This window comes from Neurospora hispaniola, assembly GCF_033458365.1.
Source record: "Neurospora hispaniola strain FGSC 10403 chromosome Unknown B0T23scaffold_2, whole genome shotgun sequence".
Classification (NCBI taxonomy): Eukaryota; Fungi; Ascomycota; class Sordariomycetes; order Sordariales; family Sordariaceae; genus Neurospora; species Neurospora hispaniola.
In genome coordinates, this window is record NW_026944407.1 from 3,640,972 (window position 1) to 3,762,204 (window position 121,233).

At 45.7% G+C, this 121,233-nt stretch overlaps 30 protein-coding genes across 30 annotated transcripts; 14 read left to right on the top strand and 16 right to left on the bottom strand.

Moving 5' to 3' along the window:
- Window positions 1-8,136: 8,136 nt before the first annotated feature.
- B0T23DRAFT_451846 (uncharacterized protein) lies at window positions 8,137-8,874 on the bottom strand (the record flags this gene model as incomplete). Its single annotated transcript, XM_062841128.1, has 2 exons — window positions 8,511-8,874; window positions 8,137-8,177 (listed from the first exon to the last, which is right to left on the bottom strand). The coding sequence occupies exons 1-2, from the start codon at window positions 8,698-8,700 to the stop codon at window positions 8,137-8,139; spliced, it is 231 nt and encodes a 76-aa protein (XP_062695887.1). The 5' UTR covers window positions 8,701-8,874.
- Window positions 8,875-9,834: 960 nt separating this feature from the next.
- B0T23DRAFT_374705 (uncharacterized protein) lies at window positions 9,835-11,136 on the bottom strand. Its single transcript, XM_062836861.1, has 3 exons — window positions 10,435-11,136; window positions 10,197-10,315; window positions 9,835-10,115 (listed from the first exon to the last, which is right to left on the bottom strand). Exons 1-2 carry the CDS (start codon window positions 10,902-10,904, stop codon window positions 10,198-10,200), a joined length of 588 nt encoding a protein of 195 aa, XP_062695888.1. The 5' UTR covers window positions 10,905-11,136; the 3' UTR covers window positions 9,835-10,115; window position 10,197.
- Window positions 11,137-13,688: 2,552 nt separating this feature from the next.
- B0T23DRAFT_426717 (signalosome subunit 2) lies at window positions 13,689-15,217 on the bottom strand (the record flags this gene model as incomplete). Its single annotated transcript, XM_062840009.1, has 2 exons — window positions 13,689-14,903; window positions 14,960-15,217. 2 exons carry the CDS (start codon window positions 15,215-15,217, stop codon window positions 13,689-13,691), a joined length of 1,473 nt encoding a protein of 490 aa, XP_062695889.1.
- Window positions 15,218-15,858: 641 nt separating this feature from the next.
- Window positions 15,859-17,376, top strand: B0T23DRAFT_374708 (Pre-mRNA splicing factor-domain-containing protein). The gene has a single exon (XM_062836862.1). The coding sequence runs from the start codon at window positions 15,898-15,900 to the stop codon at window positions 17,230-17,232; it is 1,335 nt and encodes a 444-aa protein (XP_062695890.1). The 5' UTR covers window positions 15,859-15,897; the 3' UTR covers window positions 17,233-17,376.
- B0T23DRAFT_88886 (methylcrotonoyl-CoA carboxylase alpha chain mitochondrial precursor) lies at window positions 17,372-20,014 on the bottom strand. Its single transcript, XM_062841947.1, has 3 exons — window positions 17,773-20,014; window positions 17,627-17,705; window positions 17,372-17,571 (listed from the first exon to the last, which is right to left on the bottom strand). The coding sequence occupies exons 1-3, from the start codon at window positions 19,863-19,865 to the stop codon at window positions 17,512-17,514; spliced, it is 2,232 nt and encodes a 743-aa protein (XP_062695891.1). The 5' UTR covers window positions 19,866-20,014; the 3' UTR covers window positions 17,372-17,511.
- Window positions 20,015-21,050: 1,036 nt separating this feature from the next.
- B0T23DRAFT_312211 (uncharacterized protein) lies at window positions 21,051-21,928 on the top strand (the record flags this gene model as incomplete). The annotated part of the gene is made up of 2 exons (XM_062834675.1): window positions 21,051-21,336; window positions 21,426-21,928. 2 exons carry the CDS (start codon window positions 21,051-21,053, stop codon window positions 21,926-21,928), a joined length of 789 nt encoding a protein of 262 aa, XP_062695892.1.
- Window positions 21,929-22,453: 525 nt separating this feature from the next.
- On the bottom strand, window positions 22,454-24,593 carry B0T23DRAFT_88908 (auxin efflux carrier). The gene is made up of 3 exons (XM_062841948.1): window positions 24,138-24,593; window positions 22,673-24,053; window positions 22,454-22,604 (listed from the first exon to the last, which is right to left on the bottom strand). The coding sequence occupies exons 1-3, from the start codon at window positions 24,430-24,432 to the stop codon at window positions 22,541-22,543; spliced, it is 1,740 nt and encodes a 579-aa protein (XP_062695893.1). The 5' UTR covers window positions 24,433-24,593; the 3' UTR covers window positions 22,454-22,540.
- A 749-nt stretch (window positions 24,594-25,342) lies between these two features.
- B0T23DRAFT_88955 (uncharacterized protein) lies at window positions 25,343-25,755 on the top strand. The gene is made up of 2 exons (XM_062841949.1): window positions 25,343-25,523; window positions 25,624-25,755. Exons 1-2 carry the CDS (start codon window positions 25,386-25,388, stop codon window positions 25,702-25,704), a joined length of 219 nt encoding a protein of 72 aa, XP_062695894.1. The 5' UTR covers window positions 25,343-25,385; the 3' UTR covers window positions 25,705-25,755.
- Window positions 25,756-29,328: 3,573 nt separating this feature from the next.
- B0T23DRAFT_309437 (kinase-like domain-containing protein) lies at window positions 29,329-31,452 on the top strand (the record flags this gene model as incomplete). The annotated part of the gene is made up of 2 exons (XM_062834522.1): window positions 29,329-30,981; window positions 31,054-31,452. The coding sequence occupies 2 exons, from the start codon at window positions 29,329-29,331 to the stop codon at window positions 31,450-31,452; spliced, it is 2,052 nt and encodes a 683-aa protein (XP_062695895.1).
- Window positions 31,453-32,528: 1,076 nt separating this feature from the next.
- On the bottom strand, window positions 32,529-34,093 carry B0T23DRAFT_89005 (SUR7/PalI family-domain-containing protein). The gene is made up of 3 exons (XM_062841950.1): window positions 33,744-34,093; window positions 33,164-33,647; window positions 32,529-33,004 (listed from the first exon to the last, which is right to left on the bottom strand). Exons 1-3 carry the CDS (start codon window positions 33,754-33,756, stop codon window positions 32,680-32,682), a joined length of 822 nt encoding a protein of 273 aa, XP_062695896.1. The 5' UTR covers window positions 33,757-34,093; the 3' UTR covers window positions 32,529-32,679.
- A 1,611-nt stretch (window positions 34,094-35,704) lies between these two features.
- B0T23DRAFT_89036 (geranylgeranyl-diphosphate geranylgeranyltransferase) lies at window positions 35,705-38,098 on the bottom strand. Its single transcript, XM_062841951.1, has 3 exons — window positions 37,949-38,098; window positions 36,951-37,877; window positions 35,705-36,893 (listed from the first exon to the last, which is right to left on the bottom strand). Exons 1-3 carry the CDS (start codon window positions 37,966-37,968, stop codon window positions 36,032-36,034), a joined length of 1,809 nt encoding a protein of 602 aa, XP_062695897.1. The 5' UTR covers window positions 37,969-38,098; the 3' UTR covers window positions 35,705-36,031.
- Window positions 38,099-39,483: 1,385 nt separating this feature from the next.
- B0T23DRAFT_89059 (HotDog domain-containing protein) lies at window positions 39,484-40,759 on the top strand. The gene has a single exon (XM_062841952.1). The coding sequence runs from the start codon at window positions 39,583-39,585 to the stop codon at window positions 40,573-40,575; it is 993 nt and encodes a 330-aa protein (XP_062695898.1). The 5' UTR covers window positions 39,484-39,582; the 3' UTR covers window positions 40,576-40,759.
- Window positions 40,760-46,775: 6,016 nt separating this feature from the next.
- On the top strand, window positions 46,776-48,200 carry B0T23DRAFT_89104 (uncharacterized protein). The gene is made up of 2 exons (XM_062841953.1): window positions 46,776-47,060; window positions 47,523-48,200. Exons 1-2 carry the CDS (start codon window positions 46,892-46,894, stop codon window positions 48,017-48,019), a joined length of 666 nt encoding a protein of 221 aa, XP_062695899.1. The 5' UTR covers window positions 46,776-46,891; the 3' UTR covers window positions 48,020-48,200.
- On the top strand, window positions 48,109-50,134 carry B0T23DRAFT_374734 (DNA photolyase, FAD-binding/Cryptochrome). Its single transcript, XM_062836863.1, has 2 exons — window positions 48,109-48,131; window positions 48,206-50,134. The coding sequence occupies exon 2, from the start codon at window positions 48,378-48,380 to the stop codon at window positions 49,953-49,955; it is 1,578 nt and encodes a 525-aa protein (XP_062695900.1). The 5' UTR covers window positions 48,109-48,131; window positions 48,206-48,377; the 3' UTR covers window positions 49,956-50,134.
- Window positions 50,135-50,855: 721 nt separating this feature from the next.
- On the bottom strand, window positions 50,856-52,487 carry B0T23DRAFT_89141 (uncharacterized protein). The gene is made up of 2 exons (XM_062841955.1): window positions 52,099-52,487; window positions 50,856-51,953 (listed from the first exon to the last, which is right to left on the bottom strand). Exons 1-2 carry the CDS (start codon window positions 52,210-52,212, stop codon window positions 51,021-51,023), a joined length of 1,047 nt encoding a protein of 348 aa, XP_062695901.1. The 5' UTR covers window positions 52,213-52,487; the 3' UTR covers window positions 50,856-51,020.
- Window positions 52,488-54,542: 2,055 nt separating this feature from the next.
- B0T23DRAFT_89130 (thioesterase-like superfamily-domain-containing protein) lies at window positions 54,543-55,987 on the bottom strand. Its single transcript, XM_062841954.1, has 2 exons — window positions 55,717-55,987; window positions 54,543-55,580 (listed from the first exon to the last, which is right to left on the bottom strand). Exons 1-2 carry the CDS (start codon window positions 55,843-55,845, stop codon window positions 54,621-54,623), a joined length of 1,089 nt encoding a protein of 362 aa, XP_062695902.1. The 5' UTR covers window positions 55,846-55,987; the 3' UTR covers window positions 54,543-54,620.
- Window positions 55,988-56,910: 923 nt separating this feature from the next.
- Window positions 56,911-61,782, top strand: B0T23DRAFT_374738 (Oxysterol-binding protein-domain-containing protein). Its single transcript, XM_062836864.1, has 3 exons — window positions 56,911-57,316; window positions 57,581-60,089; window positions 60,144-61,782. Exons 1-3 carry the CDS (start codon window positions 57,297-57,299, stop codon window positions 61,329-61,331), a joined length of 3,717 nt encoding a protein of 1,238 aa, XP_062695903.1. The 5' UTR covers window positions 56,911-57,296; the 3' UTR covers window positions 61,332-61,782.
- Window positions 61,783-61,933: 151 nt separating this feature from the next.
- Window positions 61,934-63,323, top strand: B0T23DRAFT_374743 (peptidyl-prolyl cis-trans isomerase ppi1). Its single transcript, XM_062836865.1, has 4 exons — window positions 61,934-62,081; window positions 62,220-62,226; window positions 62,299-62,353; window positions 62,428-63,323. Exons 3-4 carry the CDS (start codon window positions 62,321-62,323, stop codon window positions 62,884-62,886), a joined length of 492 nt encoding a protein of 163 aa, XP_062695904.1. The 5' UTR covers window positions 61,934-62,081; window positions 62,220-62,226; window positions 62,299-62,320; the 3' UTR covers window positions 62,887-63,323.
- Window positions 63,133-64,858, bottom strand: B0T23DRAFT_89245 (uncharacterized protein). Its single transcript, XM_062841956.1, has 2 exons — window positions 64,609-64,858; window positions 63,133-64,539 (listed from the first exon to the last, which is right to left on the bottom strand). Exons 1-2 carry the CDS (start codon window positions 64,684-64,686, stop codon window positions 63,421-63,423), a joined length of 1,197 nt encoding a protein of 398 aa, XP_062695905.1. The 5' UTR covers window positions 64,687-64,858; the 3' UTR covers window positions 63,133-63,420.
- A 1,264-nt stretch (window positions 64,859-66,122) lies between these two features.
- Window positions 66,123-67,839, top strand: B0T23DRAFT_89293 (uncharacterized protein). The gene has a single exon (XM_062841957.1). The coding sequence runs from the start codon at window positions 66,215-66,217 to the stop codon at window positions 67,619-67,621; it is 1,407 nt and encodes a 468-aa protein (XP_062695906.1). The 5' UTR covers window positions 66,123-66,214; the 3' UTR covers window positions 67,622-67,839.
- Window positions 67,840-68,576: 737 nt separating this feature from the next.
- B0T23DRAFT_89297 (putative glucokinase) lies at window positions 68,577-70,762 on the bottom strand. Its single transcript, XM_062841958.1, has 3 exons — window positions 70,446-70,762; window positions 70,304-70,383; window positions 68,577-70,245 (listed from the first exon to the last, which is right to left on the bottom strand). Exons 1-3 carry the CDS (start codon window positions 70,540-70,542, stop codon window positions 68,830-68,832), a joined length of 1,593 nt encoding a protein of 530 aa, XP_062695907.1. The 5' UTR covers window positions 70,543-70,762; the 3' UTR covers window positions 68,577-68,829.
- A 3,188-nt stretch (window positions 70,763-73,950) lies between these two features.
- B0T23DRAFT_393873 (uncharacterized protein) lies at window positions 73,951-74,460 on the bottom strand (the record flags this gene model as incomplete). The annotated part of the gene is made up of 2 exons (XM_062838099.1): window positions 73,951-74,219; window positions 74,310-74,460. 2 exons carry the CDS (start codon window positions 74,458-74,460, stop codon window positions 73,951-73,953), a joined length of 420 nt encoding a protein of 139 aa, XP_062695908.1.
- A 4,917-nt stretch (window positions 74,461-79,377) lies between these two features.
- Window positions 79,378-82,223, top strand: B0T23DRAFT_89541 (actin-like ATPase domain-containing protein). Its single transcript, XM_062841959.1, has 4 exons — window positions 79,378-80,210; window positions 80,270-80,374; window positions 80,442-81,813; window positions 81,870-82,223. The coding sequence occupies exons 1-4, from the start codon at window positions 79,641-79,643 to the stop codon at window positions 82,067-82,069; spliced, it is 2,247 nt and encodes a 748-aa protein (XP_062695909.1). The 5' UTR covers window positions 79,378-79,640; the 3' UTR covers window positions 82,070-82,223.
- An 884-nt stretch (window positions 82,224-83,107) lies between these two features.
- On the top strand, window positions 83,108-84,936 carry B0T23DRAFT_89581 (thaumatin family-domain-containing protein). The gene is made up of 2 exons (XM_062841960.1): window positions 83,108-83,929; window positions 84,010-84,936. Exons 1-2 carry the CDS (start codon window positions 83,252-83,254, stop codon window positions 84,814-84,816), a joined length of 1,485 nt encoding a protein of 494 aa, XP_062695910.1. The 5' UTR covers window positions 83,108-83,251; the 3' UTR covers window positions 84,817-84,936.
- A 243-nt stretch (window positions 84,937-85,179) lies between these two features.
- Window positions 85,180-86,738, bottom strand: B0T23DRAFT_374759 (uncharacterized protein). Its single transcript, XM_062836866.1, has 2 exons — window positions 86,270-86,738; window positions 85,180-86,121 (listed from the first exon to the last, which is right to left on the bottom strand). Exons 1-2 carry the CDS (start codon window positions 86,294-86,296, stop codon window positions 85,522-85,524), a joined length of 627 nt encoding a protein of 208 aa, XP_062695911.1. The 5' UTR covers window positions 86,297-86,738; the 3' UTR covers window positions 85,180-85,521.
- Window positions 86,739-87,011: 273 nt separating this feature from the next.
- Window positions 87,012-87,687, top strand: B0T23DRAFT_374760 (DNA-directed RNA polymerases III 12.5 kDa polypeptide). Its single transcript, XM_062836867.1, has 2 exons — window positions 87,012-87,267; window positions 87,324-87,687. The coding sequence occupies exons 1-2, from the start codon at window positions 87,255-87,257 to the stop codon at window positions 87,644-87,646; spliced, it is 336 nt and encodes a 111-aa protein (XP_062695912.1). The 5' UTR covers window positions 87,012-87,254; the 3' UTR covers window positions 87,647-87,687.
- Window positions 87,688-87,906: 219 nt separating this feature from the next.
- On the bottom strand, window positions 87,907-88,365 carry B0T23DRAFT_426738 (mediator of RNA polymerase II transcription subunit 31; the record flags this gene model as incomplete). Its single annotated transcript, XM_062840010.1, has 2 exons — window positions 87,907-88,194; window positions 88,249-88,365. 2 exons carry the CDS (start codon window positions 88,363-88,365, stop codon window positions 87,907-87,909), a joined length of 405 nt encoding a protein of 134 aa, XP_062695913.1.
- Window positions 88,366-88,738: 373 nt separating this feature from the next.
- Window positions 88,739-90,963, top strand: B0T23DRAFT_333742 (signal peptide peptidase-domain-containing protein). Its single transcript, XM_062835770.1, has 2 exons — window positions 88,739-89,878; window positions 89,940-90,963. The coding sequence occupies exons 1-2, from the start codon at window positions 88,959-88,961 to the stop codon at window positions 90,709-90,711; spliced, it is 1,692 nt and encodes a 563-aa protein (XP_062695914.1). The 5' UTR covers window positions 88,739-88,958; the 3' UTR covers window positions 90,712-90,963.
- Window positions 90,964-93,894: 2,931 nt separating this feature from the next.
- B0T23DRAFT_393880 (arg-6 protein, mitochondrial precursor) lies at window positions 93,895-96,566 on the bottom strand (the record flags this gene model as incomplete). Its single annotated transcript, XM_062838100.1, has 2 exons — window positions 93,895-93,950; window positions 94,007-96,566. The coding sequence occupies 2 exons, from the start codon at window positions 96,564-96,566 to the stop codon at window positions 93,895-93,897; spliced, it is 2,616 nt and encodes an 871-aa protein (XP_062695915.1).
- A 1,269-nt stretch (window positions 96,567-97,835) lies between these two features.
- Window positions 97,836-99,599, bottom strand: B0T23DRAFT_374768 (synaptobrevin-domain-containing protein). The gene is made up of 4 exons (XM_062836868.1): window positions 99,152-99,599; window positions 98,491-98,652; window positions 98,354-98,423; window positions 97,836-98,289 (listed from the first exon to the last, which is right to left on the bottom strand). Exons 1-4 carry the CDS (start codon window positions 99,251-99,253, stop codon window positions 98,273-98,275), a joined length of 351 nt encoding a protein of 116 aa, XP_062695916.1. The 5' UTR covers window positions 99,254-99,599; the 3' UTR covers window positions 97,836-98,272.
- Window positions 99,600-121,233: the final 21,634 nt, after the last annotated feature.

Sequence of the window (121,233 nt, forward strand, 5' to 3'; positions counted from 1 at the left end):
ATTGCCGGTTTCAATACAAAACCGAAACGACCGTCGCTACTAATTAATATTGGGGTTCTATTTATAAAATTAGGGATAACCGAAGATAACTTCTATAACCGGGGATTTAATTATAATAAATATAATTCGCTTCGTCTACTTAATACTATAAAAATTATATATTCTAATAAAATAAATAATCGTACTATATATAGGAACAAGCTAGAAGGAGAAATTAATAAAATAATAAGGTACTGGATTAATTTTTGTATTCGATAAAAATAAATACTTACTAATTAAATTTAATTCCGCACCCAAATTTATTAACCCTCGTATACTCTACTAATTTTTATAAATCCTTATTAATAACTTTGTTTCTAAATATATTTATAATCTACCTATATTATCCTAAATAATTATAATTACCGCTTTAACTATAATTAATTTAATATTCGCTCTATATAAGGGGGCACCTACGGGGATAAGGTAATTCTATACTAAATAGCTAATTTAATTATAATTATAATAAGTTCGGTTCGGGTACGCTACTACGAAATAACCTATTATACTATACTTATAGTAAATATTTAATAACTTTAATTAAGTATATTAACTATACGTATAGCCTTTCTAATAATAAAGGGAGTAAATAAAATTAGAATTTATTTAAAAAGTAATAGGAGGGTAATAGGGAAAATCGGAGGGATTATTATTATAGAATAATTAAAAAGGGATATTCGAAAAGGGGGTAGAAAGGTGCGAAAATAAAGAAAATAATAGATTATACCCTAAAAATACTTAATATTAATAATATAATATAGATAGTTCAATATTTTCTAAACCTTTTAACCATTTTATATACGCTACTACTTTATTTATTGTATTAATACCGGCCATCGAGAGAATACCTTATTTAAAGAGGGGATATAACCGGTTAATCTAAATAACAACCCGAATATATTCTAATTAATTATACAATAGATTAAATTCTTTAATATAATAGCGATTATAAAAGGTACGAACGGTTTCCAAAGCGCCTTACTACATACGTTCGAACTTATCGAAAGCGGATCGTTCAATAACCTAAATATTACTATTATATTCAATCTCTAAGAAAGTATAGAGGTCGCTCCACGTAAGCACATTATAAACAATATTATAACCGGGCTTACTATAAAGAACTAATATATATTTAATTTATACGTTCTTAGAATTACCTTTAATATAATTAATAATAAACGAGAAGAAAATACGAGGGTATTCCTAAAAATATATATCGATATTATAAAAGTAATTCTATAATTATAAAAAACTTTTACTAGTAAATTTAATAATATTATATTTAAAATAATATTTAATATAAATTAGCGTAGCCGCAATTAGTAAAAAGGTAGTTATAGCGACAGCCGCCAACGAAAGAGTAATAAGAAGAAACATAGCAGAAACACGAATCTGGTTATAGAAGAAGTAGTCCTAGTAATAAAACCTAGTAAAGATAGGAGGGTAATTTCCTACTAAATTTTATTTAGTAAAACCTACAAACGCGAACTATTCCTACTAAGATATATACGAAGGGAGGTAATTAAAGAGGAATTTAATTACAATGAATTGAAATTCGAATAATTACTATTTATACGCGAATTTATCGGCTTCCGAAATTTAGGGGTACAAACGGAGAGCTTGGGGCGGCGTAGGGGGGTAGTCTTTATTACTATCTTCTTTAATAAACTCTATAATAAATTAATATTATTATAATAAGGGCGGAGGGGGTTGGATCATTTTAACTATAATAATTACGGAAGTAGTAATATAAGAGGGATAAGGAATAGCCTCGGTAGTATAAAAAATAGATTAGCCGTTATATATATATATTTTAATAATATTAATTCAATTCCTAAAGGAAGAATTATTAATTTATTAAGAACGTAGGCGAAAAGTAGGTTAAAGTGACTATGGTTGTAGCCGTACGTAGGGGACGGTAAGTTAGGGGTTAATCCAAAAATGTATTAATAACTACTAATTACAATAAAATACGCTCTATTAAACCTCTTTTATACCTATACAAACTCTGTTCCTCCGCTAACGAGCATTATAGAGCCTCATACTAGTCTAGCGCCTCGGCGCGGTGCCGGATTATCCTTCCCGCGGGTCCGACCCGAAATAAGCATTATCGTAAATAATCCTACACTTCCGTTAACGAAGGGGAGTAGCAGCCGCTAAAGTGCCTCTGTATACAAACTCTTAGCCTCCTAACATTTATTTCTATTTAAATATCCTCCCTATACTAATAAGTAAATATAATAGATTAATTCCAATTGACCTTCTTATCGTCCGGCGGAATAACCAGCCTATTTTAAAATATTACCCTATTATTAATTATATAATATTTAGCAAAGGGGATTTTTAATTTTTTTTTAAAGTATTTTAACCAAACAGTCCCAAATCGAATAGCGTCGTAGATATCGCCTATTATTAGGGAATTAATATATACCTAATTTACTAGGTTATTTATATAAATACCCAATCCATCGTCATCTCCTTCAAAACTATCTTCTAACATACAAATTACTAAAGGTATCCCCTTATTAAATATTACATTTATTATAAAATCGTCGCTTTCAATATCCATTAAGTTATTATTCCCAAAAAATTCTTTATTAAAATAGTCGGAATTTATAAATAGTTTCTTTCTAGCCTTTAATCTATTATCCGCTTCGTCCCTAAGAATATATTTAAATTTGTAATTAAAAGTATTAAGCCTTATATTTATTAATTTTAAATAATATTTAATAGTAAAATTAAATCTTAATAGGAATTCTAACTATTTTATATACTTAAGTATAAACTTCTTTATAGTACCGAAAGTTTTTAAATTCTTATAATCTATAATAATTTCGAAGGGTTGTACAGCTCCCTCCAACTCTAATCTCCATTCTTCTAATACTTTAATAATTACTAATAATTCCTTATTATATATATTGTAATTATATTCTATTATAAAGTACTTTATAGAAAAATAAATAATAGAATATAATTTACTATTATATATTTAAGAGAGCGTACCTCCTAATAACTAATTTAAGGCATTAACTTCGATTATTATAAGCTTCTCCCAATTATAAATCTTTAATACTAGTACGGACGTAAACACTATCTTCAAAGCTTTAAAAGTAGTATTATATTCCTCTTCCCACTTTTAATTAATTATTTTCTTTATAAATTTATATAATAGTTTCCCTATATAAGAGAAACCGGCAATAAACCTTCTATAAAAATTTATAAATTCTAAGAAATGCTATAATTAGCGTTTATTCGTTAGTACTTTCTAATAAGTAACAGCTTTTACCTTCTCGGGGTCTATTTCGATACCTCTTAGAATAATAATTAAACCCAAGTATTTAATTCTTTGTATATAGAATTCGTATTTATTAATATCGATCTAGAACCCTACATCGATCAAACGCTAGAACACTTCCCACATATATTTAATATATTCTTTATAAGTCTCTAAGAAGATAAGTATATTATTAAAGTAAGCGGTTATATAAATATTAAGGATATTGTACAATATATTATTAATAAAGTTTTAGAAAGAGGCCGGCGCTCCTAATAATCCGAATAAGTATACTAATAATTCGTAGAGGCCAAACCTTATAATAAATACCGTTAACCATTCGTATCCCTCTACTATACATAATTAGTTAAAGGCCGTAATAATATTAACCTTTATAAACTACCTTATTCTATAAATAATATTAAATGTTTCTTTAATTAATAATAATAAGTACCTATTTTTTAGAAAAATATTATTAATACCTCTATAATTAATATAAATTCTTATACTACCGTCTAACTTTCTTATTAATAATATAAAAGAAGCGATATCCGAAGTCGAAGGCTAAATAAATCCCTTTACTAAATTATTATCTAATTACTATTTAATGATTTTTAATTCCTAAAGAGATATAGGTCTCGCTCTAGAGTAGGGTAGTAATTCTATCCCGGGTTTCAATTCGATTTTATAATTATATAAATAATATTTTAAAATTACTTTAGTATTTATAGGATTTGTAATATAGGATAAATCCTTATACTTGTTTAGGAAACGGGCTTTTACTTATTCTACTATATATTTTAATTTAATTAATTTCTTTATAAACTTCTAAACATTTTCCTCCATAATATTATAAATTCTATTAATTTCGGTTAATAGTATAAGTTTCCTATTTTTAGGGGGAGGTAGCGTTTCTTCTATTCCTAATCTACAAATATAATTAACGAAATCCCTAGCCTCCTTTCCTAATTAGAAGGACTATTCGCTAGTATTTTCTCCTGTAACTTCTTTCTTATAAAGGTCAATAAAATTGTATACCCTAATATCTTTAAAGTATTATTTATAAGGTTCTCCCTTACTTTATAGAATATCCTTCCAAGCTCTCTCCGACAAAGTTGGTATTAAAACGGGCTCCTTCTTCTCCTTTTGAATTTCCTAAAGTTCTACCTATATAATAAAATTTACCTAAATCCCCCGTAACTTTATATTAAGCATAAAGGTTCTTATATTAACGATTTTAAAGTCCGATAAATCTAATACCACTATGTAAATTATAAGTTTAAAAGGTTTGAATATAGTACGTTTAACTCTTTCTAATCGAAATATAGTCCAGACCCTCTATCTATTAACGATTTTAATTCGCATCCTTATATTCTTTAACGCTAACTTCCTTTCTAATTTAAATAATTCTTCGAATTTATTTACGTAGTTTAATAGTAATAGGGCTTCTAATATTACAATTTAGTTTCCCTTGGGGGTTTTTATAACGTTAATTACCCAATTAAAAAAATCCTCGTCTTCCTTATCTTCCTCTAATCCCCCCTTAAATTTATTTTCAGAATTATAATATTCGGAATTATAATACTTGTCTTTGGGTTCTTCTATCCCTTAAATATCCTTTAGAAATACTATTACCTATAAAGGTTAATTAATATATATTCTTATATATCCAACGTTCTAAATAACTTTATTAATTACTTAGTTAATATTTAGGTTATAGAATTATAATTATAGCTATCCTAAAATAATCGGGTAATCTACTACTAGGTTAATTATAAAGAAGTAAATAATTTTTTTATAATTATTAATATATATAGTGGCTTTAATATATTAATCTACTTATTCTTTAAAAATATTATCTATTAAATACAATAATTTTAATTTTTCTAATATTTTAAGTTCTAAATACGCCTTCTCTACGAATAAATAATCTATAAAGGCTTTACTTAAATATCTAGAATTAACTAGTAATATATATTCCTCTTTACTACTACGCTAGGGATATTAAATATACGTAGAAAGGAGGGTTGTATTCTATTTATAGAATTCTAAACTATTTAATTTAAGTAGCTTTATCCTCTAATAGCTAATAATATAAATATTAAATTTATTCGTCCTTACCCTTCCTTTTTATATTCCTAAATACCCCGGGGTATAATTTAACCCTAAGGTTCTTTATTTCCCTATTAAATAAGAGCTGCGGTTATAATAGCTACTGGGGCCTAGGCTAAAATTACTAAAACTACTAGTACTAAGTTAATTATATTTATTATAGTACGGTTAGTAATTAGTACGTTAGCGCTAGTTCTTTAGCGCGTAATAATATTTAAACCTAAATAATTAAATTATTTACTTTAAGTGCTATAATTAATATTACTTTTATAATCCTTAGTTAAGTACTATCCTTTATTATAATTCATATAATTACCCTTATTATAGCGCTTTTAAAGGACGTCTTTATAAATTTCTATAAATTTCGTATAATCGATATCTATAGCGTTAGGATCTCTTTATCTATTATTATTACTATAATTACCGCTATATCTACTACTATTACTATTATTACTATTACTACTATTATTTATAGTAATTTAAATAGTATTATTATACAGTAACGCCCTAATATATACTTTAATAATACTATAGAAAAGGGTTAACTATCCTTTCTAATTATTATATTCTAATTAGACAAAATAATATAAGACTAAATTAGCTAATAATTTAGATACTTTTTAGTACAGCAAATAAACTTTAATAACCGTATTATAATTATAATAATCTATTAAAGAAACGAATCTAGTTTCGAAATTTTCGTAGTTCGAATACTTCCTAATTTACTTAAAATTTAACAACTCCTTCTCTACAATAGCTACTAAATTTCCCTATTTATATTATTTATTTAAATATATTAAAAATTCCTCACCCGTCTACTATTTCTAATAGATTAAATAGTACGGATTATTTAGGATAAATTAATAATACTTATTAATATTAATTTTAACCTCGCCGCTAAGGTAGGCTATAGTATAAAGAAATTTAGATAATTTATTGGGGAATTCGTGTTTATCTATTAATTAACAATTATAAATAATTGAATTCTAAGCACTATAAATATTATAGCGTTTAATTATATCCACCTCCTTACTATTAAAATACTTAAAATCCTTATAAAGTACTTTACAATAATAATTGCCTAAAGGAATAGGTTGGAAGATACTACTAGGACCTCTACTATTAGGGCCTCCTCTACTAAGAAATCCTCTACCTCCAAGTCCGTTACCTATACCCAAAAAACTTATACCCGATCCTCTAAAGCTACTATCGCTAAAACCGCCGCCTATACTACCGGAACTAAAGTTAATTCCCTTACCCGATCCTCTAGGGCTATTATCGTTAAAACTACCACTTACATTACCTATATTATACGGAACTTCTTCTATATTATTTTTAATTATAATTTAAAACCTAATTATACTCTTTACTTTAACCTCCTTTAAATTATTCTCGGTCATAAAAATAATTTCTTTTGCGAAATAAAAGTCTTTTCAGAGGGTATCGTTCTCCTTTTATATTTTAATTAATTTTTCCTATACGATTTTTATTATAATACGGACGTTATTATACTCTTTTCTAGCTTCGTTAAATATAGTATTAATTATATTTAATAAATTGAAAATAATTTAATAATCGGTTTCCTTACCCTCGATAATCTTAATTATATTATTTTCGTAAACTACCTTCTCCCTCTCAATTATAGCCAATTTATACTTTAAAGAGGTATTATCCTTAAAGACCTAATTATACTAGTTTTAAAAAACCTTTAGTTAATCTACAAATTATTTCTTAATATTCTTGAATTTATTAATACGGTTATTAATAACTCCTATTTCTTAATTAATCTTCTTAATATAAACTTCGGCGTTATACGTATAATCTCTAAACTTTTCCTACTCAGCCGTAATATTCTTATCGAATAATTTAATCTTTTTATTAAAATAGTATAAAAGCTTTATAACTTCCTTATATCCCCTAACTTACTCTGTAAAATTAGGTAAAACCCGAAGGCTAATATTAGAATTATTACTATAAACTATAAGTAATATATTAAATCCTTTAAGTAAGGAAGGGAATACTATAGCAAGGTCGATTTAACCGCCCTAATCTTAGTTACTAAATATTTTATTTATATAATAACTAAATTAATAATTTATTAATAATTAAAGTAGAAAAAGAAATATTCTTTACTATATTGTGCAATATAATAAATATACCCTTATTATTTTAAATACTTATTTATTATTCTAGGCTAACAATATCGCTATTACTAAAATCTCCGACTTACTATTAATAATTATACAATTCGCTAAAAAGTAAATTTCGTAAGAACTACTTTATTATATTAGCCTCTACTAAACTTAATTTAACCAAAATCACTTATTACGTTTTAATGTGAAGGTTAGGTATAATAAAGTGTTATAGGGCGCGAGTAAATACTAAGGTAAGACTTTGATTGTTGTGCGAGGAACAGGAAGAGAATCCTGTGCGCGCACGAGAACTATGTAGGGCATACGTACGTAGGTCCGGTACACGGACCACAGCGCACGTATGCACGTGACTGCTGTACTACACTCAGGCAGCTACACAGCTGACTGCACTATATAGTACAGCACCCTCTATCTATATATAGGAATATAGCAGTAATGCTTGTGATACAAACTATAAAATTCCCTAATTATATATGTAATATCCCTTATTAAAGGCGGCTTCCTATTACTATCGCTAAATCTTAAAGAATAATATCGATAGTACGCATTAATATACTATTAGGCGGTAGCCACACCGGCGTAGGGGACGAGGGAATAATCTATAAATATTAGCACTAGTAAATTAACTAGCGATTTAATTAATTTATAGATATATAAAAGTTTTATTAATTTATAGCTTTACGAGGCAATGCGACGAAAAATAGTAATTGAGTATACTATTATTAGCGTTGTTATTATACGAAATTCACAATATAAATAAGCGATTTTACAGGGCGTTAATAGGCAAATCTGCATGGGTCATTTCGGGCACTGTCCTAGATTAAAATGCTGTCCCAAATTTTCCGCGCCCCCTCTTTAGAGGGTAAAAAGAGGGGGGAAAGGAAGCCTTGGCGCCCAGAACCCCCCAAGTACACCTTCTGCCAATGACGGACCATCGACCTGTGCCAAGACACTCTCTGCTTGATATGCGGCCGATGTCCGCACATCGTGGGACAAGCGTCCAGAGAGGTTGTCACGGTAGCAGCGCTCATGGTGCTGCTCAAACAGAGGCGGCAAACCCGGAACACGGCTGAGCACGACGTCGTCAGTCGTTGACTGGGGTCCCACCAGAACACATATCATGTATGTGGTGGGGTTGTAGGGTCGAATTGGATGTCGTGTGGTCAATATGTATTCGCATTCTTCAATAGGACCTGGAAGTTAAGTGAAGATGATGGAAGCGAACGAGTTAGGGGTTGTGGGTTGTTGCTCTCTGGAGGAGACGACGTCGCTTGTGGTTAGGTACAGAGGGTGCAGTCGTGGGAATGGAGATGAATGCAAATGAAAAGAGGCGTGGTTGCAAACTGCAAACTACAAGTCACATAAAACCGGATGTGCTTTTGTGTACAATATAATATCTTGGTAGCTGGTCATCTCGCACTTGCTGTACGATTATTGTGGGTTTAACTGTAGCGCTAGCAATATCTCGTTGCGCAGACGCCGCTTCGAACGATCCAACATGTCTTTATTCCCAAACAAGCTGCAAGTCCGCGCCCAGTTGTAACATCAACCTCTCCTTTGGTTTGCTGATGGTCGACAATATGATTTCTCAGTTCAAACTCCTGTATTCTTTTATAACACAGGACTAGTTGGTTTGTTACTTTGGTTCTTCTGACGAGGTGGAACAAGGGGTAGAATAAGGCCAATCTCAGGATTTGCAATATTGGCCTCAGGAAGGGAACAATTCGTCCTCGTTCGTAGACTTTCGCCGATAACCAGGGCTCTCAACGCTATACTTGTAAAAGTCTCGCTCTTTCCCGCGTATGGGAACCGCTTATTACCGTTCCTAGTGTACTCACTCATAACGGAGATTCTTGGTGGATCATGCCAGGATTATGAGCCAATCCAGTTGGCGAGATGCTCTGCATACTATCGCAGTATGTACATAGCATGTAATGTAGCCAAGAGCGGGCTAAAAACACCCGCATAAGGTGTACATAGCATTATGGCCTTCCCTGAAAGAGCATCTCCGTTAGGAATGAATATGTAGTGGTGTACACGCGGTACTAGCCTCCGCTACCGGAGGGGACACTGTGCATGGCATCCATCCTGTACATCAAGGTACTAGAACTACATATGTGAGGTGTGTGATGCAATGGGTAGGTAGACAGGTACCTACGTAAAGCGATATGTCGTTTTCACTCTCCTGACCTGTGGCTTACCGCGCTGATGTGTTACCTGCCGACTTACCTCTAGCTCCGTCCCCATGGTAAACAAGTGGAATCCCGGGTTTTTCGTTCTCTACTTGGCGGTATGTTTAGATCCCTTCTGGCAATTTCAGCTAATGCCCTGGGGCAGATTGCGCGGATAAACCTGGTGTGACCCTTTTGAAGGATGTGGGGTATGTTCCGCGCTAACTACCTAACAAACCAGCATTGATGTGTACTGGACACGGCCGAGTTGCACAAGATTTGTGCGATGGCAACCTCTCGTTGTCACGTAACACAAAAGCATTGATCGAGTTTCAACACCAAGCTTCCTCAGACATGAAAGACATGGTACACTAGGCTTGTCCCGTTCCCCGCCACATAGCCTTTCGGCAACGTATGCAATGACACTGCTGAGACTTCTACCTACAGCTCACTTGTTACACTTTACCGCCTTGCTCTTTTGGGAAAGCATCTTTTTCCGTAGCCTACCTACGCGAGCCATCGACCAGTCAAGCCCGCAATGATGTTCATCGGGCTCTTCTCCGTTAGTATGGACTGCTCTGGTTAACGTTTTCTTATGCTACAGTAACATCCTGTCCTCTTGGCCAGCTGAGAGGTTGGCTGGCCATGCATGACTATGAAGGCCTAACCGAACGGCTTGCCGCAGTTATCACTCGTTGGCGCTGAATGAACAGGAACTTTGTGTCCAGTGGTGTTGTCTACAACCACGATGGCTTGCCGAAGAACACCGTTGTCTTGATCCGAAACGAAGTTGAAGAGGGTCTGGTACGGGTGAGAGATGCGGGTCTTACCATAGTATTGGATTCCCGGAGGACCCTTATCATCGATGTCAATGACAAACATCACCGAGGACGCTCCATTTTCGATTCGAGATAACGACGAGAAGGAAACAGCGGCAAACAACAAAAAGACAAAGAAAAGAAAAAAAAAAACATCCCAGACGCCGGGGGAGATCTGCAAGCAGCCCCATTCAACCGCCCGCACCCCGAGGTCACTGGTGATGCGACCAGGCAATTCTTCCCTGGCAGATATCCTGTCACGTCCGTGTGAAAGCGCAGTCAAGGCCAAGGCAGAAGTGGAGGGCAGAATATTGGCCAAAGAAACTAGTATTTGCATCCGGTCTGAGGACGCCTTGTGCTGCAGTGCCAGCAGCCGATTCTCCTCGGCTGCAACCTACCTGCAATATGCTGAGCTGTGTGTGCCCAAAGGATCGCACACGCCGTTGGCGATTTCGTCAACTTGCCGTTACCCTTTTTCGATATTTGAGATTATTTGCATAGTATCGTTATGGTTTGTTGACTACTAGTGTATTGGCATTCATACATCCGCTCCCCAAACTGGAACAACCCTTATGATACAGGAGAAGGTGGGGAAAAAAGTAAACAAAGAAAAAGCCTCGTATGTTGTTCTGCCCTCCTCCTTCTCCTCCTCCTCCACCGTCTCCCCTTCATTCCTCTTCATATCGGGGGTCAACGCTCTCCAGCTCTCTCAACAAGACGATAACACGCAACAAGAGTTGAATTCCGAGTCACGTTCTACGGCACGCTACTGCGAGCTCCCGCTCGTGCAGAAGCTTGTCCCACCTATCCCGTGTTTCCATCTTCATCGTCCTACCTTGGCCCCTTGATCTTTTTTTGGTGACCGCCCTTCATGCGTTTCCCGTGTGCCCGTGTACGCGTTTCTGCCTTGGCTGCCTTCTTACCTGCCTTTTTGCCTTTTTGCTTCCCTGACACGGGAGACTCGCAGAGGCCATTGTGTGAGTGTCTGCTGTCTCTGAAGAGTTTATTGAGTATCGATCCATCAAGAAATCATTCTTATCCTCTTCTTAACAAACACATACACACACACACATACACAACCCAGCCGTTCCCTACATCCAGACCTTTCGACAACTAAATTACCCCTACCTTTGTCTCAGTAGGACGGTAGGGATATGTAGTACGCAAAATCCAGTGTACTGTATGGGCTGGGCAAAAAGAGTGTAATGTTGGTTGCCCAGATCACGGATGCCGTCGCTGTACAGCGTAGTGCGTAGTGCCTCAAACATTTTGAACACACATGAAGTTAATTTTCTGTGTCTACTGAACTGCCAACGCCAACCGACCGAACCGAGAAAAGACAAGATACAAGACACACGACATACGAAGAGGTGGCGTAGTAGGTAGGACCCCGAACCCCAACATCAGTGATTTATCTACTTACACTTACCCATTTACCAAGCACTACTTACATCTGAAGTTACACCATACAGAAAGATATACCCCCCCCTCCCCCCTCCATTGCTCTCTCACTTCCCTTCCCGTGTCTCGGTCTTTGGCAAGATGTAACCCCAGCTTTCATATTCTTGCCGCTCATACATGCAAGTAATATATCGAGTGGATGTATATACCACAATAACGCAGATTTGTTATTGACTTATTATTCATCACCCCGGACCCTGGACCCACCCGGGTCGCAGCATCTTGAAATCATGATTTCTGTGCCGGCATCCGTGACGAAGGGTCAACAAATCCAACGGGCTAGACAGTTTGGCATCTTGCCCATCGCATATATGTAGACAGTTGTGTGACGGAAGAAGAACTTGCAGACTTCCTATACTTGTATAGCTGCTCGTAGTGCCCAGTGAAAAATCATGCTCAATAAGTTCACGTATCATTGCGCGTCCTTTCTTCGTCTACGTAAAGTAGATTTCACCCACTCGTGAGAAGTTGGTTAACATACATTAGCGCGACACAATCTATATTGTGGATGTAGCACAGAGTCACCATCTTTCGGTTCCAGATCACCATACGGTTGAAAAAGAGGCGTTGGATAATGGCCTCCTCGGTGTCACATGGGTTACGGCTTGTTCCGGTAGAGTTAAGTGGTTATGTCGGAAAGGTGTGGAGTGTGAAGCAGGTGTCTTGAACAGAAGGAGATCAGAAAGTTGCTACGTATAGCTCGGACTTTATGAGAATCATCACGATCGCAGATATACTAGCGGTCTCCTGCCAGCTGGGCATCTCGGTCGAGTGAAGAAAAAACAAAAAAAAAAAAAAAAGAGGAAAATAGAAAGACAGTAGTTAGGGAGACAGACTTCTATTGAGAGAATTTTAGATGAACGGCTCGCGAGTGTATCAGGTAGTTGCCCATTTCACAAAGCGTTGAATCACCCAAGAACAAGAAGAAGGCAATCTGCTTCGGTGCGCCGGGAAATCTTTTGGGGAAAGACAAACCAGTCGAATTGGGTCTCAAAGCCACCAGTTGAGGTCGATCAACCTAAAATAGAGAAAATGAAAGCCGACTCGGGAAGAAAGCACAAAACATAAAGCAAAAAAAGCTCGGCTATCCAAGCCTGGAATTGAACTCGGGGCCAGTTGCATGCCTGCGAAAACACCATGCATTTTCTGGCTATCAGCACACCTACAGTACCACGGTCGGCTCCCGAAAGTTTTTAGAAGGTCTGAACCTTTGGTTTACATGGTCCCAGTGAAGAACCTGCCGCTGAGTGAGAGCCTAGGGCCCGCCTATATACCGATCTGGAGATTCTTGGGCGTGAGAGGTTTTAATGGAAATGTATGGCTTGGATACGTGGTCTGGAGAGATTTCGAAGCCAAAGGTTGACTGCAAACTGGTCCCGTCCTTCACTACCATAGACACCTCGATCCAGCGAACAATTACCATCGAGAAAAATGATATACGCATTGATTCTAGCCTCTGATGTATGACCCTCTATGCGCCGGGTTCTACTTAACACCCAGGGTAGAACTAGCCACAACCCATTTTACTCTGTGTTCTGCATCAGGACATAACCTTATGTCTAACCCAAAACACCTCGACTCTTTTCAAGGTGGAATGGCCAGTTGGAGCCCCAACTCCTGGTATGAAACCTCTTGACGCATCTCAGAGTCTTTTGTTTTCTCAATATGCCCGCTGTGTGAGACCCACGCGGCGGCCACGTTTGCCAGAGCCCATCGATCGCATTGTGTCGTCCAAGGAACCAATGTCAGCAATTTGATCTGCCATGGAATTCATAAACTCCCCCTGGCCAGACTGAAACCCGTCGGTACTCTTGAAAACCGCATTAAACAGATTCCCAACAGCCTCGGAGAGAACAGTAATGGCTTGGACATGATCTGCGTCTTCACGAGACTCAAGCTCCAGCACGCCCTTGTGTTCGTCAATGCGGCCCTTGACTCGCCCATCAACGATCAAGAAACTCAGGATGTCCATAACTTCTGGTTCAGTTATACGCAGCCTCTCCGCAAGCCAGCCAATACGCATGCGGGTATATGGGGCAATAAGCTTAACCACTCCTTTGGTGCGCATGTTGCGCGTAACCTCGTCAATGTTCTCGGCGATAAACGTATCCGCTAGCAGGTCGGTGTTCTTCTGAAGTACATCCTCGTATCTGTAAATATCATCGCGCTGGTATGCGTCCACAAGCTCCGTCATGGCGGAGATGCGGGGGTCGTTCCTGTAGGGCTTCATCTCTTGGCTGTCAAAGGGGTTGATGTCCGACTTCATCAGCATAGTCGTTAAGAGCAGATACTTAAGGACCTGGATACGGCGAAGATCACCGGCTTCATCGTAGTTACGGAATGCCTCGAAGAAGTCGCTCTGGGCCTCCTTCCAGTTTTCCTCACTCATGTGCATCTTGCCACCACACTCGCGGATGACGCCCTGGATTTTGGGGTGGGGCACAGCAGACCGCACCTTGAGGGCCTTCTGATAGAGGACCTTGAGCTGGTTGTTGTTGCGTGTTTCGGAGTACATTTGAATTTCCAGGGCGTAGATTTCCAAGGAATAGGTGCCCTTGCTGGGGTCATCGGTTCCGTCGGGTTTGCGGCAGGCATTATGAAGCTCCCTCAGCTTGCGGGCGACTGCGTGGTAATCCTTACGGTCGAGCAACAGTCGGGCAAGCTTGATATTCGTCTTCAGCCATAGACGCTCGTTGTTTGTGCTCTGGAAGCACTGTAGTGTGAGGGAATAGAATTTCTCAATGCACTGCACGGCTTTGGGATCGTCGTATCCTTTCTCGATGTAGTTGAGCATGTTGTCAATGGACTTTTCGGAGTAGTTTCTCGTTACGGCCGACTTGACATAGGTCAGGAGTTCTTCGTAGTGCTCGGTTGCCTATACCTCTGTTTAGCTGTGGGCAAGTACGACGGGCCAACATTGGCATTACCGACCTCTTGGTATCGCTTAAGTTTGAATTCAAGCTTGATGGCCTGTTTCAGCGCTTTGAAGCCCCAATCTCCCTTTTCCTGCTCGAGCGGCGGTATGCTTAGGAACTCTTGGAGAGCTTCCTCGGGATCTGATGTTTTGGTCTGCTTGGCATTGTAGTACTTGTTTTCGATATCGACATCGCCGGTATCCTCCTCCTCGTCGTCTTCGTACTCGAAGTCATACTCCTGATCGGAGTCTTGCATGAAATCGTCGTCGGACATGGTTGCTGACGTAAACGAGGACGTGAAGAATCCGGTGGTATGAGAATGGGAGATTGAGGAGATTGAGGGATACTGAAGAAAGAATGCGTACTTTTGCGTGAAAACGGAGGCCTGTTCTATGCGGTGACGAAGTACACAAGACTGAACGTAAAGTGACAAATGGTGGTCGGTGTTAAAATGGCACAGATGCAGTCAGTGTGGACAGTGCAGTGGTCGCCGCTGCCTCTGGTAAGGCTGAAGCTCGAGTGGGGATGAGCTTCGTCAAGCGGAGACGGCAGTGACTGTGGGGTGTCGCTTTATCTATTGGTCAACCAACAGCAAACGTCAAAAGGCCAACCCCCCTGGGGTGTAGTTGCATACTGTACCTAGTAGGTAGCCTGAATGCCGCATGCCCAGCAGTGGCCGGGGCGTTCTCGCTGCCTTATGAAAATTGTCCCTGACTTGTACGTCAACTAACAGCCAAAGCAGGCGGTTTGCCACTCGACAACCATTCCCTTTCCCTCCCCCAATCCTTCACAAAGCGCGACCGGCATCGCGATTCTTAGTTCGCCGACAGGCCATTCACAGATCCGTTGCGTCAATCGATTTCCGATCAACCGCCCAATTTCCCCAAACCTACCACAACAACAACAACACCACCACCACTCGCCTGCTGCATCAGCAGCACCAACACCGCCAAGATGGGTTCCGGAGACCTGAATATGAAAAAGAGCTGGCATCCCCAACGATCGGGGAACGTCGCTGCCACCCAAAAGGCCGAGGCCGAAGCAATCGCCGAGCGTAAGAAACTGCAACAGCGGCTACAAGAAATCGAAGAAGAGCGGCGCAAAGAAGAAATTCAGAAAGCGCTCGAAGCCGCCGGCGGCAAGCGCAAGATCGACCGCGTCGAATGGATGTACAGCGGCCCGACCGACGGACAGGCTGGCGACTCTGCTGAAACCGAAGCCTACCTGCTCGGCAAGCGGCGAATCGACAAGCTCCTCCAGGACAACGATGCCAAGAAGGCGCTTTCGAAACAATCCCAGCAGGATCTTCTGTCGGCGGCCGGCCCGGCGCCGGTGGTGACTAATGCGCGCGACGTGGCGACCAAGATTCGCGAAGACCCCCTGCTTGCGATCAAGAGGCAGGAGCAACAGGCGTATGAGGCGATGATGAACGACCCCATCAAGCGCCGACAACTGCTGGCGTCTATGGGAATCGATGACTCGCAGATCGCCGCTAAGGGAGGCAAAGAGCAAAGACGACACAAACACCGCTCTCATCATCATCACTCGGATCGGCATAGGGATCGTGACGATAACCGCGACCGCGACAGCGCCAGAGACAGAGACAGAGATAGACACTCCCGCCGACGCAGGTCTGACTCTCGAGATCGGTCCCGGAGCAGGAGCCCACGGAGGCGCAGCGATTCCGAGGAAGACCGAAGCAAGCAGCGCAGACGAGACTCGCCCGACCGGACAAGGAGGCGAGACCGGGATCAAAGCAGGAGTCGGGGAAATAGAGATAGGGACGATAGCAGGTCGCGAAGACATCGATTCCCCCAAGCCCGCTCTCGCTCCAGGTCAGGGTCACCTGGCGGCCGCTCCTCGCGAAGAAGGGAGTATTCCCGAGAGCGTGAAAGAGGCGGACCATTGTCGCGTAGGGACGACCGCAACAGCCGTGATCAAAACCGACCACGCAGGGATTATGCAAAGGAAGATGAGCAGCCGAAATATGACGGTGGGCTTAATAAAGGTGGCAGGCGGCAGCAGCAGCCAGACGGGGACCACAAATATGCGGAGGAAGAGCGTGCTAAGAAGCTGGCTGCCATGCAAGCGGCTGCCACCGATCTGGACAAAGCTCGCGAGGAGCGGCTCAAGGCCCTTGCGGAAGCAGAGCGGGCGGAGAGAGAGGCGGATGAGAAGGCGCGCCAGCAGAATAAGAAGTATCGTGGGGGTGATGCTGGGTTCATGAGCGGCCTGCACAGTAGGGCGGCGGACATGAAGATTGCAGACCGCATGAATGGTAGAGTCTGATTGTGAGGGAGTGGTTTTGTTCTGGTTCACACTTGATGATGAGATACCCGGTTAGAATGGATACATAAGCGTCGGATGGTTAGACGATAACACTGGTATTGCAAATGCGATAATAATAGTACGCAGGCGAACATTGATAACAATGCAAATTGTAAAGTTTTCAAAAGTATGCCATAACTCCTGTATCATGCCATGATGTCCAAGAATAAACCTTGGTAGACCTAACAGCACGACTTCCCCAGTAAATCATTCGTTCGTAAGTCTCCAACCCAAAAGCATTTAAGCGCTCTCCTCGGTCTCTTCGAACATGACCAACACAGTTCCAGCCTTGCAGATATCCTGCAGAAGTAGGTTAGCGACTTATTTTGTACCATTCGGAGACGGCTGTACATACTCCTTCCTTGTGTGCCAGCTTCTTGATTACGCCGCTCTGTGGCGACCGAATAACCGTCTCCATCTTCATCGACTCGATACTGTACAACCCAAGGAGTTAATAACCTATCCAGGCCAGAATGGGGTATCGAAAACGCAAGAACTTACACAACCAACGGGGCACCCTTCTCCACCGACTGACCCTCTTCAACTTCATTCCTCAAGATCTTGCAAGGCATCGGCGCCACCACGCTAGCCGCAACTTCCTTTAAGCCCAGCGCCTTATCAAACCACACTGGGCTGACGAGTCTGAGCTGAGTCTTGTGACCAAGCTGGAAGACCGTCAACTTCTCGTTATCCGCAGGGTCCTGGACCAATGTTGTGTCGACCCTCGCAAGAGGGAAGTACGTAGTCAGCTTGGTCTTCTTTGCTGATGAGGTCGGGGCCGTTGTAGAAGTTGACTCGGACACAATGTTCTCAAACACTTGCGGCTTGTCATCGCCCTCCTTGCGGACGGACACATTGAACAGCTTGTTGTTCAGCTGCGCAACTTCAACCTCGACGATCTTGCCTTCCTCGGTACTGGCATCGTCTTGGACACGGAACGCGAACTTGCGCGAGTTCTGAGTACTGGCTTCGCCGAAGCCGAGGGCCTGGCCATGTGCAGCAGGGACATTTTGTGTCTGGGTGCCTAGGAGACCAAGGGCCGCTTGGGCGAACACATCGTTGGAGGTAGGCTTGGCTTCAAACAGTTCAGTCTTCCACATGTCGATGAACCCGGTCTCGACATCACCTTCGATAAAGGCTTGGCTGTTACAGAGTCTCTTGAGGAACTCAATGTTTGTGCTCAGCCCGACAACTTCGTATTCGCGCAAGGCCAGTTCGAGCTTGCGGATGGCCGTCTCTCTATCCTTGCCCCGGACGATAAGCTTGGCGATCATCCCGTCGTAGGCCTCAGAAACGGTGTCACCTTCCACGAAGCCGGCATCAATGCGGACGTCTTCGTTTGTTTGAGGTTTTGAGAGATGTACCAGAGTCCCTGAGTCAGGGAAGAAGCCCTTCTCCGGGTTCTCAGCGTATATCCTGGCCTCGATGGCGGCACCTCTTTCCAGAATCCTGGCTTCGATTTCGTCCTGGGTCAAGGGAAGCTTCTCGCCGGCAGCAACCCTAAACTGCCACTCGACAAGGTCGGTACCCGTGACCATCTCACTGACGGGATGCTCTACCTGGAGGCGAGTGTTCATTTCCATAAAGTAGAACTCGTTGGTGTCCTTGTCCAAGATGAACTCGACGGTGCCGGCGCCCACGTAGTCCACAGCAAGGGCAGCCTTCCTTGCCTTGTCCCATAGATCTTTCCGTGTTACATTGTCCAACAAGGGTGCAGGGCTCTCCTCGAGGATCTTCTGATGTCTCCTTTGGACACTGCAATCGCGCTCGCCAAGGGCCACGCAGTTACCACGACGATCAGCGAAGATCTGGACCTCGACGTGCCTAGGCCGCACAATGTACTTCTCCACGAGCATCACCTCACCACCTTCACCAAAGCTAGCGCGTGCCTCAGCCCTTGCGCTCTTCAGCTGGGCCTCGAATTCGCCCGCGTTGCGCACAATACGCATACCCTTACCGCCACCTCCCTTGACGCTCTTGAGCAAGACGGGGTATTTGATGTCGGCGGCCTTGGCCTTGAGCTGCTCGACAGACTGCTCGGAGCCATGATAGCCGGGGACGCATGGCACGCCGGAGGCGTTCATGATCTCCTTGCTGCGGGCCTTGTCGCCCATGTCGGTCATGGCCTTGGCGGGAGGACCAACAAAGACAATACCGGCCTCCTCGCAGGCCTTGGCAAAGGCAGGATTCTCGCTCAGGAAACCGTAACCCGGGTGGAGAGCCTGGATGCCATGTTGCTTTGCGAGCTCAACAATCCGTGGCCCATCGAGGTAGGCCGAGGGAGCGCCGAGGGAGAGGGCATAGGGGGTGCACTTGGCATGTTGGGAAGCGGCATCGATATCGGTGTAGAGGGTCGTGGTGCGGATGCCCATAGACGCCGCCGTTCGAGCAACGCGGAGAGCGATCTCACCACGGTTCGCAATGAGAACGGATGAAATGGGAGTTACCGACGTGTTGGTGCTGCCATTGACCGTGACTGTCGACGAGGTAGGGGCGGTTGTCGAGAGGAAGCGGGCTCCCGAGCCAGGTACAGAGTTGGGAACGGCGCGCAAAGAGGCCGGGAGACGGCGTGAAGCCCGTTTGATGGATCGCATGATGGTGATTTTGGGAATGCGTAAGAAGAGATGGCTCAAGCAAACTTGCAACTGCTCTCTCAAAGAGCTCCGAAAAAAACAAACAAACTAAAAGAGTGAAGACGGAGGAGAAGAGCACACGGAACTTTAACAAACAGAAACAAAAACTGACAATAAGCCGAACAGAGAAATCCCAACCCGCCTCTGTCTGCTAGACCGTCACTGTCCTACCTTTTTCGATATCTGGGTAGTGCTTCGCACGCCAATAGGTTATCGTCCATCTTCCCGAGGTTGAGACTGCCGTGTGAGGAGGCCCGACACTAGCCGTTGATCCCCTGCCACTTACAAGATCGGATTCGTCTTAGCCGTGAACCTCGTGACCAAAACCTCTGTTGTTGATGATTGCGGTTAGTGGATCTTTGGGAATTCCTCCTTATCACCACGCTTTCGGTGCGTTGCTTAGGCCATGGGAACCAGAAGCCGCAGAGACCATCCCTTCTCAATCGTGATATGAAGTCGCGATGTCCTCGACTTTCCCCAGAAAGAGGGTGAAAAGTGAAAGTTCGGGGAAACGTCATTTCAGACCGGGGTTGTGGGGTTCTGATTGTTCTCCTCTTCCCCGCAATTTGAAGGCCCCATTCCCGTCTTAGTGTACTTAGTACCTCAAGCTCCAACAGCAGGGATGTATTATCGCTCCCTTATCACCCAGGCTACAGGACCCATGCTGCTAACCTCCAAGGTACCTATCGTCCAGGCAGGCATTCCTAGCACCAAGTTTACGTAAAGCGTCACCACCGGTTTGTGACAACAATTATTAGGTAGTGGAAATAATATCGAGAGAGCACCTATGGACACGCAGTGAACAATGGTTCACCGCATCAAAGTTTGTGGAAGCAATCCGTTCTCGTCATCGGGATCTTATAAGCTTCATACCTTACCTAGAGGCAGTTAAGCGTTTCGCGCAAGCCAGCTTCACGTCTTATTGACATCGACCCACCCGAAACGGACGGATCCTCTGCTCCACCTGCGCGGGAGAAACCCATCATTCCACTTCCACTCGGCGGACCGCCACCCCACAAACAACCACCACCACCTTGATGGCATAGACTCATCATAAACCACAACACAACACACCGACGACCAAACACCACAGCTATACACACATCGCAACAACACAAAGGAAGAAAGTTCACGCCAGCAGACGCAATGAACCAACAGATACCTCTCAACTACGAGGCCTCAGCCGGCAACACCCACATGCGCATCACCAGCGAGCTCCCGCCCGAAGTCGTCCAATGTCTCGAGAACGCGCGCTTCCTCCACCTAGCCACTTGCGTCGACAACATGCCTCACGTCTCGCTCATGAACTACACCTACCTCCCCTCTTCGCCCTATTCCGACTCCCCCATCATTGTCATGACCACCAACCCCGCCAGCAAGAAGATGAACAACCTGGTCGCGAATCCGAACGTTTCTCTGCTGGTTCACGATTGTAAGCCCTCCAACCATCCATCCCCTCTTCCCGTTTTCTTCCGTCTCCCCCTCTATCCAAGCAAAAGCCATGGCTAACACTTTGAAAAGGGGTCTCCCACCGCCCCTCCACCTCTCACCAGCGTCGTCCCTCCAGCGGTTCTCCCGGTCCCTCGGAACACCGCTCCTCTTCTCTCGCGGCCCTTCTCTTCAACCTCAACACCAGCGCCGTCTCCTCCATCAGCGCGACCATCAACGGATCCGCCCGGCTCGTCGACCGCGGCTCCGAGGAGGAGCGCTTCTATCGGGAGAAGCATCTGGAAAACAACACGTTTGACAGCGACCCGCAGCCGTCGTCGATTTTGAGCAGCATTCGAAGGGGCAGCACCGCGGGCCAGCCGACATCGATGTCGCAAGGTGGGCAAGGTGCGGGGGAAGAGGGAGATTATGGTAGGGAGAGATACGTGGCGGATGAGGAAGTGAGAGTGGTGGTGGTGGGGATCCGGGATGTCCGGATTGCGGATTGGAAGGGGACGGTGCAGGATTGGGTTATTGCGCCGCCGGAGGGAAGGAGTGAGGGGACGAATGAAACTTTGGTGAATGGTATTCGGTAGATTGAAGTGGTTTGATATGGGGACGGACCGGAATGAACAGGGATCATTTAGACTTAAAGTGAGGAAAGTATCGTGGTATGGTGGAATACTCGAGCCTTTTAACCCATTGCTTCGAGAACTCTATTTTGAGACTCAAATATTAAAACGTATGGCTGAGAGTATACATCCAGCCAGGAGTTTTAGACACTGAAACAATGAAATGCTCTCATTCTCAGGAGTCATGAGTTGTACATCCTAGCACCCGTTGTCCGCTTCGTTAATCATACATCCTTATCCATTCTTCCATATCTGTCTAACGGCCAATAAGCTTTTTTTTTCGGCTTTCCCCATCGACACTTGGAGTGCCGTCTTCAAATTATTCCTTTGCTGCCCATTTTCATACGAGCATAGGTCCTTCTCCTGGGTGGCCAAGAAAGCCAGGGAAAAGGCCCATCTCATATTTTCAACCCAACACCGTTACCTCATCCGAACGCCGACTGGTGCAGAGAATAAAACAATGTTACAATTTGCGCAAGATATTACACCAGGCAACGCGTCAACCCTAAAATGCGTTCCTCAAGAAAGACTTATGATGACGTGACGACGTAAATGCTCATGTGGAGTGGCGCTCATTTAAGCTGCCCACTCGACAACCTCGAGAGCGCACATGACCAACATGAGGGTGGAAGGAAGGATCCTAGGAATAAAATATCAGTGACGGAACGTTATTACGGCATCACCAACGAGAGTTCCATGAAAACCTACCAGATGACGTAGCTTTGGAACAAGATCTTGCCCATGACTACCTCGTACACGTTGTTGATCTGGCAAATCTGAGCCAGCTGAAGCGCGCTAGGCGCACCGGTAAGGAGGAAGCAGACGATGACAAAGATCGGGTCGTCCAGAATGCTGACAGGCACATACTTGGCGAAGAGCGCAAGAATGGGCGCCATGATTAGAGTCGGGAGGAGCATACGGCTAATCAGGGAAGCAACCAGCAGCTTGGTGCCAATCTCCTTCTCCTCGGCTTCCACTTCATCACGCTTCTGCGTATTGCGCGCCAAGTTAGCTCCCAATACAACCAAGATCAAGGGAACAGCGACGCCAGCGGAGGAGTTGATGGCGCTGGTGATACTGGTCTTGACAAAAGTGTCGTCCTTGAAGAAGAGTTCCTGGAGATCGGGGATCGAGGCCACAATGACGGCGAAGAGCATAGCCCAAAGAGGTGGGTTCATGAACTCCCAGAGACCGGCACCGAAGCGGCCCATGCCGCGGTAGATCTTGATAAGCACAGTCTGCAGGGGAGCCGGAAGAGCAGAGAATACAGTACGAGCGACACCAGTGACGGAAGCCCACACTGATACAGCAGCCTTCTTGGCCAATGCCTTGACGCGCGCCGGGAAGCCTTTGGGAACCTCACGTTCATGCGCGTGACTGATGCGTGGAAACGACATTATTCCGTTGGGCCGCTCATCGCGGTCGGATACAGCGCTGTTGTCGTTGTTGACCTTCCGAATAGTATCCGAATCGTCATCGCCAGAATCACTAGGAGAGGTCCTTGACGACCCAGTAACAGGAGTTCGACCTGCAGGCTCGTAGACTTCGGAGTTGTCGGACTGCGTTGTTGGGCTCCTATAACCGTGCGCATAGCTTTCTTCGCCAATCTCGTGGGTGCTATCCAGCCCTTGAATAAGCTGCGCCGCTTCTTCGTCCTCATCCGGTTCGTCGCGGTACCGACCCTCCTCGATCGTTTCGTTGTTGTATTCATCGTACTTGGACTTGGGCGCAAGGAGAACGTGAAACCCCCAGCTCCAGCGGACAAGCTGGCCAAGTTGCTGGAAGACCATCAGATACAGAATACCGCGTGCGGCAACCTCATCATCGTTATCACCCGGGATCCGGTCCCAATGCAATCCCTTCAAGGTTTGCGACAGCGAGATAACCAGGGAGATGGGCAACGAGTTGGAGTTGCCAAATACGCCCATGGCGGTGACGAAGTTGGAAGCGCGCTTGTTGAATCCGAAGCATTTTGCAACTCCCACCGAGACTATGTACGAGACGAACGTCTGGATCACGAATATGATAGGAATGACGCCGAGTTCAATCAGCTTATCGGCGTTAAGTTGAGATGCAAGCTTGGTGAAGACTGTGCCACCAACGTTAGCCAATGGCCCCCAAGATACTGTGGGCGGGCGAAGAAACTACTACGTTGTATTGCGTGTGAACTCACTAAGACATGGCGTAAATAGCATTACGTTAAGGTTTGCCAAGAACTTCTGCTTCTCAGCGTCGAAGTGGCCAAGCCTGGCAATAATGTATCCCGGCAAACTGACGCATACTACCTCGAGGACGGCCCCGAAGACGAGGAGCACGATATGGGGGAGGGACGGATGAGAGTCATGTTCGCCGGGCGCGAAGACGGTAAAGGGTGCGGTAGTTGATATCGAAAAGTCGTTGAGCGAATCGCCAGCGGTGGTCACGGCCGTCCGCAATGACGTCGGCGATCGGATGTTGAGGAGACCCATCAAGTGTCACAAAATCGGCGAAGTCGATTCGAGCAACGGGTTGAGTAATGCCAACTGGAAGCGGACAAGAGCTTAACTCTGTGTGGTTCGAATATGATAATTTGCGGTCTGGGAGAATGGATCGGAAGAGACCACGGAGAGGTGGGGGTCGGGTGCTTTTGGTTTTTTGTTTTTTTTTGTTTCCAGCTCTGGGCTGAGGCAGGCAGGGTTAGTTACGTGGGTACCTCTAGTGTAAATCCTCGTAGGTTTTGGCGCAGGCTTGCAAGGCTTTGATACAGTGACAGGTTGTAAGCGCTGGAGTCCGTGGTTTGCAGGGGCCGAAAATGCTTCCCTTGTTACCTAGGTACCTAGGTAGATGCAAAGATGATGTGATTAGTATGAACAGGAAGGCGTTTCCCAATAGCTTGACCAATTCTTTTGAAAGAAACAGAAACTCCACGAAGGACGATGGGCTCCAACCACCGATGTTGAGTCCTCGGACGCTCTTTGGAAGATAAGAACAGGCTGGGGTCCGTGTTAGGTATGAGTGGCGGCTGGAGGCTTTGAGGTCTTGGAAGTCTTGGACTGCGTAGCTATCCCTCCGTGTGGCACACTGGCGACATCAGCCTAGCCCTTGGCTTCCGGCAGTGCCGCGGTGACTGTCAGGTGGAAAGTGCCGGACCGCCTCACAATGTGGGATGATTGGATCAGGATTGCATTCTAGCAATAGAAGAGGGAGGCAGCCACTGGATGCGCAACAAAGCGCAAGACGACGGATGGCAAGCGATAGAAGGGTACGTCAGCCGATTCGGACTCTGCCCCTATTTCCTAACGCGCTGGCATCTATCGCCAGGTTGTGGCCTAACAAGCCTCACAGACCTTCGGAAGTGTCGCTGAGACTCCGCAGAATCCAGTTGCGTGTCGAAATGCTGCTCTCCAACTCGTTGTCTGCGCTTTGGTCGGATGCCAAGGAAATGCCAAGCCCTATGATATGTATCCCTCTGGACCTTTGCGGTCTCGGGCTGTTGGCCCTTGTCACATACCGGAAAACATCAAACGCAAAGAGCCGGAAGAATGACGATACATTCCAGAAAGAGTGCAACATGAAACGAGCAAGTGTTCCTACCCTCGCACGCCCTGCTACGTTATAACGGCCGGCCTATTTGCACCCAAACCCTTGTCTGCCAGGAACAAGCTGCTCACATTTCCAAGTCTATGCAGCATCTAGACCGTTGGGACTCGAAAGGTCATCTCGTCGCCCTAGTACTACATACGCTATACATATCACGCTAGCAGGCATGCTGTTTTCAGATGTTCCTCTGGATTTCGACTTTGGAACAGGTGTTTAACGACTCCAGTTTTTACTCGTTTCGGATTCCACAAATGACGCGGTGTTAAAGACTTACAATAGATAGGAAATCGGATTTCCTGTTGGGTTTTTCGCCGCACATACGGCCCTTCGGACTGATTGAGGGGCTGCACCTGTCACATGAATCATCGATTCTTTGATGGACGGGGAACTCAGTGCTCATGGACGATAACGTCGATTGGCAATCCATCCGATATGGTGTGGATGCCCCAGGCTCGACTGTCAGCATTTCCGTCACCGAGAGCAGCATACCGTGTTGACATCGCCGCGAAGAGACCAACCGACGGTTATTCTACATGGTATATAAGATCCGTTTATGGATACTCCAAATGGTGATGCTCTGTATGCTACGATCAGCGTGTTGTTGGACGTGTGATCGTACACTACAGAAATGGAAGTTAACATGCGCTTCGCTTCTACCTCGGACACAGGATCGTCGGTGCAAGAGAGCTGGTGTTTGCAGATCGCACAGCGTGTTTCGTGTAAATCTGGCAGTGTAGGGTAGAATCCGCGAAGCATCTTGAGACTTTGAAGTGCACCCTCGTCAAGACAAGCATGACAAGCACGATCTACTTACTGACAAAGCAGGCGATCCATGCGCAAGTACATGGATGCGCTATATGATCTGGCCATACAAATCTATCTCGAGGTCGAATATCTATCTCTACCTGTCCTTTTTGCCATTTACCATGCACTAGATTGCGCCCAATCGCCTGCCGGACTATAGTGTGCTTCCTCAACCACAGCATAGCGTTGGGTAGACTGTCCTTCACTTGATCCTGATTTTTGCCAGGCCGCTCTCTGCCATGACGCAAATGCCAGCCATGAGCGTCGGCCATTGCCATCACAGCCCAAATCATCGCGAGCCCTATACACGTGTTCCACATCCAACAGTACCCTAGCGGCGTAAGACGACAAGCTGCGCTTGGATATGCCACAGTCGCCGGGGTAGTACACCGCAGTCACGGTCACCACCAGCACGAGAGTATATACGCGATACCTTGCACTTTGACAAAACCCGGGCAGTGGTCTTGTTCCTGGCTGACTGGCTGCTGTCTGGTGCCAATAGCTCCCGCCGTAACATGCAAGTGCGCGCGAACCACGGCTCTTGTCCACTCCCAATCACCCCCGATGCAGATGGGTACACACCATAGCCCGTCAATGGTCCCCTTCCCCCGCCTCCCCCACCCCCGGCCTGGGAGGTGACTTGATTGTTTGGCTGGCTCTCGCTGGCTCTCTCGCTGGCTTCCCGCGGCGCAGGCAGGATGATCCAGGAGACAACGTCATAGCAAGATTTCTCAAGATCCCTAGCTCCAATTGCCCCACTTTCCTTTCTGAAGCATGGAAGTTGCTAAACACCAGCAGGACCAAGAAATGCGGTATCTCCAAGTACCACGCCGACATCTGGCGTCAACTGGTGTACCTTTCCTTTCCCCGCTATACGCCGCGGAGTGTACGGCATCTGAGTGGGTTTGGGCGTTGAACTTGGCTTTCTTCCGCGAGCCGCTCGGACGGCTGTGTGGAGATGAGGTGTACAACACACAAAAACCTCAAGGCTACCTAGTATAAGGGTTAGGTGCTGGTGTTGACTATGGTTAGCTCCGAGGGTGTAGGGACCGATGAGAGACCCTCGCGCATGAATGTGAAATTAGCGCGTCGAAAAGATCGTTTCGAGCTTTCGTTGTCCATGATCACAATCGTGCCTCTTTGGTGATAGTTGTCGTGACTGGCTGCGCAGACTTGATGCCAAGCTTTGGAATTTTGCTGAGTGCGCTCTTCACATTTGTAGCAGGCTCGCTCGGATTCTTCCGAGTGCCGAATATCGTACCTGACTCGACGACATGACATAGAACTCGTCTTCCATGTCCACTGGGAGCCAAAGCGGCACTCTGTGATATTGCTGCTGTTGCTTCGTCCTTCCTGTGGCCCTAATCGTTCCTTTTTATATGCCGAAAAGGAAATTATTCACCCAAGGAGTACCGTGACCTGCGATACACTGTGCAGCGAGTCGTAAAACCTTGGCAAATCCCCTGCAGCACATGGTGTGCCCAGTCTTTCGTTCTTTTCTTTTCTTTTTTTTTTTTTTTTTTTTTTTTTTTTTTTTTTTTTTTTTTTTTTTTTTTCCTGTCGACCGACCTCGTTGTCGACTGTCTGTGTCCGGCTTGAGCTAGCAGTGAAATAGGATGATATCTGTCGTGGCTAACTGCGCAGTATAGTGAAGACCTGGTCAGGTGCCCGCAACTCCGCGGACCAGCTGGAGCAAGCTCCGTATATTGGCGGACCAATACAAGCCTCCTCATGAGTTCAATGGTTGGCAGAAAAAGACGGACAGACGATGCTTGGTGGGCGCAGCGAATTCTGGGATGTTTTCCTTGGAGCGTTAGCTCAGACGACTGGGGCACTATTCTCGGCATATCGCATTCCCTCTTCCTCCCCTGCGAGCTTGGGACGGGAGACCGGGAATGGAAATGGGGATTTGATGGGAAGTGGAAGGAAGGCATGGACCACCTAGAGGGGCGTTTTTTGCGAAATGCGGAGCAAAAGCCCCTGCTCCGTGCTGCTCGGCGTTTGCCCAGGCAGTGCTTTGGAGGTGCCCACTGCCCGCCCGCTGAAGTGATGAGATGCCCGCCGGCAGCAGTACCTGACCTTCCAGCCTAGGAACCTCGAGTGACCTCAACCAAGAAGTTGGTGAACCAAGTGAAGTCCTACATCCAAAACCCGCCCGCCAGCCAACGTCGATACCACCTCACCTCCATCGTTTTGTGTCCCCTACTGAGGTACCTCCCTACTTTAGTTGGACTGGATCTTGGACCGGGTCCATAGTCGATATCGACCTTTCACTCCGCCGGGCACTACCTACGTCGACTAGTACGTTATCTTTCTTTTCTTCCTCTTCCTCCTCTTCCATATTCCTACCTCTCTCTATTCACAAAGAGAGAGAGAGAGAGCGCGCGAGAGCCACGGCTTGCTTCCACCATCACACCCCATGTTCACGAACCTGCGAGTCTCAGCCGCTGTCCCTCTTAGCCGTGTTCAGAGCTCTCTATCTACCAACTACCCTAGCTTGCACCCCCATTACTAGCTCACTTTCTGTTGGGCCTGCCCGCTCACCTGTCAATCCATAGCAGGCCAGCCATCGTAGCGTGGTGCTTTGTCATCGGTTGCGAACATCGTCACCTTGCAGCTCTTTGCGAGACCAGAGCCAAATCTTTGGATGTTGCGCTTTCGATTATCTCTTCTTTGACGCCCTCTCCGCCCTCCTACATAACCTCTACGGAAACTCCTCCCCTTCGACGACGACGACGACTATACCGACCCAACCTCAAGTTCGAGTAGCCTCTCGACCAGCAAATCGCTCCTCCCACGCTGCCTCGATATATCCCATACCTTTGCCGCCCCTCTTTTCAGAGCCGCTTCAACATCAATAGCAGCTTGCGCCGCATTTTGCTAAAGACCTTCCATCGACCAACACTTTGGCACTTGCCTGCAGCAAAAAAGAAAAAAAACTAGTATCGCACAGCGCTCAAGATAAACTACTTGCCAGCATCATGTCGGACCACGACCCCGATCACGGCCCAGCTAGCCCAAACGAATATGACGATGAGAGCAACCCGGCTTCTCCGGGCTCAATCGACGAGTCGTCCGAGGCAAGCACGCCCATGGACCCGCCAAGCTCAGGTTCAGATGCGATGCCTGGTTTCACACCAGAAGGCGACCTGCCTCGCAGAGTGCCATCATTACGGACCATCTCCGACCCGCAACACACGAATTCAATGAGCCCTAGTTCGAGTGTTCCTGGGACATTGAATGCCGCACGAAGACCTGCGGCATCCGCAGCAAATCTTCCAACGGACCTCATGGCAAAGGCACGAGCTCTGCATCAACAGCGGATGGGCATGGCTCCCCGACCCAGCATGTCGCCGCAGAATAGTGGACTAGGTATGGGGCCTATGGGATCAGGCATGGGCGGGATGGGAAGTATGGGGGGCATGGGACACAGCATGAACTTGAACATGAATCACGGTGGTCCGGCACCCGGCGGCCTGCCCGGTGGCCTTCGGTTACCTCCAGGTATAGCACGACCACCGCCCCAAGGCTTCCCCAAATCCGCGCCTGCCATAGCCGGTTTGGGAGCTAAAAAGGCCCCCAGTCTGAGCGAACGACGAGCGATGAAGCTCGGAGGGCTACCAGGAGGGCCTGGGTCACCGGTGACTGCCACGCCGAAACTATCAGACATGGGCGCCGAAGACGCCAAAGCGCCAGCCATTAATGGAGAAGGGCGCGGATCAAAGCTGAGCGATTTCAAGAACTACATTGACGCAGAAAAGGGGTGGATCACTTTTGCAGACGCAGCAACCATCACACGGACAGGCGTCAACTTCGCCAACGGACAGACCTTCAGTATCTCGCTAGACGAGGTCGAAGTGATGGACGAGCTAGGCAAGGGCAACTATGGTACCGTCTACAAAGTACGACATAGTAAGCCCAAGCTTCCACGTTTTGGGCAAGGCTTGAACACCAAGCAGTCTTTATCTCGACAAGCGTCGGCATCAGATGCTGACGTTTCCGATATCTCGCCACTAAGTCCTGTCACTGCCGCTGCGCGTGGCATTTCAGGCAAGGTCATGGCGATGAAAGAGATCAGACTCGAACTGGATGAATCCAAGTTTTCCACTATTCTCAAGGAACTCGTAATTCTCCACGAGTGCGCTTCGCCCTACATCATTGATTTCTACGGCGCCTTTTACCAAGAAGGCGCGGTATATATGTGCATCGAGTACATGGATGGCGGCAGTATAGACAAGCTATATGCCGGAGGTATCCCCGAAAATGTCTTGCGCAAGATTACATATGCAACGATCATGGGCCTCAAGTGCCTAAAAGAGGATCACAACATCATCCATCGCGATGTCAAGCCCACCAATATTCTGGTCAACACGAATGGACAAGTCAAGATCTGCGATTTTGGCGTTTCGGGAAATCTCGTTGCCAGTATAGCAAAGACCAACATTGGCTGCCAGAGTTACATGGCACCAGAACGCATCAGCGGTGGTGGCATGTCAGCTGCGGGCGGCGCGGCTGCCGGGACTTACAGCGTACAAAGCGATATTTGGAGTTTGGGTCTCACCATTATCGAGTGTGCCATGGGTCGATACCCATACCCGCCTGAGGTTTCTAGCACAATCTTCAGTCAACTCAGTGTAAGTCTTCTTTCTGCTTCCCTATCCACATCCCTAAAGCGTACACACAAGCTAACAGAATGAACGATCCAGGCCATCGTTGAGGGTGACCCTCCCGGCCTCCCAAGTGAGGGCTACTCCGGCACAGCTCAGGACTTTGTCAAGTCCTGTCTCAACAAGATCCCTGCCAAGCGCCACACCTACCCGATGTTGCTGATGCACCCATGGATCAAGTCCCTCGGCAGGCCCGAGACCATCACGGAAGAAGTGGAAGCCGAAGAGAAGGCCGCGGACGACCAGCTTGCCGACGCCACCGGCTCGCTCGACATCAACAGTAACGGACCGATCAACGACCAGGGCGATCGTGAGGTCGCTGAGTGGGTCACCAACGTCCTGGACCGCAAGCTCAAGGGCTTGCTCAGTGATAAGGCCGAGAAGCCCGCTCTGCACGCTGCACCGCTGGATCAAGTGAGCCCGGGCATTACCGCTTAGATGAGTTGTGGTCTATTTGACTGTTTGTCTCTCTCAAAGGCTAGTTGGATGCGCTCATCTTGTCGTGTTCTTTTTCTGCTGTCCACCTGTTCATTTATAGCGTGTGTACAATCATACAAATACGAATACAGGGGAAGGAAAGAAGGAAGGCCGGGTAGCATGAGCATTACTGGGATTCAAGTACACGGTAGAATCCGGAAATCTCCGTTGGGATTTTTGTTGTTGTATCTATTTCTCTATATTACAATTTTTTCCACCTTTCAGATGCTGAATCAGTGATATGAAGTGACGTTGAGTTGGGTGTCTGAACAGTAAACAGGAGGCCTGGTCACTCGATCTGGGTATTGTTTTCTTTCCAAATCCAGACGAACAAGAATTTCTTCTCTTCTCGTTGCCTATGCCAAGCGGGTCGCTCTTTCCAGGTTCTGCCAATATATCACACTGTGCGTGGAGGTAATATCATATTCATGAATTGGGCGTTCCGATACTTTGTCGGGGGTCGAAGCGCCGTTGACACCATTCCGTGGTTGTTTGGTCATGCAAACATGTTCCTATTGGTACATTGATCTTCACAAGTCATCCAAATACCGGTTTATTCAGCCACCACAACTTCACACAGCACGCATGAATCGGTCAATGCAATCATAAGGTATTAATTAATTAAAGGTGGCATAGGACATCGAATGCCAAAGAGACTATTAAGAACCGCCGATCAAGGAAAAGGGCTCGCGCCTTTACAAGGTGAATCTCAGTCTCTTCCTCTTTCTTCCTTCGTCAAACTTTCCTTCAGAAAAAGAACCAAATCCAAGTAAAAACAAACGTTCCGCCCCCTCCCAAAAGGTATCATCTCTCATTTTCATTTCATCATCACAAGACTCGTCAGTTTTGTCTCTCGTTAAAGCTGCAACCATCTTGCCACCATACATCACAAGTCCAAATGTCCGTCCGACTAACAGGCATCTCCTCTTTACGTGTTCCTTTCTCGTCCCTTTTTATTTTATTTTTTTTTCTTTTCTTTTCTTCTTGTTTGTTTAACTCATCGGTTTTAAGCCGCCAGACCTGATCTCGCAAGACGGGGCGGTCGGTAAGGTGCATACGGATGCGCATTTGAATGATCCAGAATCGCCGTTCCCAACGCCGGTGCCGGCGCCGGACCACCGCTCATTACCGGCGGCGCCGGCGATGGCGGTATGACCGGTTTGCTCGCTGTGTAGTTGCGCATTGCATTTAGTAGTCATCCTTAACCCTCCGTCCATCGAAGGACTTGCCACTGTTGCTACGGCGGCCCCAGTTGAAAACGCCACGTTTTCTTCCCTCGCTAGGGCCCGTCACGGGGCCGTCGGCGACAACGTGATCGTGACCGTTGGTAGCATAAGTGGCGCGGCGGTTGACATAGTGGTTCTTGTCGCGTTTGAGCATAGCCAAAAGGAACAAGACGGTGCTGATGGCTAAAGCGGCCCAGGCGCCCCAGGCGAAGCCGAAGGCGTACCGGCCGAGGTGGGCCTCGCGGCCGTCGCGGTGGAAATGGTTGCGCATTTTAACGAAGGTGGCGCTGTGAAGGGGGTCAGTTAGTTAGTTACATGATGACTTCCATGTCTCTCTGTTGCCGACGATTTGTTGGGGTCTAGTGTAGGGGTGCGGGGAAGAAGAATTGGGGTGGGGAGGAGAGGGGGAACAGGTGGGAAAGGGTAGTTGGGGAGCAAACACATACGTCATCAAAGCAACGGCGATACTCAACATAACCAGCGCCAAAGAAGCAATCATTCCCGACACCGCAGCGCCCACGCGTCCCAAACAAGCCAAGAAGCCCGAGAAGAAAGCCAAAGTCTCGAAGAGGAGCGCAAGCAGGAAGAAGACCCAGCCGAAACGCCACATGTACCAGAAGTAATGGCTGGTCGTATGTCCGCCATACTTGCCCGTAAGACCAGCGGGCGCACCAGTAGGGTTGCTATCCCAGGCATCACCGAGAGGCAGCGCAGGACGGGCGGGGCCGCAGTCCAGGTTGTTGAGGCCGCACACCTTGAAGTAGGTCCATTGTGAGACGTCGCGGGCGCCGCTGATGCCGCTGGTGTCGGCGCGGAGGAAGTAGGTCTGTCGAAGGGGCGAGGTCCGCGTGATGCCGGAGAGGATGACAAACCATAGGAGGATGAGGGAGATGGCGATGAAGAAGAGGGAGAGTAGGGCGAGGAGGGGGCCTGTGTTTTGGTGGGGGAAGACCGGTTAGTTACCTGTTGGGGAGGGGATCATGTGGTTGAAGATGGTAAGCGGGACGGCAAGTAGTATCAACTTACGAGTTTTGTTCATCTTGATGAACTGTTGTCTGTAAAGACTTCTAGGTTGATAATAATGGTTGTAACAGGAAGAGTAGGGTGTTATTAGGTTTAAAGGTTAGGAATGCTGTTATAGTCACGGTGTACCGTAAGTGTTAGTCAAGATATCGGTGAGAGGGACGGCAGGATCAAAGAAAAGTGGAAGAGGGGCCCGGATCGGATCGACTTACGTCGTCGATGCAGTGCACCTACTTGTACCGCCTTATGTACTGACCCAAGACAAGTGATGAAAGCAACCGCGGTTTAGATAGGTTTCAGTTGTGGCTGAAAGAAATGCGTTGGATAGGTATGTTCGCTGGGTATCCGAAGGGACGGGGAGAGTATAAGTAAGTGGGAAAATGATAACAGATCAAGGTGGTTCTACCACCCAACGACTTATCACGATGAACGGCTCTGGGGTATCACAGTGTATTACTTCCGTTCTGGATGGAATAAGGGTCAAGTTCAAAGACATCAAAATATAGAGCTGGAAATTAGTGCGGCTGGAGGGTTTTATGTGGGAATGTTGAAGGGATGGATGGGACTGTGGCAGATCAGGAAAGGGTCTTCCAACCTCAGATCAAGACATTCGGGGTAGCACCCGAACCGACGTACGTACAGAATCCAATCCCTTGGTCTCATTGACTTCCCATCAAGCTGAGCCTACCTCTACCCTACCCACTGATCATCATATGAACGGGTCAGAATGAAGGCTTTGTGGTTGTCGAACTTTTGAGAGTGACAATCATCACGTCTGCTTGGTGGGGACAACGGACGATGCATGACGCAGCGCCCAGAGCTCATGGCAGATGCCGACCATCAAATGCTGTTTGCGGGAACCCGCTCCTGCAGTGCAGTCCCGCCGCAGTGCACACTGCACCAGGGCAGTGCAGGCCTTCAAGCACCCCCTGCCCTGCGGCAGCGACCTGGCTGGACGTCACTGCGACCCGTCTTCCTAAAAGAGAAAGTAAATGGCCCCACTTATCCCTTTTATAATGCCCATTGCTCCACATAGCCCGTACACAGAGAGCATTGACCACCTCATCTTTCCGTCATGGACTGGACCTTTTCTCTCCTGCGCCGCCGACGTCATCCTCTCTTCCTCCCTCCATCTTTCCATTAAGTCATGCCTCGCATCCGAATCGGCGACAGCGTCCGGAATGGGGTACCACGCCAAGTAGTGTAGTAATGTTGGACAATTACTATCAAACTCCGAATGGAAGACTTCATATGATCTTCATTGGTCTATTCCACTGAACCTTTCTTATCTTTGTTTCTGCCTTTCGCCCAGAAGCTAAGCAGGTGGGTTTGATGAACGGTTACACTTGCCGAAGCCGACGACAAGCTATCTGCCAAGGAAAAAGAAGGAAGTATACGAGACATCCAAGAGATTATTAGGTGATGCCGTATGTGTACACTTGCGGAACAGAACTCGTGACAGTTTCTGGAGTGTCCAGAAGCGTTTTGAATACAGTGTTGGCAGCCTTGTGGGTCAACAAGTTTTCGGTCGTCGAACGAGATGCAAGTGATGTAAGTCAAACTGACACAGATCGCTGCCCTCGTGGTCAGCTTTGGCGAATATTGTGGAACACGGTAAAAATCGTGGTTGTGCAACATGTGTTAGGAGATCTGTCTTGAGAAGTTTGTTTAACTTGTTTCAAAGTCATATTGTGTTTTCGGCCTTGCATCAACGTAACTAACCACGGAGATCACTGTTTATAGTGTACAAGTTTGGGCTTCCCTGAAAGTTATCTATTAAAAATTCCTCTTAGAAGACAGGTATTACGGATATGAAGCTTCGGATACGGAGATGAATAAATCGTCAAGTCAGGTACTCACCTGTAAGTTCTGAATTTCAAGTAAATACATGCCTCTATCCATTAGGCAGCATACCCGAATAAATACACCTGCAATTTGGAAGCACCTCTGGCACGCACGAGGGTGTAAATCGCACATAACTATGCAGCGCACCGCACTGCAAGTAATCAATATCCACCATCCGGAATGTGCTCAGTCTCGACCACATCCTGATATCGCCTCATCTTATCTGAACCACCTGGGTCTCAACCCTCATTGTTCACTCGCACTTCTTCCAGGATTCTAACATCTCATATAATTTCCCACGAGTCATCAGCTTTTCTCTATACATAAAGAGGACGATATATACAGACAACAAAAGGAACTCTTAAGTCATCAAACCTTCTATGCCGGACCACACCACATCAAACTAGCCTAACACCACCAACCACCATCACCACCACCACCATCATCTACTGCTCATACAACGCCCTCAACAGCGTGCTCAACCTCCTTCGCTTCGGGACCGTAGCCCTCCCCTCCTTCCTCACAAACACCGTCCCCTCCTTCCTCTCCCTCAACACCCTTCCAATCGCCATATAATTTTCAACGGCACCAATCATCGGGCCCCTAGCCTCGCTCGGTATCCGTTGCATCTCAGGCCTCGCGCCCCCATACAGCTCAAACGCATCTTCCAAAAGCCGTCTTCTCATCCGCTCAATGACCTCGGGACCCTCGGGGTTCTCCAAGACCATCTTGTGCGTCAACCCTTCCTTCTTGAGCCAGGTGGTAGGCAAGTAAACGCGCCCGATACGAGCGTCGACGACGATGTCGCGAGCGATGTTGACGTACTGCAGCGCGATGCCCATCCGGCACGCGGCGGTCTCGAGCTCGCGCTTCTGAGTGTCCGACATGTCTGGCAGGCAGTGGTAGATGATGAGGGCGATGCAGAGCTCGCCGACGGTGCCGGCGACATAGATAGCGTAGTTCTCAAGGTCCTTGTCGTCGGCGATGGGGTATTGGAGATCCGTAGAGTCGGAAGTACCGTGGAAGGTGAATTGTGAGTCCATCTCGAAACCCTTGATGAGATCGTACAGAGGCTTGGGAGGAAGAATGTGAGTGGGCAGGAGGTGGAGGGCTTGGTAGGCACAGGGAGGGAACGCTGTCTTGATGTAGGCGTCGATTCGCTCCCCTTTTTTCTTGGGGTCCTCGGTGGCGTCCGAGTCCTTGTAGTGCAGATCAAGGAAGTGGTTCAGCTTCGCGGTCCAGGACAAGACCTCGCGGCGGGATTTGGCGTCGTCGACTAGATCATCAGCCAGGCGACAGAAGGAGTACCTGAAATGGTTTGTTAATTCAAGTCCGGAACTTTGATCAGGCTGAATGGGTACTTACAGCAGGATCAGGTCAATGCGGAGTCGACCAGAAAAGAGCGAATTGGCCAGGTAAAAACTCCTGCTCTTCAGGCGCAGTCTCTCGACCGCTTCTCTCAGGCCCTCAATGCGCTCAAGATCGTACCTGGAAGTGTTGATAAGACGGCTTTGAAGAAGCATGTGAGGTGTCGGATACCGGTTGACCTTGGGGAACAGAGTTGGGAAAGCGTAAATGACGGCCAGATATTGATCGAACGCGGCCATACCGCCAACGATGAGCATGTTGGTCACCAGGAAGAACGTGGCTTCTTCAATGTCCAACTTGCCAAACAGACAAAAATCGAGCTTCGTCCCCGATCCGATGGACCAAGTACCCCTGTGCAAGGCAAACTCGTCTACCGCCCAAAGATAGAAGGTGGGTAGGAACATCGGAAGCACCGTCGCGTACCATGGTAGGCTGAGAATGAAGCGCCCAGCGAGGGTCCAGATAGCCAGTAAGAACGGACAAGCCCAAACAAGGATCAAGCCGAGATAGCTTGTTTCCTGATGAACCTGAGCGGCCTTCCATCCCCACACCGACAAGGCTACGAGGACTACCTGGCCGGTAACCTTGGCAACCCTCATCCATGCTGGCGGGTTTTGTTGATTGTTGAGGTGCAACGCGTGCAGCACCGGTTTGTTGAAGAGGATGTACACGAGCGACGTGATGTAAGTCTGTATCACGAAGAAGAACAGCTCTTCAAAGGGGATTCCAAGCAAACGCGGCCCAACAATGGCTTCTGGTGGGTAAGACCATACTTTTTGCTTAATCAAGTAGGCATCCCATGGCAGAGCGGCGGTAAAGGCGACGAAGACGAGGAAGCCTGTTTGAATGAGATGTATCCTGTTGAGAATAGGATAGGCGATAGCGGTGAGAAGTACCGCCACGGGTACCGTGAATTTTAAGTGACTATCATGTATCTCATCAGCAATGATGTTTCCCAGGACTAAAGGGTGGTGGCTTTCAGATCTGGTACTCACACAAAAGCATAGTCGTACATCTTGGGCAGTCTCTATAGCTTGTTGGCGCTATTGTCATATAGAGCCGTGGACGTAGAAGCCTATCTTGTCATGAGAGATGAAGCAAGACCTGTGCATATGAGAAAGAAACCTATGGAGGTTGGCGCTGGGGCGTCGATCTGGCTTTGTCCTACTGTGAAAGGCCCGGATTGCTAAGAGACGCAACCGACACGTCGAATGAGTCCAGAGCAGAGACTCTGATAGAAGAGGATCAGGAGAGAAAAAGGAAGAACTAGGCCACTTCAAATATATGCCAGGGACAATGGAATCGAGAAGAGCATCGAGTCGACGGAGACTTGGGAACGGCCACGTCGACCACGGCAGTTCCAGGATCCGAGACTGTTGGAGCTCCCATGATGTTCAGATCCAGAGGCCGGGAGAAACATCGGAAGTGCGTCCGCTTGCCAAGCATTGGAATAAATGGGGAAGTTGGTAGGCCCGGGAGGGGAAGTACGCCAACGGGCCATCGCGGATAACCAAAAAAGAAAAGAAAAACGATAAGGTAGGCATTCTGATTGCTTCATGCCCGAGAGCCCAACTTAAGCGACAAGTCTGACTCTTTTGCTGGAAGAGTCCCATTCGGTTGTTGCGCTGCCTACACAGTACATCGCGTGCTAAGTAAACACTGCTCTCACTAAGCAAAGACGTGCACTTGTGATGTCATGTCCGGTCTACATCTGACAGACAGACAGAAGCAAAGCCTGTCATCCGAACAATGAAAGTACGGTCGGTTCTTCTCCAGAGCGCTTTCTCATGTGCGTGAGCTTGAGATGACAGGACGAGTTCATTACTCAATCCATCTGATCTCTATGGTTGTGCTCGGCTATCGACAGCTCGTGCGGCGATCAGGGAAATTTTGTGCAATCAAAGGACGTCGCATATGTGACGCGCACTATCATGCAGCAGAGACCCAGAAAGTGGTACTGGGCCGGCCGATCCTTGAGTGAGCGTTGGGGTGGGGTGTGATAACTAGTAACTGACGGGCGGTTGAAGCTGGAGATGAGTTTGGTGATGGTGAAAAAAAAAAAAAAAAAAAGGTCCCGGCGTCGATTGAGATGGCAGAGAACCCTGTGATGATCGGGAGCACAGCATCGAACTCTCAGGCACAGACTGCACAGCACAGACAGGCACTCTTTCAGTGGTGGATCTCCCCGGAGACCTTGATGCACAATGCACAGACCCTTGCCGAGACGGCAGCCCCGGAGATCCGTCCGGGGAATTGGCCAATCACAGGAGCCGGAGATGGTCGGCGCAAGTCAGCCAGGGCAATTCAACCGTGTCGACCCAGGCTCGGCAACAGCAACGCAACACCATCGTGGCCCAATCTTACTACACTACGTACTCAGGACGACCGACGCCTTTTCTCGGTCTCATCCAGCCATAATCAGCAACTGTAACTGAAAGGTCCAGAACACTCTTTGAACCCGGAACCCTGGCCCCTGGGACAGGCATCCTGAAACCCCTGTGGCCACCATCGTACCCCTGGATTGTCTCTGTGGTTGCCCCGACTCCGCGTCTTCTCCGTCGTCGTCATCCCGTCTGCCCCATCACAGAAGCGGAAAGGTGATCAGGAACCGTTTTATAGAAAGAGAAGCATGGCTTCCAGAATACGGTGCAACCCTCAACAGCAGCGCCGGGTTTTGGCCGTGGCACTAGCGCAACCCTCAACAGCCACTCCACGCGCTTCTGTGATCGGTTTCAGGGGATCGTGCAAGACTCTTCCAACAACTTACTCACCAGTACCACATCAACTCCGGCTCCTTTCGACTTCGCAGTCATGGCGCCAAATTGAGCCGCCTCAGCCACAGCCCATTCATCCACAGCCCGAGCTCGCCCCTCAGCCCAAGAAGCGCAGTCGTGTATGGAAGATTATCGGCTATGGGTCTCTCCTCCTCTTCGGCGCCGTCTTCGGCCTCGGCTTCAGAGCGATCGTTTCTCCCCCGCCCCCTCTGGTTCCGGGCTCTGAGCTTGACCTCATGGAGACCAAGATCATCCACCGGCAAGCGGAAAACCTAAAAATTGTCCAGGAACTTCAAGCCGACCCAGCTTGGGAGTCATGGGACGCATACGAGACGCTTAGCCCGGAGCACCGGGCACAGCACATCTCGGCCGGCGCAATGGCCGGCTCAAAGGGTATCGGCGGCTACCACCGCGTCTTCTACAACAAGGACTCGGGTGAGTGCGTCAGCGTCATCTTCTTCGGCCCCGCCACCACAGGCTGGCCCGGCGTCGTGCACGGCGGCTGTCTGGCGACTCTCCTCGACGAGAGCTGCGGCCGCGCGGCGTTCAAGAAGTGGGGTGGCCGGTCTGGACTGACGGCGAACTTGAAGCTGAACTACGTGTCGACTACGAACGCTACCAAGTTCTACGTCATTCGTGTCAAACCAAGGAGCGACGACGAGCTGCCGGAGAAGGAGCGCGGCAAAAGCCACTACAAGATCTTCCTGGATGCGTCGATACATGATGCGAAGACGGGCAAGGCAACCGTTGTTGCGGAGGCTTTGTTTGTGGGTGGAAAGGGGAAGAGCGGGAAGGGAGGATTGACGGTTAGCGGATTGGCTGATCAGGGTGAGAATGCTCGTTTCTAAGTAGGAGCGGGAGGTGTCTATCTATGTTTATTTGTCTTGCCCGGTTGCACTGCTTCTCCGGTTTCTCCAGAAGCGTGCTCTTGCCTTGGTTTCGTTTGTACTTCATTAGACATAATTGGAGCGAGCATATAGACCGCTAGACTTCACAGAGAGGTATTGTAATCGAATCCCTGATAACACGAATATACCTATCCAAAGAATAGATAGGGTAATCATCATCAGCCTCGGCTTCAGTCTTATCTCTTTCTCTCTCTCAATAGCTTGGATTTGGATACCCCATGACTTTTCCCGCTTACTCAACCAACCTCTAAATATTGCCCATTCGAGTAAAGTCATAACCCAACTCCTAACTCATCTCACATTCTCGATGGATTCCTCCCATGTACACATCAGGTATCTTCTGACTACCAGAGGCACCCTGCTTCACCCTCAAATGCCTCCAGGGGGAGACTCAAGTCACTCGACCCTCTTTTCGCTGCATCCTGCCTTGCTTCACCGTGTCCGCTTTCATAGAAGAGTCTTTTGTAAGCTTGAGCAGCGAGATGCTCGGAGTGGTTTACGGTACCCCCCAATAGCCAGTTCGTAAACAGCCATGTTGGTCTCCTGGAGACCTTCACAACCGGACATCCAAGCCGAATTCATCCCCAAACTATTCTACCGATTACTTCTAGTGTATAGAATGACCTGCAAGCGACGCCGCAACGTGGCAGGCAGACCTCATGATTGGACAGAACAGCATGGAGATCGAATCCGGGTTGGATGATAAGAAACGGTAACTCTAGTGTAGTTAGTGTATTTTACACAGTGGTTGATTGATAAGCCAGTGATTTTGACTTTGACTGTTCGCCTTGTTTCGTTCTCTTCACTTCCCAATGTCCAATTTCGTGGTAGTCACCGAAACAGTGAATAGGGGTGTTGGTAGAGGACCGGGCCGGACCGGGACCGCCCTTACGGGTTTCCAAACTCACCAGCACTCGTCGTCGGGTTCGTTGGGGGAGCGGGAACTTTGACTCCGGTCTAGCCAAGAAGCCAAGACCTTTTTCCTTGTCCAAGACTCCAAGTTCCAATTTACTCCACGTCCCTCAACCTCCCCAACCCGCAGGATACAGCCAATCACAAGCTACGGACAATTGGCCGTGATTACGATTCATCCACTTGAAGGACTGGGGCAGTCAACGGGCCCTCCAAAAAGATCCAACATCAGGCCATGATGATCTCGCAATTATGTATCAAAGGGACCGGCTCTACACTAGCGGGATATTCTTTCACCGAAAACCTCGAGACCACTCAATATGAGCAAGGGGACTTTGGGGTAACGCCAATCACGGGCCATGGACGATTGTCCGTTATCAGACTGGGTCTTGGGTACGGGCGAGGCCAGTGAAGGTATCAAGCCTTCTACAATGGAAAACATGTTGCTGTTCATGTTGATACCTTGCAAGCCGAGGTTGCTGGAGCCTGGAGAAAGTGAGGGGGTGGGGGGGTCAAAAACAAGAAAGAGACGATAAAGAAAAAAAAGAGCGGTAGAGAGATGGAGCCAAAGATTGAGAATGGACTCCATCATTTCGTTCGCTTCACTTTCAAATGGTCCTTCTACCCATCCTAGCAGCTGGAGCGATATAGCGGATAGAGGCTCTCTCTCTCATCACCCTCACCCATAAAGAGCAGAGGACGGAATTCCGACTTTCTAGTCCCTAGTCCCCGACCTGGGATTGCCGATCAGTTACCTTTGTTAGTAATAAACCGTGGGGATCCATCCGGCCCATTTACGGGATCTTTAACGAGGGCCTTTGCGGGCGGGCTCTGCGAATGGATTTCGCTCGGCTCCGACTCGGCTTCAGGCATCACAAGTCGTACGGGAAGCTTGTATAACAATTCCTGTCGTCTTTGCTTCGACCTTGATGAGAAGGTAGACAATAGCAGCGGCCGAGTGGGTAGAGCGATGACTATGGCAGGTTTGAGATAGAGACAGAGGGGTAAGAGAACGGTTTACTTTACCCACGACCCTGCTCACCTATGTGAATTAGGGGACCTTTTCCCCTGCCATGTCCCTCGACCGACGACGAGGCGATGATGATCCCTCGGTAAGCATTCCCCAGTCTCTTGTAACCTCACGGCGTCACGTACGGTATGTTAAACTGCACAGTATGTAGATACGGCGTAATGTGTGGCTGGGGAGCCCCGTTGCCGAGCCGGGAAAGGCAACGTACATAGTACACGTGTACGTAGCGGCATTAGCTTTTCCAGTTTGCTATGTAACAATAGGGTCCCTTGACATGCTGGATTCGGGGTGAATGGCTCCAAGAGGCCCCACGGGTTGGCGCACGTGCTGATGAGGGAAGTCACACTCAAATAGGGAGATCGGGGAACGAAGAGAAGGGTCTGATTCAACGAGTCTGTTCTGTGACGAGGAATTGGTTGCGGGGGTTCATCGAACCGTGCATTTTGTGATCGATGAGCGTATGCTTGCGAAAAAATGTGGATCAGAGAGCCCTGTGACGACTATGAGGACCGTTGATGGGCCGAGAACGTGATTTCGCAACAAGAGTCGTGAGTAGGAATGCACGTTGTCTATCTTGTCTCTTCTTTGACTGCAGTAAGACCAATGGAAGGCAAAGAGTCTGCTTCCATGGCGGCGGTTTTTCTCGGAGAAACAACGTCAAGAGACAAATGTACACGGCAGGACACTTGCGTGTTATTGGAAATTCCACACCGAATCGTCTTCTCCTGAGACATCTCCTTCTTTCTGTTACAGTAGGTTGATTAGGTTTTGGGTGTGTAGTTTACTTCGAAACCAATGCCTTTGTGCTCCTTCGGAAATTTTCCACAATGAGGAAAATAGTAGAAATCCTCTTCGCCTGACCTTGGAAAACTTTGTCTACAAATCCGAATCAATCAGACCGACATTTCGACTCATTTTCGAGTGGTATGTGTAGTCATAGTATCGGGCTGTTGTTCCTCGTGGTAAGAAAGGGCAAAGCAATTGGATGTATGTTAACGATCCTCGGAAAAAGTAACGTTAGAATACATCACAGAGGCAGACGTTAAATATCATCGGAACGCCATCCCTCACTGCCGCCACCAAATCAGCGAATGACGTTTGAAGCCTCGAATAGTGAATGAACCTCAGCGCGTGATGATGTTGGTCTGTTAACATAAACGGCATATGGGAAACCCATAGGCGGTAGGTTGAGTTGGCCATACTGCAGTGATATTGTTCGTAAACTTTGTTCGGCCGTGTACGCTGTACTTCATATGCGTTTGTAACAGTTGTACAAATGAAGATGCTGGTTGCCGATCTTACATACCAGCCCTGCTCATAGAATAGGCTGAGGATTTCCATTAGGGGAGTGCTGATCTTCTAGACAACGTTCTAATCCAAAAGTGAACTCCGGATACCGAGACACAAGCTCAAGTTGCCGTTTAGGGGACGGAGTGGAGTGATGGATTTGACGCGTCAGCCATTCCAACGGCCCTTCTTGGTATCAAAGTGATTCGAAGTAATCATTTTCTTGCGCTGGCACGCGTTGCGGTGATACGAAACATGTTATACTCGCATGGCTCCTGGCTCCATTCAATGTGAGACATTGCCAGTCCGTTGGGATTCGGGATTGACGTCTAGCAAAAATTGGACCTGGGGACTTGACGACCCTGAATTTCTTCATTTGGATCGTATCTTAAGCTAGGGATAAGGGTCTCAGTTGCCAAGTCGCCCGCGTCGAGAAAATGAATGGATCTGATCTCGAGATCAATGGGCGAATCGGAAGGAAGCACTATGGGCAAGGTCTTTCAGACTGATTAATACCGGCCGAATGGGTCACTGAAGGGATTCAATGATGGGCCCCGGATGATGGACCTCTGCATCACATGAGTACACTGTTTGAAGACGAGAAGAGGTCCTGTCCGAAATGCAAGCGGCGGGGGTTCACATTCAACGAAGCCTCTGAAAGCTTCGCTGCGGTTTCGACAACCGCTTGAGCTACAGTGCCATTCATGTAATAGGTACCATGGCAGTGATCGTTGGCGTACTGCCAACGTAATGCGATTGACTAGTGTAAGATGTCGTAACCACGCCGTTGTTCTTTGTCTGCAAGAGAGCATGTACATGGACGCCCTCGTCCATCGTTTTAACCGGTTTTTGCACTGTTCTTTTCCCGACATGGGTTTGTGGTCAATAAGGTTTTCTGAACACCAAAAAATAATAAACGCTTGAACGAATTCCAGCTACACTACAGTATCTTAGCAGTGCGCTGTAAGCCCACCAGCCAGACGCTCAAGATCCTCAAATGTTTTCAAGGGACAAAAAAAAAAGAAAATGGCGCAATAACCGGGCAAGGAAATGGGGTCATATGTTTGACTGACTCTGAACCATTTAGTTGAAAAGCACATGGAAGCATTGATGAGGACCTCTGAAGCCTAGAAGGACCGTATGAAAGCTCGTTGGTCAGGGTACTGGTAATCACGCCCGAACAATAGCCGAACCCGCGCTCACCTGGTCTACCAAGGAACGCCATGCGTGGATTAATATCTTCAGACGGGCACCGTCACCGTCACTGCCATTGACTCAGGGTCAATAGCCGGCGAGAGATATGACGGAAGGTTCCGGGACCCGTCAATCGGCAATGTTTCCCCGGAATGTCTCTCTTCCGAGCAATGTGTTGCTTTAGTAGGCTTCTAGGAGGCTTTAGAGGCTGCTCGGAAAATCGATAGCTTGGTGGAGATGGACCTTGACGCAGGAGGTTGCACTAGAAACGGAGCAGCATCCGCGGCAGTTAGTTGGAAGAAAAGGAAGGAAATGCAATTACCGAAAGGGCTCCTTCTAGGATAACCTCAGCGAGGCGCTTAGTGGGTGTTGCACCCGCAGCACGTTGTGGGCGTTGCAGGGTCGCGAGTCACAATATCAACCCCAGCAGAAAGGCCGGCGAGAACGAGACATGGCGGAGAGTCTGGATGGTAATTTCCAAAAAGCCATCTTTCCTTCGGTCGCTGTTGCTGGCGAGGTCTTTCGGGGTGGAGCAAGCCCTCACCGACATTGCTTGGTTTTGTGATGTTTTTGTGATGGAAAACATCTACTATCAGTTGGTGGCATGTCCCTTGCTCGGTGCCTCCATACCTCTTCCAACTTGAGCCAACCTACCGCAGGTTCGAGGATGGATTCGACCCAGTCAGGGACTTGAGATACTCCTTGTCAAACTTATGGGTACCTGGGGGTGAGAAAAGAAAAAAAAAGGAAACTTATAGACCTCCGAAGTGCCCATGATTATTACGACGTCCGTCATCTTGTGATCCAAGCTGAGCTTTGGGAGAAGGAAGCTGAAATGGGAGTCTGGAGTTGTCCGCACCGGGCGGGTGGGTGTTAAGGTTACTTTTTAGTCGTAGTGTTGCGGAAAGGTGTGGAGGATTGTCGAGGATTTGGCTGGATCTTGGCAAACAACAGGCCTTCTGCCAGGGACAAAACCTACCTCTGGTTGGGACTGGCCTGCCATTCTTGGCGACCCACCTTCATCAGTCGAATTTTCTTGACTTGGATTATACGTACAGTGCGCCCAACCGATCACGCTGTGCCAAGACATGTCGTTGAGATCGCGCCGTTCCCTGCCCCGCCGCCCCATCTCACCATAGTAGCTCCCTCCAGTTCACGCACACGCAACCACACAGAGCAAGCCATTTCTACTTGTCCTTTCCTAAAACGGACAAAGATGTGATTCTCGTCTCATCCGATCAGAGCCTCAGCAGCCCGGTGCCAGCTTCCTTCCTTCCTTCCTTCCTCCTCCATTCTTGTTAGTCTCTCGCTCCTTCGCACATGTTTCTATTGTACCTTAGCTCTATGTACGGGGCAAATCCAGAGGTATGTACCAAGGGAAGGAAGGACTGCGAGCTAGCAGATAGTAATATTGCCCCTGGACTACTACTGGATGCAGATGCGTCATGGTCTGGGCCGGCAACCGGTTAACGGCCGGGGAAATGACAATGGAATGGCGACACCTTCTGCTTACCTAGGTCTGCCGCCATTGACTTCGATGGATGTCCACACTCCTCCTCCACTGCACACGGATAACCACGACGCTGTGGAAATGGAGTGAACAGGGACCCTGCATCCTGACTTGCAACCGCGGTCCTGGAGGGGAATGGAAACCAATGATGGATTCCCGTCCACCATCGATGCATCTCACGATCCCGCTGTGCTCTTGGGCCCCACACATCGCCATGTCCATCGGAGGAGACTCCTGGGGCCTTCGTCTAATTAACTTCGGTCTAGCTATTCGAGGTACTACAGTAGTACTCCCTCCCTCTCTCTCTCTCTGTATGGCGTAGTATGGCTCGGAAAGGGGCATCGACTGCCGGCGAGAAATCAGCCATGTCATCCATGTCACGATTCGCCCCTCGACCAGATGCTCATCATGTCCTTGTGCCAACTGCTGCCAGGGTCTTTCCTCGCAGGGACTGGACAGACATATCTCTCCAGATACAGATACATCATCGCAGTATGTACCCCATCGTCCGGATGTTGCATACCCTTAGTTCCCGGGACCAGTCCTCGGTCGTCACAAATCCTTCTCGTGCTCCTCCACTCCCCCCATCTCCTCTACTAGTCTCCCCGGCCTACCAGGGTCCTTGCTCAGCTTCATCTTTCCCATCACAATCTACCACACGCCTGCATACGAGTTCTAGCTCCATCACGGCTGTTTGAAGGCATATTTGAGTCGACTATACCCTCCTCCTCGTCAGATGGTCGCGGGTACATCGTCTCGTGCCTCATCATTATCGGCATCCTAACAACATACACTTGCACCCGTTCAGTCTTCATCCCAAGAGCCTGCGAGTCTTCAATTCCATACGTCAAGGCGCATCATAGCACGGCCGGGTTGACCAGACGACCCCAAAATCAACTTGACACAACCATATATCCACTTGACCTTGGTCTAGCTTCATCTGATATCACTTAGCTTACGCTATCCAGCTGGGTTGGGTGAACGTTTCAACATCCCATACGCCAAGACGAAACCCCGATATCTCTAGGGACCCTATCCTTACCTGTTGTCCAATATGGCACAGTCAAAGGTTGTCATTTATGCGATGCGCAGGGAGCTTCGCTTGTCAGACAACCCCATATTCCACCACTTCGCCAATCCAGAGTCGAAACACGGGTTTTCACACCTTCTCCCCGTGTACGTCTTTCCTGCACAACAGATTGACCTCTCCGGCTTTGTTCCAAAGGGGAGTGAAAACCCACATCCTGCCCCCAAAAGCGCCGTTGGAGGGTATGCAAGATGTGGACCATATCGTGCCAAGTTCCTGGCAGAGTCGGTTTGGGATCTCAAGACAAGCCTTCAATCGATTGGCAGTGACCTCCTCGTCCGTGCCGGACCATACAAGGATGTCATCAAGTCTCTGGTCGAAGGGCTCAAAGCAAAGGAATGCCAAGTTGGAGCTGTATGGATGACAAGCCACGAAGGCTCAGAGGAGAAGAGTGACGAGAAGACTGTGGCATCTTTTTGTGCAAAAAGTGGCATAGATTTCAAGCTATGGGATGACGAGAAATACCTTATCCACGAGTAGGTTTTCCACCTGCCCCCATGGTGCATTTTAACGAGGAAAAAGACAAAGATTAAAGAAAGGCCTAAAAAAGATAGATTGACTAATCCTCGAGTTACAGTCGAGATACGGGTATTACACATCTCAACGATCTCCCCGATGTCTTCACCACCTACCGAAAACAAATAGAGCCCTTGCGTGAGAAGGCAAGGAAGACATTGCCAGTACCTGAAAAGGGGGCCTTGCCTGCATATCCCGACATAGACATGATTCCAAGTCAGCAACCACCATTCAATATCCCAGGCACCTGCGAGGAGTTGGTTGACGCCGTCGTCAGGCCGGTGAAGAACTTCCTAGAGGACCTGCCAGACTTTCCGGAGAAGGCAGAATCATCCCACCCGTTCAGAGGCGGAGAGACATCAGCTCATAAGCGAATCGACCATCTCGTCATGAGCGGAGGCATGAAAAGCTACAAGGACTCCAGGAACGGCCTCCTTGGACCGGACTTCAGTACCAAGCTGTCTGCGTACCTCGCACAGGGATGCGTCACCGCTCGCCAGATCCACCACGCTTTGGTGGCCTACGAGGATGGAACGGGCACCAAGTACAAAGGGGCTGATGGTTTTGGTGAAGGTGATAATCAAGGCACAGAGACCGTCAGAATGGAACTCTTATGGCGCGATTACATGAGGTTGTGTCACCAAAAGTATGGTGACAAGCTATTCCGCGTAGAGGGCTTCAACGGCAAGCACACCGATTACGAAGGCGAAGATAAGAAGTATGGGTGGAGAACTGCCAATACGAGCATAGCGTTGCCTGGACAGGAACCTACTCCTGAAAAGGTTTCGGAGATCCTTGCGAGGTTCAACGCCGGAACCACAGGCATGGGACTTATCGATGCGTCGCAACGGGAGCTTATACACACCGGTTACACATCCAACCGGACACGGCAAAATGTTGCTAGCTTTCTCGCCAAGCACTTGGAGATCGACTGGAGATATGGCGCAGAGTGGTATGAGATGCTGCTCGTGGATTACGATGTGTCCTCCAACTGGGCCAACTGGCAATATGTAGCCGGTGTGGGCAACGACCCTCGCGGCGCGGCTCGGATTTTCAACCCAGTCAAGCAGGCATTTGACTACGATAAGGACGGTACCTACGTTCGGACGTGGGTGCCCGAAGTAGCAAAATTCGAGAACCTCGAGAATGTTTTCCAGGCTTGGACAGCCTCCAAAGAGGACCTGAAGACGGCAGGCCTGGAGGGAAACATCATGGTTACGGATCCGGTCAAGCCTATAAAGTTTAACCTTGACCACAAGCCATCCAAGGTCAAGAAACGGCCCTTCTTCAGAAAAAGAGGTACCAAAACTCGAGATGCCCAGGGTAGCGCTGAAAGCCCGGGTAGTAGCGATGGTCATTCTGGCTCTGGCGGCAGTCCCGACGGTTCCGGTGACAGCAACATACCATCCGAGTCTAATTGTGCCGCTGTAGGGTCTGGCCAAGCGCAACAGACTTATCAGGGTAGCGGCAGGTCACAGTCATCAAGCAACCATGGTGGGCGCTCGCACTCACACCAGCACAACCAGCACAACCACCATCACTCCCACCGCGGCAACGATTATACCCGGGGAGGTGGCGGTGGTCGTGGAGGTCGTGGCGGTGGAGGCGGCGGATATTCTGCGTCTCAAGGGTATTACGGCATTGGTGGTGGTTACCGTGGCGGCGGACGGGGCAGAGGCGGAGGAGGAGGATTTCGTGGCCGGTATGCTCCAACTGGGGGATTAGGTGGACATCATCACCATTCCGAGCAACAAGTAGCCTCACAATTCCAGACTGACGCATAGGATCCGTCAGCTGCTACTATGTTTGGTATGTTGCCGAATGTAATGACCACGTACCATTTGGACGGCTACTATTCTTACTTTGCTTCGCCATTTCCTTACCAGCCTGCGTACGCTCACCATCATATGTAGCTGGGCTGGATATCGCGGGTCGGGGTTCCGCGGTGGGTGAGTGGGTGGGTGAGGGGAGGCCGGAGGGCAAAGAGGATCGGGTGGAGGAGCAAGAACGGGAAGAGAAAGGACTCGAAGAGGAAAATGTCAATGAGATGGATTATATCGATGAACGGGCTTTGAAGGTTATATTTGTGTTATATTCGTAAGGAGAATGTGGACTTTGAGCTTTTGGCCGGTGGATGAAGATTCTTCCAATGGGATGTCGAAGCGATGTTTTCGCGACTGATATGGTTTATTTTATATTTGCTTGTATATTCTTAAATCTTTGCTGATTTTCTTGAAATCCAGCTGATCGATATGCGATGTTAGCGCATAAACAAAGAAACCCAATATCAATTCCATACAAATTTAGTCGGCTACAAAGATGGTGCACGTGGATGACAGGAAGGAGCAAGCATCAATTCAATGTCTGAATTTTGTTCATATCCCGTCTCGTTTATCGCTCATCATCAAAACAGTCAATGAATTGAGAAAAATGGAAGTTGCGCCCTGCGGATAGCGGGGCTTAAGTAAGGAAAGGATGCTCTTCAGCTGTGTCGAAGCCAAGAAGATTTTGGACCTTTGAAGTCAACGTACCTCCGTTAGAGAATACAGGTGTAGGTCTAAGGCAATGAACATGCTCATAGTGGGAGCCGTATTAGCAGAGTAAAGTTTGTGAGGCTCTTACGCTCTGTGGAGAGACAGGGAGACTTCGTTGAAGCCCATTTACCCGCAAATCTCATTCAGCATGGAGGATATCTAGCCAGAGTTTGACTGCGCTTACAGTACGGTACAAGCTTTAACCATGCGTTTTTTGATTGGTATTATTCACTATACTTCCGTACCGGCTCCGGAAGGTTGACATACTGCACTTCATATCTGAAATTGTCTGTGTTTGCCGAATCGACAGTCCTGCTACACGGCCGAGTCTGCAAAGTTCAACAAGTCATCCAGCGCCAATGTCTCATACGGTCCAAGCCTCCATCTTAGCCCAACATTTGTGTCCTCTGGTGTCCTCACGGCCGTAGCAACCATGTAATCCGGTCCCATTGATCGCAAACACATATTCACATCCTCCACCTTCTTCCCTCTGAACCGTATCTCGAATTTCCTCAGCACCTGTGCGTCCTCTCCTTCCTCTTCACCCTCCTTCGTCTCAACAGCCGGCACATCCCAAGCTGGCGTCGGCCGACTCGGCCTAAAATACCTAAACTCCAACTCCCCCAACCATTCCGCCAGCAACGCCTCACCCGTCAGTTTCACATACGCCTCCCGGAGCGCCCAAAGCGCATAGAAAGCCCTCAGCTTCCCATCCGCCACTTGCTCCGGCGTCGGCGGCCCTCCTCCTCCTCCTCTCTCTACCAACCCCGGCACAGCGCTCAACACCTGATATTTCAAATAACTCGTCTCCCCCATGGCGAAAACGTCAGCATGCATATCGACAAAGCTGCCCCAGCCTTCCTTTCTAATCAAGTCCTGATCGCGATCCCTGCGTTCGGATGTACACACAACATCCACGCCGACCTCCACCTTGGCCCCCGCCTCCGACTGCGCCCCCGGGCCGGGATAGTCCGCCACAGCCACGAGCGCGACGATTCCAGCCTGGTGCGACACGTTGAAGGCAACTGGCTGTGCACCGGTTGCAGGGTCGCGCCAGATGGGCTTGGTGGTGCGCTCGTCGCGCGTGAACCCGGGCGTGGTGGATGACCAGGCCACGCCTGCCAGGCGCGCGATGGCGTACCGCTTGAGCAGGGCGGAGGCGAGCGCCATTCTGGCGTCGCGGACATGGAAGTATTTGAGCACGGAGGCGCGCTCGGTAGGGGTGAGGAGGGAGAGGGGACGGGATGCCTGGGAATTGAGAGAGTCAGTCAGTGGGTTTTGATGTCATGTTTTGAAAAGTTTGGGTGCGGTTTCGGAATCGCGGCGAACGGGCGAAGGGCGGCGGCGCGCGCGCGAGGATTAATAAGGATGTTTGGTTCAGGGGTTTGTTTACATGGACTTCAAGATCACGGGTCTTAGCAGCTGAGGGAAACCAGGACCGGGTGTCGAGGATCCACTGGATTAAGACGGGGTTGTTTGGTGGTTCTGACATCTTGTTATCGCTCATTTTCGGTATTTTGTGTGTTCGAGTTGCAGGTGGGTTTTGAATTTTGAATTTGTGAGTTACTCTTGAGACGGTTTACTTCGGACAGGATGGGTGGAATTGGTCGCGTGTTTCAGACATCAGCTCATTCTCACCGGTCCGTGACAAATTGAAGCACGAATATGGGATGATTCGGGAGGAACGGGACAAGACAAGTGGGAGCTGAAACAGTGATAATGAGTGAGAAAGTAAGTCGAGCTGACAGAGCTGACAAGCTGGTCCCGGTCGCACAATCATGCAAGTCCGGGAGCCGTGGTTGGAGATCCGGGTCAGGTATCCACACGTGCCCGAACCTGGACTCTCCCGTCACAACTATTTAAAGCAGCCAACTGTCCACCGCAACTTGACCTCTTTCTCTCTTTCTCTCCTCATACCCCCGACTGTTTTCCCTTCGGGGGTATCGTCGCCCGCCTTCCACCAAAGCACATCGACCAAAAGTCATCATGTCTCCCGCCAAATGACTTTTTCCATCATCAACCTCAAAAAGTCGATGCGCCCAGGACGACCACATTATGTTTCCTCAGTTCCGCCAACCGGTACATTTCCAACAATGCGCCAGCTGGTGTTGAGCACCGAGTCGAAACATCAAAAACCAACCCGCGTTCCGCCCAGGGGTTGCGAACAGAGAACCAGTAAGCGGCGAATCCGTTTTGCAAACCCGAAAGCGTTCTGAGCGCTCCGTCGCTCCGCCTAGGGTTTGTGGTTGTCAGAAAGCGACAAAACATGCCCAAAGCGTCGAAAGCGACAATCGTTCCGCCTTATGGGAGGTGTTCCCCGATCCTGGATTTGGCTAGTTTCCGGCCTCTGAGGAAGCCGGGGGCCGGAGTTCTGAATTTTGGCTCGGGATGTAACCACCCGCATCACACCGGCGTCGAGCGATCATTTATCCTGCTCCGGAGGATTTCGAATCATTTTTTTTTTCATGTGCCATGCGATCATTGGAAAACCGGTTTCGGTCCCAAGAAAGCTGGGACTCGGAAGACCATTCGAGACGACTTCCTGCGTCGAGCGGGAAAGGAGGCTTTGCGTCGAACTTGGCCCGGAAGACTCCTGCTGGAAGGTCTTGAGCTCTTACATCCAAGAGTTCGGCTGAGGAGGCAGTTGATAGTTTTTTTTCGCTTTGTGCTAGTTCCGCGGAGTCGGCCAGTTTCCTCCTTCAACCACTCTCCGTCTCCCTGCTGGAAGGCCTGCGGTCTTTTCTCGTCATCTCGACTTGAAATGATCTCCATGCCTCTTGTTTCCGACAACTTGTCTGAGGAGGCGTTGATTCTCCGCCGGAAGTGCGCCTGTCGCAATACAGGAAGGGCCTGAGGCGATGCGAGTCCGCTGGAAGGATATGGTTGTCAAGCCCCCAAGAAGAGGTAGCGGTGACCTGAAGCGAGGATGTTGACGGATTGAGTACCCTTCTTTGAGAAGATTGAAGAGAGTTTGAGACGATTACATCAGCCCCTCATAGCGCCGAGAGTGGGGCAGCCCGTTGAAGCAGCTTGGGAAAGGAACTCTTGTCTGATGCGGAGAAGGGCTTCTGGAAATTGCTGTTGAGGGTTCCCTTGCTGAAAGTCTTTCTTCTCCTCCTCAGCCGGAGCGGAGAGAAATACCAAGCCTGAACCTTTACGATGGTGCGTGGGATTAAGGACAGATAGATATCTGTCTGAACAAATACAGGCTACACCAAGATGGACAGTTCGGGATCTGATAGATCTACTTCAGCCAAAATACATTACTTTCCTTTGTTCAGCTTGTTGATGGTTTCATGTTGTGTGCATGATAATGATGTGATGAAGATGTCTTGTAGTTGGGTGTTGTTGAGTAGGCTGTGGAGAGAAACGGCAGATAGTAAGCGAGATACATATAAGTGATGAACGTAAATGGCATGTAACAGACAGCGGAACTGTTACAAGCCAAATTCACTTCATGAAAGTTCGCGACTGCTTGGCTACTACATCATCAACTCTCTAGTCCCACCTAATTCTCGCTCTGCACACGACAAAACAAACCAATTTCCCAACCCCCAAAAGCCCAAGACTAACAGGAAAAACCCAATACCCTTATCTCCCATACCCTTCATAACCCGCCCCATGAAGCTAAGTCGGCCAGGTAAGTATGTTGGACGAACAACTACGCCCCAGGTGCAACTATACGAAAACTGCCACGCCTTCTTTCATTTGCGAGAACCACTGAGCCATAGGACTACCTACTGGGACCCGTTGTATTGAAGGGGCTAGGTAACAGACCCTACATATACCCGCTGGTCCATGGCGACTGGTGCCTAGGCTAGGTAATCTGAAAAGGTGTTATGTCATTCAATGTCTATCATGGAAAATGCATCGCTGTCTTCAATAACTCGAATCCACACAGATCACACCGCACTCCTAGAGCTTGGAGTCAGTCTTGCCAGGATTCTTCTCCAACCTCACCAACCCTTCCTGCACACACGTAGCCAGCAACATGCCATCCTTGTTATAGATCCTCTGCGTCACCACACCCCTCCCATCACCCGCCCACGGACTCTCCATCTCGCTCAGCATCCACTCGTCCGCCCTGACCTTGGCCGGCTCGTGGAAGTAGATGGAATGATCCAGACTGACCATCATCCCGATCTCGGGCCGGCCCACCATGTCTTTAGGGTCTCCCAAGCCCTCCCACTCGTGCAGCGCGCGCACCCGCTCCTGCACGTCCTCGGGTAGCTGGTCAAAGTCCTCCGGGTGGAAGGGGAACCGCCACAGCTTGTGGATACGGCCGATGGTGCCGATGAAGTACGAGTCGCTCACGTACGCCAGGGCGGTCAGGTGCGCCTGTTGCCCTCCCTCGGCGCTAATCTTGCCCTTTGCCCGGTACCACTGCCGCGTCTTCTTGTCCTGCGGACGGGGGCTGTCGGCGTTGGTGACCTCGATCCGCGCGCTCTGGAAAGGATTGGGCCCGGAGCGGACGAGCTCCGGCTCGCCGTCATAGTCCTCCGGAGGCGGTTGGCACGGCCTGCCCGTCTTCTCGTCGATGGGCATGGACGAGGCGTGCGAGACCTGACTGCCCCGCGGCCCGCTAGAACCCTCCCGGACGAAGGAGATGGTGGTGGTGAAGATGCAGCGGTCCTTTTGGCGCGCTTGAACGGTTCGCGTGGCGAAGGAGCGGCCGTCTCGGACGAGCTCGACGTGGAAGAGGATGGGCAGTTCGGCGGAGCCAGCGAGTAGGAAGTAGCAGTGCATGGAATGGACAAGGAAGTCAGATGGGACGGTCTTTTGGCCGGCTGCGAGACACATGGCGATCACGGCGCCACCGTAGATGCCGCGGGCACCGGGGGGATGCCATGGTTGGCGCGCATTGGTGAAGATATTCTGCGTTTGGAGTCAGTTTACAGTGACGGCAACGATGGATACGTGACATGCAGGGCTGAATGTATTTGAGGGAGACAGATGCATGGGACGTATGCGTTGTGTAAGATGAGATGCCACCATACGAGTCCAGACTTACAGGTCCGATCACGGCCAGTTCTATGACCTCCAAAGTGTTCTCGATAGGCGCCTTGCTCAAGTCCTCGGGCGGCGGCCTAATAAGGGTTGGGCGAGGAGCCTGTTTCGATTCCTCTTCTGACTTTCCCATTGTGTTGAAATCTATAAATGACGAATGGGATGGAAAGGTTGGGCACAATGTGACGCCCAGAGTGTCAAGTGTTTGTCACACGGTAAAGAGATTTAGATGTACTAAGACGATAAAGAGTATGGTAAACACTTGAGGGTGCCAATGAGACCAGGTTTGTTTCTAAACCAATTGGTAGCAAGCCGAGTAAAAGTATAACGGATCGAAGAATATGACCACCACCGGTATAAGTTAAGAAATACAGTATGGATATTTGATTGCAGAATGTTTTGTATCAACAGAAATCATTAGCCAAGGGGAGGCCAGGTCAGCCGTGGTGCAATTCCCATAATTGCCGAGGTACTGCATTGTTGTCTGGGTTGGTCGTGTCGATTGCCGCGAGAATGCCGCGGCCAGGAACGGAGGAAGTGGTGGAAGGGGAGCCAGGGTCTTGGATATGCAACTATAAGAGGACCCCGTTTGGAGACTCTATACTCTGCATATTGGTAAGACTTGGCGATACTCCGAGGTAAGACACAACACGATGCGTACCCCTTTTTGACCGTTGCCAGTTCATCACAACCCCCGTCCCTCGCCGTTATCACCTGTCAATCACAGTTGGGACAACCCCACGATAGCCCACTTATCATTGCTTTCGGGGCTTTGGACTTGGCGGACTCTTTCTTTCTTTCTTTCTTTTTTTTTTTTTTTTTTTTTTTTTTTTTTTTTTCCCTCTCTCTTGCACATTTAGACGGCGGTTATGTTGGAACAGGCAATCGAACCTATGAACGGGCGGCTGTTTCATCAAAGACCACGAGACAAACCACAATGCACGTGCAGCGACGTTCCTTTCCCCGGTATTGCCATCGGAAAAGTGTGTGTGTCTGTGTGGCACTGGAATGATTCCGCCCTTCGCACGAATCCTGCCGCTTGTTGTCGCCGTCCTGCATGGCGTCCGTCCACTAGGCAAGCGAACAACGTCATTTCTTTTTGAGAGCTAGGATTGGCATCGCCGCCATGCTGGTCTTGGTCCTTGTCCTCTTGGAAATATATCCACTCTGCCTCCGCCCATGATATGTAGTGTAAGGTCCCTGGACGTCTATTCTGCAACCGTACCCAAGAGACCCAAGCTCCTTGCTCAATGCTTTGACCCGCAATACGGAGTCTTATAATTAGTGGCATAGTGAAACACGTTGTTGATACCAAGCAGCGTAGCTGTCCTCTGGTCCCTTTTTCCGACGACAATCTCTGGTGGTCTGGACTTCTTGTCACGTTGATGTGTTGCTGTTGCAACTTGCAACTTCAACCAACTATCTTCCCTGTCTATCCTTATCCTCGAGTCCCGTCTGTAGTGCGGGGATAACCTGTGCTAGCGACGCTTCACACTCTCTTTACATTTATTGATTCAGTCCCTCTTCACCTGGTTCCAGACTTGGCAACACCCTTTTTTGTTAATTCACCAAACTCCGATCGCAATGTCGGAGACCGGCGAAAGGTGAGTGCATGTTTGCTTGTGGTTCGGGCGTTGAACCGGCCTGACTGCACCATCATTCAGTTCCAACCCGCATCCTGTTCACCCCACCTGCCCGCATCTTGCTTGCCCTGTTTACGCTACTTCAGTTCCCAAGCTCCTGTCCCGTCGCTTCCCTCCCACTCCCTGGCTTCAGTTTTGACAGCAGACTCAGCAACTACAACGATCGCCAGTTGATCATCTAAGCTTGATTCACTTCAACATCAATTAATACCTATCTTGTTGCAGCCTCCACAAACGATCCAAATCCGCCGCCCGCTCGCTCCTTAGCAGGCGCAAGCCGCCAGTCGACGACGACATGGCCTCCGACGACGGCCGGAGAGCGTCTGGCTCTTATTCTACACCTCAGAACATCCAAATCCCTAGCCAACAGACGCCCAGAGGTCACTCTTCCAGACTGTCTACCACTGGCAGCGCCCTAGGCCGAACGGTCTCGAACCACCAAGCCACACCTTCCGTCGGCGGAGCAAGGTCGCCATCCATGCTTTTTGACAAAGGGGCCGCGGCCTCTCTCGAGTCCTCCGTACGCAAGTTCCGTATCGTTGAAGCTCTTCGCAACGGCGACACAGCCTCGATTTCCAGAGCCATCCGCGATACTGCCGAGCACAACCCTCGCATGAGCATTTCGTCCGCCATTACCGGCCCTCTCGAAGACACCACGATTCTCCATTTGGCTATCCAGTGTGCCGAACAGACTGTTGTCGAGTACGTCTTGTCAGATGGTGCTGGCTCCCTCGATATCAATGCTCGCGACAAAGACGGAAATACCCCTTTGCACATTGCAGCCCAACAGGGACGAACCCACATCGTTCGTCAGCTCCTCGAGCACAAGGATATCAACGATGCGATCGCGAACCATCAAGGGCGGTTACCCATCGATCTCGCTCGCAATCCTGACATTTTTCAGCAACTCCAGCTCGCCAGATCGTTGTTTGCCGAGGACAAGGTTCGGCAGGTGCAGGACCTCATCCTCCATGGCGACTTTAAAACTTTGGAGGAGGTCTTGGAAGAGCCGCGTTTCAAGACCGTCCTCGACATTAACAGCACCGAATTCGCCGCCGAGTCGGCCACGGTCGAGAGCGGCGGCACGCTCCTTCACGAAGCCGCGCGTCGCAGAAACACAAAGTTAATCCAGGTTCTACTGCTGCACGGAGCAGACCCGTTCCGCAGAGATCGTAATGGCAAGCTCCCACAGGATGTTACAAAGGACGAGATTACAAAGGCTATGCTCAAAAAGTCCCCCGCTGCTGTGGCTGCCCAGAGAGGCATTCAAGAGAAGGCCGTTTTGGGATCAGCCACACATGGGGCAGCTGCTGCGGCGTCCGGTGATCCTATGGCGGGAAGAGAAGCTCGCGAGATGAAGGGATATCTGAAGAAGTGGACCAACTATAGAAAGGGATACCAGCTTCGTTGGTTCGTACTGGAGGATGGCGTCTTGAGTTACTACAAGCACCAGGATGACGCAGGTTCTGCCTGCCGTGGTGCTATTAACATGCGCATAGCCAAGCTTCATATGACCCCTGATGAGAAAACCAAGTTTGAAATTATAGGGAAAAACTCGGTCAAGTACACTCTGAAGGCCAATCACGAAGTCGAGGCAAAGCGTTGGTTCTGGGCCCTCAACAACTCCATCCAATGGACCAAGGACCAGGCTAAAGAGGAAGAGAGACAGCGTGTCCGCAATGCCGAACTCTTGAAGCAAGCAAAGGCGGAGCATGCCCATAGCGTATCTGACGCCGGTAGCGACAATGCTAGTTTCGTCGAGCACCGCCGTCAGAGTGTGCAGCTTTCTCGGATGCATTCAACGGCCAGGGCGTCCAGAGCCTCCTATGTCGCCAGTGGCAACGGAAGCAACGAAGAGGATGACTTTGTCGATGCCGGAACCGAAGCGGACAAGGGTGAGCATCACCACGCGGATGACGATGACGATGACTATGGGGAGGGTTCGAGCGGGCAGGATGTTCCATCGGCAAACAAAGATGCTTTCAACATCACTGCACAGTCTGCAAGACTGCAGCTCGACACCATGGCACAAGTCACCGCAGCCTTGATGGCGGAAACCAACAAGAACTCCGACCTCAGGTTGTCGGACCCCAAGGCCTCTCAAGCCCTGGCTACCTATGATGCTGCAATCCGCTCTCTTACGGGACTTGTCGGCGACCTCCTGCGCATCTCCAAGGATCGCGACGCGTACTGGCAGTACAGACTTGACCGCGAGAGTGAAATGCGCCAGATGTGGGAGGAAAGCATGGCCCAAGTTGCCAGGGAGCAAGAAGCTTTGGAGGCTCGGGTTGGCGAGGCCGAGGCAAAGAGGAAGATCACCAAGCGTATCCTCAAGGAAGCCCTTGGGTCAGGCATTATCGACGAGGGCCAAGTGAAGGCAACTGCACCAACTGTTGCCGCTGCTGCCGAGGCCACTGATGAGGCCGACGCCGAACAGGCTGATGCCAGACCACAGTCGCCGGTCCAGAGCATTCGCCGTCAAAAGACCATCAGGGATCAGGTGGCAGAGTTGTCTGACTCTGACTCAGATGAGGAAGAGTTCTTTGATGCGGTCGACGCCGGTACCGTCGAAGTTTCCCAGCTTCCCCCTTCGGAACCTGTGGCTTCGCAGAGCGATACCCAGCTTGTCATCTCAGACGGTACAGATATCAGCGACTCATTTAAGGGATACGAAAACGGTATCAGGACAAAGTTGAAGATGGATGCGGACAACAGACCCACTATCTCGCTCTGGGTAAGTTTGGATTACCATTCTGGATATTACACATTGCACTAACGTGAAGTCTAGGGCATCCTCAAATCCATGATTGGCAAGGACATGACCAAGATGACCCTGCCCGTATCCTTCAACGAGCCCACGTCACTCCTCTACCGCTGTGCTGAGGACATGGAGTATGCCGACCTCTTGGATTTAGCCGCTGATCGCGCTGATTCCATTGAGCGTTTGATCTATGTTTCTGCCTTCGCTGCCAGTGAATACGCATCCACCATTGGTCGCGTTGCTAAGCCGTTCAACCCACTTCTTGGTGAGACCTTTGAGTATGTGAGACCGGACAAGAACTACCGCTTCTTCATTGAGCAGGTTAGCCATCACCCGCCCATCGGTGCAGCCTGGGCCGAATCTCCCAAGTGGACCTACTACGGAGAATCGGCAGTCAAGTCCAAATTCTACGGCAAGTCCTTCGATGTCAACCCTCTCGGTACCTGGTTTCTTAAGCTCAGGCCGACTTCCGGTGGCAAGGAGGACTTTTACACCTGGAAGAAGGTCACTTCATCCGTGATTGGCATTATCACCGGTAACCCCGTGGTTGACAATTACGGTGTGATGGAGATCAAAAACTGGACCACCGGCGAGGTTTCTTACGTCGAGTTCAAGCCCAGAGGTTGGACCAAATCGAGTGCCTACCTGATTGGTGGCAAGATCCTCGATGCCAACGGTCAGGTCCGCGTCAGCTTGGGTGGTCGATGGAACTCCAAGTTCTACGCCCGCTTGACACCCGGTTACGAGGCCACCATTGAGGAGAAGTCCGGAAACGAAACGGTCCATCAGGGCAGCATCAATGACCCATCTAAGGCCTTCCTTATCTGGCAGGCTAACCCCCGCCCTACCGGCATTCCCTTCAACCTGACTCCCTTCGTCGTCACCTTTAACCACCTCGACGACAACCTCAAGCCTTGGCTCGCCCCCACGGATTCTCGCTTCCGCCCCGATCAGCGTGCTATGGAAGAGGGCGAGTACGACTTTGCGGCGACGGAAAAGAACAGACTCGAGGAGGCCCAGCGTGCGCGCCGCAAGGCTCGCGAGAGCAAGGGCGAGGAGTTTAAGCCCGCGTGGTTCACCAAGGCGCGGTGCGAGATCACAGGCGAGGAGTACTGGCAATTCAACGGCGAGTACTGGAACAGGCGCGCGAAGGCTGGTCCGAATGGCGACCCCAGTGTTTGGCAGGGTCTGGAGCCCATTTTTCAGGATGCTTAGTATGCTGTTGATGAGTTGGATGGGATGCTTGATCAGGCGTCTCTGAGTCCTGTGAAGAAGAAGAAGAAGAAGAAGAAGGGACGTTGGGCGAGGTGGCGGTCTCGGTCTCTTAGTCGTGTGTTGGAGTAGGGACGGTGGTTTGATACAGTATACGTAAACGGAGGTTTGAGCGTGTGGTATCCTTGAATGTTAACAGAAGGATGAGTTCGGGTGTCCCCTATAACTGGTGTAATGCAGAGACGATCCATTCACGTCTCACATTGAACAGTTGTTGGAAACGAGGCGTGACTTCATTACTTTGTGACAGTAGCTCGTACATAATATCTCTATGCATTACTTTTATGTACGTGTTCTATGTCGTACAGGAACTTTCAAAAGAATCAACTCCTTGAATCTAGTGCTGTCTGCATCTACAACGGGTGTAACTATATAGAAGGACTACAAATAGCACGATTGATCAATCTTGATTTCACCTGGCACCGGATGCTCACTACACTATGGTGTACAGTATATCGCACTGTGCGATAATCGCACAAATTGGCATTTAAACCGCGAAGGCAGACAGTGCCCTGATTACTCAAAACTGTATTGGTAAGGCTTCCGGAACGTGTGTGCACTGGCCATATCATGGAATGTCGCGGCATCAACATTGACTTGTTCAGAACCTTGTCGAAGGACGACTTCACAATTTCACATTGACAACGAATTCCACATACAAGACCAGGTATCGTAGATTTTTGAAATCAATATGTATGGCAGATAAATTTTGGCTTCTCAATCCACCCGCAGCTCTTCATCCCACACGCTGATCGAGCCACAACCATGAAGCATCTCCCCGACCCTTCTCGTACCTCACAAAATAATTCTGTCTCTAATCACAACCAACAGTAACCAAGTGAGCTCAAACACTAAACTCACACAGCAACCACTTACAAACAAACCGCAACTGATTATCTACAATAAAAAGCCATCAATAGCTGCTATTGAAAATGGCCACCGACGTCGCTGTTGAAACCACCATGGTACCTTGTTTCCCTCATCCCACCTCACCTCACCCATTCATCCTCAACTCTAACCCTCCTCCTACACCCTGCAGGGCACCTTCACCCTAGAACTCTACACCAACCACGCCCCCAAAACGTGCAAAAACTTTGCCACTCTCGCCGACCGCGGGTACTACGACTCCACCGTCTTCCACCGAATCATCAAGGACTTTATGATTCAAGGTGGCGACCCCACGGGAACCGGCCGGGGCGGTTCCTCCATCTACGGCGAGAAATTCGAAGACGAGATCCACCCTGGCCTGAAACATACCGGCGCGGGGGTGTTGAGCATGGCGAACGCGGGCCCGAATACCAACGGGAGCCAATTTTTCATCACGCTGGCGCCGACGCCTTGGTTGGATGGGAAGCATACGATTTTCGGACGCGTGAAAAAGGGGATGGGGGTTATCAGAAGGATGGGCATGGTACCGACTGATAAGGAGGATCGGCCGGCGACGGAGGTGAAGATTGTGAAGGCGAGACTGGTGAGGGAGGAGGATATGGAGGCTTGACGTCGACGGGGGGAGTGAGTGAGGGACTGAGATCACGGATGAGAACGGGGGTGAGGAGTTCAAGTGCATGTGGGCCTGGAGAGCTCGCTGAACTACTTTTTAGTCAAAATGAGCTGCCGCATTGTTGCGCCCATTTATAGTAGTTGGGATATACCAAAGGACTCACGATCAACCTCATCTTGTCAGGCAATTTAAATGCATCACACAGCTGTGAAAGACAAGAGAAACGTGTGGCCAGGTAACTCTGATTTCATCCTGGTCTGACTGACGTGCGTTGCCCTATCACGGCAGAAAGCTACTTGTTTGACACATATTGGGTCGGTATGCGACATCTCGATTATCCTCTAAGGGCTCTGTCCGATTTCCAATCCTTGAGCAATGTCTATTTTTGGGACAAGAATAGGGTATAATGTATAAATGCGTGTATAGGTAACGCCCAAACCATTTTTTTTTTTTTGTTTCCTCCCGTGGTTACCAAAAACAGTCCATCGTTAGTCAGTGTAAGAGTCAGTTAGAATCAGGCACCTCCCAGATCTAATGAGGCGGCGAAGACATTCTTCCCGTTGATTCTGTCTCGTGATCCTTTTCTTTCTTGCCTAGTTTCTTCCCCGGAGCATTTAGCTGCGGCTTTGTGCCTAGTCCGATCTTCAGCTTCTTAACAGGCGATGCGCCTTTTGCCGGTGTCGTCTTCTTGGGAACCACCTGAACGGTGGAGTTCTTTACGTCATCGTCATCCACGCTCTGCTCGACGCTCAGCATCGAACTGGTCTTTATCTTGTCCTTTTTAAGGGGCGGCGTCGACTTGGTCTTCAAAATGACTTTCTTTGGTAGAGCCGTCGGCTTGAGCTTCTTCTTCTTAGCACTGATAGGATCAGCTTCATCTCCATCCTCGTCAAATTCATCACCGTCTCGCTTCCTCGGACTAGTTGCCCGGCTCGTTGGTACGGGCGTCCCCTTTTGACTTGCTGGCGGAGTGTTGTCGTTGTTCTGACTTCCACCGTTGCTCCCACCGTTACTAATCTTCTGAGCCGCTGCTCTACTAGCGTTTCGCCCACTGTTGCCAATGCAGGAGCCCATGTGATTATTGAGACGTGTCACCAGAATACAACGCTTGCACTTGGAGCAAGTAGCGCTGGGAAAGCTGAGCACGTTAGGCGGGCGGTCCTTGGCACTTCCCTCCATGGCTGCCACGGCTGCAGGATCGTTGGGGTCCATCTTTTTCTCCATGTCCTTCTTTTTCTTTCCTCGGCCGGGGCCAGGCTGAACCCAAGTCTGTCCATAAATGTCGAAGCCTGGCTTTTCAATATAGGGGTGCCTTTTGCAATAAGTAACGTTTGGATCTGGCTTTTGGGCTCCTTTGCCATCTGTAGGATGAAGCAGACGGGGAAGTTGACACCGTGGACACAAAATCTCCTTTGTAGTCTTTAGCGGATTGCCCTTCAACGTAACGTGTCCGTCCTTGTACAGAGCAGCGTCGGTTTCCACGACAATCTCGGGCCGTGCATCAGGGGTCGATAGATCGGAGTTCTCCATAGCGAGCTTTTCGACTTTGATGGCCGCCGTTCTCATCCGCGCGGTTTTTTCGTCTTGGTGTACCTTGAGGACTAGGTCGTGAAGGATATTGTAAAGCAAATCGTCCACAACGGAGTATGCCTACAGGGAGGACAAGAAAGGGTCAGTACAAGTCTCTGGCTCGATCTTGGTCGATGCAAAAATGCTTACGAGCTTGTCTACACTCCCGACATCTTCAGGGGCAACGACAATACCAGCCTTGCCGGTCCTGTCCCCTTCTGACGACATCTTGACAATGACAGACGCCCTCCCAAATTAGATCGGGACTGATCGACACCCCTGGAACAGCCGATGAGTATTTGGCAGCTGTCGTATGAGATGGTCCTCGCGTGACGTGTGGAAGTAGTAGATTTGTCGCGACTCTCTTCACCCTTCCAGGCTCGGGTGATGCAGGGCAGGCCGAGCCAAAGTTGGAGTTCGACTGGCGTAGCGGGTGGGAGATGCGGTTCGCCGGTAGTTTTCGGTTTTCAGGTGCTGATCGGAACGAGCCTTTGGTCCACGCACGAAGAAGTGGCCTTGAAGCATCCACGGGTCGTTCAACTCGGCTGCAGCAAGCCGAAACCGTCAACTGCACTAAGTGGTGCGTGTTCGTTCTCGAAAGCCTCCAGTGGTGATGGGGGCAGGAAGGCTAAATACCGACTGGGACCGGTATTGTGTGGCAATGTTCAATTGACTAAGCCGCAATATGTTCGGAAGCCGTAAATGAGCCGATATGCCCGTGAGATGGAGTGGTGTTTGGAAGATTGACGATATGTGGGTGGTGACGGAATTTCCTGCCCAAAGCTTGGTTGATGGGAAAAATGTCCATCCACGGCGATGTTCGGCAGGTCGCGGTTTTGTGGTAGTTGTGTCCATGCAGAAGTTGTAGTGGGCTTCAGGCGTGTGAGCACTGGCTGACAGTGGAGCATATGAGTCCATCCAGGCGGCTACAGCCAGCCAAGGGAAGTGGAAGCAAAAGCAGTTTCCATGCTCCCTTCCACCTCGCCGCGGCCCGGGATTGGTCGTGTCTTCGTGCCTGCCGCGGACGCCCTTGGTGGTTGCTTGTGCCGGTACCTGAATTTCAGTGTTATTCCATGTTATCTACTACAACACATCGATACCGCGACTGGGCTTTGTCGGTTCCCTTAGACAGGATATTTGGGCTGCAAGTTAGACTCACATTCATTGGTTACTATGAGTGAGAGAGGTCAGGACTACTGTCTGGCCCGGTACATACAACTCAATGTTGTTGCATGGAAATTGTCTTATAGAAGCCGTCCAAGGTGGGCATATGCCTCGGTTTCCGAATCACCCGACCATCTCATACACATAGGACATCATTGAAAGCCCTCCAAAACCAAGCACGTGCAGTCTTTTTTTCAAGGTATGAACGCGGAGTGCATTCCGCCTCTTCATCCTCCCGTCGTGTGTTGCCATTACATGTGGGGCGACACAAGGTGTTAAAAAAGCCTGGTCTGGATCATTTCCCATCCTTTGTGTGTACACTACTATGTAGTGTAGGTATCGCTGCCGGGTGGGCCAGGGGTACAATGGTGGTGTCCCTGAATGTCTTCTAAAATGCGTCTGCGACATGTGCTGGTGGGCCAGACTTCATGACTGACACGACGGTTATTTACACTCCCCTCGTCGTGACTACGACAACATTGGTCATTTTCTCTTCAGCCTTTCTTTCCCTCTTTATTTTTTTTTAAACCGATCTCTCCCTCATCGTTCTTTGCAAATTCAGCTTTCTCGGTTTCCACTACTTACTTTCAGCATGTCGCGTGGTCAACAACCCTCGATACTGTCATTCTTCCAACCCCGGCAGCAGCAACAACAACCTCAACATGCCCCTCCCCCCCACGACTGCGTGAACGGTGCAGCAACAACGGCAAGCGTGCTTCCGAAAACCCCCGTACCACCACCACCTCCTCCTCCTCCCTCTTCTCTCACCTCGGCTCCACCGCCGCAACAAGTTCCAGCTCGTCCCGGCCTTGGGCCCGTCACGGCTACTCTCCCGGCCAACATCCCCGTTCTCCCATCCCCACCGTCAATCCCCTCTCAAGCCAGCATAGTCGCGGTGGCCGAGCACCACATAGCCGCCCTACGCCGAATCAATTCGCTCCTCCTTCAAGTCGCCTACCCAGACGCCTTCTACGCCAAGGTCCTCGAACCGCTTGCCTCAGGTCTCTTCTCGCGCGTCATCCTCTGGAGCGACGACCCTACTTCCGAGCCCAAAGTCATTGGCGGCATCGTTTGTCGGCTCGAGCCGAACCCTTTCTTAGACCCCAACGGGCAACCGCAGGCTCCCCGAATACAACAAAACCAGCCCGGCCCATCAGCTCCCGCCGACTCCCCTTACCACGCCATATACATTCAATCGCTCGCCCTCCTCTCACCCTACCGATCCCTCGGTCTGGCCGCCGCCGCGCTTGAACACATCATCGCCAGCGCCTCGATTCTGCCCGCTGCGGGCTCTACCATCGACGTGCGAACCATCTACGCTCACGTGTGGACCGAAAACGAGGAAGGACTCCAGTGGTACGGACAGCGAGGGTTCCGGACCGAAGGTCGCGACCCAGTGAGGGGGTATTACTTCAAGTTACGACCGGACACGGCTTGGATTGTGCGTAGAGACATTGGAGAACACGGTAGACAAGCACAAGCACAAGAACCGTTAGGGGCAGCGAACTACGCTTTACCGAAACAAAACCCCAATCACCTCCTCCAACAACAACAACCCACCGGAATGATTATGGCTTCCAGTGGCACAACCGCCACCGCCTCGGCCACAGCCACGGGCGTCCTAGCAGCCGCTGTCAACCTACCCTCTTTGACTACACCACCACCAAAATCCCCGGTAGGACCTCCTCCGAGCTCGTCAACATCAACATCCGCCTCAACACCAGCCTTGGCCCCTCCCTCAACAACAACCACAACAACAACAAGACCACCCCTCAGCCGCCCCTCAACCGGCATGTCGTACCAAAACACGCGACCGGAAACCGAATGGAACGACTTGCCGCCGGAGATGGTCCAGCTCAACGTTCCCGGTAGTGGTTCCGGTGCCGGTGCCAGCGCGACAGCCTCGGGGGCCACTAGTGCGGTTAGCTCGAGGAGTAGTTCGGTGGCGCCGAAGAAGAAGAAGGGGAGGGCATATCCTAGTGCTGCTTTTGGGCAGTAGGGAATGTTGTCTGACCTTGTAGTACCTTCCGTCTTCTGCTGCCGCCCTCTGACTGCTGCAGACAAAGTAATGACAAACGTAACGGAGATGGGATGGGAGAGATATGCTGTTATAGAGGTAATACTATTTTGAAATGGAAAAAAAAAAAAAAAAAAAAAATTATGAAATAAAGGGTAGTGAAATACTGTGGGGCATAATCGGGGTTGGTGAATCCCGGGCTTGAATCAGACAAGAGATTTCCAAGAGGAGCTCCGATGAGATGGGATTCATTGCCTACCTTGATTGGCTATATAGTTCAAAAGAATTGTGGCTCAATTATAGACACGTAGAAAACGTGTTGTTGTATCCCTATAGAAGCAGAAACAACTTAGTTAATGTTGGGAGTAACTTCGTTGGTTATTATGAACCTCTGGAAGTGATGCAAGGATGAGCCAGGATGTCGTTGCTAATACTGGTATGCCTCGTCAGAAGTGGGTGTTTGATTCTGGTAAGGTCGAGGTGTGAACTGAGACGGGCATTGTTTCTTCCAAACAAGAGAAAGATAAAGTGGCCAAAGAAAACCACACCATCGCTTTGCGTCGTGTTAACTATCCAGTTCGTTCCAAGTACATCCCGAGAAAAAAACAACTGTAGTTTGGATTTCCTATGCTCCCACCATTGGCTTGAGCAGCATCTGAGGACTCGAATCAAAGCCGTTGTTTAGAGTTGGCTACGGTTGCGAAATGCCATCATTGATAAAGGGATAACGCAAAACTGAGAGGAGGAACAACTGGTATTTCAAAATTCACAACTTCGCTGGTTAATGGTCTTTTTGTTATACAGTAGATAACATCTCTCCGTTCCAATCCGGCTACCATTTCATGATAAAAGAGAAAAAGAATATAAATTCAAAGCCCATCCATGCCTTGGGGGTTTCCCTAATGCGATAAACCCTAACCCAGTGACGCCTGCCCAATCAATCATACCAAAGGAAGAACATTGAAATATTTATGTGAACCTCATATCCCTTTCCAGGTTCCTCGTCCCATTGTCGTTCATCCTTACACAGCACACAAATGTTGCTCTTCGCTTAACACATTTTTTTCATGTCAACCTTCACTCCCAAACTCCTTTCCTGCGCTAAGCCATGTTCACATAACAATGCACCTCTTTCTGCGACATGTCAGTGATGTCATGCCTGGCAATGGACAAGCTGCCTTTGTGGACTCCTATTCCCCGGCGGCAAGCTCGCTATCCTCAGGCACAGCTGTCAAGTCGGTCTTCTTGGCGTTGAGACGCAGGTCGCTGATGAAGTCGGCTGTGGAAGTGCTCTTCTCCATGCGGGCAGCAACGAGAGCAATCAACGCGGCACCAACACCAGATCCATCCTTGGCAATACCAATACGGATCCGCTTGGCACCCTCCTCACCAATGCCTTTAATGGCACGGAGAGCCTCGTAGATCATGTCACGGAAGTAGGGATAGTGCTCGACCAAGCTTCCGTCAACACCAATGTCGATAGGCTCGTCCTGCTCGGGGTCGTTGAGTTTGCCGGTCTGCAAAACAATGGCAGCAATAGCAACAGCCGAAAGACGAGCAGCACGACGACCGATAGCACCAGCAATGGCCTTGAAAGCCTGAGCGTCCTCCAAAGAGGGGGCATAAATGTGGAGGTTGGCCTCGAGCTCCTGGCGGAGGATCGACAACTCGGGGGTACTGTCAGCGGCAGCGACAGAGAGGACCGAGGTATCAAGACCCCACTGCTTGTAGATGGGGGAGTGTTCGGCGATGTTGGTAGTTGACTTCCAGTCATTGTAGCTCGAGTTATCATCCTTGAAGAGAGCAACGTCTGGGTTCTTAAGCAGATCAATGACCGTCAATCGCAAGATCTCGCCGAGGTACATGCCCGAGACACGCTTCTCGTACATCTGAATACCGGGGTTGGGGGTGGCCAGGTCGAGCTGGACATCCCATGGTGTGTTAGGGAGGACCTTGAGCTGGTTGTCGAACGAACCCCACTCAGTGTTGATGACCATCTCTCCGGTAGAGTTATCGTACTCGCCGGCTAGGGGCTTCTTGATGTTGGAAAGCTTCTCGACGTAAGCTCCGTTGGTGCCAGTACCGAAGATAGCACCGAGGATAGCACCGCTCTTGCCAGGGGAAGAGTAGGAACGAGCCATCAAAGTGCCAACAGTGTCGTTGACGAGAGCAGCGACCTTGACGGGGAGATGGAGCTTGTCAATCTCCGTTTGCAGGAGGGCGCAAACGTCCTTTCCAACGGCGTCTGGGATATCGAAACCCTTGGTCCAGCGAATGAGCGTACCCTTATTGATACCCAATTGTTGGACGGGGAAACTGAATGTGAAGCCGAGACGGAAGACGTTCTCGTCCTTGAAGCCCTCGGGGGAGCTCATGGTCATGCGTCTGCGGATATGTGCCTCGAAGTGCTCTCCATGATGTGTCCTGAGGAAGATTTCGACCTGCTTTGCCAAGAAAGCGAACAGCTCCTCAGCGGTCTTGGCAACCATGAGCTCTCTGGGGATAGCGACCTTGGTGTACGTCAGACGAAAGGTGGTGTCGCCGTTGAGCTGGATTGAGCAAACGCGGAAGTTGGTGCCACCGAGATCGACAGCCATGTAAAGACCCTACGATCAGAGGAGGTTAGCCATCGGTGCAGGTACTTGTCAGCAGTGTATAACCAACCTTTTCAGTGCCATTGGGGACGGCGGTGACATATGTGGGAATCTGGCTCATGCTAGCGCCATCCTTCTCGAGACCTTCGGCTGCAATCCTCAATTTGTCAGAGCTTGTTGCGGCATTTGTCTACGGCGATAGGACCACCTACCCATTTGACGAAGGAACTCTACGACGCCCTTATTGACATCTTCGTCCGAATAGTCGAACTGACCGACAACGGTCTTTGTCTGGGTCTCGAGGGCCATAGTGAGCGGGCTCGAGACTGGGGCGGTTGTGGGAAATGGGGGATGAATCTCGCACACTGCGGGTGGTTGTGGCTGGTGTGCTTGTTGCGAGAGGGCCGGGGGAGAAAACGTGGCCTTGGTTGTGAGAGGTGTCAAAGTGGATTGTCGAGATAAGAAGGAAGAATAATGAAGTGCCGAGTCGGGGAGGAGAGCCCGGAGAACCTGGGGAGTTCAGGTTAATATATGCACTGGTAGTGGTGGACGATTTCAGTCCTGTACGATGCGAGTGCTTCTCCGTGGGGAATCCTCCGTGACGGTATGATGTTAGGTGGGATGCTCGTGGAGGGGCATAATCGGTGGGGTACCAGGGGCATTGGATCGAATGCCCGCCCAGTGGAGGTCTGATGGGTACCGCGCGCAGTGGTTCCAGCCAGGTAAATTTTGGATGCAATCCGCGGCATGTCAGGTTTGTGGACGGAGCCGACTTGAACCCAACAAGCAGGAAAGCTGCACTTGTCCTGCTCGGTACGTAACTCCGAAAGTACATAGAGGTAGCAAGTGCCATGCCCACTGTCCTGGGCCGGCCGGGGGCTTTGAAACGGAAATTCCTGGCTGGTCCGCTGCAGGCCCGAGCTTCTCGCTAGGTACTTTAGGTGCAGTCCAAGGCAAAATGCCGGTAAGGAGTATACTTGGAACGGTCCGACTGAAGGAAAGCGCTAGGTAGGTAGGAAAGCAATGAGAGGTACTTACAAAGACGACTGCCAGAAAAACCACTGACGATGAAAGCACACGAATCAGACTGGTGAGGACACCACGGCAACTCTGGGACCATTCGCGTTTCGCTTGCGATTTGCTAACTGCACTTGGCCCGGTGGAACGAAAGCGAGTGAAGACGGCAGCTCTAGGCGAGGGAGGGCTGCCTGGGCTGGAGGGAATATCGGCACCGGCACCCGTCTGCCTCTTTCGGGCCTCTTTTTCATTGATGCGCGATTTGGAGCCGTTGGGGTTGCTTGCCTCTGTGCAATAGTCTAGGCTGCTTTCAAGTCTGGACGGCCCGTGATGATAACGTGAGTCGTCAGCAGAGCCACGAGCCTGAACACCAGCTTTGTGTGCCGCTGCGGGGTCAGGCGCCGTGCTAGAATTTACAGAGCGCCGCCGCCCTGTTACACCGGGCATATCCAGCACGGCGCCGCCTGTGAAGCTGGCGGACGACGCATCGTCGGCTTGCATAGGTAGAGGTAGAGGTACCTCTCGGATGCGGGAAATCATGGTCGTTGATGCGGGGCAGGTCAGCTCAGGGCGCCTTGTGTGATAGGCCCGAGAGGATCGCTTGCGGGGTTATTTTGCGTCTTCAGGGCCGTGGACCTGGTTGAAACGGCCCGGATCTGGGTGGCACTGATCCAATGAGGTCATGAAAGAAGACCCGTTTCTGGGTTCGAAGATTCAAAGAACAACCTCTTCCTAGCAATCGATGTTAATGTTCCTGGACAAATCGGCACGATTGGGGATGCGAGGATGCAGTGACGCACCGCCACTTGAAAGTCCCGCGGCCAAAACATGAGGTTCTCACGAGCTCAGGCCTAGCTGAGCCGCAGAACGAACCTAAAAAAATCAAGGGGTCAAGGATCACTTACACGGGTGAGGCTGTTGACGTCGTAGAGAAGGTAGGTAGATTTTGCTGCCCAGTTTGCATGTGCTGATGCCACTCTGCAGGTTCAGGGTAGGACCGATGTCATGGCACGAGATAGGGAGTCCTGGGTGAGCAGCAGCTGATTATTGAAAAGCCTCCTAGACCCAAGGCCTCGAATATTCCAACGTTCCAATTGGGTCTTTTCAAGGTCTGAACGGTCCCGTGGCTTGGCCGTTCTTTGACAAAGGAGTTTTGGTGATGCGTCTGATTTTTGCAGTACCAGGCTCCCCGATGTGGCGCCTTCCGGTGATGCCTTCCTAAGTAGTGTAGGTCTTGGGTCGTTGTTCCTTTCTTCGGAGTACTGTAGCCCTAACTTTGAAATTTCGCGATAGTACCGTACGTACTCGGGGTCTCGAACACGAACTGGGGCGGCCGAGTGTTGCGACAAGGTACTAAGCGCTGGCTTTGGGCACCGAGATAGACTTCACCGCAACCGTCTGCCACGGTCCCAGATGGCTGGCGGACAAGTTGAAAGAACCGGGAAAATAAAGAACGAGTTGCAAAGCCGTGCCAATACGCAGCCGGGATGCTCACCGCTTCGGAAGTTCAAACCTCTCGACCGGGTCCGTCCCGTATTTGCACACACGCTCCGTGTCCGGGCGAGTTCACAACAACAAAAAGGAGCGGAATGCCGGACGATCCAAGCACGGCGGGTTCGGTGACACTGACAGCGAGCGACGCGATGCCTTGATATAGATGTGGAGATTCTCTGGCTTTCGATGGCACCTACGTAGAGGTATGGCCCAAGGGGTACCTGGTCTCTGTCGTTCCTAGCGTGTGCTTCCCCATGTGGACATGGCCTATACGGGCCGACAACAGTGGAGATGTGGGTGATGTGCGGTGCGCCCTCCCACGTCTCCAGGTCTCTCCCCCAAACAAATCATCCCCCAGAAATTGGGGAAGCTCGGTCAAATTGTGGTCACCCCGCGAACAAAACCTCGGGGAAAAACGTGAGAGTGGTGAATGAGCACACGACGATGGAACTGGGGAGAGCTTTGCGGAAGAACCCGCTCTGGTGCTGTAGCAGATCAAGACGAGATGTGTCACAAACGTCACCTCTCAGAAGAGGCCCTGGATGACTTCTTTCTCCAACTAGCCAAGAAAGGAGGAGAGAGGGGAACGACTCAATTCAGTTCCCACAAAGTCGCACACCGCGCGGGGCAAGGGTAGGACGACCAACCTGGTCGCCGTCGAAGATTTCACCCCGACGCGTGGAACGCCGGATGGGGGCTGACTCCACCGAGACTTGTTACACCGGTACACCCGACGATGGTGACGGCGCCGTCGGGCAGTGATGCGGAGGTTGTATTGGTTTCTTTCTCCGATAGCTCGCTCTGACGGCGGCGGTCCAGGCCTTTGTTCTCGGTAGTTATCACCGTGTCGAACTCGGTGCACGAACTCAGTGTTGAATGCGATACATCACACATAACGGCGGTCGCAGCACATTTGGGTGCCATGGGCGAGAGCCTAGATACTGCGAGGGCTTCTGGGAACTGTCTACGGTCCCCCCTTCCACGCGCAAACATCGACAAGGTAATAGTGAAATAGGTTAAACTATTTTCTTGCAGTCACACATGTGTTACCTCCCGTACATCAACTGTCTTCAATATCCCCAGCCATATTTCCTCGTGGTATATCGTCCTCCAAACCTCACGCTTCTTTATTTCCTGCATTACCCAACACGTTTTGCTGAAACAGAACCTCCCATAGCTGAACATCTGCGCTTGCGGCCTGCGATATTATACCACGATCAGCACCCAATGATCTTTCATTAACTCTTCTTCCAAGTTTCTCCTCAGCTGGCTGTTCCTGATAAAACAGCCACTTTGGTTTAGAGCCGCGGGGGCTTCCATCCCAGCTAATATACAATTTGCGTGAGGACTGAGCGTTTCCGAGCGCTTAGTGTCCATGTCTTCACTTCTCGGGCTCATGCCATACAGCCCATTTCTTTGTTCAATCATGATAGCCAAGCTGTATGCCATCTCCGCAGGGTGTGACTTGTGTAAGCCTTTTTTTTTTCTTTTTTTTTTTTTTTTTCTATCAAGCACACTCAGCGATACTTCAGCCGCCCGTCGTCCTGAAAGTCTTTTCATCTTACCTCCAATACACCCGTTAATCGCCGAGTATTCCTTGATGCACTCGTCAAGGGGCGTCGTCTTCGTGTTCGTCAAGTTGTGAGCGACCCCGTCGCCGACATAATCTATTCCACACGTATGGTGTAATCTAGGGCCATTCTTCGTAGAATACATTATCTCGCCCGCGCCTAGTCAGTTGATGGGTGTTGTTGGGGTGGTTGAGGTTGCTGTTGCCGTTGCGAATGTCATTGTGGATGATGTACTTGATGAGGCGGTCCTGGGAGTTTTGTCAGTGCAGGTAACTCGATGGTTGGGTAAATGAAGGTGAGGTTTGCTTGCGCTCCGGCACTGTCGCTGTCGCTCTTGGTCCCAACGCCAACTCCCACTCCTACGCCTATCGCAATCCCCACGAGAAATAGGCCTTCGCCGGCGAATAAAATGAGAAAAAAAAGGTTCCGTTTGATGCCGCAGATCCTCTCGTTTCTCTTGTTTGCGGGGCCCCGTAGAACGTCCGGCCTGCGATGGTGGATAGCCCATCTGCGACCCGCCGTACATTTCCAGCGAGTCCCTATATCAACCCGGTTGAAGATATGCAAACGGGTAGAACAACGGTTGGTATTCAGGCGGCGCTGGTGACGGTGAAGGTGAGTGGTGATGCCCGTAGGACACGGCTGTTACGCCGATGGGCGACTTCTCGGTATAAGTTATTAAAGGTATTACTTCAGGTCGCCATTTCCGGAACAACCTCCGGGGGGTGCGTCTTCCCCGAACTGTCGGTTACCTGCCGGTTTGCCCACAACTTATAGACCATCCACCCCGATGCCGCTCCGGTAAGTAAAATGATTGTCGGATACGCCTCTGCGGAGGATCGATCCGGCATTTTTGTGTCTCCGAAATTCACGGTCAACACCACGTAGATGAGTTTGTCGCATCAGGATGGTGTTGGTCAGATGCATACTTCTTCGGCGAACTCAAAAAGATCGACCCAGCAGCCTTCTCGGTGGATCTGGCACCGTTGCACATATACGCCGGGCGCTACATATCCACGTCGTCTACGCGCCACCAGGGGTAGAAAGCTGACTATATCAGGAGTCGTTGTGTAATCTTCCACCGTCTTGGTTCACTAGATACAACTGGAGTCGTAGTCAGCACCAACCCGATTCTGGCAGACATGGGCCGATTCCAGGGCAATTTCTAGGCACCCGCATTTCGCCCACTGGTAGCGCTTACGATAGATAACTCAAAAGTTAGAGAATGAAAAGACTTGAGTCCACCGAGATATCGTTCTCGCCGTGTTTGAGTTGCAGATTGTTCACCGTAGGTGATGCCAGGTTGTGATTGAACTTTATATGGAATCACGCCAGCCCGCGCTTGCGGAAGGTGAAGATAACATGTTTTGAGTGGGCAGAGAAAATTCAGGTCATTAGGCACAGTTGTACCTGGTCCTCTGTAGGGCGTATTCGGGTTCATCGTCATAAGACTCGAGCAGCGAAGACATCGAGCCAAGGTACGACGTCCAGATTGAGCTTCTTCCGGGAATGAGGCTTTTCGATAAGGACGTTTGATATGGGGCAGGACCGACGGCCGGCGCCGGCGCTGGAAACACGTGGATCCGATGAACAGTAGTCGAAGGGTTGGGCGGCTGGAGCTGCTCTTGGAGTCAGTAGCATTTGCTACATATATAGTAAAGACGATTTCGAGAAAACGTGACAGAGCACTCAAGCATATCAAGAATGAAGGTGGTTGTGGGCAGGTCAACGCTCCGTATTCTTCTCACGTTGGTTTCTCGGTAGTCTTTATGTCCACACATGACATGGCGAGAGGGGCGCTTCCGCATCTTGGATCAACCGATAGACACCCGCGAACCAACCCGACAGTGCAAGGATCACATCATCCGTCGGAAGCCCGCGGCCGAGACGGTGTTGATGATGTCCCTTTGCTCCTCGAACCAACCCACCAATGTCATTGAACCGGTAGGCAGCTCCATCACAACCAGACAGGGTTGCGGCTGAGCATTGAGCAGGAGTTTGGCAGGCGACGAGAGGAAGTCGCAGCAGCTGTCGTGGAGGGCACTGCCAGAGCTCCTATTGGTGAGACTTGGAGGAGGAAAGCAAGGCTAGGCACAGCCATCATGATGGCAGTTTGCCTTGATACCGCCGACAGCAAATCAATTGTTCGCAACTCTTGAGAGCCGCTTCAACAGCGAAAGTCCTATGAGACTCTTCTGAAGTCCTACCCAGGCTTGACCACTTCAGGTCTAGGTTAGGCACAGCCAAGTGACGCCAGATACTGCGTACCTCTAGTGTACACTACACTACACTCCGGACGTGGGACTGGGGAGAAATTGACCCACAAGTTATCCTCAGATGCGGAGGGGATCGCGCCTTGACATTCAGCTTTGAGTTGCTCGTGACTGTCAATAAAGTTTCTTCTCGAGTCAAAGGAGATGTCCTGAAAATCAGTCGACGTGAAAGTTCCTGGCTGAGGGAATGAAAGGCTCATGAGCAAACAAGAGGGAGACGGGATTTGTTGAACAACCTGAAGGGTGCACGAAAGGGAAAATGGCGTTCCACGTGTTACCTTATCATACCTAATCTTTCACTAGACTAGGCGTGCAGGCGTCGGATGCCCGGTCTTGGCAGCGAGCATCTCTCATTGAAACGCCCATTCCTTCACAGATTCGTTGTCGGGCCCAAAACTCGTGGCAGAAATCCACACCAGAGGTCGTGGTGCCATGGGCCCACTTCGAAGCGAGGAAGGAGCGGCGGTTCTGTCTATAGCGGTCCAAATACCATTAATTGCGGAGCCCTCTGTCCCAAAGAGGAAATTCGAACATCGAGCTGAACTCGAGGCCCGTGCTTTCAGCTGCAAAAAGCCACTTTTTCCTTTACAATTAAAATTGCTCATCAACCGTCGCGTGCATCAAAGTATACAGGGTATCAAAATGACGAGAAAAATAAGGCGGTCATTTTGGTACCGGTTGCATTATAGTGCACGCTCTAGTTGTCGAAAAAAGGCAAAAGAAGATAAAAAGAAGGATTTTGGTTATAATAGCACCTTTAACCCTAATTTTTAGAGAGAGGGTTAGGGTTAAGGTTGAAAATGAAATATCGAAAATTCTGTAAAAGAAAAAAAAAACTTTTAAATTTTTCTATTTAAGGTTTTTTTTTTCTTTTTTCTTTTAACCTTTTAATAATATAAACAAAGAAAAAGATATCCCTTTTCAATAATCTGAATTAGTCACCCAATAAGTTTAGTAGCTTAATGGTTATTATATTGCTCCAACGTTATAGAGGTCGTCTGTTCAATCCAGCTTAGAATTAAATTTTTATTTTATAAAAGAATAAAAAAGTTATTTAAAAATAGAAAGTCAATATAAATATATAAAAAAAATATATATAAATATATAAGTATTAGAATAATAATAGTATCGAATTCTTTTTATTACTTTACTATTTATTAAGTTAAGATAATAGGCGTTTCACTGTCTTCGTTGGCCACATCTAGCTCCGGCCAAGGAATGACTATTTTCACTATGTACAACGGCCTCAACTCACCCCACTCTCATGACACAGTTTTTCGATCACTACGAGTTAGCGACCGTGATTAAGTCGAGATGCCATTCTACATTCTACTTTCCAGTGAAAGTCTAAATAGTGTTTAGAATCAGCGTCGGTATTGGTGTCCCAAGACTCGACTAGAGCAGCTTGACCTCATTCTGACCTCCATCTCAAGCTTTCCCCGCTATCATCCGACATACGGTGGTACCAGAGCATCAAATTGGTAGGTACATAGGTCTAGAGGGAGGGTGGCACTGTGAGAAGAGCAACGAGTACGAGTTCGTCCCATGTATTTCTTTCATCGCAAACCTCAACTGGTATTCCGACTATCTGAATTTTCGCGCGTTAACTCCACATGGATGCTGTTTCAACTCGAGCGTCCAGAGTACGGACAGTAACACAGCAGATTGGGGTTATTCCAGTGTCCTAATGGCGGAGAGTTACGGGAAGCTTCAGGACAGCCCATTGATCTGCTTCAGCTGTCAAATCTTCTACACAGACCTGGGCCTCTATCAAACATCAGCTCATCGTCATGGCACATCTGATTGTCCATCTCCTGCCCCTTGGAGCTCATTTGCTCAAGGTGTTTGGTGTGTGAACCCGTTGACATTGGTTGGCATCAGTCCACTCCAGGCATCTCTCGATTCACAGCCCTCTACAAAATCAACATCAAGATTCCTCTGTGACTGGCGCCAGCTCGTGATCAGGTCTCGATATTTGTTTTAGTATAGAGGTACATTGGCGGGCGCTCAGCCTTACACTCCCACCCAGATCCCTGGTTCATTGCTAGCGCCCAACTGCGGGTTAGGTTGTTTGGAGGAAGGATCCGAAACCCCACAGCTGGGCTGTCTGTCCACTCTTGTCGCTGCCCTGAGAGGTGCCCGACTGCCCTGCCACTGCCCGCCAGCCCACCGCCGCCGCTACCTACCTCTAGGTCGTCCAGCATTGCCCGGGATCCCGGCCTGGACATCCCGCTCCCACCTGCGCGGGCACCCACGACCGCAGTCGCTGCTCCAGGCACAGCAGGTCCTAGCCCAGTGTTTTGAAGTCCTTCCGTCTCACGGCAGCCAACAGAGGGGTTCTTTGACTGGTTCTCATACCCTCCCTTCACACCAAGACTCATTCAATTGATCGTCACCTCCACCTAAATCTACCATTTCGATTCGCATGTTGTCGGTAGGTCGCTGCTTTGTGCATCTTAGACTAGTTGCGAAGGACTCTGTCACTTGGCCAGCTGCACCGAGTTTGTGGTAGATTCGCTGGGTCATCCCTGGCTGGATATCTCTACACTACAAAAGTCACGAACACGGGAGGAGTGCGGATTAGTCGCCCAGACGGAATCGCAGGCAGGCTTAGACAACTTAACCGAAGACAACAACAACACCAACACCGAGCCAAGCGCAGTTGCAGCCCCCCCATCCACAAAGCCACTGCAACCTGACACCCGACCCTGCCTCTTGTGTCCTGATTTCTCACGCCCGCTCGCCGCCATCTGCCTCTGTCTCTCTCGCAGCAGTCAGGTCTTGCTTCCTCCAGTCCCGCGTCCAGTCATTCAGTCGCCCATTCAGCTTTGCGGTCCTCGTTCCCGTCCCCGTCCGTACGGTCCCGTCCCATTCTTTGCACTTTGCTGCTTGCGCCTCTTCGACCTAGCTAAAGCCTGGCCGTCCATCCATCCATCCATCCATCCCACCCTTCGGTCGCCTGCTTGCTTGCTTGCTTGCTTGCTTGCAGTCTTTCTCCTTCCCTCGTGTCCTTTCTCCTTCCTAATCCTAATATCCTCGGCGGTCCTCCCTTATGAGTTCTATGAACTCTCGCCTGAAAGGCTTTGGTTTTGGCAAACGCAAATCGACCGCCAGCATACAGCCGAATCCTGATCATCAGCAGCAGTCGCCCACCCCGCCCCCCGGAGTAGCCCCTCAATTACCGCAGCTCTTCCAGGCCCGCCCGGGTCCTGCGCCCTCTGTTGCTTCCAACTCGTCTCAGCAGAGTCTCCCTCAAATGAATCATCCAGGCGCCGGACCACGGCCGCCCAGCTACTCCGCAAACTATCCGCCAGGTCCTCCCGGTCCAGTTGGCCGGACCAGCCCTTTGACGAACCAAGGCCCGACCCGCACGCCGCCGTCGCAAATGGTCGGCGGTCCCCCACCCATCAACACTGGGGCTCCCCCTGTCTCCGGCTATCCTCCGCCCGTCATGGGAGGTGGTCCTCCTCCTCTACAGGGAGGCCCGCCGGGATATGCTGGTGCTCAAGGATACCCTCCGCCGCCCCAGCCCACCGGCCCCGTTGCTCCCTATCGCAACGCCGCTGCCGAGGTGGAGGGCAACAGCCGTAGCAAGGCTCAGCTCATTGTTGGTATCGACTTTGTAAGTCTTATACATCCAGACTAGTCTCCTCATGCCGTTTGCTAACCTGGTAATCATAGGGTACCACCTTCTCTGGTGTCGCTTTTGCTTTCGCAACCAACAATGAGGCCAAGGAGGACATCATTACAGAGTGGCCCGGCGCAGGCTCTTACACAAAGCAAAAGGTTCGCTGACCTCCCATTGTTGGCGTTTTATTCGCATGAACCATCAAACTAATATACTCTCGTGCAGATCCCCACCGTCCTCTACTATGACCAGTACCAGAAGGTTGTTGGATGGGGCCCCGACATTGCGGATGCCCTAGCACCAACTGGTTACCCAAAACCTGGCGTGCAAAAAGTGGAGTGGTTCAAGCTCCAGCTTATGCTGTCCGGCAACACCTATATCGATCCCATTAACCTGCCGCCTCTTCCACCTGGAAAGTCAGAGATCGATGTCGCGGCCGACTATCTGTTTAAGCTCCGCCAGGCCATGCGCGCCGCGCTCCTGAAGACTCTGGGTGAAGTCTTCAACCGTGAAGAGAGGAACATCCGCTACTATCTTACGGTCCCTGCTATCTGGAACGATGCTGGAAAGGCCGCGACGCGAGCTGCTGCCATTCAGGCTGGCTTCCTCCGCGATGAGAACGACAACCGTCTTACGCTGGTCAGTGAGCCCGAAGCCGCAGCTCTCTTCTGCTCCAAGACGGGCCTTTTGAACCTCAAGGTACACGATGCGGTTCTCATTGTCGATTGTGGTGGTGGAACGGTGGATTTGATCGCGTATGAAGTCGAGGACGAGAACCCGTTCACCGTGGCAGAATGCACCGCTGGCTCTGGTGACTCGTGCGGTTCGACTGCTCTTAACCGCAACTTCAGTAACATTCTGCGGACAAAGATTAGGAAGATGAGGCTACCTGATGGATCCAAGACTGCCGGTCGCGTCTACGCCAAGTGCATCATGGACTTTGAAAACCGAATCAAGGCCGACTTCCGGAATAACGGTCAGAAGTGGGCTGTCGACGTTGGTATCGAAGCTGAATTCCCTGAAGCAGGCATCGAAGAAGGTTATATGACGTTTACAAACGAGGAGATTCTACAATGCTTCGAGCCGGTAGTAAACCGTATCTTGGAGCTTGTCAGAAACCAGATCATTGCCATTCAAGCACAAAATCGCACACTGCAGAACATCCTTGTCGTTGGTGGTTTCGGTGCGTCGGAATACCTCTTTCAGCAGATCAAGCTTCACGTTCCCCCGCAATTTCAGTCCAAGGTTGTCCGTCCCATGGACTCGGTCGCTGCTATCGTCAAGGGTGCCGTCACGGCTGGTATCACTGAAAGAGTTATCACTCATCGTGTCGCTCGTCGCCACTACCTCATGGCCACCCTCCAACCTTTCAAGGAGGGTTACCATCCTGAGGCGTATCGTGTTCCCTCACTCGATGGCAAGGATCGCTGCAAGTTCACGCGACAGATATTTGTCCAGAAGGGACAGAAGGTCAAGATCGGCGAGCCGGTCAAGGTTTCCTTCTTCCGTCAAGTGGCACCCGGTGCTACTCTCATGTACGAAGATATCCTGTATGCCTGCGACGATGATGTCTGCCCGGAGTATACTAAAGATCCAAGTGAGTCATCCTTTCTACTGTTTGATCATGAATCAAGACTGACAATGTCGAAACAGGGATTAAGGAAGTGGTAACGCTCACGTCGGATCTGTCGCGCAAGAACCTTGAAAAGGATTTTGAACGGATGGATACACCGCAGGGTACCTTCTACCGTGTCTATTTCGATATCTATCTCACTTTGGACGGTTCCGAATTTAGCGCTGAGCTGGTGTGCCAAGGAGAGGTCATGGGCCGCTGCCGCGCGAGGTTCAGGTAAAAGGGGAGTTACATCAATGTAGATGGGGTGACAGTTCTTTTATCTTCTTTCTTTCTTTTTCTCTTAACTTCTCATGTCGGATCTTGAATGATACCTTTTAACGTAGCATGACAGCGGATTGTTCTCGAAGCAGCAGGCGAGTTGACCACCATTCTAACGAAGGATGAGGTATTGCTGAGAAAAAGATAGGGATCGATTGGATGCCTCAGGGAAACACGAGTGAGTAAGGGTGCAATAGATAGGAATTAAAACAGATAATATCTGATTTATCCTTCAGAAAGTGTATATGTTCTTATTTTTCCCACCTGTTAGGGAGAGTTCAAGTTAGTTGTCTTCTGGGGCCGATCCACGGTCAAGGCCTCAGCACGTGAAAATGCCCTAATAGTGGAACCGAACAACGTCAAGCCCCCACCTAACGGTCCCTGTGCCTGTGCCTGTCCCTAGCCAGCTTGGTAAATCCGGGGTTCGCGAGTGGCATTCTGTGAGAATATGAAAACTGGACGAGGTCCGTGCGACCCAGGTCTAGTAAAAGGTGTGACAAGGGTACTTCTCAACGTCAATGGCACATGGCACACGGGATGGTACCGATCAAGATGAAGGAAGGTCCAGCTTTAACCATCCGTGCGTCAGTGTGTGTTTATTACCCTGGCAATGACTTCCTTTTCAAGTTTCTCATTCGGCGTCTGTGGTAAAGGAGGATGGCCACCGCATCAAACAACGGCGAATCATGCGTCGTCACTTCCTGACAGCTCCCTTAGCCCAGCAATCTCTTGCCATGATATCATCAGTTCTTCAGAGCAGATGGCGGTATCAAGCTTCAGTCAATATGAACTCAAGTTGGAACTTGTCTTTTCCTTTTCAGTCACCCATTTTCAACCTGCACAAGTTTCATAATCACTTCAAATCGTACACCTCACAGCAATTCTCTAGATCTCCAAAATAGCCCTATACCCTTCATGCCTTGTCTGTCGTTTTGATGCTTCCCTTCTCTCATCTGGTGTGATTTTTTTTCCCTTGGTTTTCTTCCGCAAGGGAAATTTTGGGTATTCCTTTTGCCATATCATCAAAGGCGCCTTACTAGCAAATACTCACAGAGACAGAGAGCATCATCATCCTACCCGCTTTACCTTTGCTTGCCACACCATCTTCTCTTGGTGACCGCTCGAGAAGACGGACACCACCATGGTCACCGAAAAGTCACCTATCATCATAGCGCCTGGTCAGAAGGGTATCCGAAAACCAACACCAGATATCGAAGGTCACTCGCCCGCCACCTACAAACAAACTCGCGGGGGCAGTCTCGGATGCTTTATGAGAGGTGCTCTGGGCTTCCTACTTATCCTCCATGAACAGACCACCGGCGTGGCAGCCCAGAGCTTCGACCCAACTCGTCTACCTACAACGTTGGTCTCAAAAGCTCCCGTTGTGAGTCCCACTTGGAAATCTCCTCCTGCTGTTACTCCTACGTCGAAGCCGCCTCCCGCTGTCGACCCAACATCGATCGCTTCCTCTGTCCCTATACCCCGTAGCTCTAGTATAAAGGGCACTTCGAATCCGACCTCGACCCCGCCAAACCCGACCCCTATACCTCTCGTCATCACCAACAGCTGCCCTGATACGATATGGCCCGGAATTGGTACGCAGAATGGCATCGGACCTGAAGTTGGCGGCTTCGAGCTTACTCCTGGCGAGACGAAGCCACTGTTTGTCAGCCCTGACTGGCAAGGCAGAGTATGGGGACGGACCAACTGCTCGTTCAACAACGACGGAACGGGGCCGAGCAACCTAAATGGCGTGAATGGAAATGGAGCAGCTTGCATGACTGGAGACTGCTTTGGCAGGCTTAACTGCGAGTTTACGGTAAGTTTTTTTTCTTTTGCCCACTACGCTTACCCATGTCAGTCACTCAGTGTTCACTCACACAATCTGCAACACACCAGGGTCAAGTCCCAGTAACCCTCGCCGAATTCAATTTGCTCGGCGGGATAAACTCCGACCAGACCTTCTACGATATCTCCCTCGTAGACGGCTACAACCTGCCCCTCGGCATCATCTACATCCCCGCCGCCAACACAACCTGGATCCCCCCGAATCTGACCAACTGTGTCTGTATCGCCTCAGCCGGCTTTCTCGACCCGCCCTCTAGATCAGGGCTCTATTACACTAACAAGACCTTCCCCATTCCCTGGGAATCGGACCAAACCAACCCCTCGGTCGGCGGCTGGTGTCCCTGGGACCTGCAAGAATACCCGCCCTCAAAGCCAGGCGACGGCATTTACCCGTACCCGGACGACTCGATCCAGCGCCCCGTCTTCGACCCGTGCCTGTCGGCCTGCGCGGCGACGGGGAATCCCGAAGACTGCTGCACGGGCAAGTACGACGATCCGAGCGTTTGTATCCCGAGTCTGTACAGCGAGAACGCGAAGACGGTGTGTCCGGATGCGTACAGCTATGCGTTTGATGACCAGACCAGCACATTCATTATTCCCAATGGAGGTGGGTGGGAGGTGGTGTTTTGTCCGAGGGGCAGAAGCACGAATATTCTGAGGATCTTTGGAGAGGAGTTGAGAACGATAGCCAGTGGTGGGGGACTAACAAGAGAGATTTTGGAGAGGGTCCGGAATCGGACATATATCGAAAGTGCAAACTCGAAGGACTTGAGTGGCGCGGGGATGGTACAGCGGCCTGGCGCTGTGGTTTTCGGTGTTGTGGCTTTGATGTGGATGTGGATGGTGTTCTGGTGCTGATGGTTTTCTTTACCTTTTGGGCTGGGTTTTGCGGGTTGGAGATCCCTTTATTGACTTGATACTATACCCCTATCTTCTTGGTGAACTGGCGTTCAACCAGACTTTTTTTTCTTCTTCTTTTTTCCTTCTGGGCTTTGGTTATCCTTCTCGTACCTATCGAGTTTTTGTACTACATGCTGGATGAATAACAGTTTCGTGAGGATGTGAACTAAGGGTTGATAGACGTTGTTTTGTACCACCTACCCTAGGCTTATATCCTTAAACACTCTCTTTCTAACCAATACTTGCCTCTCCTGAGGTGGCTTTTTGGTGAAAGTCAACAATACTTGAAATGTAACAAGCCCATTTCTGTGGTCCATGGAGTCAAGTAAGACTAGGTATATTTTATTTTGATTAACTATTGATCTAAAAACTCAAGTTTCTCTAACGGTGTTAATGACACTTGCTCCGCTCTAGACTTTAGTGATATCGCTCGCTTTACATGCTGCAACAAGCACAAAGCATAAATCTAACCGTAGTGCAGCTAGATATCCATGCTAGCTTATATCGAGGGGCCGTAAGAAATAGCCTAGACACTAGCGGCGCTATTCGGTCCACGCTTCCACAGAGCTGCTACCTTGAATGAATGTTGTGGTGTCTCTTCGGGTATCTAGACATGGCTCTCTGGGAGTCTCACCAAGTCCCCTGTTAAACCTGTGAGTCCCTTCACTTCCTTGCCGCCCTCCTCCTCTCCCACTCAGCTCTTTCCTCATCATCACTCCCACTAAACTCAGCATCCTCATCCTCCTCCTCTACATCCAAAACGGCCTGTTGGCCCTGCTGTGGCTTGACATTCTCCGCACTCACAAAATCGCCCGCGTTGAGCAGGGCGTACTCGTGCTTCTGTATCAGCTCCCTCAGCCCCTTGTTCCGCGGATCCACCAACTGCAACGCCGTCAAGCCGCCTTTGTTCTTCACGCGCGGGTTCGACCCGGCCTCCAGCATCATGTCCACCAGCTCGTTGCCGAACTCGCGCTGCGCTTCCGGCTCGCTGTTGATCCATCGGACTGCGCTGTGCAGCGGGGTGTCGCCCTCGAGTCGGTTGACGGGATCGCATTCAAAGCCTGGTTGGTCGAGGAGCATGTCGATTATCTCGTAGTTGCCACGGAGCGCGGCTTCGTGGTAGAGGTGGTTGCCCATCACGGTGGTCGTGTTGTTCAAAAGGGAGGAGATTTCTTCGTCGGATTTGTCGGCGAGGATTTCCGAGAGGAGGTCAGTGTTGTTACGCCGGCAAGCTTCAATGAGCTGCTCAGAGATGGAGGCACCCTGTTTTTTGGGGAGTGAAAGAAGGAAGGGTTAGCTGGGGTTGTCTGTAGTAGTCTAGTTGTTTGCGCGGGAGGACGTAGGGCGGGTGAAACGGGGGAGAGAAGAGAGGGTGTTAGTTGTGGGTAGAGGGCGCTTGTGTGGTACGAACCTCGTGTTCTTCGTCCTTTCCGGCCATGGTTACTGGTAGGTCACTTGTGGTTGTCTCGGAAACGGCAGGTGATGTTTCTTGGTTGCAGGAAGAAGCACAAGTACGACGGTGAAAGCGAAGAGGGATGACGGCGAGAGTTGTCCAAAGTAGAGAGGTAAGATTGGCCTGGAATCGCTAATTACGAGCGGGAATCGTGGAAATGGGTCGGCGGGGGAGAGTGGATGTACGGTATGGAAGTGGCCAGGCTGTCGAATCAGGTAATCGGTCGATTCCTATAAAAGAATCGGGATCGCGTAACGCTCAATGAGAGATCTTCGGGGTAATAAGAGGGCGGCGAACGACTGTTTGTAGGGTACAGTGTACTGTGTTCTACGAGATATCTCCAGTCGTGGTGGTGGTTGTTGTATGAAGGACGGGAAGCATTACCTAACGGGCTGGTTAGGAGGTGGCAGTGGCAGTGTCGTCTTCCCTTGGTGTTACAGAATGGTCGGCTCCTTGCGGGGCCCGATCAGGACGCTGGCATTCAGATGGCATGCGCTGAGGCCCAGCTGCATGTCAGTGGGTAGGTACGTACCTAGGTACCTTAGCACAGGCACAACAGAAAGGGCCGTTGGGTCCAGGCACCGCTGACCAAGTGTGGGGCAGTTGATGATGCAGATCTGACCAATGAAAATTCAAGCGCTACATTTAAGGTTTATAGAATTAACGGACCGCATCGAGCTGTAACACTTTTTTTTTTCAGGCCTTCGCCCCTACATTGACTATTTACACTTTAAGAACTTATATCACTACCTTAAAACCCAGCAAGTGATAGACACACATCGGTTTTGGCCAGCTGTTGTCACAAAAGGTACCAACTTACGGCGACGCCTCTTCTCATCAGGATCGTCAACAAGATTTTTGGCAACCGCTCGACTCATCTCACTTGCTATTCATAACGGACGATAACACACAACAAATCCAGTCCCTTCATCAATAAGCAAACATGCCTATCGTCTGTAAGTGGAAATCCACCCACAAAGGCTAGGACGCCGGAACTAAACGCCCACCACAGTCTGCCCATTCTGCGCCAACCTCCTCATCCTCTCCCGAGCGGACACGGGTGGCAACAGGCTCGAGTGCAGAACCTGTCCTTACGAACACCCCATCGACAAGCCCATCTACTCCCGCAAGAACTTCCCGCGAAAGGAGAAGGAAGACGTGTTTGGTGGGCCAGGCGCTTGGGACAATGCACAAAAGGGCAAGGTCCAGTGTGACAGCGGAACTTGCAATGGCAACGAGGCAGCCTTCTTCCAGGTTCAGATTCGTAGTGCTGATGAACCGATGACGACGTTCTACAAGGTAAGAAGGGGATTACAGACTTATGGGATAAAGTAAGAAGCTAACATATCTCGTAGTGTATGACTTGCGGGCACAGGTGGAGAGACAACAATTAGATGAACAAGACATGTTCAGCACAGGTCTGGTCGGATCATCAATACATGGTATTGGGTGCATTGCTTGGCGTTGGGTTTTGCTTTTGTTTTTGTGTTGTTGCATGTGAGGTATTCTTCATCAGAATCAAGTTGTGCGGTACTGGCCTGCTAAAGGTTACTCCCCACTCATTTCCATCCATGGCATCATTCTAGCCATGCAATTTATGCCGTGCTTGGAAAACTCTCTCGATGCCAGTCGATTCCGGCCTTCATGCCCTCTACCCTGAGACGCTCGACCAGGTCTGGGCTGATGATGTCCTGCCTGAACTTTTCCTGCTGCAGCAACTCCAGGTTCTTCAAGGTAGGCCCAGGGTAGGTGATATACTTGAGGTAAGGTGGGCGGCTCCAGTACTGGAGATAGTCGAGGTAGGCGATGAAAGCAGGATTGCTGAGTAGCTTCCTGGACGCAAGATGGTTCAGGTACAGCGGGTTGCCAAGTGCTTGAACAAACTGAGTGTTCTGTTAATACCACGCACGCCGGATCATGATGTGTATGAAGCCTACCTCCAGTTCAAGTTCGAACCGTGTATATCCTCCATACTTGGGCTCGTCTGCCCCTGACCCCGGAGGCGCAGGTGGCTCCCTTGCTGAACTGTTTACTGACATGGGATCGGATGCCATGACGTAAAAAACGAGTGTTTGTTACAGTGTTGCAATCTGTGAATGAGCTGGAGCCCTAGGAACGTGTCTAGATGTTTGCGCCTCTTCGTCAAGTGAATGCGATGGGCAGTACAAGTAGACGTGAGCAGTGGCTGTGTAGTATGGTACCCGATGTCTTAAATGGTCGTTGTGTTGGACGAAAGCCTCAACGGTGAGTGCCCGGAAGGAAGGCGAGACTGTTTTGTTGCACTAACAATTCCTAGAGGGCGGCCCGGATGTGGCAAATTAGTGGGGCAGGCAAGCGGAGATGGCTCTGTCCCTGCAAAAAAATTAGCGTGTAACCACTATAAATACTCATATCAGCCCTGTAACTTGCAGCTGCAGTGACAGTCAACCCGACAACAACCTGGAACCTAATTGTGGAACCCAAGGCCGGGCAGGTTGGACACGCAGCTTTATCTCAACGCCAACCCAACATCCCACGTTGACGGCATTATCTCATCTTCCTCACTGCTACAAAAAGCATTCGATACTCGGTGTCCATATTTTGTTCAAAACCACAGATTACGGCAAATAGAGACGCATGAGTATCGCGAGTCGATTAGGATATCACCATGGCTTCTCCTGAAGCTTCGGCCGTCAACGCGACAGGTACTACCCTTCCATCTCCGGTCCCAGAGGCCACCCCATATGATTTTCATTGGGAGATGCTCCTTAGGCCAGAAGTTCTTTGGTTCGATGCTCAGGTTATCTTCGGCGCCTTGACTGTAATATGGCTTGGTGCTCATGGTTCCCTCCGCCGACCTCCCTCCGCTGCCCCACCAGAGTCCGAAGACAAGGACAAGAAGAAGAAGTCAAAGGAAGACGAGCAGTTCACTGAAGGATTGACTGCCTCTGATGCCATCATGTTTCCCATTCTGGCCGGCGCTGTTCTCATTGGGCTCTACTATTTGCTGGAGTGGCTTAAGGATCCCAACCTGTTGAACAAGATACTGCGAGGTTACATGTCTTTCGCTGGCATCGCCGGCCTCGGCAAGCTGTCCGGGGACGCCTTAGAGATTCTCACCAGCTTGATTTTCCCAAGTGTATGGTCAGATCGCAGCAACAGACTCTACTACGTTGATCCGAAACGCCGCTCTCAGGTACTAGTTGACCCAACGACGAACCAGGCCATGATCACCGACAAGAAGTCGCCTTTCCCCGGTGTGTTTTCCATGGTTCGCCTGCCTACTGGAATCAACAGACTTGCCTGGGAGATTCGGCACCTCTTTACGGAGAAGTGGACAGTCCGCCTTGCTGCCCATGGCGTCGGCTCTTTCAAGTCGCAGATCAAGTTCAACCATTTACTTGGATTCTTGGTCTCAATCGCGATAACTACTGCCTATCACCTTGTTCAGTGGCATGTCCTTTCCAACATTCTTGGGGCTGCCATGTGCTACGCTGCTTTTGGCATGCTCTCGCCCACGTCTTTTGGTATAGGCACCGCTGTTCTCTGGGGTCTCTTCTTCTATGACATCGTCATGGTGTTTTACACGTATGTCTCCACCTATCCCCCAGCCAAGACAGCTAACCAGTTGCTAATTCGTTTTCTACAGTCCATTCATGATCACTGTTGCTAAAAAGGTTGACGCCCCAATTAAGCTGGTTTTCAAGAGTTCTTCCGGCTTCAGCATGCTGGGACTTGGAGACATTGTTGTTCCTGGCTTGGTCATGGCACTCGCCCTTCGCTTCGACTTGTATATGTTTTACAAGAGACAGATCCAATACCAGCCTATTGATGCGTCTTCCAGGCAGGCCTCATCTACGGATCAAGTGGCTACTTCGACGAACGAAATGCACTTCCGACGAACCAAAGCACCATTCGTGGAATCCGAAGGTCAATGGGGCAACCGCTTCTGGACCACCAAGCTGGGCAACCTGATGCCAAACCCAGCATGTGGCGCGGTCGGAGCTGCAACTGCTTTTCCCAAGCCCTACTTTTACGCTTCGGTAGCAGGTTATGCCTTGGGCATGGTTTTCACTTTGACGATGCTCCAGGTGTTCAACAACGGACAGCCCGCGCTGCTGTACCTGGTCCCTTGCGTTACCGGGTCCGTCTGGCTGACCGGTCTGATTCGCAGGGAACTCAAGGATGTGTGGGGCTATACCGAGGACGGGAGTTTGGACACGAAGGACGTCGTGGTTACGTTGGACGCCGATGGAGATGAGATCAGGAAGCCAGCGAGAGATAAGGATAATAAAGAGGCGAAGGATGGTGGTAAGGGTCAGAAGGAGGTAGAGAAGGAGGAAGAGGAGACACCCGAGGAGTACGATGTCGTGCTATTCTCTATCAAGGCTCCCAGGCCTAAGCCACCGAAGACGGATTAGTCATCTGAGGTAGTCAGGACTTTGAATCAGGTATGATGCTATTGGGATAGAGAGCGTCTGGAGTTTGGGCTCGAAGAATACATAGAAGGAAGAAGTGCATGCCACTCAGCGTCATCATAATATATCCGGGAAAAAAGAAAAAGACACAATGACCCTGCCACACTTGGACACTCGCCGGGCGTTCACGTTGCGTCTCAAAGTAGCTATCGAGATCATAACTGGACTCACTAAAACATGAACATTGACAAAAACAAGAAAAAGAAGTGAAAAAAAAGAAAGACCATGTCATCATTTGAACCCCACGACCTCTGTCTCCTTTACCCATCTGCTCCCTCAGCTCCGATGAGGATATGAAAATATACCTTAAAAAAGAAGCCCAATAACCGCGCACCCAAACAGCATACATCTGTTAACCGCCTCAACGCTGTCCCTACCACCTATGCTCTGTGCTTATGATTAACTTTCAAGTGGACGCGGCCTAACGACGTGGAGCCTTTTTGAGTTACTTAAATATACATCATCGTTCCCGAACCAACAGGTAGGTATTTCGGGGCCAGGGAGGTTTGAGTTTTTACAACGGTAGACCGTTACGCTAGCGACCCAGCGTTGTCGGCGATCGTAGATGCCCATTAAGGAGCTTATATGTCCGTTTGTTAAGAGGATCAAGTTGGAAAGGAGCGGGAGGTTCATAAGTACTTCTAAGTACGGGGTGCCTGATGGGACGGGGAGGAATGTTGATGTTTGCTGGATATCCTCACTGTCAGTCAGTGCCGCAACTAGGAAGTGATCCTTTTGGGTGGGTATTTCAAGAATTCTCCTTGTGAGAGACGGGAATTGATGATAGAGGTATATCTGTAAACTGGAACGGCGTTGTGTCCATAAGCTAAATGACTGTCCGTACCGATTCCTTATTTACAACTCCATAAGGTATCATACTTGCTATTTGCTGTTTATTTCCCCCTGACCTTATCAACACCAGACACCATCCTACCAGATCTTGTATCTCTCTACATAACGAACGAGCGGAGTTCCAACACCCACTCTCCAGCAACAGAAACAACAGCATTTACATACGACCATAGGCACTTGGAGAACTCGGGATCCCGTCTGATCTCCCATTGATAAGCCAGTGACCGCCAGACTAGTAGTCGGATCGGTGACGACCGGCGAATAACCTGGTGTTGTATGTCTTTGTTTTTTTTGTTCCTTCTCTTTTTGGCCCTCTACCTTTGGCTCCTTCTCTTGGCGGAAAGTGGGATGTGTATTGAAGGAATGCGCAATGGGTATTAACCATGGAACAAAAACAGCTGGATGTCTTTCTGTGAATAAGTTATAAAACGTGTTCTCGCCAGCTGCATTAAGTGTCTATTCTGACGAACTGTGAATGAGAATCCGCTGTGCCCCTCACAAAGGCTATAACGTCGTCATCTTTTTTATGCCTTCCCACATTTCCTTCCTAGATCAAATGAGGGTGAGGATGGTAGTGATTACAGATGAATAATAAGATCAAATTTACCCTCCCTTAGAATATCAAAGAACAGGCTAGCTTGGTAGGCGTCGGAGGACACTGTTACCTAGTTACGTAGTGCGTTGAAAGGCAAATAGAACGGTATGCGGTACGTATGAAAACGTAGCATATTGGGAGAGATCTTGATGAGTGATGTACCAAAGTTCTTCTTACTTCACTTTGGGGTTCCCCCTTCCTTATATATATTTTGAGCCTATCATTAGTCCAGTGACCAACCGTTGATACCATTAAAATTACCATTTTCCGCTCATTTTAACGGTACTTCTGTTTGGTCAAATATGTCAGACGTGGAGTCTGGAATCCGGATCCGAAATATGTAGTCTCTTTTCAGCTTCTTTCTTCAGTACTACCCCATATAGTTGTCATACAAACGAAACCGTTTGACGGCTGGAGACGTCTGGTTTTTTTCCTTGCAAGATTGTACATATGACTTCGTACGACTGGTGTTTGAGATCAGAACTCGATCACAAAGGTCGAAAATACCGCTGAGGGTATTGTAAGAAGGAAAGTATGTGTGTCGTTTGAATGTGGGAATTGATGATTCGAAATAAGAGACCAGAGCAAGAAGCTTATGCCTGGTCGATGACCAAATAAAGTGTATACGAGCCTTGTCTAATCTACAGAGCCCACATACCAATGCAGTGGATGGGTTTCCCATGTATGTGGTAATGGTCAGCATGTGCGAACACCTCTTATCGTAGTCCTTTTTTGAACCCCGGTATCCATCATGTTGAAGCGCAAATAGGTTTTGGATAGAAACCCCCATCAAAACGCCACAACTCGATTCGAGGTACTGTCCAAAACTGGTACTATTGAATGCTTGACTGTCATCGTCCAACCGTCGAAGCGACATTTCGTCCGTATTTGATCAGAAGCGAATCGATAGCGTTGTTCTGTCGATAGTCTATCCCGGAAAACTGAACGCCGAGCCACCAGGAGGATAGTGGCCTCATTCGGTCGTTATCTGTTGTGGAACTAGTACGAGAGCTGAAGGAAGAAAGAGGCTGTGTGCTGTCTGCGATTACTTCAGGCTCGGGGGCTCCGTATGGTCCATTTGGAGTCTACTGCATAGTAGACCTCGGAGGCCGCTGGTAGTATTCACATCGGGATGGATTGACCGGTCGAGCGATACCCGGGAGATGATTGAAAGGAAGGAGGCCTGCGGATGAGAATAGACCAAGGCAAAGCTTATAATTGGTTACCTACCTTGGAACGATGTCGTCCAGATGGCCATCCAGTCTTTGCGGCTGGAGAGAGCATCAGGCATCGAGTGACTCGTCAATGAAATAGATGCTGACTAGCTTCCCATTCCTGGGATGACATATCAACTTCTCTTTTTCGTTTTCCAGCAGCTTAATATATACAATGATGCCAGGCCAGCCATACCTTTCATCATAAGCCGGGGGAAAATAACAACAATGTGGGCGCAAAAACAAGCAAAGGAATCAAATCCAGTTTTCAACATGCCCAGCTAAACTCCGTATGAACCGCAATATACCAAGGTGAAAGACAAAAACTGTATGTAAGGAGAACGTTGACCAAGCATGACCCAAAAATTCGCTGGATTGTAAAAACCTTTCGGGGGAAAATGTGCGACAAGTGTTACGCACGACAGACAATTTTGGATCTCATCAGATCCAACAAGGTTTACTCATTTACATGGTGGGAATACCCTCGTACTCAGCGTAGCCAAGAGCAAGGTTCATGTTCTCTGTTAATGTGGTTAGCAGAGGCACTCTGTGTGACTGGAGAATGTAGAAAACTTACGCAGGCACTGGGTAGCGGCACCCTTGAGGAGGTTGTCAATGGTAGCGCAGATGACGACGCGGCGGCCGGACTTGTCAACCTCGAAACCACCAATTTCAACACCGTGCTTACCACCAATGTTCTTAACGGAAGGAGCCTCGCCAACAACCTTGACGAGCTTCTCGCCGGCATAGCGGTCCTGGTACAGCTGACGGATGTCGCGGGAAGTCATGCTCTTGTTGAGGGGAATGGAGATGGTGTGGTGGATACCGCGGAACCAGACAGCGACGTGGGGCATGAAGGCAATCTCGGCACCGAGCTGGGAGCTAACCTCACGCTCGTGGATGTGGCCAGTCAAGCTGTAGGGGATGATGTTGTTGGTGAGATTCTCGACATCGTTCTTGGGAGAAGGCTTGGTGCCAGCACCAGAGTAGCCAGAGACACCGAAGACGTGGGGCATACCACCGAGGTGAGGAACCAGGGGAGAAATACCGAGCTGGGCGGCAGTAGCGTAGCAGCCGGGGTTGGCGATCTGAGTAGCCTGGATGATGTTGCTGCGCTGGACAAGCTCAGGGAGACCGTAGGTCCACTTGTTGTCAAAGCGGTAATCGGCAGAAAGATCTATAATGACGCTCTTGTGGCCGGAAGCCTTGCGACCCTCCCACACGGCCTCAACGAAGGGCTTGCAAACACCGTTGGGCAGAGCCATAACCCAGCAGTCAATCTCGCCACGCTTCTCCATGTCACGGACATCCTCAGGGCTGAGGTTCTCATAGATAACCTCCTGCTTGTTGTAGCCTTCGAGTTTCTTGCCAGCAAGCTCACGAGAGGAGACATGGTGAAGCTCCATGTTGGGGTGGGAGTCGATGAGGCGGATCAGCTCCTGGCCCGTGTAACCACGAGCACCGATGAGGGCAACGCGGGCGGGACGGTCCATAGAGGCATTTTGCTTGCCGACAGGGGGGTTGGGGTTGGTCTGGGTTAGGTAGCCCCTGCGGTTGGAGATGCTGAACTTGGGAAGGGCAGGGCGGCGAGCAAGAGTGGAGTAACCGCGAACCTGCTGGGCAGCGGGCTTGCTGGCAGCCTGACGAAGACGAGACTCGAGGTTGGAGTTACCAAGCATGGCGCGGCCGTTCTCGGTGAAGTCCTTCATGAGCTTGACAATCTCATCGCCGTTCTCAATGCCATACCAGAACATGACATCACCCTGGCGGGTGATGCTACCGTCGGCCTTGTCGAAGAACCAGCCGAGGTTCTCGTCATCCTCCTTCACAGTCCAGACGAGGGAGGGGTGTTCCTTCTTGAGGGCAGTGAAGATGTTGTCAGCAATGTTGGTCAACCAGCCAGACTTGGTAATAGTAAGAGTGGCAAGGGTGGCCTGACGACCCTCGCTGGCGGGAAGGACGATGGCAAGGGCGTTCATGGAGCTGTCGAAGTAGGCCTTGAAGGGGTTCTCCTTGAGGAAGTCGAGGTACTTTTCAACAGTCTCCTTGGCATCGGGGCCCTCACGATCGCGGATCAAGACAGATTTGAGAGCCTCAAGGTCCTTGAACTCAGAAAGGCTGGTGGAGGCCTGGAGCTTGCTGCCACGGCGGATAAGGGTACCGGCGCCGGAGTCGGTGAAAAGCTCCTTCTGGAGTTCCTCGGGATGGATGATGGCGACGCTGGTGGTCCGGGGAAGAGTGTCGAGGAGCTCCTTGATCTCCTTGATCTTGAGACGGGTGCCATACTTGACCCAGGCCTGGGACATGAGGTGCTCGTACTCCTCGTCGAGGTTGATGGCGGAGATCTTCTGGCCACCAGCATCGAAGAGACCACCCTTCTCGGAGAGGTAGACAACCTTGAGGGGCTCAAGGGCACGGGCGAGCTCAGCAGCGGCGACATCAGCGTTGACGTTGAGAATCTGGCCGTCATCGGTCTCAGCCATGGAGGTGAGGATAGGGAGATAACCGTTGCTAATGGCAGTCTCGATAGCCTGCTTGTTAACGCCGGTGACCTTGCCGACAAGGCCCCACTTCTCCTTGTTCAGGTAGTCGGCGCGGAACATGCCAGTGGTGAGGGGCTGGGCGTGAACACCCATCTCCTCGAGCTTGTTGACGAGCTTGAGGTTCTCCTGGAGGAAGAGATCGCGGGCAACACGGAGGGTCTTGGCATCGGTCACACGGATACCCTCCTCAAACTGGGGCTCGACACCAGCATCCTCGAGGAGCCTGTTGAGCTGGGGACCAGCGCCATGGACAATGACGGGGTAGAGACCGACAGTGTAGAGGAACTTGAGAGCGGCGCAAAGCTCGTCGAGATAGTCGGTCAAGATAGCGCCGCCGACCTTAATAACGGCGAAACGCTGGGAGGAGACCGAGGTGAAGAGAGAGAGGTACTGCTGGACCTCGCGCTTTGAACCGACCGAGGACAGGGTCTGGACGATCATGCCCCGGGTAGTAAGATCGGTCGAGCGAGCGGCCGTGGTAGAGATCTGACGGCGAGCGGCGGCAGCGCGGGGGAGAGCACGAGCGCTCTTGGGAACCCGGCGAACAACGCGACGGGCTCCGGCCCGGAGGGCAACAGCGCAAGCGGAGTACATGTTGAAAGATTTGTTGTTTGTTTCGGCGGCTCGTTAACTCGAGGAGACTATCGAAGCGATCGGGCAACCGGTGATGCGCTCGGCGGAGGATATGAGGGGCGGGCTGGCGACTGGTATGGCGTTGTACCGAGGAGTGACTAATAGGCTGCCCTGGCTGCTCTAGATCGTAACTAGAAAGAATGTGGAGAGAAAACTTAAAAAAAAAAAAAAACTCAGTTGTCTGGTAAACTGGCGCGCAAATCACCAACCATTGACAGGCAAGGAACTAAAGAAAACAACGGAGAGGAGAGGAGAGGACCCTAAGCTGACTCCCGAATCCCTTGCCAAAGATCAATGGGTTTGGTATGAATATTTGTCTTCGGGAAGAAGGAGCCGGCGTTCGGGGGGGTTCAATGTTTTTCATTTTGCAAGACTTGGTTGCAGTCGGCCCAATGCCCCATGCAGGCCTGGCGAGTGAGGGGGCTGCCCTGGCACTCTGGCCAAGTCCAGTCCCGTCAAGTGTGGAGGAGGGGCAACTAAGAAGAAAAAAAATTGCAACCACAACCGAAACCGCTCATGGGGAGGGGTTGGTGAGGGGTACGTACCTGTAGATCGAGATGTTGATGGCTACAGAATCATCACATCAACTGGTCGATAATCATGGGTTGAAGAGAAGAACATGAAGGCAAATAGCGCCGAGGACAACCCCGGCGACCCCCTGGTTTTCTATCTTGTGTACACACGGCAGACTGTCCGCCGCTGACTTGTCTTATCAGATGGAAAAACGGCCTTCATTTGTTTACCCCGTTCTCCCCCATCTCTCCTCCACATGTTGGTCGCCGAAACCGCAGTGTCTCCAGCATCACAAAACCGATGTTGGGCCGCCAAGAGATGTCCAAGCGACATCGTGTGCAAGTGACACAGTCACGAGCATCACTCACTGTTGACAGCAGCAAGATATGACTCCTTTGCATGAAGCTTTACGCAATATGATCACCTCATTTTTGTTTGCCGCTGTCTCTTTTCCAACAGATTGCGAAGAAAATAACTCTCAAGGTGCACACGGTACGGAGTCACATCGAGGCTCCATCGTATGATGCACCTTGAACACATTTCAGGCATTCTACGGTCCATGCCATGGCCCGGGTACAATGAGTGGAACCTGCATCAACGGCGACACCCGCACGGTAGCCGGTGCTCCGGCGTCGCCCCCGTCACCCCGTCCCCGCACCCGACACAAAGTTGCCATTCGGTGCCGTACTATAAACAAAGCATATACTACCCTGTATGCGGGTGATAGGGAAAGGTAGAATTACTATTAGTAGGTGGATGGGTCATGATACCGTCTTGATTAGCCATTCAAGAGTTGAGAAAACAACAGTACGCCTCCTCGCCTTTCGTCTCGTAGATACAGGGTGTATATGGTATAAGCGATGAACCTTTCCGCGCCGCCTCTAGCAGGTCGTGTGGTTCCGGGCATCAGTCGAAGAAGTCGTCACCAAGACCAAAGCCAAAGCCATCTCAACCAGCGAGGAGACCATGATATAACCGCGGCGATGAAAAGCTTCGAAAGGAAAAAAGAAAAAAAAAAGCAACCCAATACTGAATCCCAGTGAAGCACGATTTCCGTTCCCTGCGAATGCTAAAAAGCAAGCCAAATCCAGCTTCGTGCACTTCCTGACAACGTTTCTGTTTCACTCATCATAACCAAATCATTCACGAGCAGCTTAGCGCGTAGCAACGACTAGAAAGAGCCACGTTAGCAAACGCTTCTCAGTACTCATGGTTAAGTTTGAGGTCAAACATACCTGCTGGGACAATGATAATTACGAGTAAGATAATGATGCCCACAATCAAGCAGATGCGCATCTTCATGTCCTGTTGAAGTCAGTCAGTCAGTGGAAATGGCCCTTCCGTACAGCGCAAGCAACGAGATAGTTCATACCTTCCACCACATCTTCTTGCGGACCTGGTTGGCACCACGACGAAAGCCCTGTGCACTAATAGCGAGGTCATCGGTCTTGGTTTGAAGGGCGTCGATCCTTTCACCACGCTGAGAGACCTTGTTGATGTTCTCGCGCATCACTCCGACAGTGTCGTCGATTTGCTATACTTCCATCAGCCAAAATACCAAAAATGGCCGCAGCATGCCATAGAGTCACAACGATCCGACTATGATACGAGGCAATCCGTATCCGTCTGCTTGTCCCAAAGATGCCGAGTTTCCCATGTAGTAGCTGTGTATGGCCTGTCGCAGACATTTCCGTAGTCTTGTGCTTTGACCGCCATATCCGGAGGAGACCGGGGGCGCAACCAATCTTCCACCCAAATACTCGTTCGGACGCTGGTAAGAGCAAGCCGACCGCGTGTTCATGCCATGCAATCCATCAAAACCCATCAGATCCATGAACCCGCCCGCATGCATAACTTTGGCCATTACGTACCCTCCCTGAGACGATTTTCAAAAGCTAGGCGCGGTATTGTTGACAAGATCTTGTGATTATTTGACCTCGCGGGGATCAAGCAGACGGACAGCCCAAGCATTCCAGGGGTATCGTTCGATTCCACATTGCCAAAAAGTGCCATTATAGGGGGAAACAACCCACCTGTTGCAGTCTGGCGGTTCCCGCGTTGTTGCCGGCACCTTGTTGCCCGGCGGCGCCATGCTGGCCGCTGGGGATATAAGGGTCGTACGGAGCGTCGGACATTGTTTTTGAGAGTGGCTGAATACGCAATGGATTGGTTGTTGTCGATTAGGCTTCAAGCGCGAGCTCTGGAAAAGGAGGATGTGATGGTGTTGAGGGTGTGTCGCGGGTTACGTTGCGGAAGAGGTCGTGATTTCGCTGGCCGTTGTAGGGAGGGGAGGTCGGGTTGTTGGAATGCAGAAGGTTGGCAATCAGGAAGGGCTGGTGAGGTGGTCTGGAGTTGCAAGACGTTCGGGTTTGAGGGCGCAGGAACGAGGTCAGAGGACAGCCGGGCGGCTTGAACTCACCTAAGTGATTGGGTTGCAGCTAGCAGAGAAGAGGGCTAGGGTACGGGAGATACTAATGGTATTCACGCTAAATGTCATGCGCTTTTGTTAAGATCTGAGGTACACAAGCACAAGCCACAATCCCTTTTGTCGCTTCCAAGGAAGCCGCCCCACAACAACCAGGAACCCAGGCACGGCCTGGCTTGACGCCAACAAATGTTTCTCATGCGAACCTCTTGTTTTCAGTTACATATCAGGGGCTTGGCCTAGGTTCGAAGATTTTGCGCTTTGTTCTGCTTCGGTCCTATTGAGACGCAAAAGGCGATGTGGCTCGGTAGCTATCGCTTTGTGTTTTGTGCTTACCTATGTTTAGAGTCGTCTTGATGTTCATTCTCTTTCAACCCGCTAGGAAGCTTCCACTTCGTTCAGCTTACGGAAATAGGTAGTACTGTACCTAGGTAACTGTGAGAGTGCCCACCAACAAGCACTCAGGGCGTCCCCCCCTCAGCTTCACCCCTCAGTGGCTATGCAGCTTCTGATGACGAACCAGGCCAAGTTCAAGGTGCACGCAGTGAGAAATCGGTCATTCGTCCATCTGAAAAGTCGCACGTGAAAACGCACTAGCCAGTAGCCACGGATCCGGTATTTTCCAACATGCACAAGAATAATCTCGAAGACTCAACTTTACCGCCTCAAGGTCTACACATCAGCCCTGGTAAGTTCGTTAGCGTGGTACTTACGAGGGTCGTAAGCAGGGGACCTATAAATGCCTTGTAACTTTACCAACCATAGAAGATGGGAGGGAGGCCTTGGGTGGTGGGTGCCCGATTATACTGGTTGAGAGGTTTGTGTTCGGGTGTTTAGATTTCTTCGGCTAACTCTTTCTCTCCTTGAACGTAGGTAGTTTCGGCCAATTAAATCGCGTAAATAGTCGTGTCCGGCCTTGCAACCACCCTGTTACCCCCCTACAAGAAGATGTGGGGTATGTAGGAGGCTAACAAACTTTTAAGGACTGATGTGTATAGATCTATATATGTACATATCGACGCGAGAGACAAGCAAAGCTTGAGCTGGCGAGGTAATAACACGGTGAAGAGCCTGTCTTTCCTAGTCTCTCATAACAGACGTTCAACCTTAGTCAGCCCCCATCCACTTCCCCGCCACCCCGTAGCGCAATTGTTTTAGACCTATAAGGCCAAATAGTATAACATTAGAATCACGTCTATATACAACTTGGACGAAAATGCTCAATATATATAAGAAATGTCCTATTTCAATACTAATACTCGATAATTATACTACTACAAAAACTACAATCTCGACTAAATAAATTGTCTAAGGATAGGACGAATAGTATATTAATTTCTCTAAACTTCAAATTATATTTCTATAACGCTTTTATTATTTATTAATACTATAGGGGTAGTTTTTATTATATGTAGAATTGTATTCCGAAGGATCGTATACTATTTTTCTACAACCTTATATTGTATATATACGAAACTTCGTATATATAATAGAAGGCTATAGATTTAATACCGATAAAATAATAGAACTATTTTATTGTATTATTAACTTTCGGCAGCCTAATACATCTCTACCTCCTAAGCCAACTCTCTAAAATTAAATTACCTAAGGATTATATTATATAATATCTATTAATAATAAAAGTATATAATACTACTTTATTAATATAATTACTACCTATCTATTAAATTAAGGGTTACCTACGGGTTCGGATTAACGTTATATAAAATTTAATTAAATTGAATCTATTTATTATATTATTTACCAACGTAGTAATATAATTTTGATTATTCGTACAAAATATAGTAAGAGTATTATCTTTTAAATAATATTTATTATTTTAATCGATTAAATTACTATTTAAATTATACTATTTAGTCGATTTAGTAAAGAGTAATAGGATATTATTATTAAATTTCCTAGTATCCGACTTATTTTAATTGATTAATTAATTATAAAAGTAAGAACTTATTTACTCTTAGTTTAAATCTAATAAGGAGAGTTTTTTTAAAAGTTCCCCCTATTAGATTTAAGTGGATATACGTTAATTATATATTAGTACCCTCGCTTTTAGTTAGATTTAGAATTTAGAAACTATATATATATTCTCCTCGGTCTAGAATAAGTTATATACGTGAGGTTTATAGAGTTATTACGTACGGTTTTATTTAATTAATGTATTATATTTATTGCTATAGATGAATTATATATTATATTCTAATAGCGTACTTTTCGGATGTAATTTATAGATATTTATACTATTAGGACTACTATTCTATTTAATATTCCTTAGTTCGGATATACGGCTACCCTTATATATAAAGTATAATTATATATATATAAATACGGTAATTTCTAGCTAGAAGGTTATAATCTAAGTAAATTCTTTATTATTTATACTTTTATCGACCGATTTAATATTATAATAATATTCTAATTAATTTTACTAAGTATGTTTAAAGATTACCGGCGGTTTAAATTCGTCCTTAGCGCAATAATGTTTAATAACCCCCAATTTAAAATTTATTATATTCCGAAAATTATTATTTATATTAATAGTAAATTATTATTTTTCTTTATTCGGTTATATTTTTTATAATATTTTATAACTTCCGGCTATAAACCCTTTTATATTGTAAAGGTAATCCGTAGGTATAATGCCGATACTTGTCCTACAAATTAGAAGTTTATATATAAGGATTTTAGGCGGCCTAATTTTATATATTGGATAATATTCGCTATTATTTCGCTCGGTATAGGTATGGATATTCCGGATATATGGCGCGTAGTACAATACGGCGTAGTAAAGTTAAATAATATTACGGACTTAATTTAGCGTTTTGGACGTATTATCCGTACGGATTCTATTACGTATAGTATAGGGATTTATTTTGTTCCTTATTATTAGTTTAATTATTTTAGCTAATTATATAAACCTGCTACGGAGGAGATTAATATATATTTTAGTAGTAATGGATTATACTATTATTCTACTGTTCTAGTATTTAAAATTTAATACGTACCGCCTCTTCTGTCTATTAATATTATATTATAGTATATTATTTTGAGTTTTGCTTTAATTGAGGAGTTAATTTAATTATTTAATTCGATAAATAGGGATATTTTTATTTTAGATAGAGATAATACTTTGAATGAGGAAGGTTTATTTAATAAAGAATTATTGGAAGACGAAAATATTATAATTATTAAATAAATTTTATAGGATTTGGGTATAGGCGATAGTTATCGATAGTTTTATATTTAGAATAGTATAGAAAAAGCGGTACGTATTAAAATTATAAAGAAGTATAAAGAAATATACGATTTTATTAATATACTATACTTTAGGCTATATATTAAAAAGTTATTATAAGAGCTTAGGTTGTACCCGACCTCTACGTTAAAGGAATTGTATAGTTATATAATAAATTTTAATATTTAATACTTTAATACTATTCCTATTGTAGTTTATCTTTTGTAATACTATAATAAGTGTTACCCCCCTTTAGGTTTCCTACTACCTGTCTTAAGAAAAAAATTTAAAATTATTTTTAATTACTTAGTAAAATTATTTAAGGCTAGTTTTGTTTTGGTTTAGTTGGATTGCTTTATAGTTACTATAATTAAAATTCTCTATCCCGGTATCCCTAAGTTCTTTAATTTACCTAAGGAAGTTTTTATATTTTTAAATTTTATATATGTACTTATGTATAAATTTAATAGATAGATACTTATTTATATATTATAAAATCTCTTTACTATTATTTTAGAATTCGAGGTATAGAAGTAGTTAGAGGATTATAGCGATATATTAATTGTAGAGTATATACGTATTATACCTATTGCGTTGGAGGTATTTATTATTAATTTAGAATAGATTGTTCATAATTAAGTAAGTATAGGAAAAAGGAAATTAATTAAATTAAAAAAAGTATAATATTTAAAAATAATTAGAAGTACGGGTAGTAGTTCGAATATTACGGGTCTAACCCTATATACGGTTCTTCCCGCGGGTACGTACGTAAGTATAGGCCTACCTATTAAAAGGGCGAAAATTAGTATTATATTATAAAAAAGAAAGAGGTAATTGTAAATATTAGGTATTTTAGAATTCTAACGAATATTTAAACGAAGTTTATTATACCTTTATTTAAATTCTATAGGGGTAAATAAAGGATAATATAATTAAATAAGAATTTTAAAACTTATTTTAAACTTAAATAAGAATTTTAAAACTTACCTTAAATTTAGAAGTACATACTCTTAGGGTATAAGAACCCTTATTTTTTTAGAACGAGTTTATTTTTCTTTCCTTTTATAAATTAGTTATATTTTTTTTTATTTCTGTTGGATTTAAATTTAATTTTATAAATTGTTTTTGCGCTCCTATAAAATTTATATTTAGTTTTATAATTTATTGTAATTCCCCCCTATCGGATTTAAATTTAGTTTATTAGATTACTTTTATTGAAGTCGGGTCTAATTTCGATTGGAGGTGATTTATTATCCTTCTATTGGATTTAAATTTAATTATAATTAAAGTAAAATATATTTCCTGCCCCTTTATCGGTTGGTGAAAAATATTTTTCTAATTTATTTAGATAGTATTAGAAAAGATTGGTATTATAAAGCTAGTATATAACCCGAATCCTAAGGTAAACGATATTTATTTCGATAGATATAATATAAATACTTTATAATAATTGTATTATTTACCGTTAGAGTAGTATAAAATTACAAATAATAAAAAAGGTAATATAAAATTAAAAACCTTTAGAAAGGAATAAATTAGTAATATTTTATTTAAATATCGTTATTCCCCCTATATAAGGATATATAATATTCGAAAAGTACGGGAGTTAGTAGAAGGGTTTAATATAATATAATAGGTTAAAGGTAATAATATTTTTAGGTAAATTAAAATTGAAATGTTACTTATAAGTAATATATATTGGAAGAGGTAGGTAGAGAAAAAAAATAAAGGTATAGTATTATTGGGGTAGACGATTATTTAGTAGATTAATTATAATATTTTTCCCCTTAATTTTAATATAGTTAGTATTTTAGGGTATGTAAATATTAAAGCCCTAATTTAATATTTAAATTGCGATTATAAGTATAATTCTTATTTAAATCCTATAGGGGGATTCGAATAGAATTATATTACCCTTTATAGGATTTAGATTTGCTTTAAATATTTATTAACTGTATTATAATTTTTTTAATTTTTAATTTATTAAAATATTTAAAAATATTTTAGAAATTTGGAAAGGATTTGTAGGGTAGTTTTATAATTAATTTATAGAAATTATAGAGAAATATTATTCCCTGCGTAGTAGATAATAAGATATACGAATATATCTTCTGAGTCTTTGTGGAGGTAAAGAATATTCCTTTTTACACTATAATTATTCGCTATAGTAATTTTGCCAGGAAAGCGGATAAATCGGTATAGAAGTGTAATATAATATACTTTAAAGTAATTACCCTTACTATTTAATTTATATATTTTTATATATTTTAGTTAAATATTAAAGGCGGTAGTGCGCTATAGTTCGTAAAGGTTATAAATTTATTAGTTAGGGATATTTGGCTAAAGTATTCGGCTAACGATTGGTTTAGGGTTATAGTATATTTCGTTTAATTTTACGAGTATTATAAATAGAATTATAAATTTACTATTAGTAGTACTAATAATCTTGATAACATTAAGCCGGCCCCGCTTTTTATATTTAGTATATAGGATATAGTAGGCTTAGCGAAAGATGATATTGAAATTGATAGTAGCTAGGTGTAAAATATAGTAAAGGATATCTACGAAGCTACGAAGGAGATTCTATACGATATTAATAATATTTTTATTATTAGTAGCGACGGCTTTAGTAAATAATTAGATACTACTATTGTTAGACTCCTATAATTTATTCCTACTTTAAAATAATATATAGTTAATTTAATTTACTTTTAATTTTATTTATTTATTTTTTAATAGTTATACGAGAAGAAAAGCGTTACTAAAGATTTTAATATTAAAATTATTAAATTTGGTAAAAATTTTAAGGAATAGAATATTCTTAAAATAAATAGTAGTTTGCTAGTAGCTATTATTACCCTCCTTTATAATACGAAAATTGGATGGTTCGAAATTTTGAAGATTTTAACGCTTTTTAAGAATATATTTATATAAAGTAAGATTTTTAGGACTATTTAATATATTAAAAATTTTATTATATACGAATAATTTAATATAGAATTTATTAAAATAATAATAAATAAATATATATAGGCCTGGGAGTGTACTAAAACGGTTCCTTTAAATAATCTTCTAGTAAGTTCTTAGGAGGGCGAAGCCGAAAAATTGGCTGAAAAGAATTTCCGGGCTCGCTATAATATAGTAAATATTATTTAAAGGAAGTATCTTTTTAAGGAAGTACTTTAAAATTATATAGTTTTTTATTACGCTATAGAGTTATAGGGTAGGATTAGACCTATCGATATAAATACTATTACTACCCTTCCTTAAGATTATAAAAATATTAAATATTATAAATTTAATATTTTATATTAGTATTTTAAGAAGGAAGGATAAGCGAATTAATCCTTAATTAATAATATAGATAACCCTTCTATAACTTAGTAAGGGAGATCCCTTCTACCTTACTAATTAATTAGTAAATTATAAATTCCTTCTCTAAATCCTATAGGGGGGGCCAACCTATCCCGCCTCTTCCCCTATAGGATTTAGATTATTTACTACTAATTCATCTCTTTAAATATATATATAATTTGGCGCTTAGAAAAAAGCCTACTTAAATATACAATATTGGCCAACGAGGTCGGAACTAGTAAGATTATAACCTATTTAAGCGTAGTAATATTGTATATTACGGAACTTCGGCGTATAGAAGTTAAAGGTAAAATTATATAAATATACCTAACCTTAATTCTTATATTAATTATATTAATTTTTTAAACGTTTACCGAAGTAACTAAAATATTTGGTAATACTTTGAATATTTATATATAGTTTGGCACCTACAATTAGGTACCTATAGTAGATCCGAAGCGTTAGCGGACGCTAATTTAAGAGTATTTTAATAATTTAATAGCCGAATATATCTAGAATTATAATATATCCGATACTATTAGAGTAGTTATTTTAGTAGCTACATCTACTTATTTTTATTATTGGATTATTACTTATGAACTATTATATAATATTAGCGATTTCCTAAATAGGTTAAGGGTTAAAAATTGTATTATTTAGAGATTGAATATTAAGGGTAAGGGTAAAGTTAAGGCTAAATTTAAGGGTAAGGGTAAAATTGTAATTATAGGTAATAATAACGAATATAATTCTAATAATAATAAATTGGATAATAAGGGTTTAAATAAACTGGATAGTAGTAAAGTAGACGATTTAAATAAATATAAAAAGTAAATTTAAAATCTATTTTAAATCCTATAGGGGTAATTATCTCCCTATAGGATTTGAACAAATACTATTTTATCTTCCTATATTAATTTATAATAGTAGTTTAAAGTCGATTTAGAAGAGTTCTAAATCTATTATCTATACTAGTAAGTAGTACGAAGTACGTATATCCGTATATAAAAATATTTATTTCGAATGTATTATCGCTAATAAAGTGTAATTTCTAAGAAATATAGATATTATTATATAGCGGTGGATTAGGAAAGTCCTCCGCCGGTTAATAGTATTCTACTTTACGATACTACTATTAAATAGTATTATTAATATAAAGGTTTTTACTATAATATTTTAGAATAATATACAGTTATTAATTATTATTAATAAACTTTTCGATTTTAAGAAGTTCGAGATTACTAATATTTACGAGGCGGGTAAACCCAAATTCTATATTTTTAACGCCGATATTTCTAAACGGGTCGTAGAGGATCTCTATACTATCTAGTTCGAATAGGGCTATAAATAGTAGGTATTTTACCTTGGGTTTTAATAATTTATTTCTAATAAAGGTACTATTATTATTAGTATTACGAATATTATTGTAAGAGAATTGTAAGTTTTTTTTTATTGAGAAGTATAAATATTCTTCTTTAATTGCCTAATAGGTAGGTGGTCTTCCTATCTTTAGGGATTCTATTTATAGAAGTATATTGAATATATTTAGTATATAGTAAACGGTTCGCTAGTTAAATTTAAATATTAATTAATAAATATTTAATATTAGTTATAGAATAACCGGAAGAGGCAATTATTATAACCTTTAGCGCGGAGGACTGGCTAAAAGGCTTTGGCCCCGTTTTAGTATAAGGCCTATAATTCCTCGCCTAAGATATATATACTTAGGACCTATTTTAATTCGATATTATAATTGGTCGTAAGGAGGTTAAGGTGGTGTTTAATAAGGAATCAGTATTCGTATAAAACTTTAACGCCGTATTATAGGGCAAAAAGCTAGTTAAAACTATTATAAATTTCGGTATTAATAAGGTCGATACCCTAGTAAAATTGAATTTCGATGGCGGATTAGTATATATATATAGTTCCTTTAATTATAATTCCAATATCCTCCTACCTATCGATTATATATAAATATTCGTTTAAGTATATAGAAAATTACTATTCTAAATATAGATTTTGAAAAAGTATTTCGATTTATATTATTAGAACGAACGTATCTTTATTATTATTAATTAACCTTAAATGCAAATATAAATATATACTTCATTTATTTTATATTTAATTCCTATAAGGGTAGATTCTATTACCCTTATCGGATTTAATCTCGAATTCATTAGTTAATTTCATTAAAATACTTTTCTCAATCCTTTATAAAATAAATTTTATAATAAAGGCGATTATATTAAATTAGAATACTTAGGAGTAGGCGAATATTATTAAGGAATAGAATAATTAATATACTATTATTAATATTCTTATTCTAAATTCTAATATTAATACGGTAGGTCTTAACGCTTACGTACAATATTATATTGGGATTAGCTTAGGATTTATATAGAACGTTACTATAATTTTATAATTTATAAATCGTTTGTACCGTATCGGATAGACTAAGATAGTTAAATAGTACCTCCTATAAATTAACAGGACTATTTCTAATTAGTAAAAGGAGAGAATTATTTAAAAGGTTAGTTATTAATTATTCTCCCTATAGGATTTAGATTTATTATACTAATTTTTTCTCTAGTAGGTCTATACGTTATAACCTTCCCTTACTTTCTAGAAAGATATTAGATTAATAATATTTAAGTCGATTATAACCTATGAATTTATAAAAGTCCTTTTGAATTATAATTTTAATTAGTTTATTTAAGTCGTAGAATCCCCCTAAGTAATTGCGGGATTTATATTAGTCCGTATTTACTAAATCGGTGCAATATATTTTCGTATTATTATTTACTACGTAGTAAATTAAAATGAGTTTGAGGATAACCCTAAGTACGAAAATTTAATATATTTTCTTCTTATTATTAGGTTTATAATTATAAACTTCAGTAATATTATAGGTAGGAAGGTAATAATTATTGAAGTCCTTCGTATTGCTAATATAGGGCTATTCCTATTAGAATTTTAAATTATATACTATTTAAAGAATTTAACTTAAATACTAATTGGATTATTGTAATTAGAGTTAATAATTTGAATTAATTAATAGAAGGTATTTATAGAAGAAATAGGTTGGGAGGAGTATAAGGTCGGTAAATTAGAAGTTGTTACTTATATTAATAATTAGAGGTAAATAATTATAATAGAAGTAAATATTTTATTTATACCCTTTAAAAAGCAGTATAGGTCGTCGATTAATAATATTTCTTCGCTATCTAAATAGCCCTAGACTAATAACGGACAACTATAATTAAACGGCCAAATTAAGAATATTAGAGCTTATTCTAATAGTAAATAACTTCAATTATTACCCCCTAGTAATAATTTTAGTAAAAATACAATAGTAAGTAGTATTAAGAATATAGAAATTTTGTTTAATAGTAATCTAACTTTATTTAGCTATCCTAAAAATAATAATAATACTAAAATAGGCGGTTTGGAAGATTACGGCCCTGTTCTAGCTACTCTTAACGTTACTATCGCAATTAACGCTACTAATAATTTACTAAACCCTCCTCCTAAATAATAAAGTATATATTATATCGTTTAAATTTAATAGGGGGGCGCTCTTTATTAGATTTAATAATAGGAAATATATTCGGTTAATTGCGAGCCTAGGGAATATAAGGGTTATATAATAAGCGAGGTTCTTTGCTTATAGTTTAATTCTTTATTAGATTTAATAAGAATTACTATTAGTTTAGAACCTAATATTATTATAAAAGTATAGTTAAAATAAATATTAAATATTAGAAGTCATAGAAGGAGTTAATATTGAGGAGGTTTATAGTACTATTTTAGGGAAAGGATTTAAAAGTATTTATATTAAATATTTTCCGGCCCGGGATTAGCTTTCCTTTTAATATTACTAGTTCTATATAAGTCTATAGTATAAAAAGGGTATTAAATTCGTTTATTCCTTAGTAGCGTCCGCGTTTGTATATATAATATTAATTTTATTTTTAAATTAAAACCCGAATTGTATTTATTTTTTCGTTCTAGTATTCTCTAATTTATATTTTTAAATATTGAGTTTAAATATGTAAAGTAGCGATAGTTAGGCTTTAAGCGTATTTGTAGACCTACTACGGTAATTGCCCTATTAGCTCGTTTAATTATATAAGGCTACCTAGTAGTAAATTAATTCCTATTGTATCTTGCTTAGTATAATTAAATTGTAATAGTAATTAATAGTTATATAGTAATAATGGATAAACGGATATGGGATTATAATATTAGGGCTAGTAATATTTCGGTTGGTAAAAACTTATATTAATAGTTTATACTCTATTGCCTTAATCCTTAAAAATTATTATTCTTTTCTATTTAGCGAATTAGTAGTGTACGAAGTAAATGGATTTAATTTATAATTTGTATTTATATATTAATTTTATATTTTATTCCCTCCTAGTTAGTAGGTTGAGAGGGGTTCGTATATATATAATATTAAATTGTAATATTAATATATAGAAGTAGTGATTAGTATTATATATTAGAGTACGTTATTTACCTATGTACTACCTACTTACGGCCGTTTTAATAATTATTTTTGATTACGAAATAGATTAAATCCCTTCCGATTAAATCCTTTCCGATTAAATATTAATTGTATCGACTATTTTTAATTTTAATTAAATTTTCGAAGAGTTTCTAGAAATAAGGTTAGTCCTACTTATTTATATTACGTCTAATATTAATTTAATATTGCTTCTTCTATTTATAACCTATCTGATTTATAATATTGTACTATTAAAGAATTGTATACCTAATTGGAATTGTAGGAAAATCTTCTATTATCCTATTTTCGATTCTTTTAAGGACTATAAATAGGTATATTAAATATTAAATTTAATTTTCCCTATATATCCTTTTAGTTTAGTCCTTTCTATAATAATAGTAGTAGGCTCGTTGTAGATAAATTAGGGTTCGACGAATAGGGATTTAAATTGAGATTAGTAAAATTACTTTAGAGGTTTACCTCTAGTATTATTATTATAAGTTCCTATAAGTATTATAATTCTTTTAAGGATTGTAAATAGGTATATTAAATATTAAGCCCAACTCTCCCTATATATCCTTTCGGTTCGGTCCTCCCTATAATAGTAATAAATAGGTTTATTATAAATAAATCGGATTTAATAGAATAGTTATATATTAATTAAATATTACGAATAGATTGAATTTTAAAAGAGGTTACTCCGAATATGTTAATACGATTAATATTAATAAAAATGCGGATTATTATATAATAAAATTAATTTAAATTATTATATTTGTATAATTGAATTTAATTAACTTCTGTTTAGCCTCCGGCTAACTCTATTATATAATTAGTAAATACCCTAATTACTTCGGACTAGGTACTACGGGCTCTACTTATTTAAGGCGAATAATTAATACCCGTATATAATTTACTTAATTATATCGGTACTAATTGCAATATTCCTAATAATAATAATAATAAGGGTAGTAATTATATATTAGGGCTAACGTAGAAGAAGCCCCGTTTGGAGGAAGGGTATAATAATATTTCGAAGAGGAGGAAGTTTAGGAAGAAGGTTTAAAAAGAATAGAAGGAGGCCAAAAAGGCTCTATAAATAGAATTATAATAAAGTGGAAACTAGTAATTTGATCCGGTATATATTAGTTTATAGGGGGGTTAAGTAAAAAGATCTCCTTATTATATCCTTTTAAAATTATTATATATTAATACGGGTATTTGTAGGAGAATTTATATATTCCGAATATTAATCCCAACAACCTCCTCTTTATAATTATAATAATTAATAATATTACCCTATCCTTCTACAGTATTTAATTCCGCTTTAAATATATTTAGTTAATACGTAAGGATTATATTTCTTAACCCTATTAATTAGATTATTAGGAATTTATTAATAGTCCGTTTATATTTATTATTTTAGAATATTACTACCCTTTAATCTAAGCAACTATTCTTACTACTCTACCCGAATATAATACTAAAAGTACTAAGTATAATATACTATAATTATACTTCCAATTAAATATCTTTAATCTACTTACAGCGAATTATATATATTATACCGAGCCGGTATTAATATTATACCTTCTAATAAAATTTTAGGAATATTGGATTAATTATATTATTGGGTATATTCTCTAATACTTTACTAATCGGTTAATAACGTTTTATACGCTATGTTCGGATCCGAAATAGCCTTACTATATAGGTATATTCGAAATTAATAATAGTAATCTCTCTTAGGATTATAAGCGGGGGATCTTCGATAATATATTAGAATAGTAGAATTTAAAATATAATCAAACTCCGATTTACCCTTTATATTACTATACGTATAGGTTTTTCTTATTATATAATAACTTAATTTGTATAGAGCCTACTACTATACTTCGTATTAACTTCGTTAAGAATTAATTATAGTATTTAAAATCGTAGTATAGAACGGATAAGAAGATTAGTAATAAAGTTAAGTATTATTTTATATTAATGCCCCCTTTAGCTTTACTTAAATTAATATAATTGTAAATAGTACTATTACCCTCTAGTATATACTACTTCCAATATATCTTCTAAATACCTTCGGAAAATATTATTAATTTAAAAAAACTTTAGTACAATAATTAAAGTATAGTAATATTATTAATTGTAACTTCTATAATATATACGTCCGGCTTTTGATATAAATAATTACTAATTTTATTAATATATTAAATTAAATTAATTTGCTTGAATAAAATTGTAAAGAAATTATTTAAAGTATAAAGGTTAAGGTAGAAATAGTAATTTAGAGTAGAATAGTAAGTATAAAAGAGAGTATTAAAAATATTATTAGAATTCTTTAAATATTAATAAAAGAGATCTATATTAATATTCGAAATAAATATAATAAATTAACGAACGTTCTATAATAGATATAGGACGAGGTAAAAAAGAATTAGGTAAATATTGTTAAATTAGTATTTATTTTATAAATTATATATACAGGGATAAGGGAGATATTAGTAGATATAAAAGAAATAAAGAGGTAGTATAAAGAAATTAATAATGAAAGTAGTACTTCCGACGAGGAAAGGAGTACCTTTTAATATTAAAGATTAGTATAAATTATATTACTATTTTATCGATTATTTATTTAATTCCGATAGGGGGAAAGTTAATTCCCCTATTATTGGAAGATACTATAAAATATAATATTATATAATTCCCTTAGAAAAAAGGTTATCTTCCTATAATAAATTCTTAAAGCTATTAGTTCTTAATATTAGGGATAATATAGATACTTTGAAGAATTATATTAGAAATGCTTCTTAGGACTATAGTCCGGTTAAGAAGTTAATGTAATAGTAAATTTAATATAATTAGTATTAGGGCTATATACCTAGTATTACTTTCTTATTATATTTGTAATAGTAGGTTTTAATAATTGAATAATATTCTTTTAATTAATTTTTAAAGATATCTTACCCTTTAAAGAAAGAAAGAATAACCTACTAATAGGTATAGTTTATAAATATTTAAATCCTATAGGGGGGGTAAGGTTTAATATAACTGGTATTAATATTAGGCGAAGGACGCTATAATAGTAGGTTTAATATAATTAGTATTGGGGCTATATACCTAGTACTACCCTCTTATTATATCCGTAATAATAGGTTTTAATAGCCGGATAGTATTCTTCTAATTAATTTTTAGAAATATCCTACCCCTTAAAGAAAGAAAGAACAATTTACTAATAAATGTAATTTATAAACGTTTAAATCCTATAGGGGGGGTAAGGCTCAATATAATTAGTATTAATATTAAACGAAGGATATTGTAATAGTAAATTTAATATAATTAATATTAATAAGTATATTATTAGTTAATTAGATTTAATTATTAAATTTAATAAAGTTAAGAAGAGAATAGCTAATATTTAAATCTTATAGGGGGGAAGCTATAGGAAATTTATTTAAATACTTCCTTAATTCCCTTAAATTTTAAATAAAAATAGAAAATTATATTACAAAGATAGAAACATTTCCTTTAACTTTCAATTTACAAAAATAGTAGCTAAACGAAATTATTCCGGACGTTTTACTATTTAGTCCGATCTCCCTATATTTAAATAATTTATTATAATTTATTATTTAAATTTAATTATAATAGGTTATCCCCCTTATAAATTCCTTAAAACTTTAAACGGAAATAGTAAATTATATCGAAAAAACATTTATAATTCTTATTAATTTTATTACTAGAATTGGGAAGTTCGGACGATAATTATAAGTTTAGCGGGGCTGGGGCGTTGATTTACTAATATTAGAAGCCCTAGCGTTATAATATCTATTTTAATCCGTTTTAATTCTTTTATTCCCTCTATAGGTTTTATAATTTTTAATAGAGGCTTTTCTATTTTAGGTAATTTTCTATATTTTAAACCTCCTTTTATTTAATTTAAAATCTATCCCAACCTACCTTTATTCTCTATATTAATTAATATAATTATTAATAACCTTACTAATATTAACCTAATCCAACCCCCCTTAAAAGGAAGCTTTAGTATTATAATATCCATTCTAGCCCGCCTTTACTCTCTACGTTAATTAGCGCAATTATTAATAACCTTACTAATATTAATTTAATCTAACCCCCTTTAGAAGGAAGCTCTAGTATTGTAGTATCTATTATAGTATCCGTCCTAGCCCGCCTCTATTTTAAAATTCAAATTTGAATTTAAATTCTTCGAATTCGAATTTAAATTCGTCTTCTAATAGACCGTATTATAGGCGTGGCAGTCCGGCTATAAGTACCGCAGGAAGTTCTATTACCGATGCTATTAATTTTAGTAATTTAGAATTTACGTCCGATTCTAATATAGAAATTAATTTACTATTTATTACCGGAAGGAGGGCTATTAATATAATAATCGAACTTTTATTGGATTTAGAATTTAATTTAGAGGATAATAACCTCTTTATTAATTAATATAGCTACTAATAATAATACTAATTAAAATACTAATACTAGGGGTAGCTTAATTTAATTCCTTACCCCTTAGAAGGAATTAGCGTTATAATATCCGTTCTAACCCGTCTCCATTCCTTTACGCCTATATATTCTATAACCTCTAATCTCTTAAATAAAGGCTTAAGGCTGAAAAAAAAATAATAGAGAGAAATATAAAAACACTACAATATATAATCTAATATTTAAATCCTATAGGGGGGAAGTTATAGGAAGCTTATTTAAATACTTTTTTAATTCCCTTAGATTTTAGATAAAGATGGAAAATTATATTGTAAAGATAGAAGTATTTCCTTCGACTTTTAGTTTATAAGAATAGCGGTTAAATAAAATTATTCCAGGCGTTTTACTATTTAGTCCGATCTTCTTATATTTAAATAACCTATTACGATTTACTATCCAAATTTAATTATAATAGGTTATCCCCCCTATAAATTCTCTAAAACCTTAGACGGAAATAGTAAATTATATTAAGAAGATACTTATAATTCCTATCGATTTTATTACCGGAATTAGGAAGTTCGGACGACGATTATAAGCTTAGTAGGGCCGGGGCGCCGATTTACTAATATTAGAGGCTTTAATATTATAATATTTATTTTAGTCCGCCTTAATTCTCTTATTCCCCCTATAAATTTTATAATTTCTAATAGAGGCTTCTCTATCCTAGGTAACTTTCTATACTTTAAACCTCCTTTTATTTAATTTAGAATTTATCCTAACCCGCCTCTACTCTTTATATTAATTAGTATAACTATTAATAACTTTATTAATACTAGCCTAGTCTAACCCCCTTTAAAAGGAAGCTTTAGTATTATAGTATCTATTCTAGCCCGCCTCTACTCTTTGCGTTAGCTAGTGTAATTATTAATAACCTTACTAATACTAGCCTAGTCTAACCCTCCTTAGAAGGAAGTCCTAGTATTACAATATCCGTTCTAGCCCGCCTCTACTCTCTTTATTAGTTAGTGTAATTATTAATAATTTTACTAATACTAATCTAATTTAACCCTCCTTAGAAGGAAGCCTTAATATTATAGTATTTATTCTAGTCCGCCTTTACTTTCTTTATTAGTTAGTGTAATTATTAATAACTTTACTAATATTAGCCTAGTTTAACCCCCTTTAGAAGGAAGTCCTAGTATTATAATATTCGTTCTAACCCGCCTCTACTTTCTATATTAACTAGTACAACTATTAATAACTTTATTAATACTAGTCTAATCCAACCCTCCTTAGAAGGAAGCCCTAATATTATAGTATCCGTTCTAACCCGCCTCTATTTTTTTTATTAATTAATGTAACTATTAATAACCTTACTAATACTAACCTAATTTAACCCCTTTTAAAAGGAAGCTCTAATATTATAATATTCGTTTTAGCCCGCCTTTATTCTCTTTGTTAATTAGTATAACTATTAATAACCTTACTAATATTAGCCTAATCTAATCCCCCTTAAAAGGAAGCCCTAGTATTATAATATCCGTTCTAGCCCACCTCTATTCTCTTCGTTAATTAGTATAATTAATATTAGCCTCTACTAATTTAACCCCCTTTAAAAGGAAGCCCTAGCGTTATAATATTTATTCTAACCCGCTTTTATTTTTGTACCCCCCCCCCCCAATAGGTTTTATATTTTTAGTAGAAGTTTCCGTCCTAGGTAATTTCCCGCGCTTCGAAACTCCTTCTATTTAATTTAGAGTTTGATTTAGACGACGATAGCCTTTTTGTTAGTTAATGTAACTATTAATAACAATACTAACTTTACTAATACTAATCTAGTCTAACCCCTACCCTTTAGAAGGAATTAGCGTTATAATATTTATTCTAATCCGTTTCTATTCCCTTACGCCTATATATTCTATAACTTCTAATCTCTTAAATAGAAGTTTCTCCGTCCTAGCCAATTTTCTATACTTTAAAATTCTATTTTTAGGATTTATTTCTAAGAGTAAATCGATATTTAAAAGATTTTAAAATTTTACTTAATTATTTAATATCTAATTAGCGTCGTTAGTAGCGAGATGTTTATTTTTTAATAATGTATTTACTTTGGAGTTTACTAATATTATAGTTTTATTGAGAAGGGGGTCTATATTTTTATTTATATTAGGGTCTATGTAAATCCGACGGAGGGATAGTTAGTTAACCCTTTATTAGATTTACGTATATTAAATTAGTATAAATAGAATTCTAATGTAGGATACGGGTATATTATTTATATAAATTTAATAGGGGAAGAGTTAGTTAATTCCCTCTATTAAATTTAAGTATATTAAATTGATATATTCTATTAACTATAAGTGCATTAGTATTCCTATACTAAACCCTATATAAATTTTATTATATTGTATAGTTTTGGAATCGGTTCTATAGAAATATAAAAATTATATAGAATTAATAAGTAGATAGAGCGTTCTAAATTAATTCGGCTCTAATTTATATAAGTATTTAATATTTTATTAGAAATATATTACACTATTTTATTATTAAATTCAACCTTATTACTAAAATATATCTATTTACTTTTATTATTACTAATAGCTATTTTTTCTATATCCCTCTCTATTTACCGAATATTCCTTTCGGGGTCCCGGATTATAATTTATTTATTTATTTATAATAGTCGGACCTCCTTTATATTAAATATATTAAACTTTGATTCTAGTAATATAGTAAAATTAAATTATAGGATATTAGGGGCATTAAATCCCGAGTAATCGGGTGGTCGAAAAGTTATATATCCCCGACGTATTTACCTATTCCGATAGACCGTACAAATATAATTAATAATATTTTTATTAGTAGATGGCTTTATATATTTACTTGCCTAATACGTTCGTATATTATTTTTAATAACTTTATAAATAGCTGCAGTATAAGGGCTAATAGTAGAAAGATAGATAAATAGAATCCTTGTATTATAAATCGAATTCTTATTCTATTTAATATTAAGAGTAAAGGAAGTATTAATATATTTAAAAGCTATATTAATTACCTTCCATTAATTATTAGTTGTAGAATATTATATTATATTAGAATGTAAGATAATATTAGCGAGCGGTTCGTTTATAACCTTAGGGCGAAGTAATTATATTAAATAGAGTATTTTAGGCCTATAGTTACTCAATTTACTACTATAAAATAGGATAGGAAGAAGATTTATTATTTGTTGGAGGATATTATAATTTCCTAAGGAGATAGTTTTATCGAATATAAGAAAAATACGAATAATTTAGAAATAATAATAAATATTATAATAGCCTATATTTATTATACCTAAAGATATTTTATACCTAGATTAGGTAAATAGGGAAAAGATTTTGTTATAAATAGAAAGAAGTTCCCGATTAATAAATTTTTCTCTAATATTTAATATAGTTTAGTATACGAATATTTTAGTAAGGTCGGATTCTAAAATAAGGTTATAATCGACGAACCTAATAATAAGAAAGGTTAAAATCCTAAAGGCGAATATATTTTCTAATAGAGACCAACCGTTATAGAATATAGTATTGTATTATTTTACCTTCTTATTTCTTCTAAAGCCTTATATATCTTATATTACAAGAGGTTAGAAAACCCGAAATATTATATTAATATAGTTTATAAGGATATAAAAGAATGTAAGTACGGTAAGGATCTATTATTTATAATTATATACGTAGTTTACCTCGAATTAGTTGAGAACGATATAGTAAATAAAGGATATTATTTTTTAATTGTTATAGATGAGGATAAATTAGTCCTTAAAATTATTTATATTAAATCCGAGAATATTAAAGAAGAGTTTATTGTAAAATCGATAAATATTGGAGATTTTACCCTTATTCTTTATAATAGTAAGGGTTTGTAAAATATAATTTTCGGCGGTTTTTAATTGTTTAATAACCGGGAAATGAAGAATAAATTATTATAATTTCCGTCTAATTATAGAGGCTAATCAATTTTTAATAAAATAGCGGGCCGCGTTATTAAGGGATAGTAGCGTTACGTTTAAGTATGTAAAAAGCTATTCTAATTGGAATTTAATATAGGGGCGCTATTAGGATGGTTTGAACGGCCTATTAATATTGGAATTACTAATAAGGAAATAAGTAGTAAGGTTTTATATTACGTCCTTCCGGCTAATTCTAAAACTTTATATATAGTTAATAAAATTAAAATTATTATAGATAATAATTATATTCGAATTATAATTAACTAGTTTAAAATTTATTTACAATTATATAAGTATATAAAATAGTAATAAGAGTATAAATATTTAAATCCTATAGGGGGACTTTTAAAGTCCCCTTATAGGATTTAGGTATTGAGTTATATATTATAGAAATATTAATAAGGCGGTTAATAGTTTATAAAGTAATTTTATAAGAAGAAATTATACTGAACCGAACTAAAGTATTATATACGTACAATTGTATAAAACTATTCTTAAAGTAGATATTAAATAGTTTTAGGATAAATATACTATTTTGAAGTGTGTATAAATTTATAATAATAGATACTATTATAATTATATAATTATAGATTTTTCTTTTTTTCTAAATACTATCCTTCAATTCATATAAGTCTTAATAGGTACGTTATTATATATATAATATAGTAAGTAATTCTATTAATTTTGGCGCAATTTCGGATATAGTATTATAGGTAGAACGAAGGCGAGAACGGATTTACAAAATATTAAATACGTCCTTAATAGTAGTAGGGTAGGCTATATTACTAATTTTAATAAATTTATTAGTAGGAAAAATATAGAATATTAATTTATTTAAGAGAGATTTGAATTCTATATAGAGGGTTTTATTAAAATATATTTGAGGTGTATGTTTGATTGGGGGTTAGGTTGGGTATTCGTTCAATTTAGGTTAGATTTCCTCCCTTTTTGGTTGGTATTTGGTTTTATCCTTTTTGAAGTATATATAAACGCTGGCATTTATAAGGACTTTATATACTTTAAAGTATCGAAGTACATTAATAAACGTTTTTAAATATTTATTATATTATTAGAAAGTATTTGTCCTTTAGTAAATATATAAATAAATAAGGTAATATAATAGATTTATTCGATAGTTGACTTTAATATATTAATAGATACTATTAAGTAAATGTTAAATATTTTTAATTTCCGTATTAATATTAATATTTACTATAGATATATTTATAGTAAATGTATTTCTAGAATAGATTTTGTCCGTAGGTTAATTAAAGAGTTCTAGTAAATATTAAGAAGGAGCCTTATTAAATAATTTATTATATAATTCCTCTAGATAGTAGGAATTTTATAATTGGGACGAAGGTAGAGGAGACGAAAGAGTAGATATTAGTTAGACTATTAAATATAGTTGGTAGGATATAAGTATATTATTAAGATTAGGAAGGGTAGGAAAAAATAGTGTTAATGAGTGTATTGGTGTTGGGTATGATTTGGTGCGCGTATTGTTCGTTTTAGGACTATAATATTTGGGGAAATTTGGGGAAATTTGGAGGTTTGCGTATAATGAACTATTTCGTTTATATTAGGCTTAGACCGGAGTATAGCTGTATTGTTTTAGACTTATAGGGCTAAATGGTGTGATGTCCGGATTGGTGGGTGGGTGAGGGTGGTGGGCCGGATGTCACAACCATTTGGCCCTGTGGGTCCGAAGAGACGTATAGGCTATCGGAGGTGGCTGAGCGACTGAGACTAGTCTTTCCCCTGAGTACTCCTGACTACGACACTTCACCGACTGCGTAGAGCTTACACTTAACCGCATTGGCACGGAATGTTCTCCTGTGTCGGGTCGGTTGTGTTGCAGCTTCGTTTCATCGCCCATCTACATTATACATTCTTCACAATACCACTACATATCTCGTACCTGGTCCCTCATACTCAACCGTCGAAGATGCCCGACTTCACCGGCAAAAGCATCCACGGTATGCGGATGTTACGGCATCTTTCTCTCTGGTCCCCGGTCCACCTGAATGGCCCGGAGGGGCTGTTGACCGAAGCGAATGCCGCCCGTCAACCAGCAGATGCATATTCGACGGGATTTACATATATGGAAATGGACAAAAAGAT

What these genes read in the sequence shown, in the direction of transcription:
- B0T23DRAFT_374705 (XM_062836861.1), bottom strand. Translation starts at nt 10,904, where the DNA reads ATGCAAATACTAGTTTCTTTGGCCAATATTCTGCCCTCCACTTCTGCC. An exon ending in TCAGCGCCAACGAGTGATAA is followed by an intron (nt 10,316 to 10,434) that starts CTGCGGCAAGCC and finishes AGCAGTCCATAC; the next exon opens with TAACGGAGAAGAGCCCGATG.
- B0T23DRAFT_374708 (XM_062836862.1), top strand. Translation starts at nt 15,898, where the DNA reads ATGGGTTCCGGAGACCTGAATATGAAAAAGAGCTGGCATCCCCAACGA.
- B0T23DRAFT_88886 (XM_062841947.1), bottom strand. Translation starts at nt 19,865, where the DNA reads ATGCGATCCATCAAACGGGCTTCACGCCGTCTCCCGGCCTCTTTGCGC. An exon ending in AAGGGTGCCCCGTTGGTTGT is followed by an intron (nt 17,706 to 17,772) that starts GTAAGTTCTTGC and finishes TGGGTTGTACAG; the next exon opens with TATCGAGTCGATGAAGATGG. An exon ending in AGCTGGCACACAAGGAAGGA is followed by an intron (nt 17,572 to 17,626) that starts GTATGTACAGCC and finishes CTACTTCTGCAG; the next exon opens with GATATCTGCAAGGCTGGAAC.
- B0T23DRAFT_88908 (XM_062841948.1), bottom strand. Translation starts at nt 24,432, where the DNA reads ATGGGTCTCCTCAACATCCGATCGCCGACGTCATTGCGGACGGCCGTG. An exon ending in GCTATTTACGCCATGTCTTA is followed by an intron (nt 24,054 to 24,137) that starts GTGAGTTCACAC and finishes TTGGTGGCACAG; the next exon opens with TCTTCACCAAGCTTGCATCT. An exon ending in TTCCAAAGCTACGTCATCTG is followed by an intron (nt 22,605 to 22,672) that starts GTAGGTTTTCAT and finishes TTTTATTCCTAG; the next exon opens with GATCCTTCCTTCCACCCTCA.
- B0T23DRAFT_88955 (XM_062841949.1), top strand. Translation starts at nt 25,386, where the DNA reads ATGCCAAGCCCTATGATATGTATCCCTCTGGACCTTTGCGGTCTCGGG. An exon ending in AAGAGTGCAACATGAAACGA is followed by an intron (nt 25,524 to 25,623) that starts GCAAGTGTTCCT and finishes CACATTTCCAAG; the next exon opens with TCTATGCAGCATCTAGACCG.
- B0T23DRAFT_89005 (XM_062841950.1), bottom strand. An exon ending in ATCGCCGTTGCTTTGATGAC is followed by an intron (nt 33,005 to 33,163) that starts GTATGTGTTTGC and finishes CCCCCTTCACAG; the next exon opens with CGCCACCTTCGTTAAAATGC.
- B0T23DRAFT_89036 (XM_062841951.1), bottom strand. Translation starts at nt 37,968, where the DNA reads ATGTACGACTATGCTTTTGT. An exon ending in ATGTACGACTATGCTTTTGT is followed by an intron (nt 37,878 to 37,948) that starts GTGAGTACCAGA and finishes GATACATGATAG; the next exon opens with TCACTTAAAATTCACGGTAC. An exon ending in CGCATTGACCTGATCCTGCT is followed by an intron (nt 36,894 to 36,950) that starts GTAAGTACCCAT and finishes AAACCATTTCAG; the next exon opens with GTACTCCTTCTGTCGCCTGG.
- B0T23DRAFT_89059 (XM_062841952.1), top strand. Translation starts at nt 39,583, where the DNA reads ATGGCTTCCAGAATACGGTGCAACCCTCAACAGCAGCGCCGGGTTTTG.
- B0T23DRAFT_89104 (XM_062841953.1), top strand. Translation starts at nt 46,892, where the DNA reads ATGGCTCGGAAAGGGGCATCGACTGCCGGCGAGAAATCAGCCATGTCA. An exon ending in GATACAGATACATCATCGCA is followed by an intron (nt 47,061 to 47,522) that starts GTATGTACCCCA and finishes GATATCACTTAG; the next exon opens with CTTACGCTATCCAGCTGGGT.
- B0T23DRAFT_374734 (XM_062836863.1), top strand. Translation starts at nt 48,378, where the DNA reads ATGATTCCAAGTCAGCAACCACCATTCAATATCCCAGGCACCTGCGAG.
- B0T23DRAFT_89141 (XM_062841955.1), bottom strand. Translation starts at nt 52,212, where the DNA reads ATGAGCGATAACAAGATGTCAGAACCACCAAACAACCCCGTCTTAATC. An exon ending in CCCGTGATCTTGAAGTCCAT is followed by an intron (nt 51,954 to 52,098) that starts GTAAACAAACCC and finishes CTCAATTCCCAG; the next exon opens with GCATCCCGTCCCCTCTCCCT.
- B0T23DRAFT_89130 (XM_062841954.1), bottom strand. Translation starts at nt 55,845, where the DNA reads ATGGGAAAGTCAGAAGAGGAATCGAAACAGGCTCCTCGCCCAACCCTT. An exon ending in AACTGGCCGTGATCGGACCT is followed by an intron (nt 55,581 to 55,716) that starts GTAAGTCTGGAC and finishes CTCCAAACGCAG; the next exon opens with AATATCTTCACCAATGCGCG.
- B0T23DRAFT_374738 (XM_062836864.1), top strand. Translation starts at nt 57,297, where the DNA reads ATGTCGGAGACCGGCGAAAG. An exon ending in ATGTCGGAGACCGGCGAAAG is followed by an intron (nt 57,317 to 57,580) that starts GTGAGTGCATGT and finishes ATCTTGTTGCAG; the next exon opens with CCTCCACAAACGATCCAAAT. An exon ending in GACCCACTATCTCGCTCTGG is followed by an intron (nt 60,090 to 60,143) that starts GTAAGTTTGGAT and finishes CGTGAAGTCTAG; the next exon opens with GGCATCCTCAAATCCATGAT.
- B0T23DRAFT_374743 (XM_062836865.1), top strand. Translation starts at nt 62,321, where the DNA reads ATGGCCACCGACGTCGCTGTTGAAACCACCATG. An exon ending in TCGCTGTTGAAACCACCATG is followed by an intron (nt 62,354 to 62,427) that starts GTACCTTGTTTC and finishes TACACCCTGCAG; the next exon opens with GGCACCTTCACCCTAGAACT.
- B0T23DRAFT_89245 (XM_062841956.1), bottom strand. Translation starts at nt 64,686, where the DNA reads ATGTCGTCAGAAGGGGACAGGACCGGCAAGGCTGGTATTGTCGTTGCC. An exon ending in TCGGGAGTGTAGACAAGCTC is followed by an intron (nt 64,540 to 64,608) that starts GTAAGCATTTTT and finishes TCCTCCCTGTAG; the next exon opens with GCATACTCCGTTGTGGACGA.
- B0T23DRAFT_89293 (XM_062841957.1), top strand. Translation starts at nt 66,215, where the DNA reads ATGTCGCGTGGTCAACAACCCTCGATACTGTCATTCTTCCAACCCCGG.
- B0T23DRAFT_89297 (XM_062841958.1), bottom strand. Translation starts at nt 70,542, where the DNA reads ATGGCCCTCGAGACCCAGACAAAGACCGTTGTCGGTCAGTTCGACTAT. An exon ending in AGAGTTCCTTCGTCAAATGG is followed by an intron (nt 70,384 to 70,445) that starts GTAGGTGGTCCT and finishes TGAGGATTGCAG; the next exon opens with CCGAAGGTCTCGAGAAGGAT. An exon ending in TCCCCAATGGCACTGAAAAG is followed by an intron (nt 70,246 to 70,303) that starts GTTGGTTATACA and finishes CTCTGATCGTAG; the next exon opens with GGTCTTTACATGGCTGTCGA.
- B0T23DRAFT_89541 (XM_062841959.1), top strand. Translation starts at nt 79,641, where the DNA reads ATGAGTTCTATGAACTCTCGCCTGAAAGGCTTTGGTTTTGGCAAACGC. An exon ending in TCATTGTTGGTATCGACTTT is followed by an intron (nt 80,211 to 80,269) that starts GTAAGTCTTATA and finishes TGGTAATCATAG; the next exon opens with GGTACCACCTTCTCTGGTGT. An exon ending in GGAGTATACTAAAGATCCAA is followed by an intron (nt 81,814 to 81,869) that starts GTGAGTCATCCT and finishes ATGTCGAAACAG; the next exon opens with GGATTAAGGAAGTGGTAACG.
- B0T23DRAFT_89581 (XM_062841960.1), top strand. Translation starts at nt 83,252, where the DNA reads ATGGTCACCGAAAAGTCACCTATCATCATAGCGCCTGGTCAGAAGGGT. An exon ending in GGCTTAACTGCGAGTTTACG is followed by an intron (nt 83,930 to 84,009) that starts GTAAGTTTTTTT and finishes GCAACACACCAG; the next exon opens with GGTCAAGTCCCAGTAACCCT.
- B0T23DRAFT_374759 (XM_062836866.1), bottom strand. Translation starts at nt 86,296, where the DNA reads ATGGCCGGAAAGGACGAAGAACACGAG. An exon ending in GAAAGGACGAAGAACACGAG is followed by an intron (nt 86,122 to 86,269) that starts GTTCGTACCACA and finishes CCCAAAAAACAG; the next exon opens with GGTGCCTCCATCTCTGAGCA.
- B0T23DRAFT_333742 (XM_062835770.1), top strand. Translation starts at nt 88,959, where the DNA reads ATGGCTTCTCCTGAAGCTTCGGCCGTCAACGCGACAGGTACTACCCTT. An exon ending in ATCGTCATGGTGTTTTACAC is followed by an intron (nt 89,879 to 89,939) that starts GTATGTCTCCAC and finishes CGTTTTCTACAG; the next exon opens with TCCATTCATGATCACTGTTG.
- B0T23DRAFT_374768 (XM_062836868.1), bottom strand. Translation starts at nt 99,253, where the DNA reads ATGTCCGACGCTCCGTACGACCCTTATATCCCCAGCGGCCAGCATGGC. An exon ending in GAACCGCCAGACTGCAACAG is followed by an intron (nt 98,653 to 99,151) that starts GTGGGTTGTTTC and finishes ATGGAAGTATAG; the next exon opens with CAAATCGACGACACTGTCGG. An exon ending in GCAAGAAGATGTGGTGGAAG is followed by an intron (nt 98,424 to 98,490) that starts GTATGAACTATC and finishes TGACTTCAACAG; the next exon opens with GACATGAAGATGCGCATCTG.